Genomic DNA, 144,179 nt, shown 5'->3' with positions numbered 1-144,179 from the left:
TCCAAGAGGACCTGCCTGGACTACTCTGAATGTCCCCCACCCTCGGTTGGGGGGGAACCTGAGCCACTCCCTTCAGGATCACTCACAAGTGTCTCACCAGACCCTCTGGTACTCACCAAGGGGTCTGCCTCCTTTGTAATTTCCCTGGGGTCAGAGAACTTACCCTCCAACAGGTGTTGACTAGCCCTGGAAAACAACAACCCAACATCTCTTCTTTGATAATCAGATTTCACAATAGTTTGCTGTGCTACCCTTCTCCCATCCATCTGGTGTTTTGCAAAAATCCTCTACACTAGATTCAGTATTGCTGCCACCACCAGACTCCACATGCAGCGCAAGGGTCAGTTTATTTCCCTCCAAAGCAAGCTATTCCCTGGCAAAGGCCCTTGTAGCCTCTGCCATCCTCTCCTGTGCTAAGACTTTTTCAGTCTCTAGCCTCCTCTCCTCTACAGCCAGCTGCAACCTCAGGTCCCTCTCAGCCTGTCTATTCTTGAATTCCTCATGGGACAGGGTATAGGAGGTGACACTGCTCCTGGCACTAGACCCAGGAAGGGACTCCCTAACTATGTGGTCCTCCCTTTCTACTGGCATCCCTGGCCAGTCATGTTCTCTCTCAAATGCAAACACTTCAGGGTCACTGTCCCCTTGGGGTGTGGACTGAGAACCCTCCCACTCAGGGTCCTCCTTAGGGTCTTCCTCAAAACCACCATCCTCTTGGTCCTTTGTTAGTGTTCAAAATCATACAGGGTGTTCTGAAGGTCCCAAATGTCGGATTCCTCACTCACACGTAGGCCTTACTCCCAGCAACCTCTGAGGTCAAAGGTAGATTCCATTTTGCCCAGGTGAGTTGCAACAAAACACAAGTGTAAACAACAATTATCCCAAGGGCAGGAATATGAAATAGGGGTAATAAGTAAACATGACTGATGTGAGAGAACAGGAGAATAACAAAATACAACATGTAATGGACTAAGTGCAAATTTGCAGTGCAAAATGAGTCACTGTGGCATTATGCAAACGCAAGCCCCATCCTCACCGCTGATCACCATTGTTCGAAATGGGGTTTGTGGTTGGCTAGGGTAGGCACCTCAGCCAGTTAGAACCCTCCACTCTAGTCAGGACAAGTAAGTTACACACCAAAGATAGCCTGTGCTCACACCCGGTAGCTTGGCACAGAGCAGTCAGGCTTATACTCTGAGGTCATGTGTAAAGCATTTGCACAACACACACACTAGTGACGCAATAAATGCACCACAAAAGGGATTCTGTGTGTAATTATGTATGATATACACTTCAGACCAATGGCTATATGAATCATAGGTAGTGCACACATTATGCAATTACTGAAATAGAACTTGTTACACTGGTAGAGCCAGTGGCAAGGACAGTAAACAATATACTCTCTGGGCACGGATGTCACACTAAAACACAGGCATTGCTAGATGTCACCAGAAACACCCGAAGCCTGATGATTGTGCAATGACTGCCAGTATTGAGTCTTTGCTCATTGTACTGATACTACCAGAACCATCATGATATACATCACAAGGCATTGGTGCTTGGGATTCAGCTGTCAGGCTACAGCAGAGCATGTATAATCCCCAGGTATCACTTAGAAATGTGGAAAGCAAGTAATTTCACTTGGGACATGATGCCAAATGAGGCCATGTGGAGCCAGGGAGAGTTGCACTCCTATAAGCAGAACTATGGTAATTTTGGGCAAGCCGCACTGGGACAGAAGGAGTTGTCCCAATGATTCCAAGAAGGAGTGCCCCCTTCTTGGAATCTTCTTGGTAAGCCCAACAGGAGAGGGCACAAAACAAATGCCAAGAATCAGAGGGCCATCTGTTCGCGTAGCTTTGTTGGAACCGGCCAGGCAGGAAACAAAGCGCTGGGCTCCTGTCTTCCCCTGCCCACAGGCTGCTGCCACTCCACAGCTCCTTGGGGTCCGGACTGCATAGGAAAGTTGGCAATATCGGGGTGAGTTGGCTCCGACAGCTCTGAGCTACCCAGCTGTCTACTCTTCTGGAATGGGGGCAGGAGCGGCTTATCCTGCTGTGCGACTTCTGCTGAGTCCAGCCCTCCTGAAGTGAGGCGCGGGGGCGGTCAAGACTTGTTGGGAGAGAGAGCTGCCTCTGGAGCTGCTGAAGTGGCCTCCCAAAATGACCAGTGCAGGCAGTGAATTCTCCTTGTTGGCACCCACGAGGTCCCAGCACACACCGACAGAGAAGGAAAGTGCTCCTAAGAGACAAGGTACCTCTCACATGTTCCAGGGTAATGAGCACTCAACACATGCCGTTTTGGGCACAGCAGGCAGGGGCTGAATTTAGTGCTTCCCCACGTGCTGTATTGGTGACACCCACAAGGCAGGGCAATGATCCCCAATATGTGCCCCACGCTGGCTGCAGGGAAACAGGGGCACGCGGGGGCAGAGGGTCCCACGTATATTTACCCTGCGCTGGCCCCTGGGAGAACACAACAGTTGTAGGCAGGCCAGCTCACATAAACCAGGGATTGGAGTGGTGGTTCCTCCTGGCATTCCTTGGAATGCTTAGTGCAGCCAAAGTCAGTAGAACAGTTGGCAGCAGGGCAACATACAGAAAAGCAATTCAGTTGAGTGCCTTGCACCACCCAGCGGACACCAGGCAGCAGGGCAACAAACAGAACAGCTGTCCAGATGAGTCCTTTGTGCAGACCAGCAGTCCCTTTGGCAGAGATTTGGTCCCGGTTCAAAAAGCGCTCTAAAAATCAAAGGGCGAGAGCCCTTCTACTTATACTCCGAAATGTCTTTGTTCAGGGGGTAACTTCAAAGGAGTCCTTTCATGTCAAGCACAACACCCTTTCAACCCAGCCCTGTCTCCAGACATCAGTAAGGGGTAATCGGTCCATTGTGTGAGGGCAGGACAGCCCATTCACATGCAAGGTGTGATGACCCTTGCTCTCCCCAGCCCCGGAAGACTACCAATATGCAGATGCCTCTTCTGTCACACCCAGCCCCCTTCTGTGTGATGGCTGTCTGGAAAGTATGCACAAAGTGGAGCTGTCACTCTGCCCCAGATGTGGATTGGAGTCAGGTTGCAAAATCACCAGAGTTATAAGCACAGAGAAATGCTCACTTTTCAACAGTGGCATTTCTACAATGGTTATGAGAAATTCACCTACACCAATAAGCAGGATTTCTCACTACCATTCTAAACATACTAAACATGCCCACGCTAGTCCTCATAGATGAGAATATACCACTTAGACATATGTCAGGGCATTTCAATCCTATGAGAGGAGCAGCACTCACAGTAGTGAGAAACTAAATAGGCTATTTGTCACCACTAGGACATGTAGGACATAAAGACATGCACCACTAGGACATGTAGGACCTAAAGACATATGTCCTACCATTTACATACACAACACCCTGCCCATAGGGCTATTAAGGGACCACCTAAGGTGTGACTTAGGTGTAGCAAAAGTGAAGTTTAGGCTTTGGAAAGTAGTTTGACTTGCCAAGTCAATGTGGCAGAAAACTATGCATGCAGGCCCTGCAGTAGCAGGCCTGAGTCCTGTAAGGATATCCCTTCTAACATTTCCGAACAGAAAAAGTTAGTTTAGCTTAATTTGTTACAGGAAGTCCGAGTCTGGTACTGGAATTTTTGAAATATACCTCTCTCTACACAAATGAAGTCTGCTGCAGGAAGTGGTGGCCCCTCCACTGCCATATTGGAGTTGCTGGTTCAATGGCAACAGGCCATGGTTGACTCGGAAATGTAGTGTCTAATTTAGTCCTGCCTAGAGTTCAGAAGTAGCACTAAAGTCACGGTACAGTCCATTTTTGAAGCAGACTGCCTGATCTGTACTTCTAAAAGAGAAAGTACAAAGGAGTAGCCAGAAAATGAAAATACCCCACACTTTGAACCAAAGTTCTAGTGGAACCATCAAAGCAAAACATGTGAATGCGACTCTGCCTATAAGAGCTCCCTTATTTCTTTAAACCAAACATCTATCCATGCATCCTTTCACCCTTCCTTCCACCGACTGATATTCACCATTTCACCTTTGCATCCTGTCATCCATTCATTTTTTCATCCATCAGTCAGTCTTTCACCATTCCATCCTCCCTTTTGCACCTCCTTTCATTCATCCATTCTCTCACCCATCTATCATTTTACCCGTTCATCCATCCACGCACTCTTTCATCCACCCAGCATCCTGTCACCTAATCACTCCCATCTACCCTTTCACCCATTCACCTAAGCACACATCATTTCTTGCACCCAGGCAACCTTTCACCCACTCATCCTTTCACCTATCCACCTTTTTATCCATCCTTTCACTCACCAAATCATCTCTTAACCCACCCTGCCTGTCACCCATCAACACATCCTTTCACGCATTCTTTCACTCATCTGTACGTCCTTTAATCCCCACACCCTTTCACACATGCACAGTTTCATCAAAACACCGATTCTTTCATGCATCCTTTCTCCCTCTTACAAATATTTTCACCCATCCAGCCTTTCATCCACTCACGCATTCTTTCACCCACCCACCCTTTCACCCACCCATTAATCCTTTTACCATCCAAAGTTTCACCTACCGTTTCACTCATGCATCCTTTCACCCCTCACGCCTTTTATCCATCCTTTCACTCACTCACGCATCCTTCCATCAACCCACTCTTTCCCCATCATTTCACCCCCCATGCAACCTTTCACTCATCCTTCCTTTAAACTTTCATCCTTCTTTCCCTTTCCTATTAATCTATCTTTCTTTGGTTAATTAGGAGCTTTTGTCAGCCGAGTTGCAGACAGAAGATGCCCATAAAACAACACCCCCCTCTGTAGCTGGTAAAGCAGGGGGTAGGGGGTTTCACGGTGCTCCTGAGAAAGTATTTCAGCAGACTCTACAAAGAGTCAGGGATGCAAGAAGAGTACTATGGAAATACCTGTATGGAACGCCACTTGTTGGAAAATTGGATATCCAGTTAGACAAGCAGACGTGGACTAAATCTGCTGAAACTGGAAATGACTATATAATGCCCAAATACACTCAGGGTCAGATTAACCAATGCAGTGCCGTTTTAAGGAATCTTTGGGCCCAGGGCACAGCGTATTTTGGGACACCTTTTCAGAACAACTTTGAATGTATTACCTATTTTGAGCTAATCCGAGACCACATGGTACAAACAACACTAATTTATAAGTTAAACTTTAAGAAACTGAGGCATGTGAACATAGCAAGCAGCTAAAGAAGCCTAGTACCCACCAGAAGAACAAAAGAAAGCTCTAACAAGCATTGATAAAAAAAAAGACACAATGAGGGTAACTTGATGACTGTGTAGTGGTATAGGGCATCGTGCTAAAATAAGACATCTTTACATGGGGCTTGAGACAGTAGCTTAACTGATGGCTATTCATAATCACAAATAAATCCCTGTTCGCAACTGCCATTCTCACAGTAACAACTAAATCAAAGTGCTGCTCTGGGGATTCTAACTATTCTTTTTTGTGAAAACTGAAATTCTATTTAAATCTCTTACTTATTTTGCTGGAAATGGCCCATTCTGCATGGTCATCCCCAGTCTCTTTGCCTTTTCTCTCCACTTTTTGCTGAATTTGTTTTGTTGGCTATAGGACTCTGGGCACTTTACCATTGCTACTTAGTGCTAAAGTGCATGTGCTCCCTGCTTAAAGCATGGTAACATTGGCTTCTCCACAATTGGCATATTCAATGATTTACTTGTGAGTCCCTAATAAAGTGCACTATAGGTGCTCAGGCCTCTAAATCTCTAAATTAAATGCTACTAGTGGGGTTGCAGTGCTGATTGTGCCACCAACTACTGTAGCACTTTGTACATGTCTCAGGTCCACCATTGCACAGCCTGTGTGTGGAGTTTTAAACTGCCAAAATCCTTCCTTTTTATGACATGTACCTCACCCCTAAGGTAGACCCTAGTTAGCCCCAAGGGCAGGGTGCAGAGTATTTAAAAAGCTGAAGATGTATGTTTAAGTTTAACATGTCCAGGTAGCGAAAAAATGCTAAATTCATTTTTCACTATTGCAAGGCCCATCGCTCTCACAAGATAACATTGGGATTACCTTAAAACATCTTTTAAGTGTTACTCCCAAACGGGAAAAAGATCAAATGTGGGGTTTGGTGTCTATGGACTCACAATTTAAAATCACAACTTATGGTGAAGTCGGATTTGAAACTGTGAGTCTGAAAATGGCACTTTTAGAAAGTTGGCATTTTTTTTTACTTTAACCATTCTGTGCCTCTGCCTGCTAAAGAATACATGTCTGGTATGGGTGACAGCTGGGCGCTGTGCATTCCCTCTAGACAGCCACACACGATGGAAGATTAGGTGTGACTGATGGGCCTTAATGGACCATTATCTGGCTTGATAGGTGGCAGAGTTCAGCACTTCCTCATTTAGGGCCAGATATAGCAAAAAAACCTTTTGCGAGTTGCAATTTGCGAGTCACAGCGACTCGCAAATTGCAACTCGCAAAACGAAATGCAGAAAGGTGTCTCAGACACCTTCTGCAACTCGCTATGGGGTCGCAAAGACCCACCTCATGAATATTAATGAGGTGGGTCGCAGTTTGCGACCCCATAGCGAGTCAATGCACTCACAGGGATGGTGGCCTGCTGGAGACAGCAGACCACCATGCCTGTGACTGCTTTTAAATGAAGCAGTTTTTTTTTTTCTTCTTTTTGCAGCCCGTTTTCCTTGAAGGAAAACGAGGTGCAAAAAATAAAACTTCCGAAACCATTTGGTTTCGTTTTTTTCAGAGTAGGCAGTGGTCCATAGGACCACTGCCTGCTCTGAAAAAATATTCTTTTTGGCATTCACAAAGGGGAAGGGGTCCCATGGGGACCCCTTCCCTTTTGCGAATGTGTTTCTATCCACTTCAAGTGGATGGTAACATCGAGTTGGTTTGCGACCGCATTCGCGGTCACAAACCAACTCAGCATGACGATGCGGTCGCAAATAGGAAGGGAACACCCCTTCCTATTTGCGAGTCGCAGCCTCAAATTGCGAGTCGGTACCGACTCGCAATTTGAGGTTGTGCATCACGCTTAGCCTTTTGTGCGTCGCAAACTGCATTTTTCGCAGTTTGCGAGGCGCAAAAGGCTTCCTACATCTGGCCCTTAATCCTGAATAGACTTGTCCCGCCCAACCACAATAAGGCTGAACAACCCTGTATTGTCACTCCAGCCAGAATGAAGCAAGGATAGGGGAGGTAGGGCATCCGTACATTTCAAAGGTCTGCCTCTGGAAGCTTCTCCCATCTTCCAGAACCAGGGTACCAAAGTATAAATACTGGCCCCCAAATCCCACCAATTCAGATCTCTACTGGAACCAAGGACACTCTGCCAGGCAGAAAGACTGCTGTGCTGGCAGGAGGGAATGCTATTCTGTAACTCCATGGCATATTGGCCGACTGCTGCTGTGTGCTGTGCTGTAGGAGGGACTGCTACTTTGCTGTTTGTTCTGCTGTGTTGACCTGCTGCTTCTGTCCTGCAGCGAGAGGGACTGCACATGCTCTCTACATCTGTGAACACAAGAGCCTTCAAGGGCTTGCCCCCTGTTCTTTTGAAGTCTCAGGGACATCAAAAACTGCTTGCAACTCTCCTGGCACTGCTGGACTCTGCCATCTGTGAGTCATACCCTTGAGTGAAGTGCCCCTCTCCAGCCCTGGGCCTCAGAAGTGGGTTCTGCAGCTACAAACTTTAAAAAGTGAAGCATCGCTCAGAGTGTGGCAGAAATATTGGTGCATTGTGTCCTCCCCATCAACGCATTGCTCCAAACAAAGGTGTTGTTCAGAGGACCTTGCATGGGTTCTGTAGCCAGCCTCTGCTCCATTCACAGTTGGCCTGAATTTTGACTAAACTAACCTTTCTACCGCTATAGACTTCTAAGCACTGTTTTCACATTTAGGGGGTCATTCCTACATTGGCGGGTGGCGGTCGCCACCCGCCAAGCGGGAACCGCCGAATGACCGCACCGCGGGCAAAAGGCCGCAGCGGCCATTCTGGCTTTCCCGTGGGGCCGGCGGGCGACCGCCAGAAGGCCGCCCGCCGGCCCAGCGGGAAACCCCCTTCTACGAGGATGCCGGCTCCGATTGGAGCCGGCGGAGTCGAAGGGGTGCGACGGGTGCAGTGGCACCCGTCGCGATTTTCAGTGTCTGCTTTGCAGACACTAAAAATCTTAGTGGGGCCCTGTTAGGGGGCCCCTGCAGTGCCCATGCCAGTGGCATGGGCACTGCAGGGGCCCCACGACACCCGTTACCGCCATCCTGTTCCTGGCGGTGAAAACCGCCAGGAACAGGATGGCGGTAAGGGGGTCGGAATCCCCATGGCGGCGCTGCAAGCAGCGCCGCCATGGAGGATTCCCTGGGCCAGGGGTAAACCGGCGGGAAACCGCCGGTTGCCCTTTTCTGACCGCGGCTTTACCGCCGCGGTCAGAATGGCCAAGGAAGCACCGCCAGCCTGTTGGCGGTGCTTCCGTCATTTTAGCCCTGGCGGTCGCCTACCGCCAGGGTTAGAATGACCCCCTTAATCTTTAAAAATTCAAATCTCGACTTCTACTGATTGGACTTTTGTTGTTTTGGTCTTGTTTTACTCAGAGAAATATTCTCTTTTTCTAACATGGTGTGCATAATTTGTGGTGTCTTTCACTGGGTTACCGTAATTAAGTGTCGCACAAATACTTTACACATTGCCTCTTAAGCCAGGCTGCTCTGTGTCAAGCTATCAGGGGGTGAGCACAGGTTAATTTAGGGTATGTATCTGACTTACCAAAACAATTTTACATTTGCCACATTGCAATATTTGCAAACCAGGAGCATACAGAACAAAACTATTCCATTGCAGAGATGTACAAAACACAAATATACCACTTACTCAGCTGTAATATGATTTTGTGTCCATGCAAAGGTGTATATATTGGTAGCACCAACAGACTGTTGAATCAAAAAACACAAAGACATTATTGTAATATCCATAAATGAGATACGGAATTTCCATTAGTGGAGCGTTACAGATCCGCCCATGAGCATGAAGAAAGACTTCACATTTTATGTCATCGAAAAAGGTTGTTGAAAAGACCCTGAATCAGGACCGCGAGTGAAAGGGTTGTGCATACTGACTCCATAAAGCATCAGGTCTGGTGTTGGTCTTACTAATTACTTTGTACTTAATCGTGGGCCTAGGCTGTACGGGGCAGCATCTCGACCTTCACCAGGCTGCTGATCTGATCTTGACAGCACTCAGAAACTACCCTAAACAGCATAGAAAAAAAGATGACTTGAGAATAGTTGAAATACCCATTTACTTGTACTTCAGTCACACAATCATTTCCTGAAGCTTCTTAATCCTAGGCAATAATTCTATAATTACCCAAGGGCCACCATAGCCTAATAAAGACAATTGAAATTTTTCCTCTAGTGTTGGTTAATCCCAAAGTGTGTTCAAAATGTCCAGTGATTTATTTTGTTCAGTAGTATCAACTGCCAGCTATATAACACTTTACACAATACATTTAACAATAATAGTGCCCTGAGTAGCACATAGCTTGACATTTATTTCTGAGGAATGGTTTGTCAAACCATAACATAGCCACAATGATTTTCTAAACACAGTAAATATAGAACATACTTTAAAGCGGGCAAAATGCTCTACTGTGCTCTGGAGCAAACAAGAATAAAAGTATTACATATATAATAAACATGTAATCTTAAGAATATGGCAATGAGGTATATACACAAAGACCTTGGAACACCTCTATCTTTGGGTGAAAATCCAGTGGTTAGCTCACACTTTCTTGGACACAGCAAAGCAAATGTAAATATTCCTCCATATATTGAAAGGGAGTGTCAGCCCATTTATTGATTACCAAAAGTGCATAGCGCAAAATGCAAAAAGTAAGCAAAGTGCTGCCTAACACATTTCGGCCCACTCCCCATCCTTTGTCAAAGGAAATATACAGCTGGACATATTGTGAAAGGAGCATCAGTTGTCAAATCCTAAAGGCACAGTATCCTAAGTGGAAATAAAATCATTATTTGACCCTAAGAAAACCATGTTTTCGGATATGATTTGTCCTCTCAATACTAACGAACTCCACAAGATAAGCTAGTACAATATACCTATAGAAAGCTAGTTGTTTAGCCTGAAAACAAAAACCGAGTAATTAACAAAAATCCCAGCTTAATGGCTAATGCCCATATATTATACATAGTGTAAAAAAGCAATACACAGAAATCCATGTAGTTCCTCTTCTGGATGGAGTCCATTTGGAGACTTTCAGCCCAACTTCATTCCTGGATGTTCGGCCATTTCCTGCCAGGGCAACAGAGTAAAATACTCCATTGGCATAGCGGAGGTCCCAACTGCCAAATTTAGAAAGGTTTGTCTGGCTGAAGGACATTTCTAGCATTCAAAGAAACTGCAGTTAAGACGGTTCCTGTGAATACATTGGAACTTTGCCCTACTGGCAGTCATATGGCAAAGTTTGCAAAGTTTTTTTTATTTTGTGGTTGAAGATAAAAAAAACAATGCCCCCTCGCCCTGGGAGTTCTCTTCCATGGCAGGGTGGCATTTTTTTGGTTTTTACTACTTCTTACTGACAGGGTTTGGCTGGTGGTAACAGGCAGTAAAAAAAAAAAAGGGTATATGTCCACCCATCTTAACTAGGCGGATGGACATTCAGCCAATTCTCAGATGTTCCCTAATCCATCAGGCTGTAGGAGAGTTTGTCCCTGACAAAGTATTCCCCACCAAGATCAAACTATGGTTTACCCGCTTTTAAATTTGGAGGACAGATCATCACGTTGGTGCCACACTCCATTGCTGTTGCGACGGATTATTCTTACCGCCAACATTTAAATGGGCCCTTAGTCCACAATTGTAGGATAATTAAACATTCCATTCTTCTAAGTCGAAGTTTCATATTGCCAAACAAGATCCCATTTATTTTTCTTGTGCAGTTCAAGCCCTTTAATAAGCGGCAGATCACTGGCATGTTTGCCTCTAAAATGAAGTGCATTCAGATAGTTCATATTTAAGTCTTTTCTTGCTTCTCAGAGTTCTCCGAATGAAAAATGAATGAATCCTTAAATCAGACTCAGAATTAATGATGGTTTTAAAACTCATATTTTGTGTTACAAAGTGCACTCAAAATAATTTTGCAATTCTTACATTTCCCCCATGAGGAACAAAATAACTACTTTCGAATGAAGTCTATTAGTTACCTTCTTTGTCCCAAAATGACTATGACAAAGAGATAGTTGACTGTAGTTTGAACTGCAGTGAATGGCAAAGGAGTTGTAGTTAATGTGTTGGATTTTAAACAACAAATCTTGAATTTTGACTCCTCAATCGACTTCCAGTTATATATGCTCTCTTCTCACATAAAATGGAATCATGGTTTCTGAAGTCTATTAGAGCTGTGAGAAATACATTTCAAGATCTTGATAAAAAAAACTGAGATGGGTGAAACTAGTTTGATTAGGTAATTCTGTGAGTCCTGCATCAGTGGATCCTACACTCACTTAATTACTGATACCAACACTTTCTCAAAGGACAGAAATCCTGAACTCAGGCTGAGTGTACCAAACCCATCACCCGGAGTTGTCAATCATTCAAAGAAAATTCTGCTGTTTTATTCTTCAGCCTGTTTTAGGGTCCGATATGAATTATTAGTTTGTGAGCATGAGTTGTACCTTAGGCAAAAGTCCTTGTTGTGCATCAGTGTGTTTTGTGCATGCCCAGGAGACTGTATAATAAGAGCAAAATGTTTCCCCTTTCATTCCCTGTGCCTACAATGTATGTATTTCATTAACCTTAACCTTTTTGCATAGGGCCTAGCTACTCTTGACTTAATTTGACTACCACCAATTTTGGTTCAACCATGACACTTGTAAACTTCAGATTGGAGACAGAGACTATTAAAAATGAAACGAAACAAAAAAACATATAGACACTTCATTGAAAACAATGGACAAACGTAACATTGAATGGATAATTAAATATTGTGATCTTAATTTGATAGTAGAAAGAAACATGTTATTGTCGGGTGAGATTGGACAGCATGTATATTTTCCATGTTTTTGTGTTTCATCGGCAATCTATAAGCAGAGTATTGTGTTAGATATTCTGTTCTCTATATTCAATTTACTGATCATAGGACTCAGTCAGACGACTAATTCTCTTTAGTTGGTTCATATTTATTTATAGAGGATTGCGACCTGTTCGGTGATAATTATCTCTTTTCTGTTTTTATGTGGATAAGAAGTGGTTACTGCATCTTAAGTGTAGATGTGCGTGTTTTTACCACAAATTTCAGCTAGAACTCAGGGGTGATTTTGGGATATAATTTAATAAATAATGGTTGGACCGTTTGATTAATTGTGCATCTTGAGGTGTGAAGGCAATACTCCGGGCCTGGTATTTACCTCTGAATATTCAGTTGCTTTTGGCCATAGTGACATAATTGGCAGCAATTTTAATATATTTTGTTTGCTTATTCTCATATTGCCTTTTTCCTATTTTGAACATTATATACATGACATTAGATTTTCAAAACTGTGTTGATAGAGTAGTTATGATTGAAGTTGAGTTCATGTACTGCTGTATAATTTGTTAATGTAAAGTGTTGGATACTGTAATTATGTGGTCTATGATAATGATGTTTACTTTTGTAGACTGCAAATTTTATGTATTATGATCTTTTTCCTGCAGCCCTGAGGAAGTGGAAAAACAACTGCAAAACAGGTGTTGGCTTTTGCAGGACTGTTTTTCTGGCTTTGCCTGGATTAATTTTTCAGGAATCTTTGGCAATTGCTGGATTATATGTTTCTTTAAAAAAACACACATCTTAAAAGACTAGACTGGGCTAGAGAAACGATCTTAATATTTGCAACTGGAATACAAACTTTGTTTTGGAATTTGATGATTGGTATAAATCTCAAATCTGTGTTAAATGTGTCACAATGCAAGGATTGTGGATCTTAATAATGACTATAGTGCTTGTAAATTGATTTAATTACAAGTGTGGTGAATTTAATTTCCCTCTGAATCTTTGTGGTCTACTTAACTTCCCACATCCAAAGAGTATATTTGTTGATCCTGTGTATTCTGAGAGAAGACAGCATCTCAGCCATTCGGAACCATTGCTACAATCCTAAGAAATCTTTGTACTGCAAGGCGAGTGGTTATGACCTGAATTTAGTGCACTTGACAAGAGTTGTAAGGAGTTCCAAGGAACTCCATAGTTAGGGAAGACCAAGGTGTTTGATATTAATACTTGATTTGGAAAGTAATAAGTGGAAGCCTGCATTATGCTCAGTGAGTCTATTGGACACTTGATAGTGGGAAAAAAAATGTCCTCAGTGGAGAAAGCCCTAATCACCTACCTCTCACGAAATCCGAGGATAATCCATTCCCCATTACAGCTTGGAAGGGATCAGATTAGATATGTGATGCCCATAAAAACAGACATTGAAAGACTTGCAACGTAAACCTCATCTTGTAATGCTTTCCACCTATTGAATGCCATTTACATCAGTGGATTTCTCCAAGCCTGTGATGCAGACATCCTCAGTAGTAAATCTATTTACACCTGACAGGAACTTTTTTTGTGAATTCCTGGCATGGATAAAGTATTTTCAACCAGAAACGTAGGTAGGTGGACAAACATAAGGGCCTTATTTACTACAAACTGGCGCATCGCTCATGAAGTGCCAGTTTGCTCGCGCCGCCCACACCCCCTAACGACACTATGGTAGCACTGTATTTACAATACAGCGTACCATGGTGCTTGTTAGCACAGTTGCGTAGAATTTCTGATGCAGACATGGCGCTTTGCTGGACTAATGTCAACATTTTTGATGCTAGTCCAGCAAAGCGCGGGGAGGCCCATAGAACAAAGCACAGCATCACTTTAACGCCTGCCCTCAGCAGGCATTAAAAAATGACACTAGATGGACAGAGTGAAATCTTGTAGATTTCACTGCGCCATTCCTAAGGACCTTCTTGTGGGGGAACACCTCCATTGCATACAATATACCTGGCACAGGTTTAAAGTGGCACAGGGGGTTTACAATCTGGCGCAATGGTACCATTGCGCGAGTTTGTAAATAGGGTTCGGTGTGGGGGACTGTTCTGCACCGCCATAGCATCAGAAAAAATTATGCTACAGCAGCCTAAGGGGCTTGTAAAAAGCCCCTAAATTTGTAAATAGGATTCCTAGTTTGTGTAGCCTTCTCATTGTTTACTGTAAACATGAAACCTTCATACAAAATGCAGTTTGAATAAGAATCTCATACATATGAAGCAACAGCATATTTTATGTGTTAAGGTGTTTATTTAAGGGTGGATGTTAACAGTAAACCCACAATGTGTGGGATAGGTGGCTAGTACTCCATTAGAGAAGTCCCAGCCTGTGTAAAACCCACTGGTGGAATTGTCTCTGTCATATTATCTATTTAGTGGCAGTATTTCAATTTGTGCATTCACCATCCATGGAAAACCTTCCAATTCCAAAAATACCATGTCCCCTTCAAGTGTGCAAAGGTGGTCTGAGACCCCCTGCATCCCCCTGAAGGTGGGTGTAGTTTCTTAATCTGCCTGCAGGGGATCTCTGCTCCATTTTCAAATGCAGTCCAGTTTCTATCTGCACAGTTAAAGGCAGATCCACCTTTTACCACTGCACTGTTCCCACTGAAGATGCTGGTTAGTGCTAACACTGGGACCATAAGGCGCACTGTCCAAGTCCGCTCCCGGTGCCCCAGATTATCCCTTAAAATCAACATAGGTCTGATGTTAAGAATATCCACCAAATAATGACCTCAAAATACCATGAGGACTCCTATAAAATGAAGAGATTTGGCAGAATTTAGAAGAAAGTATTGCTAACCATGCACGTTGTTTTATATATGTATATACTTGTTAATTGTAAATCTTAAACTGCATTTGACACAAGGTTCACTTAACCGGATTCTCTACTTCTGAAAACAATGGAAATACAGCACACCCTTTAAAGTGATGTTTAAATGATAACTATATTTCAGTCTGCTAAAACACTAAAATGGGTACACCGAAACACTTTAACGCGTAAAACATTATTTTAAACAACAGTCTTGCAGTCGTCTACAGATGACATAAATTAAAGATCCATGGCACTTACCTCTGGAAGTTAACAGCAAGAGCTTCACAGGAAGTAGCCTCTCGCAGAATTTGGGGAAACGGCGCCTCCAGCATCCTGAGAACTTGTGGCCCCTTTCAGTGTCGCAGTCTTCCTCGGAGTTGACATACTTTGTTGTAAAGCCCATTCAAACCAAGGTGTTTATGGATGATTAGACACCATGATTATCAAACAGAAATCAAATATTTGCAATGGGCATACAAATATATATATCTATGTACTGTGCACACAAAATCAGTAGATGGGCTTTAGAAAATAGTATGTTGTTTGATATATGCAAAATGGCAAGTTACCCATGGGAACCAGTTTATCATTCATGCAAATCAGCATGTAATGCTTTTGAACCAATTGTTCATACATTTCCAACTGATAGGCATGGTGCACAAACCAGTACCTTACAAGAGTAAACCAACATGTCATCTATCTAAATCCTGCAATTATGCATGTTTACCAGTTCCTTATTAATGTGCATCAGTATGACAGAAGGATATATATTTGAAGCAATACATCATGCATGCAAATCAGTGCGTATTGCTTTCCATGCTATAGGTTGCACATTAAGACATACATATCAGGCAATAAACTAGTACATTTGAAGAGAGTCACTAGAGTATGCGTATGAAGCTGTGTATATTAATTGCTTCAGTTTGTTACTCATGCAAAGCAGCATGATATATATGTAAATTGATGTGCTTTGTATACAACTAGTGAATTATGTGGGCAAACCAATACCCTACAACCAATACTTTACACACATGCACCAGAGTATAATGAATGCACAGCAAGAGGGTATGATGGGATTCAGGTTATGGATGAAATTCCCAAATCAGATAAGTCAACAACCCCAGTCGTTCACCTTTTTCAACAATGTACATAATTATGATATGTTGATTAAGAACCTGGGGAAAATGGGGGGAGAAATAAAACACCAGGGACATTAGTTTGGAATGGCGTCACAGCAGCCTCAAATCATCTCAGAACCAAACCTCTGCAATTTTGACAGATCTCAGAGACAAGCAAGAAGTTAGATATTTGAGAACAAGCAAGTATTAACACAAAGTACATGAAACATTGCACTATCAGCTTATAATTTGCTCCACTGGGACGGGCTGAGAGACTATACCCAGTCCTATCAGGACACCGGCCCTGAGCCAAAGGAGCTGAAGAGGGGAATACCATACTGAGGAGGTCAAAAAGGCAGCACGCCAACAGCAATTCCTTCAGAGCGGCTAAGGATGCAGGTAAGGAAGGAAAAGTCTTCAATGACCGACGAGAGGGAACCAAACAGGACCCTGAGGGGCAGGTTGAAGGGACAGGAACCAAGAAGTGAAAACTAATAAAGTGCAGAGTTGTAAAAGCTATGTGGCGACCTTGTTTGCAAGTGGAGGAAGCAAAACAACTGCGAAATGTTGCCAGGTACATACCCAGAGCTTGTACAGGTTTGATATAAAACTTCAACCCCTACTGCCCCAGGAGTCCTGACACTTACATATCAGAGAAACAAGGAAATCACAGCTCTATTACTAGCTACCATGTCCCAATGTTTCATATTTTCCGTGCCTGGCCTTTTTTTTTATCTTAAATGAGGGTCTGAACCATAGAGATCAGGCTGTATTACTTCAATCTCATGACCTTCCTTCCTACTCCTGACAGTAGTAAACATGATTCTTAATAAATAAAGTGTGTTTACTTAACATTAATGGATCATAAATAATAAAACTGAACGGTATTTAACATGACAAACCTTTTAAGTTTACATGAGTAGGCCTCAAATTCACATTCATCTGTTGTACGTGTTGTACTTTGCACATTTAAAAATGAACATGGTTTCTGGTTTCCCTGTCTGTGCAACAGGAGTTGCAAATGTGCCCTCCAGTATTTAAGAAAATTAATTTAAATTCAAGCAGTTTTACGGACATATATTAAAAATGCATTCTTAATGCTCCCGATGTTCCTGGAAGAAGGAGCAGAGTGATTGTATCTTTGCAAGGTGACTTCCCCCAGCTAGAGAGGTTGTGCATATCATTTTAAAATGTGCTTTTGTCTTCATTGTGTTGTATAATACATAATTATTCACTTGTATTAAATCAAATGTTATTTTCCATGTGATGTGGTTTCTCTTTTGCCATAGGAAGTTGTGATGTAACATCTTTTTCACACGATGTTGACAATGCGATTTTTTTGGTGAAAAACATATTTAACATCAGGTTTTCAGGATGATTGCAAGAAGTTTTTTCCTTTACTTAGACTGTCTATTGACTCAATACTTAAAGTTCTCTTGCTGGTGCATTATCTTGTCTTGTGCTAGGGCTTAGCTGGTTCTGGCCATTTAACTATAATTGAAACTGAGCCCTATGATACTTCTCATTGTTTTGCTTCTTGATAATTTATTGACATTTTTTATTTAAACTGACTAATTATTGTTGTCTTCTGTAACAATTCAGAATTTAAAATAAACCTGCATGGTTTTGACTTTGAACCTTGTCTGATGAAAGTTTGATTAGGCTCGGTTTTTTTCTATTCTGGGTTCATCCTCCTTTGGGACTCACACAAGGCACAGTGGCTCTTAAAAATGATAATTTATTGTCAACAGTTTTAATAGGAAAAATAGCACTAACAGATTTGGTGGAAAATGCTAAGGAGGTTAGAATTGAGCTATACATTGATTAGATTGCATCTGCATTCCCGTTTCCATTGTCCTGGACCCAATTGGATTAATGCAGGTGTTCGCGAGGTTGGTTCTGAATCGAAGAGTGTGACTATCAATAGGGAAAACTGTGCAGAATGTGTTGTAATATGCTGTGCCACAATGCATTGCAAACTTGTGTATTCTGCTGCTTGTGATTTTGGATGTATGTAGTCGTATTGTTGCATTATGACATATTATTCATAGGTAATTTCTTGTGATTTAGGCTAATTTGCAATTTGTTGCAAAGTTTGGCAATTGCCATTTGTCAATTTTATTTTGCTTTTGAGACATATTGGTGATGTTTTTTGTTGCTCATATATAGAAGATTTAAGTTGATTTTCATTGTTGCATTGTTTACTCTGTGGATTTGTATGGTTCTATGTGACTATAACTCGTGCCTAAGGTAACTATAACTCGCACCCTCGCCATGCACTGCTAATTACCCTGCAAATTACAGCACTCATGACATCTTTGATAACATCTCTGATAATATCAATGTAATATTTGCAGTAAAACCTTTGACAAAAAAACTGTGCATGGCGGAAGAGTGAGTTATAGTTACCTTAGAGCACAAGTTATAGTTACTTGAGATAACTATAACTTTAACAGATGAATTGCTTTGGTTTTGTACGTTTAAAATGTGAGCCTAACTATAACATCCCTGATTGAATATAGATAAATATATTTATTTACCAAACAACACGCTTCTTGTTACAAGATGCCGGGACTCTAAGGGATTTTTAAACTCTTTTTTTTATTGATAGTCAAGAAAAAACAAGGGTGCTGGAATTACCTAGGAGTACTGGTGTTTCTCTTGGGTGTAATAAGAAGCATGTTGTGTGATATTTAACAGGACCTGACATAGTTGCTGGCACTGCCACCACAAGGTGGTGGAGTTTCTAGCACAGGAGACCTCACAGTTTTTGTGTTGTCAATTATTTTTGGGCAAAAATCCTATTTTATTTTATTTAAAGTTAGGATGGCTTCAGAATAGGAAAAGCAACATGGCAGGAAAAACCCTGGAGAGGAGAAGGAAGACAGAGATGACGCAGAAGAAGTGGAGACAGTGCAGGTAGAAGGCTCCAAAGTCTTTGCCAGAGCTGATCGCATAAAAAGTTTGGGTGGTTGAAAAAAAAAAAAAAGTACTGCAAAATAAGTGACATGATCCTTGTGCAACAAGCAGTTGTGTATGGGCTACAAGGGAAAGTATAGTTTCAGGATAACTTCCATGCCAAACCATCTTGCATCACAGGATTTATGATGGAACTATGCATGCGCCAACCATGCATGCCTGAACAACACAGTTGTAACAACGACCGCGTTCTTTTCACGCATGCCTTTACAACGATTTTTTATTTCAGAAGCATGCCTAGTAAAGGCATGAGTAGAACGGCATGCGTGGGTTTTGAGTGCCACCCCCCACCCGCCCTATAAACACAACTACCCGACCCACAAAATAAGACTACTCCGACCCCCCACCCTGAGCCCTAAAACCCACTCCAACACCCACCCCCTAAAAACAACCGACACCCACCCCAAAAATAAAACTACCCCACACTAAAAACAAAATTATCCAGACCCCCCACCCGCCCTAAATACAAAATGACCCCGCCGCTAAAAACAAAATTACCCCGACACCCCACCCCACGCTAAAAACCATAGTACCCCTAACCCCCACCCCACCCTAAATACAAAACTACCCTGCCCCTTAAAAATAATAACCCATCCACCCCACCCCTAAAAACTTCCCCAATCTTCTCCCAGCCCCACTTACCTGACTGCGTCCTACCCTATCCCCCTTCTCGCCCCTAAAAACAAAATTACCCCTACCCCCACACCTAAAAACCTGCCCCCTCACCTGCCCTAAATACAAAATTACCCCAACCTCTTAAAAACAGGCCCCCCACCTGCCCTAAATACAAAATTACCCCGGCCCCCCCTCCTAAAAACCCACCCCCCACCCACTCTAAACACAAAATTACCCTGACCCTCCACCCCTAAAAACAAAATTACACCGACCCCCACCCCTAAAAACCTGCCCCCCACCCTAAATACAAAATTATTCCGACCCCAACCCCCACCCTGCCCATCAAAACAAAATTACCCGCACCCCACTTACCTGACCGCGTTCTCTCCCAATGCGGACTTCCCTTTTATCTGCCTTAACCACGCATGTGCGTTGTTCAGCACATGCATGGTTAAGGCACAGAAAAATTGAGTCTTTGTTCCGGTAAGTGTGGAGATGGCATCACGGTAAATGCATCTCATTGCATTTGCCCCGATGCAAGTGATGTTTCCCGCATCACAACATTTGAAAGAGTTTGTTTTGGAGGGATTGAAAAGGAAGAGAAATGGGAAGCCTTCAATTACATCACCAACTGCATTGTAATATGCCGTTCACATGAGAGAAAATCTTTCAGATTACATTTTTTAGCCACAAGAAGAATTCACTGATACCTTTGTAAAGACCCCTGGCATACACTACATAGTAAGTGGAAAATTCATTAGTTCTGGGCAACAAAACAAGAAAGCTGTCCTGAATTAGTACTTGACCATCAAAAGGTATGCAAAACATTATTTTCCATTGTTAGCTATCCAAGTTGATTTTTTCCCATTTTTTATTTTTTTTCAAGTACTAGTGACTTGAGGCTAGTATTATTTTTCTTTTGTTTCCTCCCAAAAAACACCTAACAAGTAGGGGATTGATTGGCAAAAGAAATTAAGGCTGACTGAGAAATATACTGACCCCATCATTTGCACCAAAGAGAGGGTGAGCACTGTGCAGAAGGTGAGTGGTGCAGATGCAAGGTTATTGTTCAAATTCATGTTTTTTCTCCCACAGTCAATGAAGCATCTTTTCTTAGGTCACTGTAGTCTCCGTTTTGTAAAATGATTCTCTGCTCATTAAACAAACCTGTTCTTTTTTGTGCGTTTATGTTTTTCCCTTCCCTCATTTAGTCTCTTGCAAAACTTCCCCATGTTTATCCTGCTTTCAGTCTTCACCCAAGGCAACTCTCCTTACCTTAAGCCCCTTCATCATGGATGTAACTTAGGGGTCTTTAGCAACATAAAAGGATGATGGATGGAGTGCTGAACAATTCAAACACTCATCCCCAGTCAGAGATCTGGGTTTAATCCATCGTTCTTTTACTCACCATGCCACCTCAGATTGGACACAGCCATATGCAAATCAGTCTTGACCCTCTTCCTCATGGGAGCAGTCCAGCCCTAACTGCCAGGCCAAGTCCTCCCTGGACCGGAAACAAGCATCCTAGGACCAGTATCACCCTTCATCAGCCAGGCTAGCTTGAATCCAGTGGCACAGTGAGCACGGGTCCCACGTCTGGGCATACCCTTTCCACTTAGGGCAACTTAGCAACACAAAAGGACGATGGATGGAGTACTGAACAATGCAAAAACTCACCCCCAGTCACATCTTTCATTTGCAAGACCTGCAATGTGCATCTGAGTGCCTTCGCATTAGGGGGCCAGTGAAAGTGGGTGACAAGCCTCTCAAAGGTCTTGTCCTGCCCCAAATGTCCAGCTAAAGGCACATCATGAGCCAACCCCAGTAGAAAGGCACTGAAGCACTGGGGTACCACCAGCACACAGGCTGACCCAGGCTCAGGAACCCTAGGCTCACTATACAGGAGGTCATCCTCCCAATAGATCAGGTGCGATCCTGGCTCCTTGCCAGCCGCCTGGTCTGCTGCCTGCTGCTGCAAACCCTCCAGAGTAGGGCATGTCCTCTGTGCTGCACAGAATGCTTCCCTGGTGGGCCCCCCTTCCTGCTGCAACTGCAATAGCTCAGGGACCTCACCCAGTTCAGTCACCTGTTCCCCTGTAGGCTCTGGGGCATCACCCTCAGGCTCTACCTCCTCCCGGACCGTGGGAACTTCTGGGGCCAGTTTCCCACGCCCCTTGCCCTTCCTCTTCTTGGCGGCCCCCTGAAGGGCTACCATTGACCGGGTGGATACGCATACCCACCCAGGCAGACCAAACATCTCCAAGTGAGACCTGTATTCCACCTCTTTCCAAGGGGAATCCTCCAGGTCATTTCCTAGCAAACAATCTACAGGCATGGTTGGACTCACAGCTACCTTCAAGGAACCTGAGACCCCCCCCCCCCCATTCAAAGGGAACCTGCGCCATTCTGCACAGGCGCTCTGAGTTGTCCACTGCAACTACTTGGTGAAGTACCCGGGGATCAATCTGTTCTTCAGACACCAGCTTACTCTTCACTGTAGTCACACTGGCTCCTGTGTCTCTCAGAGCCTCCACCCTCTGTCCATTGATGGTCACCCACTGCCTGTACTTTTTAGTGTTCTCAGGCATGAGGGTTCTCTGGACTATCTCACTGTCCCCTAGTGAGACAAGGGTCATCTCAGCTGGCTCCCAACCACCTAGAACAAACTCCTCCCCAAGCGCTACACTAGCCAAACCCTGGGACAGCACACCAGTGGGTGCCAGTGTACTCTTGGGGCATTTGGGGTCCCACCTCACATGACCCACCTAGTCATATGCATAACACTTACGTGGGGGACCACCTGCCACTGGCTTCCCTTTGGAGAACCATGGCTTCTTTTCACTGGGGGGGTGGGAATCCTTACCCTGGGAATCAGTTTGGGGCCCTTTAGAGAACTCCCCCTGTTTGCCATTACCCCCGCTTTCTTCTGAGAGGGACCCTGCCCACCCTTGGCGTGGTGTCCCCCAGACCTCTTTTGGACCCTGGTGCTCTCCCAGCAGTCCTCTTCCTGTGCAAGCTTCCTGGTATCAGTCAGCTTGCTGTCAATCAGGTGTTGGCGCAGTTCTGGAAAACATAAACTGTACAAGTGCTCCCGAGCAATCAGACTGTAAAGCCCCTCATACGTTACCTTACTGCCCTTCACCCAACTATCCAGTGACCTGCAAAAAGAATCAACACATTCCAACCATGTTTGGGATTCCTTCTTCTTATAGGACCTAAACTTATCCTTATACTGCTCAGGGGTGAGACCACATCTTGTGAGTCAGACCCTTAGATGAGACACTGCTACCTGCCCTGGAGACCCTCTCCCTGGACATAACAGTCCCACCCACAATACCATTGTGTATGGAATGCTCTTCCTCCGCCTCCTCCTCCTCCTCCTCTGTGTGCCCTTCAGTACTCTTGGCTGTCGCCCAGGCCCTCAAGGCCTTTTGCAGCTCCTCCTTCTTGGATGAGCTCTTAAAGGGACAGTCAAAACTTTTACAGAACTGCTTCAACTGAGCCTTTGTATAGCTCTCTAATTTCTCTCGGCCAAAAGCAGTTCCAACTGATGCATCTCCAAATTGGGACATGATGAAAAGTCAACAAAAGTGCAAAGTTCCAAAAGACAGAAAACAAGTTCCCAATGAAGTTCAGAAGTCAATCAAAGATTACCACAAAAATGGATGTAGGGAAAGTCCAAGCAAAAGAGAAAAAGCAAAAATCACAAGACAAGTAGTATGTGGTCACGTAGTGGTCTGCACTCAAAACAGTAGTGTACACTTAATCACTGTAAGTCAAGTACAAATACAAGTCCAATCCCAACCGCTGATCACCAATGTTAGAAATGGGGACTTTGGTTGGCAGTCAGGTTACCCCCTGTCCAAGCAAGGACCCTCACTCTAGTCAGGGTAAAAGAGAATCACCCTCAGCTAACCCCCGCTCACCCCCTTGGTAGCTTGGCATGAGCAGGAGGCTTAACTTCAGAGTTCTAGGTGTAAAGTATTTGTACCAACACACACAGTAACTTAATGAAAACAATACAAAATGACAACACAGGTTTAGAAAAATAGAGAATATTTATCTAAACAAAACAAGATAAAAATGACAAAAATCCACAATACACAAGTCAAGTTATCAATAAAAATGCAAAAAGAGTCTTCATGTAATTTTAAACACAATGCTAACGCTGAAAATGTACCTTGGGCGTGTCAAAAGTAACCTCGCACGGGCGAGTGTGTGTCAAAAAGGGCTTGCGATGCGTCGATATCACTCAAGAGCGAGACCTTGCGTAGTTTCTCCTTCAGTCGGGTCAGCGTGCGTCGTTTCTTCTCTCCAAAGGAGAGCGAGGCGTCGATCCGGTAAGCACACTCAGATCCAGGCAGGCCTTGCGGTGTTTTTGCACACCCAGTGGTGTTTGCATCAGAAATCCAGCCGCACGATGATCCGTGTCGTTTCTCCAGCCGCGGGCATCGATCTTCCACTCGCATTGCAGGCGAGTGTCGATTTTCAGCCACGAAGCCGGCGGCGAGCCAATTTTTCAGCCGCAGATTGGAGTTGCGTCGATCTTTTCCCCGCACAGCGTTCGGTGAAACTGTAAACTTTGCACCTGTATAGCACACTACTCACCCGTTAGGGTCTCAAGGCACTGTATGCATACCGCTATGGAAACCCTCCTGGCTTTTCCCTGTGAGGTGCCCACTCCTGGGCACTCCCAGGGTGAAGCCAGGCATCCAAGCGCTGTGAGGGCCGTTGTGGAGATTAAGCAAGCTATTGCCCAGAGTTACAGAGTGGGACCCATTAATTAGATTAGGCACAGAGGCGAGAATTATCTGGTCTAAGGGAATTGAGCCCAGGACCTGCCGAGGCGGGACTTGAACCCTGGTCCCGGGCCAAATCTCTACATCACGGTCTGCCTCTCTAACCATTGTGCCACACTTCTCCATGTATGTGGATTTCTCTCTCTTAGGCTGCCAGCCTCTCCTCTCAGGGTCCCAGGAACTGGATGGGCACCACTTGGCAGAGTAGGAGTCTCAGCAGAGGCTCCAGGTTCTGCCAGAGAGAAGTCTTTGCTGTCCCTTAGATATCAAACAACAGGAGGCAAGCTCTAAATCAAGCCCTTGGAGAGTTCTTCACAAGAAGGAAGGCAAAACAAAGTCCAGTCTTTGTCCTCTAGCACAGTCAGAAGCAGCAACTGCAGGATAGCTCCACAAAGCACAGTCACAGGCAGGGCAGCTCTTCTTCCTCAGCTCTTCTCCAGGCAGAGGTTCTTCTTGGTTTCCAGAAGTGTTCTAAAGCCTGTGGTTTTAGGTGCCTTTCTTATACCCACTTTGCCCTTTGAAGTAGGCCTACTTCAAAGAAAAGTCTGTGGCCAGGCCCCAGACACACACCAAGGGATTGGAGACTGCATTGTATGAGGGCAGGCACAGCCCTTTCAGGTATGAGTGACCACTCCTCCGTCCCTCCTAGCACAGATAGCTTATCAGGAAATGCAGACTACACCCCAGCTCCCTTTGTGTCACTGTCTAGTGAGAGGTGCAACCAGTCCAACTGTCAAACTGACCCAGACAGGGAATCCACAAACAGGCAGAGTCACAGAAATGGTTTAAGCAAGAAAATGCTCAATTTCTAAAAGTGGCATTTTCAAACACACAGGGCCTCATTATGACCCTGGCGGGCGGCAGAGGCCGCCCGCCAGGATCCCGCCCTCCAAATTACCGCGCCGCGGTCAAAAGACCGCAGCGGGTATTACGAGTTTTCCCCTGGGCTGGCGGGCGGTTCCAGTTAAACCGCCCGCCAGCCCAGGGCAAAACGACCTTGCCACGAGGATGCCGGCTCGTAATCGAGCCGGCGGAGTGGGAAGGTGCGACGGGTGCTACTGCACCCGTCACGTATTTCACTGTCTGCAAGGCAGACAGTGAAATACATTTTGGGGCCCTCTTACGGGGGCCCCTGCCGTGCCCATGCCATTGGCATGGGCACGGCAGGGGCCCCCAGGGGCCCCGCGACCCCCCCTACCGCCATCCTGTTCATGGCGGCTTTCCCGCCATGAACTGGATGGCGGTAGGGGGGGTCAGAATCCCCATGGCTGCGGAGCGCGCTCCGCAGCCATGGAGGATTCCAATGAGCAGCGGAAAGTCAGCGGGAGACCGCTGACTTTCCGCTTCTGACCGCGGCTGAACCGCCGCGGTCAGAATGCTCATTGGAGCACCGCCAGCCTGTCGGCGGTGCTCCCGTGGTCGGTGGCCCTGGCGGGCACCGGCCACCAGGGTCAGAATGACCCTCACAATCTTAAAATCAACTTTAGTAAAAGATTTATTTTTAAATTGTAAGCTCAGAGACCCCCAAACTCCACATGTCTATCTGCTCCCAAAGGGAACCTAAACTTTAATCATACTTAAAGGTAGCCCCCATGTTAACCTATGAGAGGGACAGGCCTTGCAACAATAAAAAAACAAATATAGCAGTATTTCGCTGTCAGGACATACAAAACACATTACTATATGTCCTACCTTAACCATACACTGCACCCTGCCCTTGGGGCTACCTAGGGCCTACCTTAGGGGTGTCTTGCGTGTAAGAAAAGGGATGGTTTAGGCCTGGCAAGTGGGTACACTTGCCAAGTCGAATTTACAGTTTAAATCTGCACACACAGACACCACAGTGGCAGGTCTGAGACATGATTACAGAGCTACTTAGGTGGGTGGCACAACCAGTGCTGCAGGCCCACTAGTAGCATTTGGTTTACAGACCCTGGGCACCTCTAGTGCACTTTACTAGGGACTTACTAGTAAATCAGATATGCCAATCATGGATAAACCAATTACATACACATTTTGTGTAGGAGCACTTGCGCACTGGTTAGCAATGGTAAAGTGCCCAGAGTAACAAAAACAGCACACATCAACAACCAGGGAAACAGAGGCAAAAGGTTTGGGGAAACCACGCCAAGGATGAAAAGTCTCACAAGCACCTTAAGTCTAGACCTATGGTTTGTGTCAGTGCCCTGCACCTTTGGGGAGTGAGGGAAATGAGGTGGAATTTGGTTCCATGTGCAACCTTTCTTAGGCTCTATAGTATTTTGAGCTCTATATAGGTTTATTTATGGGTGTGACACAGGACATTGAAAAGGCTTAATTTTAGTAATCGCAGAGATCCACTTGTATATTTGCAGAACAGTATAGCCATCATCCCAGCCCACCTAATCTGCCCAGGTCTCTTTGACCCCGCCCCCAACCGGCCCTAAAAGGAACTCTTGTGCTGGTGCTGCCTAACAGATCTAACATTTACATGTAAAAGTGCTTCACATCTAAACTAACTTTTAGAGCGTCAAAGTATTTTGCAGGACAGAGGCACTATGCAAATGACTTCCATAACAAGATGGCGTGCAGGTGCCTCCCAGTGCATGATCCTGCCACTTCTCTTCAAAGCTTGTCAGGAATTTTACGGAAACTCTTACTTTAGCTGGATATTGGTCACTAAACTCCAATGAAGGGGTCACTCACTTATGGTAAAGAACACCCACCTGTCTGGCAGTGCAATTATAGAGAACTGGACCAATGATAAAACACACTTTAAGTGCCAAAACAATGCCAAAACTCCAACCAGGGCAAAGGCAAGTTTTAGAGCTATAGTTGGTGCAAACTCTTGCAGCTTACAGGCATAAACGCCTGGGAAGACCGGGTGCTGGGGAGCCACATAGTATGTCTGGGCTGTGCAGCAGTCATGATTAGTGCACATTTAATTCTGTAACACAGGAGATCTAAGCAGTAAACGTGGTCTAAGACGCCTGTGCATAGCCATGGTGCTCTGGAGTGAACATGCCAGGGAGAGATGTGGTGCTGAGAAGTTGGAATAACTAGCAGCAGTTCTGTGATGGACCAGAATCGCTTGATGGCAAACCAGCTGCTGGGAAGCATGCATGTGTGAAAGCAAGCCTAGTGCTATGCAAGCAAGCATCAACGTGTGCCGCCACGGTGCCCTGAAGCAGGAATGTGTATAAGCAAGTCAGGGACTATGCAAGCAAGCATCTATGTGCGTCGCTCTACTGCTGTGGAGCAGGCATGTCAGTACGCAAGCCTGGGACTATGCAAGCAAGCATCAACATGTGCCGCTCTAGTGCTGTGAAGCAGACGACGTGTGTAAGCAAGTCTGGTCTTATGTAAACAAGTATCACCTTGTTCCGTTCTAGTGCTGTGAAGCAGGCATGTCGGTGTGCAGTTTCAGCACTGTGAAGCATCAGGGAAAGGTGTGCACAGAAAAGAGGACCTGGTTCTTGGGACAAGTATGCTTTCTCTAGTAGCCATGGTGATGTGATGCAGGCAAGCTTAGGATGCAGGTCTTATCATGAAGGGGACAGACTTGGAAAGAATCTCTGGTGGTGTCATGAAGGAGAGGCATACTGTGTGAAAGCTCCATCGTTGTGGACCAGTCATGCTCATAAAGTAACTCTATTATAGTGACGCAAGGGATACCTGGGCAACAGGGCTAATTTCATGAAGCAGGCATGCCCGTGGTGCTTCTCTGGTGCTATGAAGCAGGATTCTAGAGGAGCTTCCCTGGTATTGCGATGAAAGGGGGAGCTGGGCAACAGCCCTGTTGTGGAGAAACAGAGAGGTCTTGACAAGTGCTCTTGGACCAGGTAGACCCCACGAGCAGACCCGGTGTGGAAACTTAGTCAGCGAGGAAGCCCTGGGACTGGTGAAGAAGGCATGCACTGGAAGCGAGGAGGGCTAGTATGCCTCTGAAACGCAATCATGCATGTGTAAAAGCTCTGGTGCTACAGAGCAAGCATTCCGGAGGCTAGGGCTGGTGTGTAGCAGGCATGCCTCATGCTGTCATAATACCACAAAGGTGTAAAGCAAACATCGCTCTGAAGCAGGCACTGCCAATGAGGAGCTCTGGAAATGTGAATCAGGCATGTTTCTCATTGGAGCAGCTCTGAGGGCTAAAGCAGAAATGGTAGGGGAAAGGATCTGAAGCTGTGAAGGGGGCAAAGTCATGGGAAGCAACTATGTGGTGTTAGCGCGTCTGACCTTATTTGGTTACTTATCATTAATTTATAAGGGGACGCGTTAGAGGTTCGATCGACCTTTTGACTACTCTTAGAGTAGCTCCCACCAATAAGACTCAGTTACAATACAAATCATTAGAAATACCAATCAATAACATCAATTATCTTGGGAGACAATAATTTCCATGCACCATGACCCCTTTGGCCATGAATAACAACACCTTTATATAAAAGTTAGAATGTTTATTTCCGTATATCAACAATGCCAAAATCGCATAACTTAGTTTCAAAATCAAATGATAAGCATACAAAAACAATACTGTTGACTGAATCTTCTAAAGAATCTCAATTTAATCAAAGCTTGGATCACTACACATTCTAAAGTTACGGTACAAATCAATAGCAAGAATAACTGCCCAATTGAAATGGCATACATTTAGATTCAGCAAAGAAAATACACCAAATGTTGATAATATTTAGCAAGCATCATCAGTGAGTAATGAACCTTCTGAATAAAATGGCATGTTTGGGCTTCATGCAAAACAATTTAGTCAACACAAATTTGGAAAACATCTAACTATGGCTCTACCAAAATTAGTGGTTGGTACCTAAGGACACAAGCAAACGGACATAGCAATCATTAACATCGTCTTATACCTTGCCTCAGTTTGGTTCAGCAAGCTGCGCCTGTCTTCGTCAATTGGACACCTGTTCGGTCAGCAAAGCATTGGAATTCAGAAATAAAGTTCAAAATAGAAATGTCTCAGGAACCGACATAATAGAATGTCACTTCTTGGTAAAGATTTAGGAAAAATTGAACACTTCTCCTTCCGGGACAGCCAAGAAAGATAATGGTCCTCTCTTCTCGGTGAAATCTGGCTAAGTTAGATTCCCTAAAACTACTTCCCACGTTGCTATTGGTAAAAAAAAATCATATGTTTATGTTTAGACCAATGAAAGTAGTACCTCAAATCTAAGAATTTACTAAACCGTTCTTCACATGTCGATAATTCGGTCCTCTCCTTCTGTTCCTGTCCTTGGGCTCATCAAGTAACAAATTTGTATCAGCTTATACTCCAGTCGGTGCATCCATTATTAGTTCCTGGGAACATCGCCTTTTCACACACTAAGTTTTACAAAGTATTAATAGCTAGTACAACATATTCTAGCAAGCAGTTCTTATGGGAAAGTATTCTAGCTGCTTGCATTCAGTCCACACAATGGAAAATTATAACTTAATTCTCTAAGCAGCCATTTTATGATTCGTCTAAGCAATGCAACTTAACATGAGACCGTGCAACTAGGCCAGAGACCTAGCTAAATTAAGGCCTATGATTAATAAAGCAAATACGTAATACATGACCATTAATATGACATACTACATTAATCCAAACATGAGCTTGACATTTTACATTAATAAGCTGTTAATAAGTACACTTTGAGATCATTAGTGGTCACTCAAGTAGGCACATTTTCAAAGTTGTGTATTAATTTTCTATGTTAACTAGTTTTCTATGCAGAATTAACATTCAGAATACCTGAATATTTATTAGTAAAATGTCAGCGTTAACAGTGGCTACAAAGCAGGCGTCCTTGCAGGACAGGTCAAAAGAAGGTATGTGTGGGAGCAAATCTTGTGTCCTGAAGCATGCTTTGTGACTCCTGTGGTGCTGTCCTGTTATTAAGCCAATTTGACAGCACCTGGATTTTTAAGGCTACAGGACATGGGGTCAGCTTTCATGCTGTGACACAGAATAGGTCAGGAACTTGCTCTGGTGTTGCAAAGCAGACATGTCTGGGGTGCTGTGAAGAGATCTGTGATTGTAGAGAAGGCATGCCCCCAAAATGGTTTGGTGCTGTGGAGACAGCCAGCCCGATGCAGAACTCTAGCTGTAGATCAATCACACTGGGGATACTCTGTTGCATGAAACGCCAGTGGCACGGGCTTCTTTGGCGACCATTAAAAACATCTTGCTTGAATTCTAAGCACCACCCCAGGGTGCAATGCCCCAATCCACTCTACATCCCAAAGCCCTGTAAGCCTGGCATGATGCACACACAAAATGTTGACCTCATGAAAGAAATGCTGGGTGTTTGCATTTAAAAGGTAACCTGTGTTCACCAGCCCCTCTTCAGCAGATCCCAAGCAGCAAGACCCCCTATTTGAACAAACATTTCTCTTTTTAAAATGCAGCAACAATGCTGTGTGGCAGGAGCTGGAGTCTGATTGTGCGCTTCCTCGAGCATCCAAGCGCAGGATAAACCACGAAGTGCAGCAGTCTTCAGAGAAGGCATAACTCACCTGTGCAGATCCCCCTAATAATAAATAAATAAATGGGACTCAGTCTTAATCCCAGTTCCAACATGGTTGACAGCTCTTCCTGGTTGTAGTGCTGACAGCCAATCTGATCTCACCATGAGATCTGTCCTTAGGCTCCACTTGGATATCTATATTTCTATTAATAACTCCACAACTACTGATCAGATTTACCCCAAATTACAAAAAGCACTCTTTCAGGGCCAAGATCTAGCTTTTTGCCAAATTTGGTGTAATTCCACTCAGAGGTTCGGGATGTAGTTTTTATCCAAACTCTCTATGAGAATCTGCATGGGGAGAACATGTTTAGGGATCCCCCGTTTTTCTGCCCCCCCCACTTGAAGCTGAAGTGAATGGCAAACTAGTTTTGAAAATTTCGTGAAGATTCATCAAACCGTGCCAAAGTTATTGGCGAAGCAAAAAATGATTAATCTACGGAAACTAAGTCCTAACTATAACTACCTACTGGGGACAGTCAGTAGGAGATTATATATATATTTATTTATTTTTTAAGCTGGGTAAGGGTATTTGGTTGGCAAGGGTATTTTAGGGTAAGGGTATTTAGTGGCAAGGGTATTTTTAGGGTTTAGGGTGGGTAAGCATATTTGGGTGGCAATGGTATTTATAGGTTTTAGGGTGCGTAAGAGTATTTGGATGGCGAGTTTATTTTTAGGTTTTAGGGTCGGTAAGGGTATTTGGGTGGCAAGGATATTTTTAGGGTTTAGGGAGCGTAGGAGTTTTTAGGGGGCACAGGTATTTTAGGGTTTAGGGTGGCAAGGGTATTTTTAGGGTGGGTAAGAGTATTAGGGTTTAGGGGTAGTTGAGTTTAGGGGTGAGAAGGTTACATATGTATATGTATGTATATATGTATACATATACACACACACACACACACGTAGCAGATACAGATATATGTGGTTGTGTGGCTGTGTGTAGATATATATATAAGAAATAGTGGATGATACTTACATTTTATTTCTAATGGTGTGCATGGTAAAGGTATATGCATGGTAAAAAAAAATGCATGGTATAAACATGCATGGTAAAGGCATTTGTGATGTAATGGGCGCATTGCAAAGGCATGCGTGATAATGGCATGCGTGTTTTCGCCAAACAACCCCCAGATACAAATTACTCCCTCAATCCACTTTACACTATTTCATGAAATTACAGATAACATGGTAACTAACAAGCACCTACGACTCTGGTTTGCAGCCGCCTTGGCCACTTCCAAAGTGTGCATATTGCATTACTGGAGGAAAACAGAAGTTCCCATGCACGCTAAATAGCTCTCAGAACTCGCCAAGGTGGCAGAATGTGATCGTATCATCCACAAGCCAGAACTGCCGATTGACACGCTGCCACCGTGTGTCACATATCATCAGCTCCCTTCACACGGTCACCGATATTGCATCATTGCAGGAAAGACTAACAGAAAACCACTACCCAGGGAGATTTTCAAGCTTTTTCTTGGAGGCTCTGGTCTGCGGATGTCCATTAACCCCATTGGTGACACCACACACCCTCCCTGGTGCGGGCTTGAAAACTCCTCCAGTGCATCGTACCAGAGATTTTTTTATTTACATACCCCTTGGGAGACATGGAAGAGATTCCATGTCTCCCCCCCACCGCCCCTTTGTGATGTCAGTGCAACGGTGGCGCGCTGACAATACACTTCGTTGTCCACACCGGGGCAGGAAACAGCAAGTAAGGCCCACATGGGTCTTCCCACCGTTTGGGACGTCCTTCCTGAAACGGTTTCCTGGCCCTGGATTGCAGCCGCGCTGCGATCCATGGCCAGGAAACCCCACTAGACACCAGGGAATTCACTTGGGGGGGGGTTGGTCCCCTCTGAATTTATTTTTCCGAAATATTAGTGTACGATTGCGCCCCCCCCCCTCCCCTGGGTTAAAAAATAATAAAATAAATAAAAAATGTTTTAAAAAATTGAAATGAACAGGGGGGTCGCCTGTGAGCAGGGCTGAACCCATATGGGGGCCTTTTTTTTTTTTTAGCTGTATGATTTCCCTGGGGGCCACTATGCCCCCCCTTCCCGGAAAATCATACAACTATTAAAATATATATATATATATATATATATATATATATATATATATATATAGAGAGAGAGAGAGAGAGAGAGAGAGAGAGATATCTATCTATATATAGATAGATAGATATATCTATATAGATAGCTATATCTTTATATAGATATATATATATATATATCTATATATGTATATATATAGATATATATATAGAGAGAGAGAGAGAGAGAGAGAAAGCGAGAGAGATAACTTTTGTCAATGCTTGTGTGGTTTCCCTGGGGCTATTATCGGCTCCCAGGGAAACCACACCCACATATAAAACTGATATATGTATATATATATTCACCACCAGTTCTCTTGCAGTTGCAGCTGGCGTCTTCAAAGCAATGCACATACCTCAACTGACACTTTTCAACTGTAGCTTTTAGGCAGCAATACAAAAAGTCAGAAAAGGATCTGACTTTTGTCTAGTGGCAGTTTTGATGCCATAAAGTAGCGCAGAAGGTTTATATGCCTACTGCAATGATCAAATCTGTGTTTTATGTGAATATCTGAGTGGATACGTAAAGCCATCCATTACCTGCATTATAATACAAATTAAATGAATGTGCGAAGAGGGCTATGGAGAGATGAAGGGCACTTTTGCTAAGTGGTAGTGAGGGAATCCAAGGAGGAGGTCATGGGAGTGGGAGCATCAATAATGATTGTTGGACTGGGCACCAGAGGGGCTAAAGACTGTGACGATTGGTATGTGACAAGGGGAAGTAATAGTGTATCTTTTTTGTTTTTTTGAGTGTCTTGATGGAACATGCTGATTGAGGGAAGAAGTGAAGGTAAGGTGACCTTTACTGTTTCACGCATCACACACACCCACTAGCAATTTTGTGACTGTCTACGAAAGCTAGTGTTTTAGAGTGACAGCTTAGCCAGTAGCAGAGGTGGCGTCTCTTTGGATGACTGCTGCTCAAGCTGTAACTCCGGTTATAGAGGACATCTGTGATGTAGGATCAGAGACTGAAACAACCGATACTGAGACAGCATCTGAGGGATAGGACAATGGCGCAGACTCTGGGAGTGATTTTTCAGTCAGAGGAGTCCCATCCGATAAATCCTCCTACAGTGATTCTGAAGGAGGTGATGAGGACAGTCCTGCAGTGGCACAATAGCGGGTTAGCTCAACCCAGAGAGCAGGGGCATGTGGCGGCAAGCACAGAGGTAGTGCTCTCTTGGGAGCTCCCCAATTTAGTTGAGCCCCAAATTCCACCGCCCAAATCGTACTGTGGAGACATCCAAATCATCTATCACAAAACAAACTGGTTTTGTAAGGCAGGCACCTGCGTTTTTGGTCCTGGGCTCGGCAGCCCTATAGAGAAACCTACCAAACCCAGACAATTCTGGAAACTAGACACCCGGGGGAGCCCACAGAGGTGTGGCTTGTGTGGATTCCACAAAGTTTTCTTACCCAGAATACCCTGCAAAGGTGAAATGTTGAATAAAAACTATTTTTTCTTGCATTTCTGTCACACAAACTACAGGAATTTCCTGGGATCCACAAAATTCCTACCACTCAATGTTTCCCCACCTGTCCTGATAAAAATGCTACCCCCACTTGAGTGTCTGTCCTAGTGCCTGCATCAGGAATGGATCACCCCAGGGTGAACAGTTGCCCTCATGTAAGGACTAACATTGACCGTTGTGTGATCTATTCCTGACACGGGCACTAGGCCTACCCACACAAGTGAGGTACCATTTTATCAGGAGACTTGGGAGGATGCTGGGTGAAAGGAAATTTGTGGCTCCTCTCAGATTCCAGAACTTTCTATCACTGAAATTTGAGGAAAAAGTGTTTTTTTTGTGCCACATTTTGAGGTTTGCAAAGGATTCTGTGTAACAAAACCTGGTGAAAGCCCCACATGTCCCCCCCATCCTAAATTCCCCTAGGTGTCTAGTTTTCAAAATTGCACAGGTTTAGTAGGTTTCTCCAGTTGCTGGCTGAGCTAGAGGCCAAAATCCACAGCTACCCACTTTCCAAAAAACACATCAGATTTCAACGTAAAAATTAGATGTGTCCATGTTGCATTTCCTGTCGTGGGCACTAGGCCTACCCAAACAAGTGAGGTACCATTTTTATTGGGAGACTTGGTGGAACACAGAATAGAGGAACAAGTGTTATTGCCCCTTGTCTTTCTCTAAATTTTTTCCTTCCAAATGTACGACAGTGTGTAAAAAATAAGTCTATTTGAAAAATGCCCTGTAATTTAAATGCTACTATGGGGACCCTGGAATTCAGAGATGTGCAAACAACCACTGCTTCTCAAAACCTTATCTTGTGCCCATTTTGGAAATACAAAGGTTTCCTTGATACGTATTTTTCACTCTTTATAATTCACCAAATGAATTGCTGTATACACGGTATACAATGAAAACCCATTGCAAGGTGCAGATTATTTATTGGCCTTGGGTACCTAGGGTTCTTGATGAACCTACAAGCCCTATATATCCCCTCAGCCAGAAGAGTCCAGCAGATATAACCGTATATTGCTTTCAAAAATCTTCCATAGCTAGTAAAAGTTATAGGAAAAACTTAACTGGAAATGGCTCTATTTTTCACCTTAGTTTCAATATATTTTTATTTTAGCTATTATTTTCTGTAGGATAACCTTGAAGGATCTACACAAATGACCCCTTGCTGAATTCGAAATTTTGTCTACTTCTCAGAAATGTTTAGCTGTCCGAGATCCAGCATTGGTTTCACACCCATTTCTGTCACTAAATGGAAGGAGGCTGAAAGCACAAAAAATAGTACAAATGGGGTATGTCCCAGTAAAATGCCAAAATTGTGTTGAAAAATGTGACTTTCTGATTCAAGTCTGCCTGTTTCTGAAAGCTGGGAAGATGGTGATTTTAGCACCGCAAACCCTTTGCCGATGGCATTTTCAGAGAAAAAAGCACATGCTTTCTTCTGCAGCCCTTTATTCCCATTTTTCTGAAAACAACCCAAAAAAACATTTTAGCTGTATTTTGGCAAATTTCTTGGTGTCCTCCAGGGGAACCCACAAACTCTGGGTACCTTTAGAATCCCTAGGATGTCAGAAAAAATGATGCACATTTGGCGTGGATAGCTTATGTGGACAAAAAGGTATGATGGCCTAAGCGCAAACTATCCCAAATAGCCAAAAAAGGGCTCTCAGCATTGGTGGGGGAAGGGAGTGGGGGGGGGGGGGGGGGGAGCAGCAGCAGCTAAGGGGTTTGAAAATACCCGAGGACATTGGGGGCAGCCTCAGCAAGGTTTTGTTTTTCTTTTTTATGGGAAGTGAAATGGTGGGGGGAGGGGCAGAGTGTTTCTTAGATAGCTCTCGGCACCGCCCCCTCCTAGGCCGTGCCCATTTCTCACACTATTAAATAGTTAGTAAGTTGGGAGGTGAGACAAGCTCAATGACCAAACGGAGCACTTTGAGAGGGAATGGGAGCTATTTCTTACCCCGATGTAGTACGCTGCACAAATGCCCCTTCGATTCTCTGTGCAAACGGGGGCACCGTAATCGTTTTACACGTTCTCCATGACAGAGTGGGAAGGGAGACACAAAATTGTCCGATTAAAAAAAATGTTAAGTACATAGATCTTTTGACATAATTAGGGATGGGGTGGGGTGGGTGACTGGCGAATGCGTCCCTTGTATGATACAACTATGGTTACTAGCATTTTTCGTGCGGCTTACGGATGACTACAGTCACTAGGCCACGGCTATATATATTGGTCTATTTGGTTATTGCTGTTGCCTTTATGGCTGAAAGGAGAATCGAAGCGGGGAAGCGTTATTACTATGTTGTATTGTTCACTATTCTATGTGCTTGTTTCAATGGTCTACACATTATCTACATATTACCTCTGAACCAATAAATGTCATGGCATAAGAAAATCTGCCTCCATGCAAGAATATTCTTTTGTTTCTCGTAACTTAAATGTCTAATAAATAATTGCTTAAAAAAACAAATTAGCCATAGTTTGTTTTGTATAGAAGTGTGTTTTGTGTATGTGTGTTTGGACATGTATGTGCTGTTATATCTGTAGGCCAGTGTGAGGGGGTTTTATTGCCTCAGAGTCCGCCGAATTAGACCGTAGCAGCCATTACAGGCCCACTCCAGTATTAGTGGCTCAAACTCAAAGCAAGGGCCACCAACATGGCAACGTTACAATATTATTTCTATTGGTTTAACAGATGCGTCCAGCGACAGGAGTCCTTACAGTACCTTAGGGGCATGAGAATGTCTAACACTCGATCAGTAAGAGCCAGGCCAGGCCCCAGACACATTATAACTTTCGAGAACTTCAAGAAACAGGAGATGGCACAAGTTATAGAAGAGCGTTTCAAAAAGAAGACATCTTGAATGAGAAAGGGCAGCTTTATTGCTAAACTCTTTGCATTTGAGGAAATCAAAGCTAGGGAACCTGGCAGATCGCACCAGAACATCGCACTGAACATATCTTTGCGTTCCAAGGGGCCGTAACTGTTAAGTGAGTTCAAGCATATACAAAGGCTCTTAAACATAAGAGGCTTGCGAATGAGGAGTCAGTGTAGATTTTCTGCGTGGCCAGAGATCGAGGCTGAACATTCTGGGCATTTGTAACAAGTGAATAATGTCTGATAAAGGGAATTCAACAATCTAATCTTGAACCAACAGTGGACTGAATAATACTGAAGTGAGTAACGTGAGGTAGAAAAGGGGCGCTTTTTTCAAATGTTCAAATTGCAAAATCCTGTGGACGCCTCCTTTGCAATCTAGGGTTTAAAAGAAAAATTGTTATAAAAATAACCTCCCAGGTTATTCTTGCTGAGGTGGAAGGAGGGCAGGGGTGACTCAGACCTAGTAGTCATTTTTAATGGCTATTTATGGTCTGAATAAAAAAAATTCTAGCTTGCGTGTCAAGAATTTTCAATTCTATTAAGGACACGGAGGCGAGGATTATGCTTTCTCTTTCTTTACTGAATATTCACAGCAGCCAATGAAAACACAGTAAACAAAAAACTACATGTCCCAAGATGCTTAAGCCCTTGCATCACATGTACCAATCACCTAACGTGACCTTAGTCCTTATACGTCTTAACCTCGAATGTCATATCCTCTTTCTTTGAATAAACGATAACTTTAAACTTTCTTTCAACGACCTTCTTCCACACTGGATGGCACAGAACCTCATCCTCGATCGGAACGTTAAACGAAGAAAATCAGACTGAACTTCAAGTCGGCCCCTTACTCGTGGAAGGGATGAACCTTTAGAATGCAGCTACTAGGAAGAAAACTTCAAGAGTTCTTCTGATCCGAACCTGAAATAAGCGATAAATACAGGACGGTAACTTCTCATAATGTTAGGTAAACAACAGAAATCACAATACTTTTTCCACTTCAAACGCCAATAAATCACACTGGGAGGGTATAAATGAATAGAAATCATACACTTATGAAAACCATTACTTTTATTCATTAATGGGTGGGATAATCCTCGCCTCCGTGTCCTTAATAGAATTGAAAAGTCTTGACGCGTAAGCTAGAAATATTTTTATTCGATATCAGGACCGGAGGCTCGGATTATGCTAGTTCAAAGCTTACCCATAACAACAGAGGCTACATCTATCACAGGCTTAAAATAAAACTTACGAAAAGTGCTCTCAGACGACCAGTCTGCTGTTTTCATAATGTCCACCAGACTTGAACCCAAAGCAAATGATTTTGACGCCATGGCTCCTCTAACCGAATGAGCACCAAAATGACTGGTATCAATACCTGCTTCATTCATTAGCCACTTAATCCATCTTGCAAGAGTGGCTGAGGAGACTGGTTTAAATGGTTTCTGTAAGGCAATTAAGACTTGCCCATCCATGTTTTGTCTAAACTCCTCTGTAACAACTTCGTAATCCTTAAGACACTGTACTACACATAATTTAGAATTCTCTGGAAACCAAGGATAGGATACTGACCTGCAATTAGTCTTAGTTCTCCTGGAAATATTAAAGGTAACACCCTCCGGAGAGTAAATTCTGCCAGATAAATCTAAAGCTCCGACATCTGAGACTCTCTTACAAGAGACTAAACAAAGCAACATAGTCTGTTTAGCTGAAAGCTGTTTGCGAGATAAATATTTATTACTGGGCCAAGAGTCTAAAAATCTTACAACAATGTTCACATCCCAAAGAGTAGAATATTTGGCCTGAGGAGGATTAGAGAAACGGATACCTCTCAATAGTTTACACACTAAAGGATGTTCACCTATCGGCTTACCATCAATGTGAACGTGACCTGAAGAAATAGCTGATCTAAAATTATTAATCGTCCTATAAGCTAGGCCTGAAGACGCTAGCTCTTCCAAAAAATTTATAATTAAATCAATACTTGATTCCAGGGGATTAATACCCTTTCCATTGCACCAACTATCCCATCTACGCCATGCAGAAGCATATCTCTTGTGGGTATTAGTTGCCCAGGCTTGCTTAATATAGTTCTCAGCTTGTTGCGAAAGGCCTGGGGTATTCCATCTTGACCTGACACCCTCCATGCCATCAGCGTTAGAGTCTTTGATACCATCAATGGATGTTGAAGGCCCTCCGGACTCAGCAACAGGTTCTGACGAGGAGGAATGAGCAATGGCAGTGCACACGCTAATTGAAGCGCAATAGGGAACCAAGGTTGAGATCTCCATAACGGAGTCACCAGGATCAGATCTGCCTTCTGCCTCCGAACTTGAGACAGTACTCTGGGTATCAAGAGGAAAGGAGGAAATGCATAATTCAGAGCAGGATACCAATTCTGTAAGAAGGCATCTGTCGCTAACGCCTGAGGGTCCGGCCTCCAGCTGTAAAATTTCTGAGTCTGAGTGTTGACACGAGATGCAAACAGATCTATCTCGCAACAACCCCATTCCTGGACTATCTGTTGATAAATCATTGGATCCAATCTCCAATCGATGGGATCTGTCAGATATCTGGAATTCCAATCTGCTATTGTGTTCTGATCTCCCGGGAGATATTCTGCTAGCACCACTAACCCGTGACTCAGACATTAATGCCAAAACTCCTTGGCTATCTCCGCCAGAACTCTGGATTTTGTTCCCCCCAGCTTGTTGACATATCGAACTGCTGAAATATTGTAAATTCTCAGAAGAATGCAGCTGTCTGTCTTGAGCGGGGATAGACTCTTTATCGCAAAGGACCCCGCCAAGAGTTCCAAGCAATTGATGTGAAGGTCTTGTTCGTTCGTTGACCAATGGCCCCCTGTCACAGTTGAGCCGCAACGGGCTCCCCAACCCCACTGGCTGGCGTCTGATTCTATGACAACTTCTGGATGCGAACCGAATATGGCTCTGCCATTCCATGCTTCCATGTGGTGAAGCCACCACTGAATTTCTTCTTTGACCTCTGGAGTCAGGGAAATTAGAGCTGAGTAACTCAGACCCTGTCTCAAGTATTGGATCTTCAGTCTCTGCAGAGCTCGATAATGCAGGGGGACAGTAAAAATTGCCTGAATGGAGGAGGCCAATATGCCCACCAGACGAGCAATGTTCCTTAGAGAAATTGTCGGGCTGATTAATGCTGATCTCAACTCCCTCTTGATATTGCAAATTTTCAGTGCAGGAAGAATCAATTGGGAGTGGATCGAATCTATCTTGAAACCCAAAAATTCTATCACTTCGGATGGATTCAACAATGACTTCTGCGCATTGATAAGGAAACCTAAATCTTGTAATAGACTGATTGTCCAATTCAAATCCGTCAATAAAGTCGGGGAGTCTTGAGCCGTCAAGAGGATGTCGTCCAGATATATGATAAGGCGTACACCCTTGGTTCTCAACCATTCCACCACTGGTCTCAACAGTTTTGTGAAGCACCATGGTGCCGAGGACAGGCCGAACGGGAGAGCCTTGAACTCCATACAATGACCCTTCCATAGAAACTGAAGAAATCTCCTGTGAGGAGCAAAAATCGGAATTGAGAGGTAGGCATCCTTTAGATCTAAACGAACCATCCAGTCCCCTTCTAAAAGGATGTCCCTTAACATGTGAATCCCTTCCATTTTGAAATGTCTGTACACTATCCAGGAATTGAAGTCTTAAGTTCAACACTAGACGATGACCTCCTCCTTTTTTGTCTACTACGAAGATGGGGTTGCAAAACCCAGAGGGGTTGAAAAAACTACAGCTCCTTTGTCTAATAAAGCTTGTACCTCTAAATCTATAAAATTCAGATTTTCTTGGGAAAAACTCATAGTTAAAGGAAGGGATAACTGGGATGGGGTGCTGATAAATTCCAGGTGAAAGCCTGTCACAGTCTGAATAACCCAAGGAGCCCCCGAAATCTCTTTCCATTTGTTCACGAACAGTCTCACTCTTCCTCCAAGCATAACTTGTGAATAGTGAATAATGCTTACCAGTAAAGGAGGAGTCTTGAATCGCTCCTTGTTGGCCTCTGCGTTGTCCCCTGCGAAATCTGGATCTCCCTCCACGATGACGGGAGGGGTAGAAGGTAGTATCTGTTTGGACCCCAGACCAGTTACCCCTACCTCTCGGGTAATAGTTTTGGGGACTGACAAAACCACCTCGGCCGGGCATTCGTCCGCCATAACGCCCAGCCCTGATAAAAAGGCCTCTCCTGAAAACCTTTTTGAGGGACAATTGGGCTTTATCAAGGGTGGAGAATGTAGAGCAAAATTTTGGCAGTTCCTTGATGAAGGAAGACCCGAAAAGGAGACCTTCGGCCGCAGGCCCCGCCTCTGAAGAGGACAAATCAACTAATTTTGGATCCATTCGCATAAGTATCGACTTTCTGCGCTCGGTGGAAATAGCACAGTTAGTGTTACCGAATATACACACCGCTCTCTGAGCCCATCCTAAGAGGATGTCTGTGTTAACAGGAGTGTCAGACTCCTTAGAAGCAACCGCTAAATCAAGGATTTTTGTTAATGGACCAGACATATCAAGTAGTTTATCTTGACAGAGGCGCCAGGATCTGTCCAGACCTTTTTTGGGGTCTTTCGCGTATTTTTTCAAAAAAGTTATCATAGTTGGGTCGATTTCTGGAGTGTCCGCCACATTATTGTCTAGATCTGGTCTAGGGCATTCCGCCCTGAGACGAGAGCGAACCTCCTTATCAAAACGCTTTCTTAAGTTTGTGTGTACATATTGAGCTACCTCTGTGGAAGGAACCCAGTTCGAGGACCTAGGGTGCATAATATCTGAAGGGTCAAAGTCTAAAAAGTGCAGGTCCATAGCCTGTCTTCTGGCTTTTTTAGTGGGGGCTGGTTCATTTAAGTAATCTGAATCAGGATTGTCAGAATCTCCGGAAGAGGAGGAATCCTGCTGAGTGCTGTAATTATGCTCTGCACTCCGTTTCTTCCATAATTTCTCAAACATCTCTGCGTGTAAATCCCCAGGCGGATCATCTTTCCCTAGATTTTTGGATTTAGCTTTGGCTTTAGTGGGAACCTTAGGGGATGTCTCATCCGAAAGAGAGGAGGTGTTGCCAGCCATCCAGCCCTGAGATTGGGCATATTCCAATAATTGCCCAGAGAAAGGGCCAAGTGCTCTTATCAAGGCGTCATTAACTGACTGTTGCACTCTGGAATCTAGTGCCTCTACCAAATTTACCTCCAATTGGTTGTCAGTGTCGTCAGGGTAATACCCTGCGTCTTGGTCACTCCACTGAGCCATCAGTATTATTAAGATTCACAATCAAAATCAAAGGGGTAGTGAAAAAACCCCTGACAGGCCAAATTACAAATTATATACAGTATATATAAATATAAATATCTTCTTATGAAAATCAATAACAGTATAAATATATATATATGTATTTGCAAAAGAATGTTAAATGTGGAGGAAGCTGCCTGTAAAATTCACTCTAGGCAAAGCCTTGGGTTTAATTTTACTACCCAGCAAGGATTTTAGCTGGGCGTCAAAGAAATGCTAAATTTCTCTGTTACAAAAGGCAAAACTCCGATACCCAGCGCGCCGCTTTCAATCAACGAACCGATCTCCCTGAAGCAAGCAGGGAAAGGAGATCGGCTCGTTGAGATCGCGCGCGCATGGCAACTCTAGTTGCCAGTGAGAACAGACTACGCGCTCGGCGCGTAGGGCATTCCCGCTTCACTCCACCAGTGCTGGGGTCATAAAACTCTGCAAAAACATCATAACAACAAACAAATCAAAATAACACTTGACAATAAAAGCGAGCGGAATCGCTTCGCTTACAATATTTAGTAAATTCACTAAAATCAAGACAAATGCATAAAAAATACGGCATAAAGAGAGGAAATGTTACTTATCTGCTGCGAAGCAGCAAAGAAAGAGGATATGACGTTCGAGGTTAAGACTTATAAGGACTAAGGTCACGTTAGGTGATTGGTACATGTGATGCAAGGGCTTAAGCATCTTGGGACATGTAGTTTTTTGTTTACTGTGATTTCATTGGCTGCTGTGAATATTCAGTAAAGAAAGAGAAAGCATAATCCGAGCCTCCGGTCCTGATATAGAATTGACACACTTATAGGAGTGAGAGGATTAGTTATGTTGGTACTGTCACTTGCAGCATCAAGACTCACACAATCTCATTTTGCACTGTAATCAAAGCAATTTCCATGATATGGGCAGGGTGAAGGCCTGCCTGCGAGGAATCCTGAAAGGAGTTAGAAGCGCAGTGCAGCTTTGGTGAAGAGAGAGCCTAAAGTTTTTTTGTTTTTTTTTAATATATCAGAAGTACAGAGGTAACGCGCACTTCCTTCCTGGTGTTTGGCTGTGTGTGGGGGTGAATACAAGCCCCAGAAGTCATGAGGCTGAGAGGGTGGTTGGGTTGTGTTGAAAGGATGCGTTCTGCTTTCCTGGTATTTTGTTGTGTATGTGTTTGGGGGGGGTGATTCCAAGCCCTACTCGGGCCATCTTCGTTCGTCATCGCCTGGAGGAGACTCGGCTGGGTCACCCTTCTTTCATCTAGGATACATCAGTGTTGAATACTGCTCTTAAAATCTTGTATTTAGTTTTACATTAAAATAGGGAGGCAAAAGCCCTTGGGAATCTGTCCTAAAGCTATCCTTATACAAACCTGGATGGGTTTCTGCAGAGGGCAGTTGGAGTTATTAATAAATACATTGAGTTAGCTAAACATGGTCTGTGGCTCTCTATCCCACCTCCACACCATGCAGTGCACTTCTGGCTTCACCAGCTGTTATCAATTGCCTATAGAAAAGCTACAGTCAATTATTTGGACCATGGATCAGGAGTTCCAAATTCACTTGCCAACGCTTCTTCTGTGGAGTCAGAAGCACCACAATTCCAATTTCTATCATGTGGTGATGCAACTAGGGGTCCAGCAGATAAAAGGAAGAGAATTGAAGCAGGAACCAAATCAAAGAGAACACGCCTTCCCATCTTTCCCCCTTGTAAGGCCACTGAGGTAACAGAAAAGGATAAACTAATGGACATAATGAAGGGCTTATACAATAAATTCCTAGAGACCTTGGTGGGCAAACTTGAACCAATCTATGAACGCTTGGGGGCAATTGAATCAGAGTTATGTAAAGTGAACTTACTTTCTGTTGCTCAGCAGGCAGTGGTGGTACCATCAGGCGTTCCCCACACTGTGGGTCTCACTTTCTAGCTCCTTGCCTACTCTACCAGAGTCCATTGCCACTGAGTCGGCAGGAAGTCATCCCTTAATTAATATGCCCATTAATCAATCTAGTGTGGGCCAGCACAAGCAAGAGTGGATATAACACCATTGGGTTGGTTAAGGGGAAGAGAAAGGGGGAAAAGGTGGGTAAGTGGGGGCACCCAGGATCACGAGGGCTGTCCCAGACAATGAGCTGAATTCAATACTGGTGAATTTGCCCCCCTGCCTGTTTGGGTGCTGGTTCGGATGAGTCATTTTTCCAATTGAAAAATACGTTTTTACACTGGTTGCATACTTTTGCTGGTCTATCTTACTCAGATGCACCCAATATCTTGATGGTCATGAGGGTAGGATGAGTTGACCCTTTGGCAAAGATCTTTGAAGGTGACTGTGTTATTGTCAACTTTAAGTTCCCTAAGATTGTGCAAAAGTTATTGGCCAATTGTCCCCAACCAGGTGGGCTAGGCCATAACGTTTTTCTCTTCCCTTTGGTCTTTTTATATCGCCACTTGAGGTATGGATCTGCACCTGTGCCACCAATACCTCTATTGCGAGCACTGGACCCTAGTGCTGGTAGAATTGGCCCTTGTCTAAACTTCCCTACCCCGGTGAACACTCTTCTTTTGTCTCTCAGATGGACTGACTGCACCTTGATGTAAATCCTGTAGTCTCACAATGCATTGTGCCATGCAAAACTGGGCCATCTTTCTCAGATTGCACACTTAACAGTAAATTTCAAAGCAAAAATCCCTTGCCAACCACTGCTTGTGAGATTAGACCCTTACCCTACAGTGCATGCATACCTGATTACCAGACTTTAAAAGGAGAATCGCCTTCTATTGGACCAGTTGAACAGCCATTGTTAAATGCTGTAGATGCCAATGGTTTACCATCTAGTCCCTCGCCTCCCCAGTCAACCATTCTGAACTGGAGTATTGCAGGCATTAGGGACAAGCTTGGTGATATACATGTGTGTGTGTGTGTGTGTGTGTGTGTGTGTGTGTATATATATATATATATATATATATATATATATATATATATATATATATATCAGGAGTTGAGAGCATGAGCAAGCATCTTTGACTTTCCATCTCCTTGACAAAATTTGGTTGCCCACTCGGAGTCCCATTACGTTTTTGTGGCTGGAGATTTCAACCACACCTTTGAAACTGGTGGTATTGCCCAAGATCTCTCCAGTACTGAGGATTTCATATGGGGGATCCCTTAACTTATTTCACCAGTGAGAAGAAATCCTCCAAGGGCTGCACTTCAAGTGATGGAACATACTTCGACACACGGTCTCTGAACCTGAAATGGCCATTCGTCTTCTGATAAAATTCCTGCTCTCACTTTTAGAACAGACCTGTACTGTTGCTTTATTGACTACATTTGCTTGGATGTGAGACTTTGGAGTCAAATGAGTGATGTGATGGTGCTGGAGCATGAGGAGAGCGGCCATAACTCCCTGGCACTCAAAATTAAGCAGCTGACTTCCTGTATTTTTCTCCTAGAGACTGAGAGACACCACAATCAGTTAAAAGTTATGAACAATTGCAAAAACTTTAAGTGTGAGGTAGTGAGTTCTTCCTACAGTGCTGTTTCTGAAATAAACTCTTGCCACCAACATGCCGGCTATGTCTGATAATTCGGGAAATAAAGCATTGATTATGACCGAGTGTAACAGTTTTTGCAAAGCTCAGGGATAATTTCTCTATGGAACTTCTGAGATAATCAAAAATGAAGCCCCCCAAACGGATGGTTTACCAAATCATATAGAGCTGCAAAGAACAAGCTTTTGGAAGCAATTATAATGGGAGCTACTCAGGAAATCAGGGAAAGTAGAACTTCATATCAGCTCACCTTAAAACAAGCCAAATTAGCATGGGAAAGTACAATTTGGACTGATCTCTTGGAAGCTTAGGTCAATCATGACCAGAAGAAGTTCTGGCATTTAGTTAGTCTAGGTGGGCTGTAATCGGGGAAACCAGCAGAATCCTCAATTTTGCCCTATGAATGGGTTCCATTTTGGAAACTTGTATACTGGGATTGATGAACCAAATAGGGCTGCTTCCTTGTCAGAAGACAGTTGTATGTCCAGCTCTCATTTACCCCATTAGTCTTTTCTCTGGAAGAAACTGCTCGTGCACTAGATTCTTTTAGACATGGGACGGCATCAGGGCTTGATAAGATTCCTGTCGATCTTTTCAAATTGAATATCTCTTGTATGGAGCCCCTAACACAATTTCCAATACTGTTGTGGCTGGGGAGGATACTTCTGAAACATGGAAGGGAGCTGATGACTGTGCCAGTTTTTAAGAAAGGGTATCCTTGCATCTCATCAAATTATTGCCCAATCAGTCTTATATACAATTTACAAAATGCTTTTTGCATACAGGTGCTGGAAGGACTCTTGAATTGGTGCGATGAAAACCAAACTCTTTCAAACCTACAGGCAAGGTTTAAATTCATAACTAGTGCCATTTAGCAGGTTTTCTGTTTTCATCAGGTTAAGTGGAAAATCACAGAGACCTTTTTGTGGCATTAATCAACCTTTGCATCACATTTTATTTGGTCCCCAGGAAGAAACTGTGGGAGGCCCTCTGAGGGAATAGGATTCCTCCAAAACTGTTACATATACTTATCCTTGTAGGAAAGTACCCTCTTTCGGCATGGTTAGCCCAACTTTTAGCCTGATGTCAGTGTGTTTTGACTGTGTTCACTGGGATCCTGCTAACCAGGACCCCATTGACTGTGCTCTCCTCTTCTTAACTTTGGATGCTTAGGACTTAGCCACAATTGGCATACTGGTGCCCCATATAAGTCCCTAGTATTTGGTACTTAGGTACCCAGGAAATTGGACACCAGGGGTTCCCCATTGGCTGCAGCATGTATTGTGCCACCCATGGGAGCCCATGCAAAATGTGTCTGCAGGCCTGCCATTGCAGACTGCGTGAAAAGGTGTATGCACCCTTTCACTACATGTCACAGCACCAGGTCACTGTTAGTCACCCCTATGGCAGGCCCTCCTAGCCCAGAGGGCATGGTGCAGGTGCCTGTGTGTCAGGGCACCCCGGCATGAGCAGAGGTGTCCCTAAGAACTCCAGCTCTTTTACTCTGGACTTAGTAAGTGTGGGGAAGCCATTTAACCGTGTACTGTGTCCAGCTACACAATGGTAATTCCGAACATGGGCATATTTGGTATCAAACATGTCAGAAGCTCAGCATTGATCCTACAAGTCTTTCAGGGTTTTCCAGGCAGCCCACACTGCTCCCACCCTCTAGATAGGTTTCTGCCCTCCTGCTGTTTGACCAGCTCAAGCAGAGGAAGGCAGAACAAAGGATTTCCTTTAAGACAGGGAGGCAACACCCTCTCCCTTTGGAAATAGGTGTTACATGGCTTGGGAGGGGTAGCCTCCCCAAACCACCAGTATGCTTTGAAGGGCACATTTGGTGCCTCCTTGCATAAACCGGTTTGCACAAGTCCAGGAACCCCTAGTCCCTGCTTGGGTGCAAAACTGGACAATGGAAAGGGGAATGACCACTCCCAAGTCCATCACCACCCCAGGGGTGGTGCGCAGAGTTCCTCCAGGTGGCCACTTGATTCTGCCATCTGGAATCCAAGGTAGGCAGAGGTCCCTGGGAGCATCTGAGTGGCCAGGTCAGACAGGTGATGTCACAGTCCCCTCCAGATAGGTGGTCACCCTGCTAGGTGACCAATTCCCCTCCCTGGGCTATTTTGGGTCTCCCTCCAGGGTGGGTCTTCTTATTAGATGTGCAAGATTCCAGAAGGACTCCTCTGCATCGTTTACTTCATCTTCTGGCCACCAGGACTGCAACTGAACTCTCCAGGAATCGACAATCTGCAACTCCAGTGACAACTCCGCTTTGCAACATTATTTCTCTGGCTCCATCCAGCAACTACACATTTCCCAGGCTGTGCATCTTCTGAGGGTGACGAGTCTTCAGCCTGCACAAAAAGCAAGAAGGAATCTCCCTTGGAGTGAAGGAGTCACTCCCGTGCATCCGCAGGCACCAACGGCAACGACGACCATCTGCGTGGATCTTCTCTCCTGCAAACCTGCATGGATCCTGCAACACAGGTGGTGGTGTAGAGTGATCCCCTCGGTCCTCTCTACCAGCTGTCCAACTTGGGAAATGGTGAGCCCTTGTCTCTCCTTGCAGGACAATACCCCTATGCACCACAACTCTTGGAGCTACGAAGGCTTCTTTGTTCCTCCTCCAAGGGATCTTCATGCTCCGTGTAGCCCCAGCGTCCAGCACTCTTCCCTGCAAAGCACAGTCTCCAGCCTGCTGCTCCAGCAATGTGGGACTCCTCTTCAGGTGTGCAGAGTGGGCCTCACTGCGACTCCTGTGCCTGCGAGTTGCCTGTGGGGGCTGCATCCTCATCTTCTGACTCTCCTCACTGCTGAGGATCACCTGGGACTCCCCTTCTTGGGTTGAGTTCCCCTGGACCTTGCTGGTCCCCGGCAGCTCTGCAACTTTTGTCTTTGCCAAGGCTTGTTGGTGGTTTTCCAACACCACTGACTGACTGCAACTCTTCTTCCATTGTGAGATATTGCCTGCATCACTTCTGGAATGCTTCACCTACTCCAGTGCTGCACAGCTGACTCCGTGTCCTCACTGTTGACCGAACTGGTCTTGGTCCCCTTGTTTTGCAGGTCCTCTTCTGTCATGATCCACTTTTGGTTTCTTCCACTCTTGCTTAGGCCTTGCACAGTCCTATTCCTAAGTTTACCAGTGGGTTTGGGGGAAAACCAGGTACTTACCTCTTCTCTCCTGGTCGCTAGGGATACCCTGATACTTACCTTCTAGGATTTCTAGTTCCTCCATCTCCCCTCTACAGATTCTATGTCCTTGGTTGGGGGCTGTCTTTTGCATTCCACTAACTTAGTATATGGTTTAGTCTCCCCCTAGGGTCTTTACTATATGCTATTGCTTCTATGCTAATCACGGACTTCTAATGTGTATATAATAGTGTGTTTACTCACCTCCGAGTGGAGTATTACCTATACAGTATTTTAGTATTTGCGTTACCATAATAAAGTACCTTTATTTTTGTAACACAGTGTGGTTCTTTCATGTGTGTAAGTGCTGTGTGGCTGTAGTGGTATTGCATAAGCTTTGCATGTCTCCTAGATAAGTCTTGGCTGCTCGCCCACAGCTACCTCTAGAGACCCCTAGCTTCCTAGACACTGCCTACACCTCCCTAATAGGGAATACCTAGACCTGGTATAAAGTGATAGCATAGAAGCTCACCACATGCCAGACCAGCTTCCTACATTGGTGGTGTAGAGGAGGGATCAGACACATGCAACTGCCTTACCACTCTGTCACTGGTTACTTTCCACAATAAAGACTATTACTAGCTGCTAAGTACACACTACACGTAGTTGTTAGGACTTTTAGTCTCCTAAGTTTGGGTAAGCTAGGGGTCTAGCATAGCCCTTGCTCCAAACCTTTCTAGGAACCTACACCACTCTAGCAAGAAAATGTCTTCAGTAGAGCACAACTCTCAGACCCAGATCCTCACTATGAGGGTCTTAACTTCCAAGAGCTTAGGGAGACGTGTACCACTAGAAAACTGAAGACAGGGAGAAATCACAATAAAACTGTACTTCTTGGCTTACTTCTCCAAGCTGCCCAAGACAATGCTGGTAGCCAGGAGTTCTAGGACTAGGACTTCTAATGTGTATATAATAGTGTGTTTACTCACCTCCTAGTGGAGTATTGCCTATACAATATTTTAGTATTTGTGTTATCATAATAAAGTACATTTATTTTTGTAACACTGTGTGGTTCTTTCATGTGTGTAAGTGCTGTGTGACTGTGGTGGTATTGCATAAGCTTTGCATGTCTCCTAGATAAGTCTTGGCTGCTCATCCACAGCTACCTCGAGAGAGGCCTGGCTTCCTAGACACTGCCCACACCTCACTAGTAGGGGATACCTGGACCTGGTATAAGGTGATAACACCATAGGTGCTCCTCACACACCAGGCAACTTTCTATACTTGTTGGCTGCAATGATGGGAGGCAAATTAGTTTTTTTTCAATACGCTGCATACAAGTACACAGCGGATGCAATACGTGATAGAGATGGGCACATCCATTGGCTTTTGTGCCTAACTGTCACACACGTTTGGCTATGGTAGAGTCCGTTGCAGACTGTTCCACCTACTACGCTGACAACTTCCGCTGAGCGCAGTTGACAATGTCCTGATGGAAAGGTCAGGCAGCCACCATTTTAGGGTATGAAGGTTTGTATATTTCAATTAGTAGTGCGTCACCACCACTCAAAATGGAGATTAGTGTCTATATATATGTCCGATACGAACATCCCTTTTTTTGGCAAAATATGATGCAATCAAAAGTGAACCATGACTGTGTTTGACATCGAAAGTGCAGTGTGGGAATTAATACCTCAGTTGGCAGTTTTTATTTTGATTTTAATCTAAATTTTAAAAAAAATACATGCAAATAATACATTTCAAATGTATTATTTACACATAATTTAAAAACAAAAAAATGATGAAAAAATATAGTTTTTAAGTTCAAAAACTTAGATAAAAATGTTTGTAAACGTATGACACAATGGCATTTCTAATGTTACTATGACTTAAGGTGTGTGTTGATCATCAAAGTATGGTGTGATCATTTAAGCTGATATTTTCTTTTCCGTATGTGCAGACTTTTGAACCCAGGAATGGGTAGGAGACGATGGCCTCAGGTCTTCCTGCCATTTCCAAACCTCGCCACCATGGAAGAAAGGGATGTCATTAGGAAGTTTTGTTTAAATAGGCAAACTGTCCTGGATTTGTGTCACCAGCTGGAGCCCGATCCTCTTCCTCACAATAGGAATACAACAGCAGTAACACCAATAGTGAAACTCATGTCAGTACTTTATTTTGTGGACACTGTCTCTTTTCAATGCAATGTGGCAGTATCAGGGGGAATAGCCTTACCAACTTTCAGTGTTCTGCTACAAGAAGTCTTTGCTTCAATGATGTGACATCAACAGCTTCATCCAATTTCCAAAAGAACAGGATTTGGCCAATGTGAAGGGAGAATTTTATAATTTGGTTGGCCTAGCACATGTGGTTGGAGCAATTAATGACACACATATTGCCTTGGTGGCACCACACACAAGAGAACAGATATAACGCAATCGGAAGAACTTCTATTCCAACAATGTGCAAGTTGTCTGCTTACCGGATTTATACATCTCAAGTGCGTGTGCCCACTTTCCTGGGTCAACACATGATTAATTTGTACTACTGAACAGCATCATATCCCTTCAAATGGCACAACATGGACGGGAGAGGGCCCAGCTTGTGGGTAAGTAAAATATGACTTGTGGATCATTTGCTTGAATTCTAGTTTAGGAAGGTACAATGGCTTGATATGATGATTATCTATTGATATGTTGTTTCCATGTAGGAGACTCAGCTTACCCTAACAGACCATGGTTGTTAGTGCCACTGAGGAATCCAACAATGTCTGGGGAAGTCCACTTCAATGAGGCCCATGGAAGAACACGGTGGCCAGTGGAGCGGGCTTTTGGACTCCTCAAGGCCAGGTTTAGGTGCTTGGACAAGACGAGTGGAGCCTTCCTCTACTCCCCCAATAAGGTGTGCAAAGAATAAGTTACCTACCTTTGGAAACAATATATCTGGTAGAGACACAGAAAGTTGCAGATTCCTTACCTTAGAATTTCCCCCAGGCATCAGACTGGATCCGGAGATTGTTTTTAAAGCAGTACCCCTGCGCGTCGTTAGTGATGTTGGTCGACTCCGCAGGTGTTGTTGGCGTCATGCTCACCATGATGACGCTGTGGTCGTATATAGGTGCCACCCCAACACGCTGATGTCAGTTTATTTTCACTACTTTCCATGCCAGTATTACAGAGTCATGAAAAACACTGAGAATGGTGCACCAAAACTGGGGCCCTGAAAGGGATGTTCCTGTCCCTAGAAATCAGTTTGCAGAGCAGGGAGGATGGGTGGGTCAGTAAGGAATCTGCAACTAGAATATGTTTCTACCAGTGTAGTGCGTTCCTCTTATCTAGTTTCTAAGCACTAACATAACACACTAGAAATGCACTTGTGAGGTCAAAGAAGACTTTTATTGTTGTTAATTCTTCCCCAACCACAATATTTATGAATGACGAATTAGTAGCTTTCAAGTCCGCGTTAATCAAACAAAATATATCAGTTTGCAATATACACAGCAGGTTATATTTATAAGATATTGAATGCAAAGCAAAACAAATACTTCACCGTGTGGGAACTATCTACAGCTTCATCTTTCTAAGGTCTGCAAGCTGATGACCCCTGTCAGCCGCGAGAAAGAGAGATTCATCTACCCACACGGGATTGCTGCCAGCTGGCGCCAAGCTCCAGCACGAGGTCCGGCAGATTCGAATCTGACCCTCTGCAGCCTGTTACATTCGTTACAAAGGTGTGCCCCCTCCTCTCAGACCTGGGAAACTGAGCAAGCCTTTTGGAGACTGGCCAGGTCTCCAAGACTACTCCTGTTCCCAAGCTCAAGCGAAGAAAACAACACCCATGTACTCTCTCTTATCATGTCTAGTCTACTGTGAGAAAAACATCTTGGTTCTCTGGTGCAAAAACACAGCTTGGAAAAATACAGCTTGGATTCTCAACTGCAATGTCTAACTCCATGTTAAAGGCAATAGGCAGCTAACCTAAGTATCAAATGCAATGTCTAGTGTCATGTCAAAGCCAATAAGCATCTAAGCTGAATACAAAATGCAATGTCTTATATCATGTCAAAGCCCATAGGCAGCTAAGCTGAATATAAAATGCAATGTATAATATCATGTCAAAGCCAATAGGCAGCTGAGCTGAATACAAAATGTAATATATGATATCATGTCAAAGCCAATAGGCAGAATATCTAATAGCATGTCAAAGTCAATAGGCAGCTAAACTGAATACATCATGTCAAAGCCAATAGGCAGAATACAGAATGTAATGGCTAATGCAATGTCAAAGCCCATAGGCGGCTAAACTGAATACAGAAAGTAATGGCTAATGCCATGTCAAAGCCAATAGGCAGAATACAGAATGTAATGACTAATGCAATGTCAAAGCCCATAGGCGGCTAAACTGAACAAAACATACCATGTGCTACTGGTGAACATTGAGCAACTAATATGCGCAGTGGTGAAACACAAAGTCATTGGTCAAAACAAAATTTATCAAATGGCAGTACAACCAGATAACGAAAGTAAGTAACTTGTAATGGTGGCTTCAAACAGAGAGCCTGGAGCTCACTCACTCTGCGAGTAGAGGTAATGGTAATCAAGAAGACAGGGTCAAGAGTCGCAGGGGACAGTTGTGGAGTGGCTCAAAAGAAGCGCACATGAGATATGTGAGTACTAAGTTCAAATCACACTGGAGCATTATGAACAAGATAGGAGGGAACTTGTGGTTGAGTCCTTTAAGAAACATCCCAATAATGGGAGATTTGAACAGAGAAGGTTGGTCCGGAAGTCTTAAAAAACGCAGAGATGGCAAACAAATAACCCTTGAGGGTGCACAGAGCATAATCCTGCTGGGCAAGAGAAAGACTGCAAAGGAGAACCTCCGAGAGAGGTGCAGAAAGGTGATCAACAGACTTGTTGATATACCATGCCACAAATTTGTTCCAATGACTGGCGTATACTGTTTTGGTGGAGGGACGCCTGGCTGCCAAATTAACATCACAAACTTTGGGCTGAAGGTCGTAAGCTGTCAACTGCAGCTGCTCAATCTCCACGCAAGGAGGTGAAGACCTGACAGGTTCGAATGAAGGACTGTCTCCTGCTGCTGCGACAGAAGATCCTCCCGAAGGAGCAGTCTGATCGGAGGATTGATGGTCATACTCAATAGTTCGGGATACCAGACTCTTTGTGCCCAGTCCAGAGCTACCAGGATTACTTGGGCCTGGTTGTGCCTAATCATCTTTAGAACCCTGGGCAGGAGTGGTATTGGCAGGAAGGTGTAAAGGAGGCATGAGCTCCACTCTTGACGAAAAGCATCACTGAGCGAGTGCCGCCTTGGAAACTCCAACACGCAAAACAGCTAACATTGCGCATTCTCTGCGGATGCAAACAGATCTAAACAAGGTTCTCCCCACTGCTGAAAGAGACCTTGCACTATGGAGATGCCATTCATGATCGACTATGCTTCGATAGCTGAGTTCACCTGCTCCGGCATTCAGAGAGCCCGCCAGATATTGAACCACCAGTGAAACGTCCTGCTGTTCCAGCCATGTCCAGAGGAAAAGAGCCTCTTGACAGAGGGTCCATGACCCACCTCCGCCATGCTTGTTGCAGTACCACATGGCAGTGGTGTTGTCGTTGAACACCTGCACCACTTTCCCATTGAGAGAGGGAAAGAATGCTTTCAATGCAATTTGGATTGCCCGAAGCTTCAAAAGGTTGATGTGGAGCCTGGACTTCGCTGGAGACCAGAGGACTCTGATCTCCACCTCTCCCATGTGGCCGCCCCATTCCAGAAGTGACGCATCTATCACTACTGTGAGATCTGGTTCGGGAAGGGAGAGAGATCTGCAGTTGACCCAATCTGTATTCAATAGTCACCAATGCAGATCTAGTGCAGTCCCCTCCAGGATCTGGACCTGGTTGGGAGAGATTCCCCTGATGCTGCACCACTGGAACTTCAGGTCCCACTGTAGAGCCTGCATATGCCATCTGGTCTTTTGAACTAGCAGGATGCAGGAGGCCATGAGGCCCAGCATCCCTAGAGTCCTTCTCACCGAAATCCAGGATAGAGGCTGAAACATCGGGATCATAGCCCAAATATCTTGGACTCGCTTTTTGGGAAGATAAGCCCGAAACTGCACTGTGTCCAGAACAGCTCCGATGTAAGGGAGCATCTGAAAGGGAGTGAGGTGTGACTTCTGCATGTTTATAGTGAACCCCAGCAAATCCAGACGTAGTCTGGAGGTGAAAAACAACAGCCTGGTGCAAGTTTGCCTTCAACAGCCAGTCGAGGTAGGGGAAGACTGAAACCCCTAACCTGTGCAGATGAGCTGCAACCACTACCATCACTTTTGTGAACACCCAAGGGGCACTGGTAAGGCAAAAGGGGAGCTCGGTGAACTGAAAGTGCTCGTGACCTACCACAAATCGCAAGTAATGTCTGTGGGCCAGCAGGACGGGAATATGGAAATAGGCATCCTGCAAGTCCAACACTACAATTCAGTCTCCAGGGCAGACAGGACCTGAGCTACAGTCAGCATTTAGAACTTCTCCTTAAGGAAGAGATTGAGGGACCAGAGATCTAGGATAGGGCGAAGACCCTTGTCCTTTTTGGACACCAGAAAGTAGCGGGAATAACAAACATGACCTACTTCTGGCGCAGGAACCCTCTCTATGGCGCCCTTGGCTAAGAGACTTGACTTCCTTGGGGAGAAGTGCCAAATGATCCTCCAACACATGATCTTATCATGGTGGCATGGTCAGAGGGGAAGTCTCGAAGGGGAGGGAGTAGCCCCTTTGGACAATTTGCAACACCAACCTGTTCGTGGTGATGGATTCCCAGTGGAGCAGGTGATGGCGAATCCTGCCGCCAACTGGTCCAGGATGTTCTAATGGACTAGCAAGGCTTGGAGGCAGTGGAGGGGGCGGGGTGTACTGGATGGACCACTGGCTCCCTGATACACAAGCACATTTGATCCTGAGTCCATGCAGATGCTGTGAAGTATGTGCGGGTCAGTTGAAAATGAACGTGGCTGGGTGCTCATTCCATAGCCACATAAGGGGTGAAAAGCAGACTGTAGGGGGAAAGAAACAGCTACGAGGCCAAGGGACTGAGCCGGAGCCCGGGAGTCCTTAAAGCACTTGAGCGCTGAGTCCGCTTTGTCTCCAAAGAAACGGATGCCATCAAAGGGCATGTCATTAAAGATTGCTGGACAGCCCCTGAAAAGCTGAGTGTCCTCAACCATGCATGGCTCCTCAAGGCCACTGTTGATGCAACCGATCTACCTAGTGAGTCGGTCGTATCCAGTCCACAACGAATCATAAACTTTGCTGCATCTCTACACATTTGTAGAGAACCGCCTTGGACTCGAAGCAGCACTTGCCTGACCGTATCCCAGAGAGTATAGGAGTGTCAAAAAGCATGCAGTGTTCACGGACCACAGTGCTAGACTGACTGGCTGAAGAAAATAGTTTCTTTCCAAAGTTATCCCGTCTTTTTGATTCTCTATCCAGAGAAGCGGAATGTAATGCACCAGATGATGAAGAAGCCTGGATCACAAAGCTCTCAGGCATAGGATGTTGGGTCAGGATTTTGGGTCGGTCGGTGCATGCCGATGGCGGTGGGCAACTGTCCTATTCACAGGAGTCCCTGTGCTCGGTTTGGACCAGGTACCCACTAGGACGTCCTTAAGAGCTTCATTAAAGGGAAGGAGGGGTTCTGAACTGGAAGCCCCAGGCTGAAGCACCTCAGTCAGGAGGTTAGTCCTGACCTCCACAGAAGGCAGCCTGAGGTCCAAAACCTCAGCAGCCCTTTTTACCACCATGGAGTAAAAAGCTCCCTCCTCCGTAGCTACAGTAGGGGAAGAAAGCATGCCAGCATCAGGAGAGGTAACTAGTCCGCTAGAGTCACCTAAATCCTGATCCCAGTCCATGTCAGGGTCAAGCTAGTATTCTAAAGGGTCCAGCGATCCTGCTACACAATTCCCATATCCATATCCGTATCCATATCCATAGAAAGAAGGGTCTCGATCCACCCTGGGGCCAGGAGTGCCCATGGAAAATGGAATCGGCATTGAGCGACACCATTCCAGCTCTGGGTCGTCTGGGATAAGTATAGGATTGACGTTGATTGCAGGCCCAACCGATGTCGGGAGCGTCGACATCTGTCCCGATGCCAGGGAAGGTTGCGTTGGCACGACCACAGAGTCGGGACAGATCCAAGAACAAATCCAGAAGTGCCCCTCAGAGCCGGGGCTGAAGCCGCCATCATGGAACTCGAGGGGGCCCTCACTAACTCTCCTGGGCCCGAAGGCACAGAGGACGGGTCGGTCTGCCCAAAGATGATGTGCATGGCCTCATAGAACTCTTTTAGCTGGGTAGAGGTGGCACCGGCTCCCGGAAAGTTAGGGAGGTGTGAAGTCGACCCAGACGCAGGCTCCGAAGGCAGAGACCCAGAGCGTCAAGGCTCTTCCCGCATAGCATGTTCCGAGTGACGGGGTGAAGTCGCAGAATGTTTGGCCTTCTTCAACTTATTTTTCTTGTGACCCGATTGCCCGATGACTTTGAAGAAGAGGAGTGGTGATGGCTCCATGAGCAGTCACCTGACCTTCCTCTCGAATAAGACAGGGAGCGATCTGGAGTCGAGTGTCGGGCGCCATGAGCTTCAGGGACCGCTTTCTCAAAGCCTTGGAGTTCATGGCCCGACAATCGGAGCACTACTTAGAGTTGTTGTCGCACTCCAGACACCAAAGGCAGATGAGATGCAGATCCGCCACTGACATCATTAGGTGACAGGAGTGGCAGGCTTTAATTTTAAAACCTGTCTTTCAGGACATCTCTTGATGCATCCAAAATTCATCAGAAAGAATTCAACAAAAGTGTTGCAGTTAGGCACAAAATGACTAGTGGTAGCTCTTCTCTGGATCTGCGCGAAGGCAGGTGAAGAAAGAAAAGAACTGACGTCAGCGCGCCGGGGTGAGGCCTATGTATGACGGCGACATCATCACAGAAATCACAATGCCAATGATGCCTGGGGAGTTGACTGATGCCACCTGACTGCACGCAGGGGTACTGCACAAAGAAAAATCCCTGGATCCAGTCTAACGCCTGGGGGAAATTCTAAGGTAAGGAATCTGCAACTAGAAGTCTCTATCAGATTCACAGTTGCATGCTGCATGTTCCATAATATCGCCCTGTGATGGAACATCCCAATAATCACGGAGGAGGGAGACCGTGAAGGGCCACCTGGAGAGGATGAAGATGACAGTGGTGAAGAAGAAGGAACTGACCTACATCAAGATGTTATTGACCTTCACCCGAGTGTACGTTTACCTTTACATATTGTAACCAATGTCAGAACAACATGTGACATAGGGAATATATCAGTCTGCAATGGTAATTTAATTGGAATGGTCAGTTCAGGAAAGTCCAAGGCAAAGATGTTAGTGGATCAGAGATTCCCTACACTGACTACTGTCGCTATTGACATAGATTAACTTTGCTTGTGGTAAGTGTATTGGTGTCTTCCTAACTTGTCATTTGAGTCACACTTAATATGTTTCAGGGTTCTTCACCACATCATCTTCATTTGGACACTTCACAGTTGTGCCATTTGCCATGATTAGATGCTTTTAGGTAGTATAAAGTGAACATGTGTTGATCCTGGGTTTGGGATGGACAGATATTATACATGGACAACTTGTACTGTGATTGAATGGAAGTTCAGGAGATTTTATCAGACCTGTTTCATGTGTCATGTTGCCATCAAGGCAATTTGTTCTTCCTTCACATTGGCTAAATCTTCAATTTGTGTTCAGTGGAGCTAGCTGTTGATGTGTCCCCTCATAGCTGACAGAACTTATTTTTAGCACACCACTGAATGGTGGTTGTGTCATTGCACCAGATACTGCCACAGTATCTTGTAATGGTCATGTGGCCTCCAATTGTGTACCTGCCATGGTGTAGACTATTGGTATTGGTATTATTGATGTAGGATTCCTATTATGAGGGCAGGATGTATGACTCCAACTGAGGTCATGCATCAATGATAGTTTGCCTATTTAATTTGATGCCATGCACTATCCCCTTTCTTCCATTGTGTCAAGGTCGTGGAGTGTCCACCCCTAAATGACACAGACTACTGGGGAAATGTATGGTTTGTGAAACTCAGCTCTGATAAGGTATAAGACTTGTAATCTACATATATATGTTACCAATACATTGGGATTTCGATTTGTTTTTTTTTAATGAAATGGGTAACACATTATTCCTTTTCAAATAATTGTTCAAAAATTTGACAAAATTATGGTGGAAGATAGACATAACAATTAAATGCCACAATACATGCAAAAACAGTCTTGCAGTTTGTGTCCGAATCATTTATTTGCATGGCACAAAGGAACTGAAAAGTGTTTAAAATAATGAGAAAATGAACTAAAAAAAAGTCTATCATACTGGATAAAAGTATAGTAGCAGAGGCTAAAACAGTTTGGAGTCCAATGTACGAAATACAACTGTCCTCAAAAAGGTAAATGTGTCCCTTAAGTAGTCCACAGAGTGAATGCTAGCCACACACTGGAGGAAATTAGGATTTGGGGCTCTGGGAGGTAGTGGTGGGGGGCCTTACCATCCTCTCCTTGAGGTACGGATGTCTGTCTGTGGCAGGCAGTGGTGTACTTGGTCCAGATGTAGAAGGACCACAGACAGGGGCAGATGGTATGGAAGAAACCCTGCACATGTGGTGATAGATGTCAAAAAGCACCACATTCAGGGAACTTATTTTGTCATTGTGGTTGCGTATTTCCGACATGAGCTCCCTCTGCACCTTGGTGATCTCCCTGAGCTCAGTAACGACCAGGCCCATCCCGTCTTGGGACTCTTCTACTACTCCCAAGATGCGGTCTTTGGTGGTGTGGCTAACAAGGACACCAGTGGCCTCACTTTCCTGGCCCACTGATTTCCTCCTATGATGCCGACATCCACTACCCTGTGCCCTGGAGACAGTGTGACACATCAAAGTAGGTCCTGGCACAACTGGAAGCAGTGTTGATGTTGTCTCAAAAGCAGCCATGGCTTGGGGGCACAAGATTGGGGTAATGTTCCTTTGGATATAGGAAGTGGAGGTATCCATTGCCTGAGGTTTAGTTGCATCTGGGGTGGGTGGTGTAAGTGTGAGCCGACTGCAACTCACTGGAGCTGTCTGGCCATGCATATCAGATGGACCAGGCTGCTCCTGACCATCTGGACTTGCAGGAGTGGAATCCTCATTGAAGGCTTGGTCCTGGTTTGGAGTAGAGGTGTCTTGTGTGGGAAATGGGGGTACACTGGCCTGTGGGGGCGGGGGGAATGGACCCGAGTAGAAAGCATACAATATGAAATTATATTCTGGTTTGTACCTCATATGTGCATTTAGCTACAAATGGGCCAACCTAAACAAGTAAAATCAGACTGATGGAATGATTAGGCTTTTGTGGACAGTGCAAAGTAAATTGTGTGTGGATACTATTTCTATTCAGCAAGCACCATATGAATCAAGGATTCAACAGCCTATGAATTATGTGAGCTTTTACATCATTTCAATGTAGCAATGAGGTGTCAACATGCTAGAGGTACTCAAAAACTGACATTTTCATCCATGGCATGACGTTGTGATTGTCAAATGCACACGTTTTTTGAGATGTGTGCACATATGGAAGTAAAGGAAGGTAGAGAAACATTGCAATGCTCTCTTGTTTTGCTGATACAAAAACAGCGTATCATGGTAGTTGCAGTCATCTGTTGACGCCATAGACAATAGTTGTTAAAATGTGGGTTACACATATCTATTTCAATAACTATAGTGGAGATGAACACACATTTACAACATGTACACACATGGGAATAGGTGAAAATACCACTTACAAACAGTATACCTTCCTGTGCAAAGTGATGGAGTTTACAACCTGTTTTTGGGAGAACACCGACATACAATGATAGAAAGCAAGGGACTAAGCACATGCAAGGGATGATCCTTGAGGAACAACACACAATCTGACTAAAAATATTGCACATTGCTAAAAAGAGAGATACAACCAAGATGTTAGTAACTGGTATGAACAAGATATTTTGTGGAGTCAAGTATATCTGTTTAAAAGGTGTTGGACTAAACATCTAAGTTAAGGCCATTACTCCATTTGTGATTGTTGAGACACTGCAAAGTGCAGTTCACCAGTTTTCACTCCACCAGGGATTCCTGTCAACATTTCAAAACATGGGATCTGAAAGACCTTCTCCTCCTTTGGGGGATGGGTGAACCACCACCAATCCTCTGGGCCTCTATGTGACGCTTGGAGGCCAGGGATCACACACTCCCCCGCAGGTCATTCCACCTCTTCCTAATCTCCTACTGTGTATGCATGTTGTATGATACAACATTCACTCTGTCCACTATTCTGGTGCACAGTTGCCTTTTCTGAGATATGGTTGTATTTTATCCTTGTGCTCCAAACTATTGTGGCTCTACTCTAATGATTTTATCCAACATGACAGACAATTCTCCCTCTCTGAAATGTGGATTTCTCCTTCCTGCCATAGTGAATAATTGTGAAAAAACTAGTGGCCAAAATGATGAAGGATAATCCCAAAAAGTTATATTAAGCCCTTTGGTACTGAGAAGGGAATGGTTACATCCTCAGCACCGGCGCTCATGTTCTGAGGAAGGGACCATTCTTTTCCCATCACAGAAACACCAAATCCCTCTGCTGTTTACAGCAGAAGGATTTGGTTTTACTAAAAACAATCTTAGGAGCTGGGAAAGAGCTTTCCCAGCTCCAGAGGCTGTTTTTAGCTTTCACTGAAATAATGAGTAGTGTGCACAGCGCGCTTACCTCATTTCAGTGAAAATGAAAGTGAAATGAGCCAATCAGCTCATTTCATTTTCACTGTCTCAGTGCTCAGCGGGCTACCTCAGCCCACCAAGCACTGAGGCTGAATCGAGAGGTATTATTGGTAAGGGGAGAATCTCCCCTTTCCAATGGAACCTCTCCCTAGTGTATTCTTGCTTGGGGATCGCCACAGGAGACTGATCCCCATGCAAGGATCTACTCCACAAGGCACCAGGGATTTTTTTAAATTCAAATCTAGGGGTGGAGGCTGCCCAGAATGGGCATGCCAATTCACCCACTGCTCCCCAGAAGTAAAGAGCAGCAGTCTTTCTGCCCCACCTGGGGACAGATGAGGGTTATTACCCCGATCTGCCGCCTGGGAGGCAGAAAGCCTATTAGACACCAGTTTCTTTTTGTTAATAAAAGAGGGGTGGGGCTGCCCCTGTAACAAGGGGATCAAAGTATTTCTGCCCCCCCCCCTTGGGGGCACATAGTGTAATTACCTATGATCTGTCCCCTGCCCCCCCCCCCCCCCATGGGAAAGCCCACTAGGCACCACAGATTATTATTGTTATTATTTGTTTTTTAAAGTTTTTTTCGGTGAGACCTGCCAAGAATGGGCACAACAATGCACCTCCAAAATAGGCCCTTCTGGTGGTGGTGGTGGGGTGTGGGGGGATTGGGTGTTATTACTTCTTAACTGCCCTGGGGGGGCAGAAAGAAAGGCTACTAGACACCATGGATTTGTTTCTTCTTAATGAGGTGGGGGCTGTCCACCTTGGGCATGGCCATGCCCCACCCTAAATAAATGGGGACAGTCTTTTTGCCCCCCACCCGCGGACCCAGATGGAGGGAATTACCCCCGATCATACCGGGGGAGGGGGGGGCAAACAGCCCCGCTAGGACATTTTAAAAAAAATGCTGGGGTGGGGGCTGACTACCAACATGGGCATGGTTATGTACCCACCCCAACTGGAGGGGGCAACAGTCTTTCTGCCCCCACAAACTAAAGCATCTCTTCCTAATGGCATACAAGAGGACATTTGACTCTTTTGGGTTTTGATTTTACATATGGGCTAAGAGAGCTTGGCTAACTTCCAGTATCGTCCCACTTGCAATGGTGAGCGGCTTCACTTTTTGGACTTGGGTACGCTGCCACCTGGAATAATCTCCAAGACAAATCTGAAAACTAAACATCTGGGAGAGTCCATGGTGGTGTGCTTCACATGTACCAAACACCATTTTCTTACCCACAATGCCCTGCAACCCTCCAACTTTGCCCAGAATCACACATTTTCCCTACATTTCTGTGATGACAACTTCAAGAATCCATAGGAATCCACAACATTCTTGCCACCGAGCATTGCCCCTTCTATACTGATAACAACTCTGCCCCACATGTGGGTGTTCAAAACGGAGTCAGCCTAAAAATGTATGACAAAAACTGCCCTTTTGGACCCGTTTTGGTTCCCCTTCAATTTCTACACATTTTGGCCCTTCCCATTAGCAAGGCACTTGGCCACCTACACAAGTGAGGTATCATTTTTATCGAGAGAGCGAGGGAAATGATGGGTAGTAGGAAATTTGTGCTGGCATGTCGATCCAATACAGAAATATGAGGAAAATGTGAATTTGTAAGCTAAATTTGAGGACTGCAGGGGATTCTGGGTTAGAAAACATTGGGGGACCCACACAAGCCACACCTACCTGGATTTCCCCAGCAGTCTAGTTTTTAGAAATGTCTGGGATTGATAGGTTCCCTAGATGACCTCTGAGACCGGGACCAGAAACACAGGTGCCCCCCTTGCAAAAATAGGTTGTTTTGTGACAGATAATTCTGATGTGTCCACAATACATTTTGGGTCCTTCCCTGTCGTGGGCACTTGGCCCACCCACACAGCAAGGCACATTGCAAAAAAGGGTTAGTTTTGGGCGTAGAAATGGGATGTGTCCATTTAGCATTTTGGGCAGTTTCCTTCCACAGGCACTAGGCTTACCCACACAAGTGAGGTACTATTTTCAAGGAAGACTTAGGAGAACACTGAATAGTAGAACAAGTGTTACCAGCTGTCTTTCTCTGCATATGTGCCTTCCAAATAATAGACAGTGTGTAAGAAAGAAGTCGCTTTGAGAAATGCCCTCTAATTCAAATTACCATATGGGTACCCACAAATTTTGAGCTGTGCAAATAACCACTACTTCTAAACTCGATATCTTGTTCCCAGTTTGGTAATACATAGGTTTCCTTGATACCTCTTTTTCACTTTTTATATTTCACCAAATAAATTTCTGTATTCACGGTACACAATGAAAAACCAAGGTACCACTCAGTTATTGGTTCTGGGTACCTAAGGTTCTTGGTGAACCTACAAGCCTTATATATCCCGGCAACCAGAAGGGTCCTGCAGTTGTAATGGTATATTGCTTTTGGCAATCTGCCATAGTTAGAAGAAGTTACAGATTAAAACGGCAGCACAAATGGCTTTTTTTCCAACTCAATTTCAATATTTTATTTCAACTATAAAATCTTGACGGATCTACACAAATGACCCCTTGCTGGATTCAGAATGTTGTCTACTTTTCAGAAGTGTATAGCTTTCCAGGATCCACAAGTGGTTTCAAACCCATTTCCTCCACTAATTGGAAGGAGGCTAAAAGCACAAAAAATAGGAAAAATGGTCTGTGTCCTAGTAAAATGTGTTGAAAAATTTTGTTTTCTGGTTCACATGTGCCTATTCCTGAAAGTTGTGAAGATGGTGATTTTAGTACTGTAAACCTTTTGTTGATGCGATTTGCAGGGAAAAAACAGACACTTTTTTCTGCAGCACTTTTCCCCAATTTTTTTTTTTTCACAAAAAAACTCAAAAATTATCTATATTTTGTCTATTTTCCCAATCCCCACTAGGGGATTCCACAAACCTTGGATACCTTTGGAATCAAAAGGATGTTGAAAAAAAAGGATACACATTTTGCGTGGATAGCTTATGTGGACAAAAAGTTATGGGGGCCTAAGAGTGAACTACCCCAAATAGCCAAAAAAAGGCTTTGAACAGGGGAGAACATACCTAGCAGCTAAGGGGTTAACAAAAAACACAGAGGGAGAGAAACACAGAAAAAGACATGGCTCTTGTGTGGCAATTCCTGCATCCAAATGGTCTGCCTCAGTGTAACGGCAAAGGATCATAGTCTGAAATGGAGTGTGTTTTAGAGTGTGTTTTGCAGGTGCTCACAATTGTCTAATTTGCAAAGGGTGTGGGCTGCTAGCATCCAGCCAATTGCTAAAGCCATAGTACTATACTGAACGGGTTCCACAACGGACTCCTAAATCTAATAAAAATCATAATAAATATAAAAAGAAAATCTAAATAGGCTCTGCGAGATCGCACTGTCAAGATGGTGACGTATTCGTCAGCATTGGGGGTGGCCGTGTTGGCTTTGGGATGCAGCTGGCACGACAGAGTACACTCCGTCATGGGAGTCTTCAGGTCAGCCACAATATATCTAAGTACAGCAGGTGCAACACCTTTGACTTTCTTTTTGGTCTTTTTGGGTCCACTGCCGATGCGGCTTGGTGGTAACACTGTCAAGCTCTAAATCAGGCCCTAAATCGGAAGGTAAACTTTTAATCTGGACAAACCTGGTTCCTGTATCTGACCCGCATGCCATAGTCGTCAGCCATACGTTTTGATATTGACTCAGTCTAGCAGCACCAAATAATTGTGGTTGTGCCTTTGTGCCATAAGAAAACTTTGAAATTTCTAAAAATCATATCTTTGAACCCTCAATCCAATTTTTGTCGTTTTGGGATCTAGTTGTTTATGAAAATGTATACTATTTTTTCTAAATTGAAGTGGGATTTTTCTTGGGTTGTTTTTGACTTATTAACTGTTTTGGCACTGATAAATGCTTTATATTTTTCCTTTGAGTTACGTCTGACTGTTCTATGCCACAGCCACCTAGGACTGAGCTAGGGTTTATATTAAAATAACCTAACTGGACCTTATACAGAAGAATGACAGTATTAGTTTGTGAGGTCTCATAACCATCCAGCAACAATCAACTTTCTCACTTACATTTTCTAGTCTTAAACAATTTAGTTACCCAAAAGATAGGTTTCAAAGTTACCTGCAGTCATGAGCTGTAATGGTTCTGTCTTATATGAGTTAAGAAGGCCAAGCAGTATTAGGAAATAAGGCTGCGCTTCTCTGAACTACAATCCACTTCCCAAGTGTTATATTATTCTATTACGAAGAGGCAGGAGGATTATGTATGAATTGACATTACCAAATAATACTAATGCTAGGCAGAAATCAGCCCTTCATAACATACCTGGACACAGGACGTTTTTAGTGTGTTTGTGAACATGAGAGGGGTGAGCTGGTTGGGCATTTGCATATCTGTGGAACGTTTCAGCTTTTATCTCAGGGATATAGAATGGTGTTATTTACCATGGGAACAGCTGAGTTTTCACCTCCCTTCTGCATTGTTCCTTCCTGTATGTTTCGAATCTTGGCTGGAAAGGAGTTCCAGAGCTTGACAGCTTCTACTGAGAAGGTGGTACCACCTATGGATTTCTTATAGTAAGCCAGGTTGACGATCTGTGGTGCAAGCTTGGAGTGCATTGCTCTATTTTGCTTGTACTTTGATTCTTGTGTCTCTGACTCAATCACAGGTTTCGTAACAGAGGTGGTAGATACTTACACAAGAGCACTGAACCCAAAGATAACTGCCAAGCAGAACACAGCCATCGGGATGGCTAACTGATAGTCTTGCCTTATGGCTGCGGGCTACTCCCCTTGATGACACCAAAGTGGCCTACTTTGTTGACAGCACTGATCTTTGAGAGGAGTCTTCATATGCCGATAGTTAGTGGTAGTCAGTGAATATCCTGTACATTCCCAATGGCAGAACACCTTCACTCTTATCTGTGTTTGGTCAAGTGACAGTTCGGGGTCCAGCCCTGCAGAGGATTTCACAGTTGGGCAAGTTGTTTATGTTTGTTAGCTCATCTGTAACAAATATCTGCAATGCCTAACAATCCCTGTAGCATGCATGGTCAACCCTACTTTAGCATGTGGACTTAGTGGCCAAGAACAGTGAAAAGATAGCTTGCACAGTATACGGGATGTGGTACATAGCAGGCAAATGACCATCCCCTTAGCATTCCCTTTCACTTATGGGCTTATGTAATACAAATACCCTTTTCACATGGAACCTCAGAGGGCTCAGACAGATAGTTAAGAGACCTCAAGTGCAAACTTATCTATAAAGATGCAGCTTTAATTTCGTAAACCTGCAAAAACACCCCTCACAAGGGTTGAAGGCCAGAGACTTCCCAGTCGGGGGAAAGTTTAGTTGTTTTACACTACTTACTCTGCTTATGCCAGGGATGTCCTGATATGGGTACATCCAAAGACCGCCTTTCTGTCAGAGGAACAAGTCAATACAGAGGGGTAGAATGTTTATGTGAAAGGGTTGTTAGACTACAAGAGAGTCCATATCCTGGGCCTTTACTTCCCTAACTCAGAGCAGGTTGTCCACCTGCACATGACCTTCGCATTTGTTTCAAAGGCACCCCATGAGCTTTTATTGATGGGAGGAGACTGTGTGCTCATCATTGATTAAGAAAGATTGCATCCCCAGCTAAGCATACAAGACATCTCAGTATCATCCTGGACAGCAAAAGCACAATAAGGTCCCAAGCCAATGCAGTGTCATCTTCCTGTTTCTTCATCCTGTGCATGTTACATAACAGTTTCTAGTGGCTTCCCCAAACTGTGAGATGCATCATTACCCAAGCCCTCACCACCAGTCGACTGTACAATAGAAACATCCTCTATGGGGGAATCAAGGCCAACCTAGTTCAAAAACTACAGACTGTCCAGAATGCTACAGCAAGACTCATGCTTGATCTTCCCCATCGCACCCACATTACCCCCACCTCAAAAAACTCCACTGACTCTCAGATTTAGAAGAGATGCCAGTTCAAGTTCCTCCTACACACATTCAAGGCCCTGTACGACTCCGGACCCGCTTTCATCACCACCCCCTGATATTCCACAACACCCCCACTTCCCTTGCGCTGGCTCGTACCGCCCATACTATGCAGCAGAGCAGGAGGACGCCCCTTCTCCTACCTCTGAGGAAAAGCCTGAAACGGCCTCCTCCTGCACCTCAGGCCCTCGCAAACCCTACATGAGTTCCGTAGCACACTGAAAACCTGGCTCTTCAACTGATACCTAGACCGTCCCAGTGCCTACAAACCCTCATGGGTGACAAGTTGCACTCTACAAGCCAATTGATTGATTGATCCCTGTTTACTGGGAACACCTGCACAGAAATTGATGGATGAACTGTCCAGATCAGCGCTGGACTGTGTCCCTGACATATAAGTGGAGAGCAATTCACCCTACAGACAGGGAATAATCACACTATTCTCTTCTACACATGCTGTATGCACTCATCAACATGATCTTTATATCACCACGTTTCAAGGGACACATATGGAAGGTAGATCACATAGCTATGACATCATTTGATCATAATCCATTACTAGTAATGTTGCAGTGGAGTCTCATTTAGGCTAGGATTCCGCATATAGGGACACAATTGTAGAGGAAATTCTGCAGTACTTTGCTGCAAGTGTTAGGTCCATCACTGAGCCTTTAATTGAATCGAAAACATTCAAGGTTCACATAAGGGGTGTTTGCATCAAAATGTCTATGGGGGTGGATGCTGTCCTCTGTGACCAATTGACCAGACATGAGGGAAACCTCTGCCAGCTCCAAAAAGAAGCAGTAGGATCATAGCTCAAATGGCAGAAATTAGCACACAAAAGATAGCACCACCTGGACCTTAGAAGTAGGCCAGGGAAGCACAACTCTAAGTAATATTGCACACAGAGGAAAGACAAATCCAGTTGCTTGTTGTCCTGACCAATTCAAAAGAGACACACTCAATGGCTCTAACAGTCACCCGCCATCCAGATGGACACCACTTACATTAGTAGGCAGGCATAACGTAGCGTTCACTGCATATTAAAAGCAGTTATATACATAGCTGGATGAGACGAGGTCGACTGTATGGATGACTATATATCAGCCACCAGGCTGCAAAAGCTTTCAGGAGACCAAGAGCTTGAGATCGAGAAGCCGATCTCAGACAGCGAGTTTTATTCAGATATCAAACCACATGTGATGGAGAAAACCCCTGGCAGTTATTGTCTTCTGTTTGAATTATTTAAAACATATTAGGGTTAATGACAAAGTGCCTCCTAGAGGTGTATGAAGCATCCGAACACAAAGGTATGCTCCCACCAACCCACTTGTGAGGCGATCATTACCCTGTCACTGAAAACCACTGAGTGTTGCTGTCCTGCACATAGAGTACACACATTAAATACATGGGAATCAACGTTTATAGATAACTCTAGAAAAGGCCCTGACCTTAGCAGGAGCATCAAACATTTGAAAGAAGCTCCCTTTATCATCACTAGGGCATATTGCTTTCTCAAAAACAGTGATCTTGCACTGCTCATGTCCCTCCTCCCTAATCTGGTGACTCAACTACATAGGTACTTTTTCCGAGACCTCAGTAGCCTCTTTTTGGAACTCCTATGGAATTTAGGCACGGGAAGAGTAGCCATTGATGAACAAGTGACTTACCTTCTGTAACGCTCTTTTAGTAGAGGTTATATCTAGCCACAGATTCCTCATCTTTGCTTTGGAATGTTTCCTAGGTGTCAGACTGGAACGCCAAAAACTTTCAGCAGTACCTCTGTGCGCTGGTAGGTTGTGCCATACTCCTCGCTACTGATGCTATTCTGCTCCGAAAATGATGTGCAGAGCTTATTTAGGAGCCACTCCAGCGCTCTGAAGTCAGTTGCTTTTAAGAGTGTCCATGTCCCCAGACAGAGAGCCACAAAAGAAAACTGGTGTGAGCAGTGTGCAGATTCCTAGACTTGGGATCTTATTAATTGAAAGAGTCCAATTACATAATGGGAAGGGCAAGAGAGTCGGTGAGGAATCTTAGGCCAGATAGACACTACCAGAAACCAGCATTACCGAAGGTAAGTAACTTGCTCTTCTGTTTACAGACTCCTAGCCACAGATAGCCCATCTTTTGAATAGATGTTAAGCAATACCTACTCGGAGATCGGTCTGTGAATGGACTCAAACCATTAAAGCCCTGCAGAACCATGAAGGCAAAATGCCCCTCTTGGCAGACCTGACCGTGAATGTATGGAGGGGCATGCACATACTTGTTTGGCAAAGGTCTAGGACAAGGACTCCACATGCTTATGTAGTGACAGCTGCTTTGGCCTAGTAGAATGAGCACAAAGCCCTTCTGAGGGCTTCTTTTTAGCCACTGAATAGCAGATCTTAATGTAGAGCATGATCCAGCATGATATTGTGCCTTTTCTTTCTTTACTCCAGAGTACCATGCTGGATTGTCCACCTAGTGTTCCTTGATACAATCTATGTAAAAGCTCAGTGCTCTCTTGGGGTCCAAGCAATGGAGTCTCTCCTCCTCCCTGAAGGGGAGGCAAGGAGCACAGAATGCTAGCAGGGTGACAGTGACCAATGTTGTACTGCATCATTAATTTTAACCAGAAGCTTCTGATCTCCACCTCTTCCAGATGGCCACCACAACCCAGAAGCAATGCATCGGTCACCGCTGTCAGCTCTGGGTGGGGACAGGAGTAGGGTCTGCTGCGGAACCAATTGAAGGTCACTAACCCCCACTGTAGACCTTTTGTTGTCTCCTCTGAAATCTGAGTGTGGTTGAAGATGTCCTCTTGATGTTGGGCCCACTGAGATTTTACATGTCACTGAGGAACCTACTTATGTCACCTGGTGGATTCAACCAGCAGGATGAAGGAGGCCATCAGTCCCAGCAACCTCAGAGTTGATCTCACTGAAAACCAGGATCAAGGCTGAAAGATCGGGAACGTAGCCTGAATGCCCAGGACTCTTATTGTCAGTGGAAAGGCAAGAAGCCAAATCTTGTCCAGAATAGCTCCAATAAAGGGGAGCATTTGAGAAGGAGTCAAGTGTGACTTTGGCTTGTTGACAGTGAACCTTAAAGAGCATAGGAGCTTTGCCGTAGTCTGAAAGGGGTTGACAACTCCATGGGACGAGCCAGCCTTCAGCAGTCAGTGATCGAGGTAGGAGAAAACTGTGCTCTTGACCTCTAAAGATACACTGCCATCACTTTCTTCAACACCTGAGGAGCAGAGGTAAAACCAAAGGGGAGCTGAGCAAACTGAAAATGCCCCTGTCCACCACAAACAGCAGGTAGCCCAGATAGACCAGCAGGATGGGTATATGGAAATAGTATATGTCCTGTATGTCCAAACAACCATCAAGGCTCTATGGTCAAGGACTGACCAGATTTGGACAAAGGTGAGCATCTTGAATTTTTCCTTCTGGAAGAAGGTGTTGAGAGTGTGCAGGTATAGAATAAGATGGCTTCCATCCTTCTTGGGCACCAGAAAGTAGCAGAAATAACAACAAAGTCCTACTTCTGGCACTAGCACCCTGTTAACAGTCCCTTTGGCTAAAAGGACTTGCTCTGCCTGCTGCAAAATAGAGCGATTGCCCTCCGTCAGTTCCTGGTGGGATAGTAAAGGGTGCAGCAGAGTGGAGAGGAAGTGTAAGGCATAGCCCCTGCAGATGATCTCCAGTGTCCTCCTGTCTGATGTTATAGCATGCCAACCTGAGAAGAATCATTGGATCTTGCCTCCCACTGGGTGGCTGTACTTCCCTGAAAGTTTTGGCAGGTGGGGGCAGTGGACTGGGCGGCCCTTTGACCTTGGAATTGAAGGAGATGAGCACCAAGGCCTCTACAGACAAAATGTTGGGTTTCTTGCTGAGGCTGGGGGGTAAGGGGCAGCTCTACCAAATCCACGAAAGAAGGGGTAAGGCTTCCCAACCTTCTCCACCCACCTGGACTCCCTCTTGGTGGGAGTAGTCAGAAAAAAGTTGGGGTTAGGTCTGCTCGTGGAGCACTGCACAACTAAACTTTTGGGGGAAGGGTGCTAAGAGAAGAATACAGTGTCTGGGGAGGGGCGATGGCATATGGCTATCTGCCTGTCGACCGGGGGACCATAGCAAGGCTTCGCCCAGGCTCGCAACAAGGTAGCTATCAGAGCCTCACTGAATGGCAGAAGGGGCTCAGAAGACATGACTTGGCAGAAGGACTTCAGTCAAACCATTTGTTTTTACCTCCAAGGTGAGGGGCTGGAAGTCAAGGACTTTGACCGTCCTTTGCATGACCATGGTGTAGGAAGGGTGTTTCTTCATGGCCAGGCAAATGGGTGAGAGAAGGTCCATTTCAAGGGAGATGTTCAGGGGAGGTATTGAGTCCACTAGTCTCCTGCAAGTTATTATACCAATTGTGGCCTTGATAGGGCTAAGCAAACTCGTCATCATCAACTAAACTTTTGGGGGAAGGGTGCTAAGAGAAGAATACAGTGTCCGGGGCAGGGCGATGGCATATGGCTATCTGCCTGTCGACCGGAGGACCATAGCAAGGCTTGGCCCAGGCTCGCAACAAGGTAGCTATCAGAGCCTCACTGAATGGCAGAAGGGGCTCAGAAGACATGACTTGGCAGAAGGACTTCAGTCAAACCATTTGTTTGTACCTCCAAGGTGAGGGGCTGGAAGTCAAGGACTTTGAACGTCCTTTGCATGACCATGGTGTAGGAAGGGTGTTTCTTCATGGCCAGGCAAATGGGTGAGAGAAGGTCCATTTCAAGGGAGATGTTCAGGGGAGGTATTGAGTCCACTAGTCTCCTGCAAGTTATTATACCAATTGTGGCCTTGATAGGGCTAAGCAAACTCATCATCCGCATGATAATCATGGTCTAAGTCTGTGTGTAAAGTGAGTGTAAAGTGTGATGTCTCCCTTGTGGAGGCAGCAGATCAAGTGGAGGAAGCACTGCCTCAACTATCAAATGTGACTTAGGTCGATGAACTGTCACCAACTCTGAGTAGGAGAGTACCATAGGTATCTCGTCAACGGATTCTGTACCGGTGTCAAAGTCCATGGGACCGGCTTGGTTCACGATGCTGGAGGCAGGTCTAGACCTGAGCCAGATGCGTTGTGTCAAGATCAGAGGGTCCAGCTGGCACTGAGGGTGACTTTGTCGGCAGTACTTCAGATGGAAGGCTTCTTGGCTCCTTGAGCCATAAGGCGTGCCAGAGGGAGTCTACAAGGATCCGAAGAATCGGAGGGTGGCAGTTGGGAACTCTTCGATCTGTTGTGGAGTGGCAGTTGGCCCTGGAAATTCGGGTTATGCCAGAAAAAGTTGTATGATCGGGCTTTGAAGTCGGCTGACTTTGGGAGTGAGATCGAGAGCCATAGCACCATGCTGCACCTTCTCAGGTAAATGCAAATAGTGAGAGGGAGCGGTGGTTCACTTCGATTTCTTATGCTTCTTTTTAGATTTACTGGACAATTTGGAACGTGATGAAGACCGGCCACTGGACGGGGTCAGCAAATCCTGGAGCGGGAAGCGGACCAGAAGCAAGCCTTTGACCATGATGAGATGTTTACCTTTCCTCTTGTGGTCCTGGATGGCCTTCAAGTTTATGCACATGCAGTCACTGCAAGTCTTGGCATTGTGACTCAATCCCAGGCACCACAGAAACACCTGCTGGGAATCTGTCACCACCATTTATTTGTGAAAGTCCCTAGAGGGCTTAAACAATATCGTTTTTGGAGAGGACATCTCTTGCACTCTGAGAAAGTTTTGGGGAAAAATATTGAGGTACGTGTCTCTAAGAGACAAGAGAGAGCTCCGGATTTCATCTGGTGATGTGGAAAGAAAAGAACTGACTTCAGCATGCAGAAGTGGCGCCTATTTAGGCTTTAGGCTTTGAACATCATTTTCCAAGAGGAACAGCGACATTGCAGATCTGCACAGCACCACCTACTTACGTGCAGAAGTACTGCTAAAAAACATTTGAGATACAGTCTGCTGCCTGGGGAATGTTCAAAAGCTGCTGTTAGAAGCCTAAGTCAGAAAACAAATGTCCTTTCCTACTGACAGCGTGGGCTTGAGAGGCCCTGATTTCAAGACAAACCATTTGGCAGCACAGATCTAGTAGGTCATAATCTAGACCATCCTGATTGCTTCCTCTGAAGTAAAATATTTAATCCGTTCCTTGAGGGATGCAACTATTCTAGAATAATTGCCTAGGGATTGCACCAGCCCATATTATCCTGTGTGTGGCAAGATTCAGTTGGTTCGGTCACTTCCAAAAGGAAGCATAGCACATACGTGTTCACTTGGTGCTTGCCTAGGTTTAAGAAGGCAGAGCCAAAAGCAAATAGGGTGGATTGGGCAAGGGCTGCCATTACTCACATTGGACAGTTATGCAACTCTAGGAATTACATGACAGACTACGGGCTGCCTGCTGGGCAGTTCCTAAGGCATGCAAGGCTGCAATCGCTATGTGGAATAATTCCAACAAGGAACCCGAAACTGACAAGACTTTAGACATATTGCTAACATGGAGCACCAACCACCATCGAGTAACATATATATAGATATATATACAAGGCACTCAGGGAGAAACAGAAAGTAGCTGTATAGGTCCTTGCAACCACATGAGGAGAAGACTTTGAATTGGAATTGCCAGACGGTGACTGGTTAGAGATTCTTTGCAATGTCGCCAAGGTATCCAGAATACACACCTCAAGTTTCTCCAATTCAATTACGTGCATATCTCAAAACCGCTAGACTACACTTAAGGTTCCCCAATGAACCACACAGGTAACCCAGAGAAGACACCAATGATACTGATTTAGACCACATGATCCAGGTTTGCACAGGGATTCGAACTGTCTGGAGCAGGATATGGGGACGCACTAACCATCAGGAGGGGGGCTACATATCCCAGACTGCTCTTGGCCCCAGGAGACGGCCATTTCGAAGCCCAGCTGCTCCCACTTGCCACACTAATAAGCAATATAAAGCGCCAGGGAATCTACTGCAGCGCGGGACTCGCTAAGCATCAGGAAGGAGACTACATATCCCAGACTGCTCTTGGCCCCAGGAGGCAGCCATTTCCAAACCCAGCTACTTGTACTTGCCACACCGAGCGCTATAAAGCACGAGGGAATCTACCTCAGGGCAGGACTTAATAGCATCAGGAGGGGGACTACATATCCCAGACTTCTCTTGAAACCAGGAGGTGACTAGGCTTGTTCCAAGCCTAGCTGCTCGCACTTGCCACACCAACGAGCGCTATAAAGCACCTGGGATTCTACTGCGGCGCAGGACATGCTAAGCATCAGGAGGGGGACTACATATTCCAGACTGCTCTTGGCCCCAGGAGGCAGCCATTTCCAAACCCAGCTGCTCACACCTGCCACACTAATGAGTGCTATAAAGTGCCAGGGAATCTACCGCAGTGAGGGACGCGCTAAGGATCAGGAAGAGGATTACATATCCCAGACTGCTCTGGCCCCAGGAGGCGGCCATTTCCAAGCCCAGCTGCTTGCTCTTGCCACACCAACAAGCGCTATAAAGCACCAGGTAATCTAGCGCAGCGCAGGATGCGTAAAGCATAAGGAGGTGGACTACATATCCCAGGCTCTCTTGGCCCCAGGAGGCAGCCATTTCCAAGCCCAGCTGCTTGCACTTGCCACACCAACGAGCGCTGTAAAGCGCCAGGGAATCTACCACAGCACAGGACGCATGCTGGCCGCACAAAGCCCTGGCCAAGGGCAAGCCCAACCACACCCGTCAGAGCCCAAAGGAGGCTGGGCTGGGCCATCCTCTTAACATTTATTATCAAGTAGGCTTTTGTAGGCTGCACTGCACTGCACTGTTGTAGCCTCCTTTGGGTTGTTTTATTGACGCATTTGACCACTAAGGCCCCATTCATATATTGGATATAGTTTTATAGCTGGGCAAAAGGAAGACGACCGATAGCGGGGCTGGAGTGGTACACAAGAAAAAACACAAAAGGCAGAAGCATGCAGCAAACAATTGTGTAATGGAAGGATTAATAATCTCTTGGTTGATTGCGAGGAAATATTAACTTCTTCACCAGATAACGCCTCTAAAGGCACCCAGAGCGAGCGCACCCCAGCTAGGCTGGGGGTGGGTCATAAGAAAATCCCAGACATGTTTAAAAAATGTGGGACACATGTTATAGCTCCTACAGGGCAGGGGGAAGGGAGAAAAGTTATTACCCACATTCCCTTAATATGGGCGAATGAGCTATCACCTGTTGATAGTGATACCCTTCAATGTAGCAACTGCTTCAGCCCTCTAAACAACACTTCAGACCTACAAGAAAATCCTGACTTAACTACTATGGTGGGTGGGACAGTAGACACAAAAGTAAACTCAGATTTGCCTAAAGCCCAGTACATCTCATGCATACAAGATCTAAAGAGCGAGGTGTTTGAGCTTAAATCCATGGTTAATACTTTAATTTCAATGGTTAAATAGTTAATGCCTTTAGTTGCAATGACCACTATGGATCGTGCTCACAACTCCACACTCAGTCCTCTAGGTCCCCCAGTGATGATGCCTAAATTGCCTTTGACAACTTGTAATAAGAATCCTATTTGTGTTTCCTGCCCTGCCACTGTCGGTTTGGTCCCTCGTGCTGGCCATTATCCAACAGGCAGCAGGACTGGGAACTTTTGTCAGGCTTCCACACATAATAGTTTAGTCTCGGGCAAGGAACCAAGACCCTATTGTCAACTTTCCAAACCTATGGATGAAAATGTCCCAAATTCTGCTGCACAGGCTGTTGCTGACTGGTTCAAATCTAACAACACTGTCTTAATGGTTAATGTGCCTAAATTACATCCATCGGCTCAAAGAGAAGAGGGAGAATCTGTCAGAAACAAGGCGATCCATTAAATCTGTCATGTGAGAGGCTGTTACTCTGTGATACATGAGGATATCATCGAGGAAGTTAGAAGGTCTGACCGTGATACAAGTTATGATATGATCGAGCTGACACATAGGGACAGGATTATGGTGGATAACTTGGTGGCACTAGATACTAGGACAAGTGACGCTGGGTACTCTTGTATTCAGTTTAAATACCCTAGGCTGCCCTTGTATCAGAGCCTGGCTTATCCACCATTTGATGGGTAGCTCATCTGCTCTAAATGAGAACGATTGACTTGGAGTACCATCTGAAACCCTTGTAAACTTACCCTTCCGGGCTCCCTCCCCACATGACACAACTAGCCCTGGTATGGTTGTTTCTTCTACTGCTGATTCTAAAAGTACTTGCTCTTCTCTTTTGGATAGACTTCACCAGTCAACTCAGAACCAGTTGGTCAATTGTGCAATATTGCACCCTCCTCCCCTTACCAATTTAATCTGTCATCCAGGATCAGGTAGTCAATTGTGTGAACATTACATCTATGGCCAGGGCAGCTCCTCAAAGTGTTGGGGTGCGATATGTTTCCTGGATTGTGGCAGGCTTAAGATCTGTTCTCCCCCTTCCAGCATTTACTTCTTTTATTGAGTAACACAACCTATGTCTCCTCCAGGAAACATGGTCGATCGATCCACTCTTTCGGTCTGACTATTTAAATTTTTACATTCCAGCCCTCTCCAGTAGTAGGGGTAGACTGTCTGGCAGCTTAACTATATGGGCCAGAACATCATTAAACTGCTGTATATCTCAGATAACTATTGATTCCCCTGACATATTGGATATGTGGCTATCATTTGGGGTAAATGCAGGTGTGATTATCCTTAACATTTATGTAAGAGGGGGCCCGGGTCTGTTCGTGTTTTGGAGACATTCCTGAGACAATGTTACTGGCATTTTAAAATCATTGTGGCAGGTGATTTCATTGTCACGTTTGAACCTCTTGACTGGGATGATCTTGATTTTACTCATAAGGCGGATCGGGCATGGTCTGTCCCCTCCTTGGACATTCCATCCATTAAAAGGTGGTCGCAAGTTGCAGTCCAGGCAAAAACCTTGACTACTGAATTTGGGCTCAGAGCACTCAATGGCAGGGCAAAATCTGATACAAAGGGCTGTCATACTTACAACAAGGTCAATCACACAAGCAGAATCGATTATTGTTTAGTTGATATAAAACTGTGGCCTTTAGTTATTGATATGACGGCTATTGAGAGAACTGAGAGCAATCATAATCCACTCAATGTCCATACGCTTGCCCTGTGTAACCAAATGTTCACAATCAACATCCCTGCTATATCATCTTTGGGAATCAGAATGGCCAATGATAAATGCCACTTAAAGTGGAACAAGGTATCCGCCCAGCCAGATATTATTAGCGCTGCAAATGGTGTTTTAAAGACCTCATTGATGCATTTAGAAGCCTTCTACAATGTCATGATATGATATGGTAGGCAGTGTTTTGCTGGAGTGGCGCTGCTGCTGGCAGCAGCGCCACCTTACCGCCGTCCGCCGCCCATTGACCGTTGACGGAATTCCACCAGCCTACTGACGGTATTCCGTCTACGGTCATAATGGCATGGACGGTCGGTAGCCACGGAGACGGTATGTTGGCAGCCGTCGCTGTGGCGGTAGGCGGCATTTGCTGCCAATGTAGTAATGAGGGCCTTAGTGTCCAAAAGCGGGTTTGCATATTTGGACTCACTTAGGAGTTCGTTCTGGGATCGGTGATTCTTTCTCTCTGGGTGGTGCTCCCTGCCCTCATGTTTGTGTTCATTCATAGTGCGCCCTGAAGAAGGTGGTAGACTGCATTTTGGATTTGTTATCCGAATGGGTACCTGAAGACCACATTCTTAATAAGAAAAATTAAAGGACACTAGAGAAATCTTTCCAGCACAGTACATCAGTCTGAAGACTTAGGCCCTCATTACAACCCTGGCGGTCAGTGATAAAGCGGCAGAAATACTGCCAACAGGCCTGCGGTAATAAATATGAAATTATGACCATGGCGGAAACTGTTCAGACAGACAGCCACTTTAACACACCGACCGCCAGGGCGAAACCAACTGGCACCACGGCGGTAACTGCCAACGCCAGGCGGAAGACAATGTACCGCCCACAGTAATATGACACACCTATCCACCACCTTTTCCTGGGTGGTACCAACAACATCAAAAACCTGGCGTAAACAGAACACAGAAGGGAAATGACTCACCTCTGGAGTCTCAGGGAAGAACCACGTCGCCATGGAGCCTGAGCTGCATGTCTTCCCCATGCTCTTCTACCTTCTTCTCCATTACGAACACCAACGCCGGCGAAGACGACCACGGTGAGTACTGCCGCTTAGCACCCAAGGGATGGGGGGAGGAAAGATAGAGCGACACACACACGCAACACCCCCAACACCACACTCACAACCAGATGCAGTAACAAAACATATACACCCCCGGCCTCTCAGGAACAATGCAAGGACGACTACTATAGTGTAAAAAGGCTGTATTAAGATAAATATAGGTGAAATACGTGCATCCAAATAAAGCAGTATATACATATTTACAATGCAAGGGACACTGCCTAGTGCTCAATGTCCGTGGGCCACAGGGCCACATCACAAAGTCCAAGGCCCAACGTCACTCCTGCAACAATACGGAGAGAACACTGCAGGGGCATCAGGTCGAAAATAGACAGGTACCTCAGGGGGACAGGGAATGGGGGGGGCACCTCAGCCCGTAAGATGGTACAACGCCACTGGTCCTGGAGGGGGCAACATGCCCTGTGCTTGGTCCTGGGGAGTGCAAGGCCACAATCTCTCAAGTGGGTCATTTGCCCACTGCTTGGTCCTGGGGAGTGCAAGGCCACAGTCTCTCAAGTGGGTGATTTGCCCACTGATTGGTCCTGGGGAGTGCTAAGCCACAGTCTTTCAAGTGGGTGACTTGCCCAATGGCTCTGGAGGGGGCAACATGCCATGTGCTTGATCCTGGGGAGTGCAAGGCCACAGTCTCTCAAGTGGGTGATTTGCCACTGGCTCTGGAGGGGGCAACATGCCCTGTGCTTAGTCCTGGGGATTGCATGGCCACAGTCTCTCAAGTAGGTGATTTGCCCACTGGTTCTGGAGGGGGCATAGTGCCCAGTGAGCTTCATCTTGGGAAGGATGGGATGAGTAGAGGGTTTCTCCACTGGTTCTGGAGGGGGCATAGTGCCCAGTGAGCTTCATCCTGGGAAGGATGAGGTGAGTGGATGGCTTCTCCACTGGTTCTGTAGGGGGCATAGTGCCCAGTGAGCTTCATCCTGGGAAGGATGAGGTGAGTGGATGGCTTCTCCACTGGTTCTGGAGGGGGCATTGTGCCCAGTGAGCTTCATCCTGGGAAGGATGGGGTGAGTGGATGGCATCTCCACTGGTTCTGGGTGGGCAACATGCCCTGTGATACAGATCTTGGGGAGTGCAACGTCAAAGTCTCTCACCTGGGTGTCAGACCCATATGATTTGCTGGGACCAGGCCGCACTACAGCCCATGGACACAGGACTACACACTGTCTGCCGGCGGGGATGGCTGCTCAGTGGTAGCAGTGGTGGTGCTGGTGGCGGTGCTGGCAGTGGTGGGGGGAAGCTCCATCCCTTCCCCTGCAGCCTCGGATGGCTGCTTACTGGGGCTGCTGCGGCTGGCAGTGGTGCTGGTGGCGGTGCTGGCAGTGGTGGGGCGAGGCTCCAGCCCTTCCCCTGCAGCCTCGGACAGCTTCCCACGGGGGCTGCTGCTGCTGGCAGTGGTGCGGTGGCTGTGCTGGCAGTGGTGAGGGGAGGCTCCAGCCCTTCCCCTGCAGCCTCGGACAGCTGAACCACCATGGTTGGTGGTGGGGGCTCCGACTGAGTCCCAGCACCAGGCCTCTTGTCCTTTCTGCATGCTAGTGCAGGCCCCTTGCCCTTCCTGCCAGCAGCTGGGGATGGCTCCTTGCTCCTTTTGGCAGCAGCTGGGGACTGCTCCTTGCCCTTCCTCTCAGCAGCTGGGGATTGCTCCTTGCACTCCTTTTACCAGCTGGGAGTGCCTCCTTGCCCTTCCTTTCTGCAGCTGGGGGTGCCTCCTTGCCCTTCCTTTCAGCACTTGGTGCAGGTGCCCTATCAGTGTGGCTGCCTGGTGTCCAGGATCCTCTCCCACCTGGTGTAGCTGTGGACACTACTGTGCCCCTGGACTGGGTGGCTGAGGTGCTTTCCTGGGTTTTCACCACCCTGGCCTGACGTAATGGGTGGGGGGAGGGCTAGGGAAGAGGTCAATGTTGGTAAGGAAAAGCTTCTTAAGGGTATTGGGGAGAGAAGAGGGAGATGGTTTGGGAGTGGAGAAAGAGGGAGTGGTTGTAGGACGTGTCAGTCTGCTGTGTTTGGGTGCAGGTGCATGGGCTGGATTCTGTTGTGAGGTGGATGGCTGTTGGGTGTCTGAGTGCTTGCGTTTGTGTACTTTGGGAGGAGGGGGCACAGACACAGTGGGAGAGGGCACAGGGGACGTGTGCATGGAAGTGGGGGTGGTGTATGCCAGTGAGGGGCGTGTGCTTTTAGGTGTGCTGGTTATGGGGGTAGTGGATGAGGATGTAGTATATGCAGGTGTGAGTGTAGATGCAACTGGGAGGGAGGTGGAGGATGAGGAGGAGGGGGCCACAGTGGAGGCAGTGGATGTTAGTATGTCTGCATCTGGATGGTGTTTGTGTGAGTCCCTGTGTGATGAAGTGTGGTGCTTGTGTTTGCCAGGTCCACTCTTGTGTGTTGTCCTGGGTGCATGCTTGTCTGACTGTGTGCTTGGGATAGGTTGGGGTTGAGGGGACTGGGTAGAGGAAGTTGGAGGGGTGAGGTTAGAAACAGGGACAATGGATGTCATCAGAGAGGAGGCCGGAGCCTAGATTGATCTGTGTTGGGCCGCCATGCCAGTGTGAATGCCCTCCAGGAATGCATTTGTCTGTTGCATTTGGGCTGACAGCCCCTGGATGGCATTCACAATGGTTGACTGCCCAACAGAGATGGATCACAGGAGGTCAATAGCCTCCTCACTCAGGGCAGCACGGCTAACTCGGGCAGGGCCTGAGGTGCCTGGGGCGAAGGAGATGCCCACCCTCCTGGGTGAGTGGACACAGGAAACTCGCTGAGGGGCTGCTGGGAGGGCGGTGCTGGTACGGGGATGGCAGCTGTACCTGTAGTTGGGGTGGGCACAGAGGTGTCCACCACCACCAGGGAGCTTCCATAGGAGGAGGAATCTGTGTCTGAACTGTCCCCTCCTGTCCCCAACGTGGTGCTCCCCTCGCCCTCCGTCCTACTGGTACCCTCACCATCGGTGGATTTGGCCTCCTGGGTCCTGTGGGATGCAGCTCCCTCCGGTGCCTCTGCTCCTCCGCCAGATGATGCTAATGCACATAAGGATAGGGTGACAAAACAAAAAGGGGGGGGGGAGAGACAAAGGATACACTTGGTCAATGGCGGCAACAACACCACAGTTGGCGTACACAACACACACACACACAGGGAACAGCCCTACGCACTAGGCAATGCACTACCAGTTACAATGCTAGTCACCAGGCCATGGATAGGGACACCTAACGCCAATTGCAGCATACCTGAGACCCAGAGACCCCTGCCCAGTAGTGGATGCCTACGAGCTTGGTTGGAGGTATTTTACATCAGAACTCTGCCCAATATGGGACCTACTATGCAATGTCAGGCCTGGCCTAGGGGCACTCATAGGTCCACATCCCCCACCCGGATACCACCCCACCAGGTGCAAGTTGTATATTGGGGCACTGTACTCACTCCCTTGTGGCTGCTGTGATGCCCCAAAGCGCCCATCCAGCTCCGGATAGGCCATCGCCAGTATGCAGGCCATCAGGGGGGGTCAGGGTTTGACAGGCACCCCTTCTTCCATTGGGAGGCCATCCCTAGCTGGCCCTCCGCCATCTTCCGTGCCCAGCGTCTCAGGTCCTCCCACCATTTGCGACAGTGGGTGCTCCGCCTACCGTATACCCCCAGGGTCCGCACGTCTTTGGCAATGGCACGCCATATACCCTTTTTCTGATGGGCGCTGACCTGCAGGGAAATGGTCACAGGGAAAGGTATTAGTCTGACCATCCTGCTAATTATACTCATGGCCCACCATGCCCCTTCCCATCCCCATTAGCACAGACATGGCCCACCATACATGCTGCACGCTGCCCAGGGCCCATCACCACATACCCCCTACATGAGACCTTCACACACAGCACTCCATGCATTCACGCCCCATGCATCGTACTCACAGTGTACTCACCTGTTGGTCTGGAGGCCCATACAGCATTCGGTACTGGGAAAGAACCCCATCCACCAGTCTCTCCAACTCCACTGAGGTGAAGGCAGGGACCCTTTCCCCGGCGAAACGAGCCATGGTCAGTTCCAGACAGGTCACAGCAGCACATGCAGTGTAGGTCCTCTACTGTTGAAGGTCATGTAGCAAGTGAGTGAACAGATAGAAAATGGCGGTGACGTCCGCGGCGGTGGAAACCTTCACCGCTGGCATACATCACCATTGGCCAATGTACCCCATAGTGCCCAATGTTAACCAATGAGGAGTTGCACGGCGGTGTTCTACAACCTCCCACAACGGCGCACAGTTTCAGCAGAATTACCTAATTTCCACCTGTCCCTCCAAACAGGACAGGCGGATGCTATTTCGGGGGTGGGGGGGTGCAGGCCATAGCTCCTAACTGCGTCACAGTACACATATGCACCATTTGGACCTCTCCAACAAAATACTGGTACAATCACAACATGTATTGAAGTGTAGTGGTTGGAAATAAGAGATACTGACCAGCTGCTCACCATTTTTCCCCATAGATTGCAACTACTACGGATGAATAGGAGATGGAGACATGCCCCTGTGTACAGATCCCTGGTGGACTTGGCAACAAGGGAGGACAGGCACATTATCTTCACCTATAGACTGGACAGGGCCACAATCACAGAGCTGTGTGCCCAATTGGAGCCTGACCTAATCTCTGCTATCCATCACCCCACCGGGATCCCCCCTCTTGTGCAAGTGCTATCAGTGCTCCATTTCCTCGCAACTGGCTCCTTTCAAGTGACAGTGAGCTTGGCAGCAGGAATGTCTCAGCGCTGACCAAAGTGTTGTCTATCCTGATTAAACACATGCGCAGCTACATCGTTTTCCCGCAGGTGGATGATTAGGCCACAGTGAAAGCTGATTTCTATGCAATGGGACATATCCCCAACATTATTGGGGCAATTGATGGTACACATATTGCTTTTGTCTTCCCCCCGGAGAAATTAACAGGTGTTCAGAAATCGAAAGAGCTTTCACTCCATGTAGGCGGGTGTCATACACCTCGCCTACCGAGATTCAGCCTTGGCGCCGGAGGAGTATTTCCTCGCTCTCCATGACGTGTCGTCATGGAGACGCGTCGGACCCACACCGCGGCGCGCAACCGGACTTCCGGGTTGTCGGCTCAGAAGACGCCGAAAGCACGATAAAAACAGACGCCGCAGCAGAGACAGGGAGAGAGGACGAGAGGAGCAAAGAAGGGAAGAACGTGGAATCACCGATAGCCGAACCAAGAAGGAAGGAGCAGCAGCCCCGCAATCGCATCGGAGAGGGAGAAACCTCCAGAGAAGACGGAGAATCCTGCCACGACCCAGGAGGGTCGTGGCTAACCAAGGTACCGAGTTTTTTCAGGGAAACTTACACTACAGGGGCAGGAGGGAGGAAAAAGGAGGGAAAAGGAACTGGGGAGGGAGGAAGGGGAACAGGGCAGTTTTGGTTGGGGAACAGGGGAGGTCACAGAGCACGTTCACCGCCTGGCACTACCCTGACACAGACTCAATAAGCGCCCACCAAAACCCCCCCCTAACTACACCAACCTATGTCGTTTTCTTTTCTCCTCACAGCCCTCCCTTCTACTAATAAGATAAAAATATAGTAACTTACCGTCCCACTTACCGAAACCTGTCCTATTGTTCTGTCTAGAGTCCACGTGCATCCAAGAAGAAGCTGTCAGCGGACCAACCCTAAAAAGAGAACAGAAGGAAACATTGAGGACCTGCATAAACCACTGCACCTATAAATAGAGACTCCTTGGAGAAAAGACTAAAGAGAAGACCAGTTTCGAGTGTTCAATTTTTGACATTTTTTTTTTTTTTTCCTTCTTACTAACCAATAAAACCCTGGCTTCGGCCTTATAAACCCTGACAACACTGGGTCTGAGCCTCTGTACTATCAAGCCCAACACCCACGCCCCAACACAGTGGTGTCAGAAGTGGGATTTTTTTTGAAAACCTGGGGAGATTACATTTCCTCCCCCCCCCCCTCCTCTCGGGCTGTACAGAGAGGTATTGCAAGCATGGAAGAGAAACCCACCCTCGAGGACATGATAAAGCAATTGGCAGAGGGTCAACGCCATCACCAATTAGTCTGGGAGGCACAACAAAGGGAGGCCAAGGAAGACAGAGAGGCTCTTCAAGCCGCATTAAAAAGTCAGGCCACTATAATGGCCAATAATCAGTTAGTTCATGAGACTGCTATGCAAAAACTGACCGATACGATTGCTGCCAGTAAGGTACATCCTAATGTACCAAGTTCGGTGTTACAAAAGTATCAGGAGGGGGAGGATCCCGACTCCTTTTTTACGAACTTTGAAAGGGTCGCCTCATCAGCTCAATGGCCTGAAAATCGATGGGGTCAATATATTGCTCCACTCTTAACCGGTACCCTCCAGTCCGCTTATCAGGCTGCCAATCCTGGAGGCACCACTCCCTACTCTGAAATTAAGAAGAGTATACTAGAACGAGTGGGACACGATACTGAGTATTATCAATCAAAGTTACGTAAAGTTAAATGGGGACCACATGAAGATCCGCGTACATTTTACTACCGCGTGAAAGACCTAGGACTGAAGTGGTTGGGACCCTTAGGGACCGACCGTGAAGATGTCATCAAGGCCATTATTTTAGAACAGTATCTAGACTCCCTACCCATGAGCACCCGGAACTGGATAAGACAACACCCTAAGATCGACACCGAACTAGCGGTCGATTTGGCGTGCGCCTATCACCGGTCCGTGGATGTGAAAGGCCAAACTTCTCGACCCCTAGGCAAGCCACCTGCAACTCCTCCTCAATATACACCTAGACCACACCCTGAGGAGCCAGGTTCCTCCTCTCGGGGAGCAGAGAGAAACCCCATGCAACAACCGCAATGTTTCAGTTGTGGGGAGTGGGGACATATAGCCAGAGTATGTCCCAAGAAACATGAGGGAGTAGAACCTATGGAGATAGGGGTTACTAGAGGGAGAGTCTTGTGCATAGGGGCAGGTGATACCTCTTTTAAATATCCTCTACGAATTAATGGACAAACGGTCATGGCATTGATTGACTCTGGATGTAGTCAGTCAGTGATACATCGTGATATAGTCAAGTCTGTACAGGCTAAGGCGGAACACTGGGTGACGATATGCTGCATCCATGGGGATCGAGCTCAGAATCCCCTTGAAGTGGTAGAAATAGAGTGGAACGCTAATCATGACTTTCTCGCCATGGGAATCATGGATAACTTAATCGAAGAATGTATTCTTGGGACTGACTATCAGAGGTTTAATGACATTCTAGACCAAACTCGGAAACCCGATCCTATTGCTGATTGGTGGGGAGTAGCACCATTTCGGGATGCCCCTATTGCTAGTGTCCCTGAATGGAAAAAACTAACTAAGAGGGAGAAAAGGGCTGGAAAACAGAAACATGCTACTTATCAAAGACAGATGGAAGGGGAGAAAACAGTGGCCCATATAACCAGCGCCCCAACATCGTTTAGAGTAAGCCAACGCGAAGATCCCACCCTCACGCACGCCTGGAGAAATGCCAAAAGTGACTCTAACGGAGAGGTAGGCCCTCACTTTATAGTACATAAGGACTTATTATATAGAGTATCTAGGACCGTAAATGGGGAGAAACGACAACTAGTGGTCCCTGAGCCCTACCGGACTCAGGTATTATTCCTAGCTCATAACCAGCCTGGAGGAAGCCATTGTGGCCGGGAAAAGACAGAGGAGTACTTATTGAGATGTTTTTACTGGCCAGGAGTCTATGCCCAAATTCGAAGGTACTGTACACAATGTCCTAAATGCCAACTTGTAGACCCAGGAATCACCAGAAGAGCTCCGTCATATCCACTGCCAATTATAGATACCCCCTTCAAAAGAGTAGGTATGGACTTGGTCGGGCCTCTTTTACCGTCTACCAAGGGCCATACACATATCCTTGTGATAGTTGATTACGCCAGCAGATATCCGGAAGCCATTCCCCTTACCAGTACCACCACCAAGACAGTTGCACAAGCCATGATATCCTTTTTCTCGCGGGTTGGTTTTCCTGAAGAAATCCTTACCGACCAGGGGACACCATTCATTTCTGGGCTCATGAAGCAGATCTGTACGACCCTAGGAATTACCCAGATAAAGACATCGGTATATCATCCACAAACTGATGGTTTAGTGGAACGATATAACCGCACCATCAAGACCCTTTTGCGTAAACTAGTAAACGACTCGGGCAAAGATTGGGATCAGAAATTACCCCTAGTTCTGTATGCAATTAGAACACATGAACAGTCTTCTACTGGGCCTAGTCCGTTTGAAGTGGTATTCGGAAGGCATCCTCGCAACTTGCTAGATATGGCGGCAGAGCTATGGGAGGAAGAGAATGATGAGGAGAGGCCCCTTCTAGACTATATTCATAACTTAAAGGCCCACCTCCAAACGGTCTGGGAGGACGTGAGACACCACTTAGAATTAGCTCAACAAAATCAAAAAGCTTCCTATGATCAGGGTACTAAACTGCGAGTTCTTCATCCCAATGATCAAGTACTGATCATGCGACCCACCTCTGAGCATAAGTTGTTGGCAAAATGGCAGGGGCCATATCGCGTAATAAAAGCAGTCACCCCCGTTACTTACCTGATTGAATTAAATAATAATCCTAAACGGACTCAGATCTACCATATCAATTTGCTAAAGAAATGGGAGAACCCGGGGGACGAGAGTGATCGTCCTGTTACGGGATGCATGATAACCACAACCAACTCACTAGGGTTAGAACTCTGTCCCACCCTACAGTCGGACAACCAAAAACGCCCTCATGTCAATGACTCCTTAGCTGATACAGAGAAAAATCAACTATTTACGTTAATGCAAAAACATTCCGATTTCTTTTCAGACCTACCTGGGCGCACGTCTTTAGTACAACATCACATTAGAACCCCTGCAGGACGAACCGTACGCCTACGTCCCTACCGAATTCTGAAGCAAGAAAAATTCTGATAGAGGAAGAGATAACAAAGATGTTGTCCCTAAAAGTCATTGAACCATCCACAAGTCCGTGGTGTTCCCCTGTCGTTTTAGTCCCAAAACCAGATGGCTCGGTCCGGTTTTGTATAGATTTTAGGAAACTCAATGAGATATCCCTTTTTGATACTTATCCTATTCCCCGGGTAGATGAAGTACTAGAGAAGATTGGACATGCACGTTACATGTCCACTATTGATCTCACGAAGGGATATTGGCAGATTCCCTTAGCCCCACAAGACAAAGAAAAGACAGCGTTTACCACCCCATCGGGTTTATACCAATTTACCGTCCTTCCCTTTGGTCTTCACGGTGCTCCGGCTACATTCCAATGATTAATGGACCGACTTTTACGTCCCTTCCTAGAATATACTGCCGCTTATCTTGATGACATTGTTATCTTTAGTGTAACCTGGGCAGAACATCTCCAACACTTAGACAACGTGTTTTCCGCCTTAGCAAAAGCCGGACTCACCGCCAATCCCTCAAAGTGCACCCTAGGTCAAACCCAAATCGCATATCTAGGCTATGTCATTGGTATGGGAGTTCTACGTCTGCAGAAAGATAAAGTAGAGACCATTAGCCAGATACCACTCCCCAGAACAAAAAAAGAACTCCGATCCTTCCTGGGGTTGGTGGGGTATTATCGTAGGTTCATTCCACAATATTCAACCATGACGGCCTCTCTCACAGACCTACTAAAGAAGCAATATCCTACCACCCTGCCTTCTTTTTCTCCCTCCCAGCTCAAGAGCTTCTCATTGCTTAAAAAGGCCCTCTCAACTGAACCCGTATTGCGATGTCCTGACTTTTCTAGACCTTTTCATCTTTTTACCGATGCTTCCAACTACGGGCTTGGTGCCGTCCTAGCACAACCGGACGACCTGGGTATGATCACCCCATTGTCTATGTCAGTCGCAAGCTACTGCCCCGAGAAACCCACTATCCCACTATTGAAAAGGAATGCCTTGCCATAAAGTGGGCAATTGAGTGTCTCCAGTATTATCTCTTGGGTCGCCCTTTCGTACTTTATACTGATCATGCCCCTTTAACCTGGTTGGCCTCCCATAAAGATACCAATTCCCGGGTGTTGCACTGGTTCTTTGAACTCCAGCCCTTTACCTTTCAGGTTCGTCACATCCCTGGGTCCAGCCAGTGCCCCGCAGACTTTCTCTCCCATTGTCCAGATTCTACGGGCCTCTACCAGTCCCGTTCATGGTATGGGGTATGTAGGCGGGTGTCATACACCTCGCCTACCGAGATTCAGCCTTGGCGCCGGAGGAGTATTTCCTCGCTCTCCATGACGCGTCGTCATGGAGACGCGTCGGACCCACACCGTGGCGCGCAACCGGACTTCCGGGTTGTCGGCTCAGAAGACGCCGAAAGCACGATAAAAACAGACGCCGCAGCAGAGACAGGGAGAGAGGACGAGAGGAGCAAAGAAGGGAAGAACGTGGAATCACCGATAGCCGAACCAAGAAGGAAGGAGCAGCAGCCCCGCAATCGCATCTGAGAGGGAGAAACCTCCAGAGAAGACGGAGAATCCTGCCACGAACCAGGAGGGTCGTGGCTAACCAAGGTACGGAGTTTTTTCAGGGAAACTTACACTACAGGAGCAGGAGGGAGGAAAAAGGAGGGAAAAGGAACTGGGGAGGGAGGAAGGGGAACAGGGCAGTTTTGGTTGGGGAACTGGGGAGGTCACAGAGCACGTTCACTGCCTGGCACTACCCTGACACAGACTCAATAAGCGCCCACCAAAACCCCCCCCCCCTAACTACACCAACCCCTGTTGTTTTCTTTTCTCCTCACACCCCTCCCTTCTACTAATAAGATGAAAATATAGTAACTTACCGTCCCACTTACCGAAACCTGTCCTATTGTTCTGTCGAGAGTCCACATGCATCCAAGAAGAAGCTGTCAGCGGACCAACCCTAAAAAGAGAACAGAAGGAAACATTGAGGACCTGCATAAACCACCGCACCTAAAAATAGAGACTCCTTGGAGAAAAGACTAAAGAGAAGACCAGTTTCGAGTGTTCAATTTTTGACATTTTTTTTTTTTTCCTTCTTACTAACCAATAAAACCCTGGCTTTGGCATTATAAACACTGACAACACTGGGTCTGAGCCTCTGTACTATCAAGCCCAACACCCACGCCCCACCACACTCCATTAATGTGCAGATGGTGTGCCTGGCCGACCAGAACATCTCCCACATCAATGCAAAATATCCTGGGGCTGTGCATGATGCCTTTATCCTGAGGAATAGCAGAGGTAATGGCGTCACTGCTCTGCTCAGATAATGCTGGTCACTACACCCCCTGTTGTGATGGCTCAACTCCAGAGGCACAGGATGTGGCTAATAGGCGAGTCCTGGTTCCCACCCAGTATATGTTGGTGTATGGGTATGGTGTGGGCCCTAAGGGTTGGGCTGTGGCTAACAGTTGTCACTCGATATTTGCAGGTGACTCTGGTTACCCCAACATCTCATGGCTACTGACCCCTGTGAGGAATCCCAGGACAAGGGCAGAGGAACGTTACAATGAGGCACATGGGCGAACAAGAAGAATTATAGGCCAGGTTTCCATCTCTCCATCTAACAGGTGGATCCCTCTACTACTCACCCAAGAAGGTCTGCCAGATCATCATGGCATGCTGTATGTTGCACAACCTTGCCTTACGTGCCCTTTCTACAGGAGGATGAGGCTGGAGATGGCATGTGGCAGCAGTGGACCCTGTGGACAGTGAGGATGAGGAGGCAGAGGATGAGGACAATAGAAGTGCAATTATTTGACAATACTTTGAATGACACACAGGTAAGACAGTGTAACTTCACATTTAAATGACTGTTTTGTGTTTGACATTGTCACTGGCAGGCTGATTTTCCCACTTCTTTTGCCACTCACTGTACCCTTTGGCATCTCTATGTGCAGATATTTGTGCCCCACTATTGCTCCTGGTGTGTTGACTGCAGTCAACTACAGGTCATTCCTGTGTATACATTACTGTACAGTTGATTTTCAATATTTAAACCTTGTTAAACAAATGCATACTTAAATCATTTGACATACTCCATAATTGTATTTTTTCAAAGGGTGTTTATTTAAGTGCTAAGAAGTAGAGGGGGATGTGCAATGGGCTGGGGTGATGGTGGAGGAATGTCCAGGTTACAGTCCAGTCTATTTGTATCACAGGTGCATTGTAGGAAAGTACCATCTTGCCTGGCATGTTACCCCCATATTTGACTGTATGTATGTTGTTTTAGTCCATGTGTCACTGGGACCCTGCCAGGCAGGGCCCCAGTGCTCATAGTACAGTATGTGCCTTGTATGTGTTCCCTGTGTGGTGCCTAACTGTCTGACTGAGGCTCTGCTAACCAGAACCTCAGTGGTTATGCTCTCTCTGCTTTCCAAATTTGTCACTAACAGGCTAGTGATAAAATTTACCAATTCACATTGGCATACTGGTACACCCTTATAATTCCCTTGTATATGGTACTGAGGTACCCAGGGTATTGGGGTTCCAGGAGATCCCTATGGGCTGCAGCATTTCTTTTGCCACCCATAGGGAGCTCTGACAATTCTTACACAGGCCAGCCTCTGCAGCCTGAGTGAAATAACGTCCACGTTATTTCACAGCCATTTACCACTGCACATAAGTAACTTATAAGTCACCTATATGTCTAACCTTCACCTGGTGAAGGTTGGGTGCAAAGTTACTTAGTGTGTGGGCACCCTGGCACTAGCCAAGGTGCCCCCACATCGTTCAGGGCAAATTCCCCGGACCTTGTGAGTGCGGGGACACCATTACACGCGTGCACTATACATAGGTCACTACCTATGTATAGCGTCAGAATGGTAACTCCGAACATAGCCATGTAACATGTCTAAGATCATGGAATTGTCACCCCAATACCATTCTGGTATTGGGGGGACAATTCCATGATCCCCGGGTCTCTAGCACAGAACCCGGGTACTGCCAAACTGCCTTTCCGGGGTTTCCACTGCAGCTGCTGCCAACCCCTCAGACAGGTTTCTGCCCTCCTGGGGTCCAGCCAGCCCTGGCCCAGGAAGGCAGAACAAAGGATTTCCTCTGAGAGAGGGTGTTACACCCTCTCCCTTTGGAAATAGGTGTGAATGGCTGGGGAGGAGTAGCCTCCCCCAGCCTCTGGAAATGCTTTGATGGGCACAGATGGTGCCCATCTCTGCATAAGCCAGTCTACACCGGTTCAGGGATCCCCCAGCCCTGCTCTGGTGCGAAACTGGACAAAGTAAAGGGGAGTGACCACTCCCCTGACCAGTACCTCCCAGAGGAGGTGCCCGAGCTCCTCCAGTGTGTCCCAGACCTCTGCCATCTTGGAAACAGAGGTGTTGGGGGCACACTGGACTGCTCTGAGTGGCCAGTGTCAGCAGGTGATGTCAGAGGCTCCTTCTGATAGGCTCTTACCTCTCTTGGTAGCCAATCCTCCTAACTTGGTAGCCAAACCTCCTTTTCTGGCGCTATAGGTTCTCTGCTTTGGGGAATTCTTCAGATAACGAATGCAAGAGCTCACAAGAGTTCCTCTGCATCTCCCTCTTCACCTTCTACCAAGGATCAACCACTGACTGCTCCAGGACGCCTGCAAAACCGCAACAAAGTAGCAAGACACCTACCAGCAACATTGTAGTGCCTAATCCTACTGGCTTTCTTGACTGTTTCCTGGTGGTGCTTGCTCTGGGGGTAGCCTGCCTTCACCCTGCACCAGAAGCTCCGAAGAAATCTCCAGTGGGTCGACGGAATCTTCCCCCTGCTAACGCAGGCACCAAAAGACCCTCTCATCCCAACGAGCATGGTCCCTGGAACACAGCAACTCTGTCCAAGTGACTTCCACAGTCCAGTGACTCTTCAGTCCAAGTTTGGTGGAGGTAAGTCCTTGCCTCCCCACGCTAGACTGCAAAGCTGTGTACTGCGTGATTTGCAGCTGCTCCGGCTCCTGTGCACTCTTCCAGGATTTCCTTTGTGCACAGCCTAGCCTGGGTCCCCAGCACTCCGTCCTGCAGTGCACAACCTTCTGAGTTCTCCTCCCACATCGTGGGACCCCCTTTTTGTAACTTTGCGTGGACTCCGGTTCACTCTTCTTCTAAGTGCCTGTTGGGGTACTTCTGCGGGTGCTGCCTGCTTCTGTGAGGGCTCTCTGAGTTGCTGAGCGCCCCCTCTGTCTCCTCCTCCAAAAGGCAACATCCTGGTCCTTCCTGGTCCTCAGCAGCACCCAAAAACCTCTACCGCAACCCTTGCAGCTAGCAAGGCTTGTTTGCGGTATTTCTGCATGGGAACACCTCTGCAAGCTTCATCGCAACATGGGACATCTGTCTTCCAAAGGAGAAGTTCCTAGTCCTCTTCTTTCTTGCAGAACTCCAAGCTTCTTCCATCCAGAGGCAGCTTCCTTGCACCTTTATCCGTGGTTTCCTGGGCTCCTGCCCCCTGGACACTGTCGCGACTACTGGACTTGGTCCCCTTGCCTTGCAGGTCCTCAGGTCCAGAAATCCATTGTCAGTGCACTGCTGGTGTTTGTTCTTCCTCCAGAATCCCCCTATCAAGACTTGTGCTCTCTGGGGGTAGTAGGTGCACTTTACTCCTACTTTTCAGGGTCTTAGGGTAAGGTATTTTTCTAACCCTCACTGTTTTCTTACAGTCCCAGAGACCCTCTACAAGTTCACATAGGTCTGGGGTCCATTCGTGGTTCGCATTCCACTTTTGGAGTATATGGTTTGTGTTGCCCCTATACCTATGTGCTCCTATTGCAACCTATTGTAATTCTGCACTGTTTGCATTACTTTTCTTGCTCTTACTTACCTGATTTTGGTTTGTGTACATTTAACTTGTGTATAGTACTTACCTTCTTACTGAGGGTACTCACTGAGATACTTTTGGCATATTGTCATAAAAATAAAGTACCTTTATTTTTAGTAACTCTGTGTATTGTGTTTTCTTATGATATTGTGCATAAGATATAAGTGGTATAGTAGGAGCTTTGCATGTCTCCTAGTTCAGCCTAAGCTGCTTTGCCATAGCTACCTTCTATCAGTCTAAGCTGCTAGAAACACCTCTTCTACACTAATAAGGGATACCTGGCACAAGGTGTAAGTACCTTTGGTACCCACTACAAGCCAGGCCAGCCTTGTACATGCACTGTCCAGGGGGCATAGGAAGGGGAGCAATGGCAGTTCAAGGTGGGCAGGGTGACAGAGTGGGACACAAGGGTGACAATCAGGAGAGTCTTATTTCCTGGTGGGGGTCTTGGTAATGTTCTCTGGCTTCTGCCTGGATCGCAGGGAACGTTTGCTGGTTGGTTCTCCTTCTGCAGTACGAGGGTTGCTGGTGGCCTGCTGGTCCTGTGGCGGGGCCTCCTGTCCACTAGCGGAGGTGGAGGGCTGTTCATCGGTTTGGCTAGTGGCAGAGGCCCGGTGGGGTGCCACTGCCTCCCTCCCTGTCCACTAGCGACAATGGAGGTGGAGGGCTGTTCATCGGTTTGGCTAGTAGCAGAGGCCCGATGGGGTGCCACTGCCTCCCCCATAGTGTTGGCCATGTCTGCCAGCACCCCTGCAATGGAGACCAGGGTGGTGTTGATGTCCTTCAAGTCCTCCCTGATCCCCAGGTACTGTCCCTCCTGCAGCCGCATGTTCTCTTGCAACTTTTCCAGTATCTGGCCCAGAGTATCCTGGGAATATTGGTATGCTCCCAGGATCGCAGTGAGTGCCTCCTGGAGAGTTGGTTCCCTGGGCCTGTCCTCCCCCTGGCGCACAGCAGTCACCCCCTTTTGTCCTGTGCCTCTGTCCCCTGAACCGTGTGCCCACTGCCACTGACCCCAGGTCCCTGATCGTCCTGTGTTTGTGGGGTGGCCTGGGGTCCTTGTAGTGGTGGAAAAACTGCTGATTGACGTGTGCTGGGGACAGAGGTATGGGCCTGCTGGGTGGATGTTGTGGTAGTGTTTCCTGAGGGGGGAGGCTCTGTTGTGGTGTGAGAGTGTGCCTGGGTAACCGACTGTCGGAGATCCCTGATGGGTCAGGTTGCTCATCCTGATCCAGGCGAGAAGAGCTGCTGTCATCACTGTGGGGCCTCTTCTTGGGGGGGGGGTGGGGGGCGGGTTGGATGTTGCTGGCACCTCTTCTCTGGTGACATTGGCTGGGGACCTGTGGGGATGTAAATGCAGTGTTATTGTTTCTGCATGTGCCATCATGTGCATGGGTCTGTTGCCCTTTATGGCTGTTGTTGCCCTGGCAGATTTGCCTTTGTGTGAGTTGTTATTTGGTGGGCTAGGTGATTCTCTCCAGTGTGCATGCAGTGGTGATATGTGTCCATGCAGGTCTGTGAAGGGTGTCTGTGCATTGGTGTTACATGCAGGGCTTGGTATTGGGATGAGTAGGTTGTGATGGTGGGGTATGTGGGAAGTGATGGGAGTGAGGGTAAGGGCGGGGGTTTGTGACGGCATGCAGGTAGTGGGGGTGATAGTAATAGAGATTTGACTTACCAGAGTCCAGTCCTCCTCTTACTCCTGCTAGGCCCTCAGGATGCATGATTACCAAGACTTGTTCCTCCAATGTTGTTACTTGTGGGGGAGGAGATGGGGGTCCACCGCCAGTCCTCTGTACAGCTAGTTGGTGTGTTGCTACTGTGGAACGCACCTTCCCCCGTAGGTCGCTCCACCTCTTCCTGATGTCGTCCCTTGTTCTTGGGTGCTGTCCCACGGCGTTGACCCTGTCCACATTTCTCCGCCATAGCTCCATCTTCCTAGCAATGGATGTCTCCTGCACCTGTGATCCAAATAGTTGTGGCTCTACCCGGATGATTTCCTCCGCCATGACCCTTAGCGCTTCCTCAGAGAATCTGGGGTGTCATTGTGGTGCCATGGGTGTAGTGTGAGTGGTGTGAGTGGTGTGAGTGAGGGTGTGTGGGGTGATGTGTTGGGATGTGTGATGTAAGGGCCTGGATGGTGTATAGGTGATGATGTTATGTGGCTCTGGTTGTGTGGGTGCTCTTGCTGTATCTCTCTCTGTTGGCAATGGTTTGTAGTGGTAAAGGGTTGGGGGTACTGTGGGTGTGTGTTTTATCGTGGTTTGGGTGTGGTGTATGTATGTGTGTAAGGTGTGTGTAGTTTGAATTGTACAATGTGGTGTAGTTTTGTTTGAGTGTGTGTATTGTGAGCGCGGCGGTATGTACCACCAATGGTTTACCACCATTGAATGTCCGCTGCGGTGATTCGTGGGTCATAATGCTGTGGGCGTAGTTCTGTTGGCGTAACGGTGTGGGTTTTGCTACCACCAGTTAATTACTGACCTTTGGGCTGATGGACTTGAGTGTGTGGCTGTATAGTGGTGGATTGGTATGTGTGCGTCATAATATGCTTGGCGGTTATTCGCCGCCGCCGCGTTATGTTGGCGGTAGTCGGCATGGCGGTAAGCGGGATTTACCGCCAATGTCATAATGAGGGCCTTAGTTTTGTACATTCCAAAAAAGAAGAGATCCTGGTAGAGAAATGTTCCCAGCAGGCTACATCAATATGGAGGTTTATGTAATTCTTTACGTTCCAAAAAAGAAGGTACCCTGGATTAATACAGAATAAAATAACTGAACAGTTTCAGATTAATACAAAGCATATCACTTTGCTTCAACAATGTACATCTTAAACTAATGAACATGTTTGTTTCTGTATATGCAAAGTATCTGTAGGTCTTCAGGTCACGTACAATTGACGTTTTAATTGATATGCATAGATGTTGCATGACTAGAATGGTTGTAGTGTGACTGTGATATGACTGAGTGAGAGATCTGATTTTAGCATATGTGCAGTTGGGTTGTGACAGCTGAGTCTATGTTATAACCATCTTTGGTTTGATTAGTGTTGTGTATAAAATTATTGCTCTAAAAATATACATATGTACAATTCAATGTGTAAATAAGAAAATAAATGAGATGTTGTAAGGAAATGCCTTCCCTGGCATGGTCACCCCCTAACTTTTTGCCTTTTGTTGATGCCAGTTATGATTGAAAGTGTGCTGGGACCCTGCTAACCAGGCCCCAGCACCAGTGTTCTTTCCCTAAACTGTACCTTTGTTCCCACAATTGGCACAGCCCTGGCACCCAGATAAGTCCCTTATAAATGGTACCCCTGGTACCAAGGGCCATGTGACCAGGGAAGGTCTCTAAGGGCTGCAGCATGTCTTATGCCACCCTGGGGACCCCTCACTCAGCACATGCACACTGCCTCACAGCTTGTGTGTGCTGGTGGGGAGAATATGACTAAGTCAACATGGCACTCCTCTCAGACTGCCATGCCCTTAACCTACTCACTGCCTGTGGCATAGGTAAGTCACCCCTCTAGCAGGCCTTACAGCCCTAAGGCATGGTGCACTAAACCACAGGTGAGAGCATAGTTGCATGAGCACTATGCCCCTACAGTGTCTAAGCAAAACCTTAGTCATTGTAAGTGCAGGGTAGCCATAAAGAGTATATAGTCTGGGAGTCTGTCAATTACGAACTCCACTGTTCCATAATAGCTACACTGAAATCTGGGAAGTTTGGTATCAAACTTCTCAGCACAATAAATGCACACTGATGCCAGTGTGGAATTTATAGTAAAATACACCCAGAGGGCATCTTAGAGATGCCCCCTGAATACCAGTCTGACTCCTAGTGCTAGGCTGAGCCCGAGAAGCCCCTCTGTGCCCTGCCTGCATCGCCTAAGTGACCCCGGGGTCCCTCCATTGCTTTCTATAGCAAACCCGACACCTACTTTGCCTACTGCACCCGGCCACCCCTTTGCCACTGAGGGTGTGTTTTGTGGGCTTGTGTGTCCCCCCCCCAGTGCCCTACAAAACCCCCCTGGTCTGCTCCCTGAGGACGCAGGTACTTACCTGTAAGCAGACAAGGACCAGAGCACCCCTGTTCTTCATAGGCACCTATGTGTTTTGGACCCTCCTTTGACCTCTGCACCTGATCGACCCTGTGTTGCTGGTGCTGTGGCTTTCGGGTTGCCTTGAACCCCCAATGGTGGGCTGCCTATGCCCAGGAGACTGACTGTGTTAGCGCTTTACTTACCTGAGAAACCTAACCAAACTTACCTCCTCCAGGAACTGTTGATTTTTGCAGTGCCCACTTTTAAAATAGCTTATTGGCATTTTAACAAAAACTGTGTGTGCTACTGTTTTAAATCAAAGTTCCTTACTTACCTGTGTGAAGTACCTTGCATTTTATGTACTTACCTCAAATCTTGAATCTTGTGGTTCTACAATAAATTATGAAAATATATTTTTCTACATAAAACCTATTGGCCTGGAGTTAAGTCTTTGAGTGTGTGTTCCGCATTTATTGCCTGTTTGTACAACTACCCTCTGATAAGCCTACTGCTCGACCACACTACCACAAAATAGAGCATTAGTATTATCTCATTTTGCCACTATCAACCTCTAAAGGGAATCCTTGGACTCTGTGCAAGCTATCTCTCACTATACAGATAGTATATACAGAGCCAACTTCCTACAGGTGTCAAATGATATGCATATAAATAATTTTTCAAAAAAGTATATTCACTGGATGGGTTATTTTTTGTGGTGGCTCCAATAAGATAATTCAAGCATGGAGACTGATGAGTTGTACCACTATCAAATATTAGAGTTGGCAGACTGTTCCTTTTTGCTCTTCTATTCCTTAGCACCACTACCACACCCAAATAAAGCTATAAGTGAACATTTGCATCAGCACTTCCACTGCATGCCAGCAGGTGCTGCCGCGTTTTAGTCATTTTTGACGTTTGAGCTAGAAACTATTTTTTTTAACCTGCAGATTATGCAGCAGATGATGGATAATGTGGCAAGTTCATTATTATATGGAAATTGCACCACTGCAGAATCATATAACTAGCAACCGTGCATACAGGAAGTGTAAAAAGAAAGACTATAGAATGTCAATTTGTTTCTAATATACAAAAAGATGCAAATATCTGTAAATGAGCTGTACAAGTATTTTAACATGTATCAGCAATTATGAATGCACAAATGAAGCATATTTTTTTTGTAATTCTGAAGTGTGCTGTAAATAACAATTTAATAGGGTCAAAACAAATTATAAATATTGTACTGCAGCACTGTACAGCGCCTTCTACCCCTGTATGTGGTACCAAAGCACTTAAATACATGGGCGGCAAGCTACGCAATATAGAGTGGTGTGTGGTTGAAATGGTGTTGTATTTGTTTTTGATCCTAGTGGGAAATGCTTCCATGTTGTACGTGTTGACCACAGAGGTGCTGTTATCGTATTATGGTATGCAGTGCGCAGCAGTGTGGTGGGTGATGAGGTGTGAGAAACACAGAGGCTCAGTTTATGGTTTTTCAGTAGGCTGAAAGCTTTGCACAGCTCTACAGCTCCCTTTATGGTATTTCTTAAGTTTATAGTTTGCTTATTTGATTACTGCACCGGGGTGTCCAATCAGAAATTATGTGCATAGTTGTGGGCCTCGGCTGGTATGGTTGGTGGGAGAGAAAAGAAGAGAGATCTGCTGGGATGTGCATTGTTAATATCATCCCATATCGGAGTGTCAGTGTAAGATTTAAAGAGGCAGCCATAGTGCATAGATATTTGGAACCTGCAGTTGTGGACTAGATTAGAGTCCTCCGATTGACCCACAGTGTGTGACAGATCTGTTCAGTTCAGCTTTTCCATGGCTGTTAATTTAGTGATGGCTGGTTTGATGGTTGTACAGTACTGGTGATTGATCTGTTGCAGATATGTCTTATGTGGATGTAAGAGATGGAAGTTACAGTTGGCTACTGACCACTGGGTGTTATGGGTTTAGTATTAATGTGTACCAGAAATGTTAAATATGAAATTACACAACTATGTAATACCCAGACTCCTTAACTTACCTAGTCAAAGCAGTTTGCTGGTTGGGTTAATACTAATCTGTGGATTGTAAGCTGGAGACTCATCTTGAGGGTGTAACTGTCTTTGAGGATTCTGTTGCCGGAATGTCTGATGGTGTAGTTGTCTTGGAAATAGTCATGTTTGCAACTGTCTTCTGAAATGTATATCCTCCTGGGTGTTTTGAATGCTGGCTGTGAGTTCCAGAGCTTTTCAGTTTGTATTGAGAAAGCAGCACCTCTAGTGGATTTATTACCTTAAGGTGGCATGATGAAAAGTGGTGCAAGCTGGAGCGCAGTGTCTTGTTTCATTGGTATAGCTTGAATTTAGCTTGTAAGCATAGTGATCATTTTTCTCTTAGACTCTGTGAACAATGCAGAGTGCCTTGAACAATGCTCTTCTACCTATAGATAGTCAGTAGAGTGATGGCAAGACTGGAGTCATGTGCTCTCCTTGGGTGAAGGCAGAGAAGTCGTCGTGTAGCGGTATTTTGGATGAGTTTTATTTTGCTTATGATGAATGCCGGTGCAACAACCTTATCTAGCCTACCATGTCACAAGGGCTGCTATTAGAGACTATGGGGGTCATTATGAACCCGGCAGTCGGTGTTATAGTGGCGGTAGTACTGCCAACAGGCTGGTGGTACATACCGCCATATTATGACATTGGCGGTTTGGCAAAAGCCAAACCGCCAATGTACCACACCGACAGCCACGGCGGCCGTCACTAGGTCGCCCATGTTAATATGACCCCACCCACCGCCATGGTTTCCGTGGCTTTTCTCACCGCCACGAAAACCATGGCGGTAGGCACATCAGTTCCAGGGAATTCCATCCCTGGTACTGATAGGTGTCTCCCCCGCTCCCCTCCACCGAGATCCCCCCCTCCCCCTTCAGACCTCCCTCTGTGTTACACGCACATACACACGCATACACACACGCATACCTACATTCACCCATGCATGCATACATCCATGCACACACACATCCACACACACTGACATACATACAAGCACACACGCATTCACACATCACAACATACACACACACTCACATCCATTCATGCACACACGCATTCCAAACGCCCCACACCCACATGCGTGCACACAGAAACATACACACACACCCCCACACACACAACACTCCTCCACCTCCTCTCCTGTTGGAGCACCCGACCTACCTGCTTGCAGGGGGTCCTCCGGCAGGAGACGTGACGCAGTGCTGCTGCCAGCAGCAGCGTCCGCCAGCAGAACACCGCCAGGCCGGATCATGGATCATGATACGGTCAGCGGCAGCCTACTGGCGTTACCGTTGCCGGAATTCCACCATCCTTATAGCGGAATTCCAGCTACGTTCATAATATGGCGGACGGTAGGTAGCCACGGCCTTGTGGCGGCCGTCGCCGTAGCAGTAGGCAGCATTTACTGCCTATGTCATAATCAGGGCCTATCTTTCAAAAACGGCTTATTATATAGATAACCCTGAGGGGACAACATTGTGAGAATTCAAATATTGTGGAATCCATAACCAGGGCATCTGAGACTGAACGTGTTTGTATTATAATTGACCTCTCTAGATAGTACCTACGAATGTCAACTAACATTTTCTGATTTTTATGTATTGTAATTTAAGGTCTGTGTTGTATGAATATGCATTTGAAATGTATTGACTTCTTTGAAATTCTTCTTTATCAAATTTATGGTCACAGAAAATAAATTGCTGTTCTAAGGTCCTTTGTAGTTCATGTACTAAATACATAATAGTTGTGTGGTAGCGTTTTAGTGGGAAAAGTGTGCGAACGAGGGTGGTAGGAATTTTTTAGATTATCTCAGAGTCCCGAATGTTCCTTCAGAGACATATGAAGAAACACTTTTGATTTGGATAAAGTTTGGCATTTGCGGGGCATTCTGGGTAAGCAAAGATGTTGGGATCCATGCAGGCCACACCACGTCAGACTACTCTAAGTGCCTTGTGTTCAGAAAGCTGCAGACTGAGCCCTGGCATAAATACTGCAGCTACCCACATCACCAGAATGGGTCAATGTGCAAGGCAAAATCTTGCTGTTTCCTTGTGTTTTAGAAGGCTTTGGGAGCCTTTCCTTTCACAGGTGATAGTCCAGTCACACAAGTTGGGTACTACTGTAATCAGGAAAAGTGTAGGGATGCTTGGTGATAAAACATTTGTGAATACCCACAGATTCCATTAGCTCAGTAAGCCTTCACTTTGTATTTGCTGTGTAAAGTCAGCACACACAGAATGCTGCTCAATACAGCAAAACAAAAAATCCTCTCTGGACTCTTGGGAAGCATTTCTCATGTGTCCTGACTTCTTTGATTTTGGAAAAGAAAATGTTACTGGTATTTTTACCAGAAACCTTTTCTTTTCCAGTATTGTGGATGATTAGTTGAAGTGCACCTTGCTCTGAAGGTAGTGCAGTGGATGTCAAAGTGCCATAGTTTGCCCTAAGGCAGTTAAACCCATATATTTATGCAGCCTGTCCAACATGAGTGACATCAAGATGCAGGGGTATCAAAGTGACATTAAACTAAGTTCTTTGTTCCATGATTGTAGTGACCCTCTCTGATTCCCTAGGATGGTTGGCTTCTGAGACTTGGAAACAGCAAAAAACACAGTAGTTAAAGAAAGGGGACAGCTGCCGCTAATGGCCATGCACAGCCAAAAGAAAGTTTCAGTTGCCACACCAGATCTGTGGAGAATAGCATGAGAGAGAATAAAAATATTGAGAAGTAGAGCGAAGAGGATCTAGGAAATGAAAGACGATTGAGAGAAAGAAAAGAGAGTAAATAGAAAAAGCAAGAGAGAGAAGGAGGGACAGGAACAGGAAGGTAGATGCAGCACCAATCAGAAAAGGGTCATAGAGAAAAGGCTGAAAGAGCCAGAGAGAACAGAGATTAGGAGATGGGGAGAGAACAGAGAAAGTCTACAGGAGCAAAATGAGAGTTAAATACATGTGGAAGACAGGTGATTGGAGATTTAAATTGCAGTTTGTAGCTTATCATGTTTTCACGATTTCAATGCATGATTTTTCACATTATTTTCTAAAAGGGATCTTAGTGTAAGATCCAAAAATCACCTTGCATAGTGGTATTAAAATCCTATTAAGTTCTAACCATTGTTACTCGATCCACATTGCATTTTGCAAATGGCTTAACAACGGCAGACCCTTGTTATTTGTTACTATGTGCTCTTGGTGAGAGCAAAGTGCTGATGCCTTCTCTTTTAATGCACATCAGCCATGACTACATTTGCTTGTACAGTCGTAGGAAAGTACATCCTACTTGCTCAGAAGTTCAAGTTCTATTAGGGAGGTGATTAGGTTTTCTAGTGAATATTTAAATATGGCAGTCTCTTAACTGTTTCGTAACATGAAGCTTAACTTTTATCTGCACATCTAATAATGACTACTAATCCCTCTGCAAGTAAATATTTTCCATTTCCAGTACACATAATAAGCTTCAAAGCACTCCACATTCATCATTCAGAAAAGTGCACAGTTGTCCAAGCAATATTAGCTACCTAGAGGGTGCTAATGTGAGGATTTGGTAGAAGTCTATTACGCATGAAAGAGTAGAGAATGTCCATAATTTTCCAAGTGGAGGACTCTGTAGCATCCAAATAGAAGGTTGCATTAAAAGGAGATGTTATCACAGAGCATGATTTTGGATGTAAATCGTGAAACCACCACTCAGCCCCTTAGAAGAAGTGTTGCTGGCTGTCCATCTATGGCCCGTCTAACTGGAGATGGAACTAGTTTGCTCAGCCAGGCAACAGGCTTCAAATGGACTCATCCCAGGCTCACACAATCACCTTTCTTTATCATGCCTACCCGTCTTGCTGGTTGATGTCTAAAGGTCTCCTTTTGAACATTACCCTTCGCAAAACCCACCTGTCAGTTTGAGGTTATATGGCAAGGTCAGAGCCTGCTTAAAGTCCATGCACTTTTGACTGGTGCCTTTGATCAACTGTAATTGAACTATCCATCTTTTGTCTCAACCTTATAGTGAAATTTATTGAGGGACCTTCACAACTTCCCCTCTAAAATGCCATCTAAATTCTATTTAGTTTTCACCATTGTGGTAGCCCTAAAATACTTAAAACACACTGTGAGCTACCAATGTACCAAAATGTTTTTGATGGATCTGCACCAAGCTCTCTGAAAAGGTATTTTAAATGAGTGGTTAGTTAAATAAAAACAACACTTATGAAGTTGGACAGGACTAGGAAACTCCACACTAAGAAAGCAGATGAAGTTTCCTAATTTTATGTGAGTTAAGGTTTATCATTTCAGGCCTTCCAGGTGAGATGATTTCTTGATGTTGAATGTGCAAAAAATGATGTGTGGAAGCTAGACATCTACCACTTGAAGTAAGAAGTGTGGGAGGGCTCGGCGCAGAGGCCAGGTTATTGTTTTTTTTCTTGGTTTATAAAAAAAAGAACTTCATAAGGTTTGTATTTCACAAAGCTTGAACACTTTAAAAAATACACGTTGCTTTGAGGAAAAATGGCTGAATGTGCTGTAATATGTATCCTAACAAATCCATGTATTCTTTCACACAGAATCACACTGTGTGCTACCTGACTATCGGAGACCTCAACATTGATGGTTTAGGATATAGATTCCAAAATATCAACAGATAAGCATTGATTTTCTACACCTTCCTCCACAAATATGTACCGATGTGATATATATATTTTCAAGGTACATAGATGTTGAGTGCAGGACATTAAATGTCAATATATGCACTGTCCTATATGTTCTTGTTCCACGATATTCTGGGAGTCGATAGTTTGTAGTACAACCAGTATTTGGGAAAGAATGAACCTTTAGTGCACAACTTTGATATCTGGTCATAGCTGACAGCCATGCCCCCTAAAAATATACTTCTACAGGCCTGAGAAGAAGTCATCCAGTGGGTGAAAAGGTATATAATATATGATAGACACTTTTAAGGAAGGAGGACACTAATTCCCTCTTTACAGGAGATAAAGTCCTGAACCTAGAAACCTGGAGCCTGCAATCTTCAAAACTTTTCTTCATTCAGCCAGTAAAAATTGCATGAACAGCAAGAAGAAATTATGAACATCAAAGGAACTCACAAAGTAGAACAAGATAAGGAGCAGGTCTCTAGTGAAGGACACTCATCTAAGCACCTTCGTTCACAATCTTAGTGTAATGGATCATAGAATGTTGATTCCAGTCGCACGCAAATAAATGGAAATACTGAGATTTTGGCTCATGTTAGCAAGGAGTTTCCTGTGAACAGGAATTGATCAATAAAGTGCCTATGGTGAGACAAGGACAACATAGATTCACGTTGAGTGAACTAAGTTTGTGCATTCCCTGTAGAGGTTTTTGAACAAGTTTTTACAAACATCCAAGTTTTCATAAATTTAAATATGCCCCCAAGTCTAGATATTTGTAGTGTACAAAGAGTGCATTCTTTGTTGTACAAGACTTGAATGACAAACGTAATGTTCACTCCACATAGGCTATAAATCTAATTCCTAGTGTGTGCTACCCTTACATGGTTGATGAAAATCCCATGTAGATCAAACACTACATTGCTCTTGAATGGCTGTGAGCTTAAGTCAATGCCAGGGAGGACCTACGAGACAGTTACCTCTCAACTATACTAATATCTCTCTTCTCATTCTTCCTCCCACCACCTGTCTGATTTCAGCCTCTGTGTTCCCACAATAAGGTTGGTTGGAAGAGGAGGGGCCACTATGATCTGTATTGCTTCTCCAGAAAGAACCACATATAAGGCTTATGTGCAGCCTGAGAGAATACTAAGCCCACATTTATTACCTGCCTAGGAGACATGGATCTACAGGAAGTTACCCTAGCGGATTTGGTTGCCATGTTGACATCCCTACAAAATGCTAATCATAGCATATGTTTGGCTTTAGCCCAATTCCATGTGAATACCATGGCTCTGATACAACGAGTTGATATCTGAACCCTAAAAGTTGCCTCCACTTCTCATGCCGATGGTCAACCTGGTGTTGCGCCAGACTATCTTTATGAGTCCCTTTGGTGGGTCTCTCCTGCAGTCTCTCAATCCACTCAGGCAACCTTTCAGCCCAGCTCCACAGCCCAAAAGCAGATTTGAAGACGTACCCGACTATGCAGTTAGCTCCGTCATAATGCTTCTATGAAGCAGCTAAGTACACTGTTTTTATAAATCAGTGTAATTTGCACTTCATGTGTCGCCTCACCTCATTCACTTTCTATCAATCCAAATTAGACTTTGAGCACTCTTATTTAGTGGGCATGGCAGTGAATTGGTTCATTCTTTTTATTGAGCGACATTATTCTCCATTGTATAACTTCCATGACTTTAAGAAGATTATGAAAAAAGCTTTTAGATAATCACAACTTTGTGCAGTCAGTGAATACACAATTGTTGAATCTGTGGCTTGGAGAAAGAAATTGAATTACATATTTGACCTATATCAACCAGCTGGTGGCAGAAGCTGTTTGGTAGAGGTGATGAAAGCATCCTTCATCTAATGTGACTTAAAAGATGAGCTGAAGTATCTCCTACCTAAGAGTGGAACCACCACAGTTTTGTGATAAGTTAAAGCATCTCTTAGCTACATTTGCTGAGAGATTAAGTAACCAGCGAATATCTAACCACAGAGTGTCAATCACATGCAAAAAAAGGTTGATCCCAGAAAGGCAGAAGGCACTGAAACACGCAGATTGGGGATCCTGAGGGTCCCTTATTGAACACAGAATGTGACAAAAAGGTGAATGCATGGCCTTTGTCTCTATTGTGGAAAAATATGTTTCATGTAGGAATGCCTGACCAAATCTAAGCCAAAGCCCAAAATAGTGTCTGTTAGGCCACAAGAGGGAAACAAGAACACCCGGTTGCGCAAGAGAACGGATATCCGGGTCCTGCCACAGCAGAGGCTCTTCTCATCAGTTGGCTAATGTGTGCCAGCCATAGCTATACATACATTTCCATGTGTCAACAGTAATAACATTGCCACACTGCAAAGCCATCTTATAGCTTATGCTTCTAGATTCTGGAGCTACAGGATACTTAATGGACATCACCTTCGCTCAACCCCAGGATACCTTAGGAACAGAAAGATAGACTAGATTGTATAGAATCTAAATTTGGGAGTGAGGTGTCCTCCACATAGCAGTAAGTAGTGAGATTTTCAACTTCAACCTCATAGACAAACCTCTGTTTCAAGCAATCCTAAGACTTCTGTGGTTACAACTGCATAATCCCAAAAAAGACTATCCACCAGACAAATCACCTTAAAGTATCTATACTGTGAATTCTCATCTTGGACTACCCTTGAAAACAACAGTCTGTTCAACTAGTGAGCCTGCAACCAATAAGGAGAAATTTGGAAGGAGATTTTAGTGACCTTTTTGTAAGAAAAGTGTGATTGATCGTAATTTCACCTCAAGTGATCTACACCCTCAAGCAAGCAAGCTCGACTACAGCAACGCCCTCTACACCGGCACACCGACTAGAAACATCAAAAAAACTGCAACTCATCCAGAACAGCACTGCCGCCAGACTCATCCTGTACCTCCCTCCTTGCCTGTCTGGGGACTTTAAGAAAGAAGTGCAAAGAGAGCAAGAACACTTAAATATGGGGTGCAGCAAAGGTCTGAGAGTTGATACCAGAAGATGTGTAAAATCACGAGGACTGTCATGGGATGTGAGCTAGGTCTCTAAACTGACATAACCGAATGGCAGATAAAGTGCTTGTTGAACCAATGGGGAGGAGGCTAAGGTGGATGTTCAATAATTAACCAGCCTGCTTTGTCTATGGGGTCATTGAGGAGAAATGTGCAGGTTCACAGGGGTAACGCGGTGAAGGGATGTTAGATGACTCAAGCTACGCAGTACCCACCTAGGCCGAGCAGATAAAGTGCTTGTGAGCCTGAAAGAGTGCACTATTGGTTAATATTTTCAGCCCTTACCTGCCCTCTGCGTAGCCACATTCATGTCCCATAATGTTCAAAATTGCAGGATAAGAGAGAGAAGATGGGCAAAAAGGTTGCGAGGGCATCAGGAAAGGGAGTGTGCAAAACATCGAAATAAAGTGCACTTTTCTTGACTAGCTGTTGAAGTCCTTACAAAAAGCGAGATCGCAGTCCTTGCGAGCTGTGTTGATTGCTCAGAATTTACCAGCTCCTCTATTTTTTTAATTAATTTATGCTACCTCACAGGGGCCATGTGGCGAAGAAATCCGAGTAAGTAAAACAGCGGTTAGTCCATGTGCGACAACCGGAGAAGTAGAGTGATTGTGCTGAGGACAAAATTAGCTGCACAGGACAAGTGCCTAGTAAAACATTCCTGGATGCTGACGACATCAATATTTAAATTAAAATACCCCTTTCTCCGTCTATTCTGATTCTTATTTAATGTTTACAGGTGAGCGTCCAGCCCTTATAAATTACCTGTACCTGGACACGTTGGAGGTCGGTGAATCTTTTAACCGAGTCGGGCTCTCCTCATCCTCAATAGTCGAGTCACTCAGATCAATAATCAATAACTGTTGTAATCGGTAATCAGCACTCAATTAATAGATCAATATAACACATCAGAAATCAATAACAGTTGGTATTTCGGCGCACCATGACCTTTCAGTCATGAATAACCACACCAGTTTATTAAAAGTTAGTGAATTTATTTCCCTATATTAACAAAGCTAGCACGATATATATGTGTCTCAAAACCAATTGATATATGTATATGAACATTACTAGCTGTCCATAACGGCGGAAGAAACGCAATCTACGCAAAATCTGAATAATGATACACTCTGTTATAGCAATGCAAATCACCAATGTGACTAACTGTATTTGACTAATTGCGTACATTCGGTCAGCATAACAAGATTTCAATTCTTCATGGTACATTGAATGAATACCTCGACTAACCTCTAATTAGCATTGGCATGTGGGACTTCATGCAAAACCGAATTTAGTCAACACAAATTTGGAAAACTTCTAGCTAGGATCCTATCAAAATAGCAGTTGGTACCTAAAAGGAAAAACACAATGCATAATACATTTATCCTTTCATATTTACCAAATACAATCAGCATTCAAGAAAAGTCTTCGTCCTTCAGGTACCGGTTGATCAGCATGGGGCAAGTTTCAAAAGGGGGCAAAGTTAAGGGCAAGCTCCCTTGCAGCGGCAAGGAGAATGGGGCAAAGTTACTGCATGGGCAAGACGGGGCAAATCAAAGTTAAAGTCTCTAGGGGGAGAATTCTTAAGTCTCTTTCTCTCAGATAGAGAAAAGGGCATCAGGGTGTCGTCCAAAATGGAGTCTGGCATCAGGCTTCAAACTGGCATCGAGGAAAATGGCTGACTTCTCTTTGTCCGGTGGGTTTAAGTAAGAAACATTCCAAATTCTGTAGGGTCTTCCATTGGAGGGTTCATAGGTTGGCTTCAAATTGTCCACTCAAAATTGTCTTTTACTAGCGCCCATTTATGCATACACTGTCCTTGGCGCCTTGGAACACAAATTGTATCATGGTTTGCCAATTATTTTACTATCTGTACCTTCATTGTCCGCACCTGCAGAGACTGACCTTGTATCAAAGGGGATGTAACCGGCCTAGCACGAAACCTTGGAGATAAGTGTACCAGCCAGTTTCTACTGGAAAAATACAACTTCAAGCAAGAATATATTTCATTAATTCAAGGAAAAAAGAATCACGCAGTTAGAATTTGAAACCAAGCAACTAGGCCAAAGCCTGTACTAAATTTAAGCTAAGCAAAACAGTTTTCAAACAAGAAATCATGGCATACATTTGCGATTATGACGGATTAATAAATTTTTAATACTTCATGATTAATAAAGCTCGTTTATAACGATGGCGAACTGCCCCGAGGGCACAATTTCCCTCGTACATTTTTTTTTTTTTTTTTTTTAAATCACACTTCAATATATATGTCAGTTACACAGTGTGCATGAATATATATCGAACCCTCTTTTTCTGCGTCATCAATCCCTCCTCTGATGACTAATTATGTCATCACATCAAATCTACCCACAAATTTTATTCCATTAAAATTCTGTATAGTAATTTGGCACTTCAGTCAATTCCCTTTTTCTTTTAGTCCCTTTTGACTTCTCCCTATAAATTTCCACCATTTTGTTCTCTATTTTCTCTTCTCTTTTTCTTTTGTTCCTTGCTTTTAACATTTTGAAAGCTTTCCATATTCCCCAAGAACCTAATAGACAAATTAATATTATTAATATTCCCTTTACTATTTTTAGTAACAATCCGTTCCAAACGTTGCTGAGCCAATTTCCCACAGAAGCCATTCCTTTTCCAATTTTCTCCCAAACTCCGGGTTCTTTCAATTCCTTTAAATCTACACTTTCTCTAGTTAAATTTGTAAGCATTGTTCTAATTTTTCCACTGTTGTCGGGTATATAGGTACAACAGTGACGCGTGCCAAGCATTTTGCAAACGCCGCCATCCTTTGCTAAAAGAATGTCTAAGGCAAGCCGATTTTGAAGAGTCATAGCTCTTTCTGCAGCGAGTTCAGCATCCATCAGGATTATAGCTCCCGAAAACTTTGTCAACATGTTATCCACAATAGTAGACAACTTTCGTATTTTGATTGAATTCAATATGACTCCTACTGAAGGAATCATAGCTCCAAATATATCTCCTACTACACCAGCAGCTGTCTCCCTTTTCTGAACATGATGTGATTCAGACAGCCTTGGAAATTTCTTTAAGTCATCTAACTGGTAAACCTTTGGGAACAATATTCCCAAATAACACCTCCCATACCATCCTTTAGGAAGACGATAATAGGCGTTGAGTCCACAAATATAATATACTCCAGGAATAACTGGGTCTTGTCCATTCAGCATGAACGTCCATTTTTGTTGAAATGCGTATGTGTGTTTACATTCACTCGTTCCCACAAAAACTGTGTCATAATATGATGGAAATCTATGTATACAAAATCTTCCCACATGCAATGTATCTAAGGCTATTTTCCCTTGTGTCTTTATTGCGGCAAAAGCATAATTATCTACAGACGTCCTTTCGTGCAACTCCTTCTCTAATTTCTCCTTCATTTCGTTCTTTCTGTCGTCAGTGCGGTCTAAAAATTCTATTTCTATTGGTGAAAGCAAGCATGTAAGGTTCTCTCTATGTGCGTGAGCTGTGTGGAAAGGGGACATTGGTTCGAAAAATTCCCTCATTAATTTGGCAGACCAATCTCTAGCTATCTTACTTAGGTGCCCTATTATGGGGACATATGCAAATGTAACATCGTAATTAGTATAGAAATAATGAATGTCTTTTTGAGCATAAAATCTGGAAGCTACTATACTACATGTAATTCCATACGTAAGAGGCATGCTGTGATACGTTACCCCTTCCACTACTGAGGTAGGTATTTGTGTACACACATAACAATCTTTCGCATCCATGGTCTCAACATACTCACTCAGTAAGCAATAGAAAACGTTAGATGAAAGTTCCTTCTTATCATGCAAGTGTCTCTCGTCTTGCTCGAGTCTCTTCAGAGCTGTTAGTTCAGTAACGATAATAGGTTTAGAAGTAGAAGCATCATTCGTCTCACTCTCGCCTTTACCATGCATTCCAAGAACTATTGCTACAATTATTAGTACGCATGCGATCAGTAAGCCTATACACATGTATTTACAACACTTCATTTTACGCCCCTGTGTAGTGAAGCTAGTCATGATCTGTATAGAATCAGAAAGCTGAAGACACTTTATCAAAGCGTTTTTTTTTTTTTTTTTTTCCTTAGTTGCAGGTATTTACAAAGCTGAACGAGTTCAATGTTCACACAGTTTCTTTAGCAGCTTAGTCTCTTATCGGTTAGCAGCGTTGTCTCAAAATCGGTTTCAAAGTCAATCAAGTTAGCAATGTCTTAGCCGGTTGAAAAGTCAATCAGGTTAGCAATGTCAAGTTAGCAATGTCTTAGCCGGTTAAAAAAATCAATCAAGTGATCAATGGTTTCAATCAACAGAGTCCATAAAGATTTTATTTCCAAAATGAAGTTCTGCTTCTTCGTTCTCAAGGCTGAGGGATACGAATTCGTCTGACCAATCGTTATTGGCTACGTATGCCCACTCCGGACCGGAATACCTCCTGCTCGGTATCCTTTTTCTTTTCAGTTTTGCATCTCTCTTTGATTCTTTCTCACTGTTACTTTCCTCTTTGGCCAAGTCCTTTTCTTCACTCGGTGTTGGTACTACGACAGACACTTCCTTTCTTTTCTCTTTCACTCTTGGCCCTTCACTGTCGTTCAACGTTTCTCTAGTTCTTAGTTTTACTGGTGATATGCTCGGTCTTCTCTTTGCACTGTGTCCACTTGATGGACCTGCGATCTCTTCTGAAGAAGTTTGAACAGTTTCGTTCTGTTCTGCCTTGTCCCCTCCTTCTGGGGAGTCAATCAGGTTTTCCTTTTCCTTTTCTGTATCGTCTGCTTCTGGGAAAGCCCTCCTCTGATCAGGCTCTCCTGCTTCTTCACCTCTTTCGAGCCCTTTGTCACCGTTACTTTCTTCAGGCTCTTTGTCACTTTCGGCTGCTTCAGGCTCTTTGTTACCTTCAGCTGCTTCGTCGCTGTCTGAGGCTCCTCCTTGGTCTTCCCCAAGTGAATCGGTTGCTTCGTCCTCAGAGAATATTTCTCCCTCCTCTATTTCTGCCTGTTCGCTTCTAGCTCTGTTTCGCTCTGCCTCAGCGCTCGGCACTTTGTTATCAGGTACTGGCAGTTTCAGCGCTTCAACTTCCTCATCTGTGGGACACAACACCCTCTTTGTGTGACTGGCATGAATCCAGTTGGGAACTCCCGCACACTTCACAGCGGTGGTAGTCGTCAAAATCACTTGAAAAGGTCCTTTCCAACGGGGTTCCAAACACGACTTCCTCACGTGCTTCTTTATCACGACCCAGTCACCTGCTTTCAGGGTGTGTCCTGGACCTTGGATCGGTGGCAAGGTGGTTGCCTCCACCTGGTGAGAGAAAGATCGAACCACATCAGCTAGACCTTTGCAGTAGTCTAACACCATATCATCTGTAATATTCAAAAGCGCATTTGCAGGAACTGCTGGAAGTCTCATAGCTCTGCCCATGAGAATCTCGTGTGGGGACAATCCAGTCTTTCTGTCAGGGGTGTTTCTCATTGACATTAGTACCAAAGGCAATGCGTCAGGCCATTTCAAATTTGTCGATGCACATATTTTCGCCATTCTCGATTTCAATGTGCCATTCATTTGCTCCACTAGACCTGATACTTCAGGGCGGTAGCTACAATGCAGCTTTTGCTCAATGTTCAGTGCTGCACAAAGCAATTTTATTACTTCATTATTGAAGTGACTTCCCCTATCTGATTCTAAAGAGATCGGGAATCCGAAACGTGGTATTAACTCTCTCAAGAGTAGTTTTGCAACTGTGAGACTGTCGTTTCTGCGTGTAGGGTATGCTTCAATCCAGTGACTAAAAATGCACACAATCACCAACACATACTTCAAGCCTCCATGCACAGGCATCTCAATGAAGTCCATTTGCATCCTGCTGAATGGACCCCCTGCTCTTCCAATGTGGCTCAAATTTACTACTGTTCCCTTCCCTGCGTTCATCTGTTGGCAAATGACGCAGCGGTGGCAAACTGCTTCAGCAACTTGACGGAATTTGGGGTTAAACCAATCAGTTTTAAATAACCTAATCATGGCATCCCTCCCAAGATGAGCTTGTCCATGGTAAAATCTGGCTATCTGTGTCAAAAGGCTATTTGGAAGAACGAATTTCCCTTCACTTGAAACCCATAATTCATCTAGTCTCTTTACACATTGTGATTTAGTCCACGAGAGTTTTTCATCCTCACTGACACCATTCTGTAGGGATTTCAATTCGTCCATTGTATCTATAACTTTTAGAGCAAATATTTCGCTTTGTTCAAGTTCTGGTTCACTTATCAAATTCCATTCATCCCTGTATACAGTTCAAAGCGCAAAACCTTGCGACTTGATCCGCATATCCATTTCCTAGGGAAACATAGTCTTGTCCCTTCGAGTGTGCACTGCACTTCACCACTGCTACTTCCCCTGGTAACTGAATGGCATGTAACAATTCTCTTATTCTTTCACCATTTTTCACTGGTGATCCTGAAGAGGTCATGAAGCCTCTCTGTGACCACAATTGTCCAAAATCATGCACTATTCCAAACCCGTATTGGCTGTCAGTGTAAATGGTAACTTTCATTAGTGCAGAAAGTTGGCATGCTCTAGTAAGAGCTACCAATTCTGCTACTTGTGCAGAGTAAACCCCTTGAAGCCAAGAGGCTTCCAGAACACCTGTTACAGTACATACAGCATACCCTGCTTTCAATACACCCAGTGCATCTCTTAAACATGAACCATCAACAAAAATGATTTGATCATTTTCTTCTAATTTGGTATCTTTGATATCAGGCCTTGGTTTGGTGCAAAATTCAGTCACCTGAAGACAGTCGTGCTCGATGTCTTCAGCGTTCTCAATTTCAGCATTTTCACTGGGAAACAAGGTTGCTGGATTCAACGTAGTGCACCTTTTCAGCTGCACATTAGGTGATCCCAGAATTATTGTTTCGTACCTTGTGAGTCTAGCACCAGTCATGTGCTGTGTTCGGGAACGTGTCAAAAGTATCTCGACTGAGTGAGGGACCATGACTGTTAATTGGTGTCCCATCACTATTCCTTCACTCTGAGTGAGGCTGATACCAACTGCTGCTACGGCGTGCAAACACCCTGGCAGTGCTGCTGCGACCGGATCCAAAGTAGCTGAAAAATACGCTACTGGTCTGTTTATGCCACCATGGGCTTGGGTCAAGACAGACAAGGAACATGCATCACGTTCATGACAAAACAATGTGAAAGGCTTTGTGTAATCAGGCATACCTAAAGCTGGAGCCCTGCACATGCATTCTTTCAATTCAATAAAAGCATCCATCTCATCTCCTTTCAGCTCAATTTCATCCAATGCATCCTTCTGGGTCAGTTTCAGTAAAGGTTTTGCTAGAGTTGAGAAGTTGGGAATCCATTGGCGACAGTAGCTCACCATCCCCAAAAACGTCCTCACTTCCCTCCTCGTCTTTGGTGGACTCATTTGAAGTACACTTGTTATTCTTTCCTTCATTATTCTCCGTGACCCTTTCTCTATTTGATGACCCAAATATTTCACTTTCTTCTGACAGAACTGTAATTTTGAAGGAGACACTTTGTGTCCGTTCCTTCCCAAATGGTTCAATAGAGCAATGGTGTCGGCTGTGCAGTCACTTTCTGTCTTGGATGCAATCAGTGAGTCGTCAATGTACTGTACTAGGGTTGACTCGCATGGCAATTCTAACGCTTCCAAGTCTTTCTTTAGAATCTGATTGAAAATTGACGGTGACTCCGAAAACCCTTGAGGAATTCGACACCAACTGTAGACTCTGTCTAAAAATTTGAAACAAAAGAGAAATTGGCTGTCCTCATGAAGAGGCACCGAAAAGAATGCTTGTGACAAGTCGATGACTAAGAACCACTCGGCATCGCAAGGGACTTGAAACATTATCACAGCTGGATTTGGTACTACAGGGCAGCATTTAATTATGATGTCATTTATTTTCCTCAGGTCCTGCACAATTCGGACCTTTCCACTTGGCTTTATTAGTATCATGATTGGTGAATTACATGGACTGCTTAACACTTCTTTCAGTACTCCCTGTTTTACAAACTCGTCAATGAGTTGGGCGACTTTCATGAGGGTGTCTTGTGCCATATGGTATTGTGGGGTCTGGGGAAAGGTTACATTGGGTTTTACGGTCACTTTCACTGGTTCCACTCCTTTCACCAATCCCACCTCTTTTCCTGTCATATCCCACACTTCTTTTCCGACTGTTTCCCGTAATTCAGCTGGAATATCTGCTTCAGTGATCATCGGAAAAAGGGTAATCAGAGGATATTCTTCATCAACAGTTTCCATCTCATCCCCTTCTACACTGTCCTCTTCTTCCCCATCACTGCTCGTCTGAATTCTAATTCCATTGTTCGAACACATAATCGAACATCCCAATTTGCACAATAGGTCTCTCCCTAACAGTGATATCGGGCTTGAGTCACATACCACAAAATTATGTGACCCTTGATAGTTACCAATTCTGACTTGTACTGGATCTGTGATTGGGTTCGTCAGGTACCTGTTTGCTACTCCCACTACTTGAACTGTTCTCCCTGAAAGTGGCAGATTTGGTACTTCAATGCTCCTAACAGTGGAACGTGTAGCTCCTGTGTCAACCAAGAATGAAACACGACGGCCCATAACTCTTCCCTCCACATACGGGCCCTTTTGATCAACTTCCAAGGATGCTGCAAGCACACAATTTCCCTCCTCATCTGAACTTTCACTCTCCCATGCATCGTTTATTCCATTCTCACTGTGTAACGGGAACTGATGTACTGTGTCATTTTGATTCATTCCTTGACCCGTGACCTGTTGAGGAAGCATTGCTTGCTGCTGATTCATTGGTGCTAAGGTTATTTGCATTTGCTGATTAGGTACCATAGGAAACTGCTGTTGCATTGGCTGCAATTGTGTCATTTGCACACGAGGCATTTGCACCTGTTGCGGTTGCATGGGTTGTAGACCCTGCATCTGGTTCGTATTGTTTTGAAAATTTGGATTCGGACCTCTCAGTTTCGGTCCTCTCATAGTCTGAAATGCATTAACATCATTGTTTTGCTGACCTACACCTTCCTGCACCATCATTGGGCACTCCCGTTTCCAATGCCCGACAATTCCGCACGTGTGACATGGCATCACCTTCTTCATTGCCTGTATACCATTTGGAATCATAACGGTATTCAAATCTGGACCATTATTCACAAAACCTCCTCGACCTCTGCCTCTCATCTGTGGCTGAAACATAACATTTCCCTGTTGCTGCTGCTGCGGCATCTGTTGTTGAAACCCTTGCAAACCTTGTAAACCTGTCTGAGCTGCTCTGAGCTGCATCACCATCACCTTTTCCTTCAATCTTTTCTGCTTTGTCTCAATCTCATCACTGCAGTATTTTGCATAATTCAACACTTCATCGATCGACTTTGACTGCCAACAAATCAAATGCGATTTAATCATCTGGCTAATTTCAGGTCTCAACCCTTCCACAAACCTGAACACAAAATGAAGCATGTCCTTTGGCTCAATCGTTTCCGTGCCACTGTAATTTTTAAACGCCTTCAACAATCTCTCGTAGTACGCATGTATAGACTCTTTAACCTCTTGGGCTGTTCTGTCAATTCTCTGTCAATCCACATTTTTCGACGCAACCTTGGTTTTCAAGTGCTCGATCACCTTGTGGTACAAACTCATTACCGTAGGTGATGGCGCACCTGTGTCCCTATCTCTCTCTGGTTCACTCGTCGGCCAACCTACAGCCCTTTTACAATCTTCCCACAAATCAGCCGGAACCACAATCTCAAATAAGGTATTCAGGTCTTCCCAGAGACACTTCGCGAGTTTCACAAATCTATCCGTTTGTTGATACCACTCTATCGGCTTCTCTCTCAATTTGGGAAAGTCATCCATAAAGGATTGAATATCGCACCTGTGCCATGGTACATGCACAAGTTTTCCCCCTGCTGTCTCTCTCATTGGTAACATGGTTATCAGATCGTCATTCTGTTGTTTTTTCTCACTTCGTTCTGAAGTGTTTTCCTTCTTTTTATCCTTTTTCTTGACCCACCTGCTTTCCCACTTGTCTAAACATCTCCAAACCTGTGCACCCTGCAGTATCTCTAAGGTGTGTTTTCATCCCTGCGGATCTCATGTGTTCGAAGTCTTTCGTGTCGAAATCTAACCTGTAACTTCTGCTCAGGTGTTTGGTCTTACCTATATCAATCTCGTGTCTGTCTGCAATTTCTTGTAATTTCTTATGTATGCTGCTCACTTCTCTTGTAATCCTAGGGTACATGTATCTTAGTTCTTCCCCTGTGTATGATTCTAATCTGTTCAAACCCATTGTTCCCTCTACCAGTTCGTCTGCCTCCATACCCAACCTTATTTTATTCAGGTATTCTTCTCCCTTCCCGCTTGATGTACTCTGTGGGGAGTTCAGGCTGTTGAACCATTGTGTCAACTGTTGCGCGTTCAGTCCCATCAATGTAGCAGTTACATCAACTGCCATCGACGGTTTCTGTAATGTTTCAGTCTGTGAGGTTAACGGTACTAATAGTGGTGGATGTGACCTTACCACGGTTGACGGAGCACAAATTGGAATTGGACTAAACTCCGACAAGGACCCAGATCCATTTGGCAGTGCCGCTATCGGAGTTGTCTCTGGAGTGGTTTCTATGCATCTTCTCCCTGTCCCATTCTGTATCATTAACCCTTGGTCGCTGGTGCTTGAATTTGCCTGTATGTACAGTGGTACTGGTGGACCTACAGTGATAGGTAGAGATATTGCATCTGGATTCTGTCTGTTCCCCGAATTCTGTGGCATGTTAATCCCCACATTATGGTTCATCATTGCTGGCATACCTAACTGGCTTTCTATTACTCGCACTTCTTGTGTCTGCTTTTGGGGCATCGAGAACTGTGTTGATTCAGCTTGAATCAATGTCGGTCTCTGATAGTTTTGTCCTCCCTGCGCCATTGAATCGGAAGTCATTCCCACATTATGCTCATCGCAATAGTGCCTTTGGACCTGTAGCTGATAGTTATCAGCAGGTTTCAATGTTGGCACGTCTGGGTACATCCTCTGAACCCGTGGTATTCGTGGTGAGAAAGGCATGTCAGAACTGCTCGGCCTCTGAGATCTTCTCAAATTTGGCGTCACATTACCCTGTATTGGTTCTGGAGGGGCAGTACTAATGCTTGAGCCTTTTTCGCTTTCCACATATGGTGGTGGGCGATCATTCAGTAATTGTATAATGAACTCCTCATCATCTGACTCGTCTCCCCTTTTCGAGTTTCTATTGCTCTCTCCTTCCCTGGACTGACTCCTGTTTGTCTTACAGGTGGCTTTCCTTCCTTCCGTCTCCTCTTCCTCGGCAATCGCTGGAAACAATTTAATCCCCTGCAATACGTCTGATCTCCAAACCTTTTGTGTACTGTCCCATCTAGCATCCGCTAGTGTCTTTTCTACTTTTCTTATTCTTGTCTCAAATTTCTTTTGTTGTTGGTTTCTAGCTATTAGCTCCCAAATTGCCAATGCCTCAAACTGTGCTGGCCTTGGGGGTACTTTCATGTCGTATAGCGCAAACCTCAGATTTTCTAAAACCCTTAGGTTAAACGACCCGTGGATGGGGAACGCTACACTTCCATGTTTTTCTGTTAATTTGCACCATTGTTTTAGCCAAAGACACGGCGCTACACCCTTTTCTTCAATGACGATGTAAGCTGGTGTACCCTCAGGCGGTGTTTCTTCTCCTACATTTGCTTTAATATAAACATCCCCCCTCATGGCACTCTTAAATGGTTTGAAAAATTTCATCCTTCCGTCTTTTGTTTTTCTGACAATATGTAATCAATAAGTGACTTTAATTCCCGGAATACTCTTCGCTTGCCTTTCCCCTTCCAATTGCGCTTCACGGACTGCGTCCAATCCGTGCGCGACCCTTCTCACCAACCGACCTATCCCAGCGCGGCTCCTAGTGACGTCACACTCACACACTGCGGCTGACAAAGTCCTGCGGCTTGTCCTCTTTTCATTCGGCTTCACTCATAAACTAATTTCTGCAATATAACGCGAGCACTTAACCAAAAGAATAAAACAGATCTGTCGGTTTACTACAGGAAGGGTAACACAACCGCTTCAGAAACCTTAGGGATTTTTCACTAGCCTCTGCAGTTATTCCATCTTTCTCGGTTTCCCACTTTCGCAAGCAAAATTTGACCCGCAAACTTTACTCTCAACTGATCAATGAACTATTCTAGTGCACTTTAGAATTCGTCAAATCTCAAAGTCGAAGTTTTCTTTCACTCTGCAACATTCATACCGACTTGTTGACCACCCCCGATCAACCTATTAAACCGACCAGATCACAACATCAAACAAGTGTCACATACACTTTTCAACATACTCCGGAGTCTCTTGACCTCGCAGGGCCCGTCTCAACATCACCAACCACGTGGACAATTTTTCTGCTCAAAGCGCCACACATGTGAAGTTCGACGACTTCCCTACTCTCACACCTTTGGAGTAACACTCCTCTAATATCTTTTAACCCCCCTTAAAATCCTCACAAACTTCTCAATTAATCTGCGGCGATAAGCTGTGCAAGCGCGAAACCCTAACTTCACTCATACCGTCACTAGAAACGCTGAGACCGTTCTCATACCTGCATGTTCCTCATTCGCAAGCTCCGAGATCCCGGGAAAGTCATCGGGGACTTAGGGCATCATCATCTCTCCAACTTGTTTTATCAAAGAAAATTCTAACCTGACTCGGTCTATTGTTCGGATGGGGTCCCAAAGGGCTAAACCATCAATCTCTGCTACCATCTACTGATAACGCGTCCAGCCCTTATAAATTACCTGTACCTGGACACGTTGGAGGTCGGTGAATCTTTTAACCGAGTCAGGCTCTCCTCATCCTCAATAGTCGAGTCACTCAGATCAATAATCAATAACTGTTGTAATCGGTAATCAGCACTCAATTAATAGATCAATATAACACATCAGAAATCAATAACAGTTGGTATTTCGGCGCACCATGACCTTTCAGTCATGAATAACCACACCAGTTTATTAAAAGTTAGTGAATTTATTTCCCTATATTAACAAAGCTAGCACGATATATATGTGTCTCAAAACCAATTGATATATGTATATGAACATTACTAGTTGTCCATAATGGCGGAAGAAACGCAATCTACGCAAAATCTGAATAATGATACACTCTGTTATAGCAATGCAAATCACCAATGTGACTAACTGTATTTGACTAATTGCGTACATTCGGTCAGCATAACAAGATTTCAATTCTTCATGGTACATTGAATGAATACCTCGACTAACCTCTAATTAGCATTGGCATGTGGAACTTCATGCAAAACCGAATTTAGTCAACACAAATTTGGAAAACTTCTAGCTAGGATCCTATCAAAATAGCAGTTGGTACCTAAAAGGAAAAACACAATGCATAATACATTTATCCTTTCATATTTACCAAATACAATCAGGATTCAAGAAAAGTCTTCGTCCTTCAGGTACCGGTTGATCAGCATGGGGCAAGTTTCAAAAGGGGGCAAAGTTGAGGGCAAGCTCCCTTGCAGCGGCAAGGAGAATGGGGCAAAGTTACTGCATGGGCAAGACGGGGCAAATCAAAGTTAAAGTCTCTAGGGGGAGAATTCTTAAGTCTCTTTCTCTCAGATAGAGAAAAGGGCATCAGGGTGTTGTCCAAAATGGAGTCTGGCATCAGGCTTCAAACTGGCATCGAGGAAAATGGCTGACTTCTCTTTGTCCGGTGGGTTTAAGTAAGAAACATTCCAAATTCTGTAGGGTCTTCCATTGGAGGGTTCATAGGTTGGCTTCAAATTGTCCAATCAAAAATGTCTTTTACTAGCGCCCATTTATGCATACACTGTCCTTGGCGCCTTGGAACACAAATTGTATCATGGTTTGCCAATTATTTTACTATCTGTACCTTCATTGTCCGCACCTGCAGAGACTGACCTTGTATCAAAGGGGATGTAACCGGCCTAGCACGAAACCTTGGAGATAAGTGTACCAGCCAGTTTCTACTGGAAAAATACAACTTCAAGCAAGAATATATTTCATTAATTCAAGGAAAAAAGAATCACGCAGTTAGAATTTGAAACCAAGCAACTAGGCCAAAGCCTGTACTAAATTTAAGCTAAGCAAAACAGTTTTCAAACAAGAAATCATGGCATACATTTGCAATTATGACGGATTAATACATTTTTAATACTTCATGATTAATAAAGCTCGTTTATAATGATGGCGAACTGCCCCGAGGGCACAATTTCCCTCGTACATAATTATTATTTTTTTTTTTTTTTTTAAATCACACTTCAATATATATGTCGGTTACACAGTGTGCATGAATATATATCGAACCCTCTTTTTCTGCGTCATCACAGGGTTGTAGAGAAAGGATGGTGGGGTATATAAAGATAACAAAATTACAAAATCTGTCACATGCAGTAAACTATGGGGCGAGAGGTTCATTGAAAGTTAAGAGGGATGGGCAGGCCCCGGCAGTGCCGCCATTTTCCCTTCCACCTTTTTGAGGAACTTAACAAAGCGGCAGTTCAACTGCGGGTATACTGTGGCAAAGCAATCCAGCACAGCCTGCCTTTGTGTGCGATATCCTCTTTGATTAAACACTGATTTTAGAAAGTCTCCGATCACTCATTAGTTCTTTGCAAGTACATATTAGATGTAGCAGATCCTCTATTCCTTCATTGCATAGAAGGCACCTGCCTGTGTTCCTCTGCCATATGGGCCTACGTAGGTGTAGCTGCGATGGTAGTCAGCCAAAGTGGAATTTTAAAAACTTTTCTTTAACAATATTGCTATACCCTGCATGGAGATATATATGGTTGAGAAATCGGTGACCAGTATTTGTTCAGAACTAGCCATGCATGGGATCTTCTGGCTACAGCAGGCCTTGTCCTCTAGCACAGAGAGCAATTTGATGATTTTGGTCAACAATCTTTGGAATGTTTGAAGCACAGCTGGCTGGTAGGGGTTTCCCAAAGTTGGCTTTACCAGGTTTTGGTTAGTGACTCCTTGAGACATACTCTGGTGGCACAAGTACCCCTGTTCTGTAACTCTTTCCTTCAGTGGAAATTCAAGGTGTTCGGGGCTGCCATCTTGATTCTATTCCAGCAGTTTATTTAAACCCCATGCCTTCCAAGGATTTGTCTCTGGAAACCAAATTCCAGCCTTACATGCGCCGGGGAGAGACAGGTGGGAAAATTAAAAACCATCGTATAAATTCTGGCCCTGATATTATCCAGGCTGTTCGCGTCTGCCCTTCTCAGGGATTCTCTCCCATAAGCTGTGGTGGGCTGCAGCTTGGCTTGAACTATTTGAAGGAGTGGCGTCATAGTTGGGCCAATGAGTTTCTTCTTTAGAGTTTTAAAAGTGACAAGTACATTTCCTTTCCTTCTCATGGCCTCTTTCTGGGGGACCGACAACCATTTTTGTCAAGACGCTTCCTTTCCAAGTACCAGCACGAGGGCCTTCTCCTTGCGCTGTTTCTTGAAAGAGAATGAACACTCATGGGCCCACCTGGACGAAATGTTCGATATTGGTTTCAGTCGTTCCTTACAGTCACCAGCTTTGTTTTTTTGCTTTTTTGGCCCAAAGAAGGCCTGAGTTAAAGATGTCTACACTTTATTGCGCTTTCAATTACATCATGTTAAATATCACGTTAATATACAACCATCTCTTGTCATTAATCCTCACTTTAATGATCAGTTAAAGAAAGCCACCATATGCACCTAACTGGATCTGTGTGGATTCTAGTACAGGTCAGGGAAGATGGTGAGTGGAAAACTGGAATCCGAAGTAAGTTTGGTTTGTATGAATATCTTGCTAAGTCTTCTGACCATTACAAAGCCCCAGCGGCACATCAATACTTCATTAAAGAGGTACTTTGAGAATTCCTAAATCTTGCCTTCTTGTGTATATTTACATGTTGCTTTACTTTGAAAATAAGACTGAGCCTGTTCAGCTCCATCCGACCACGACAAGAACCTCATTTGCATATTAAGTTGAAGAAAGGCGTGTTCCACACTACTCATAAGAGTTATTAGGGTTCATATTCATGCTTTTTTAAGATTCAGCTGGATCCTATTAAGAATGAAGCCCTAATGAAATGGTTGTGTCACCAGGCTTTGTGAGTAAAGTACATCAACTTCTAGGAATCAATAATTTTGATAGGCGTTTTGTAGGTCACTTCTCAATTGCAGTGTCTCCTACATTAGACTACTAAAAAAAGTGGCATGTTTCATGTGGGCAAACAAAGGTGACCTAGCATTTAAAAATCCTAAAGAAGGTTATTACTGCTCCCGTGTTGCATTTTCCACAGTCCACACAACCATTTGTAAGAGATTCTGCTAAACTACTGGTCTGTTTTGTTGCATAGAGAACTGATAAAGGTCTGTTACTTCCTTTTTCATGTTTATAAAGCAAGCTGCCTGGTGTAATTATGCAGTTCAAGGCATCAAATTATTGGCCATTAAGGTAGTAGTTGAAGAATGGTGAGACTATTGTACTGTGTACATTGACTGTGCGTATTGACTATGTACTCAATGTACTCTTACTATTTTAATGGATGACTCAAATATACAATTTTTGAAGTTGGCATGCGCATAATAAGCCAGGCAATTGTTCTTGGCTCAACAATTTAGTGAGTATGATTTTGTCAAACAGTTTGTACCTGGTAAACAAATATGGCAAGGCTGATGCATTCTCTCAGGACAGATATGTGGTAGCAGAAGACACCATTAAATTACCCTTTATCAGCAATCTAGAGAGGAATTGTAGGAGCAACCAATCTCAATGAATTCATGACTTAGTTACAAGAAAGTCCAGGTAAGCCTGACATAAAGCAATGGCTACTTAAACAATGTGGTAGTATTTAAAAAGAAATCTGCTACGTACAGATCTTGGATCATGGACAAAGAAGTTGCAAACAGAGGCATTTTCTTGGCATTACAGTTGCCTGTAGCAGGGGAGCCAGAAGAAAAGAAATCATTGCTCCTGCTACAATGCTAGTTCTAGCGCTCATCAATGTCACAGGATACAAATACTTGTTGCCACTTGTGGCACAAGTACTCAAGGGAGATTCTCATCTTGTCCCAATTTTTATTTTAGCTGTTCTGTTCCACCATAGACAAAAGCAAGTGTCCCTTGATTTCATTGTGGAATTAACACCACCCGGTAGTGGTATAACAGCTGACTGTTTGTTGTAGATCTCTTAACCAAAATAGCCCACTCAAGGGGCTACCTACGGCATCCCACTTAGCAAGTGTATTCACGGGGTTTGTGTAAAATTTTTAATGAGCCCTTAGTGTCTTTATTTTAGATAGGCTCCAGTCTTTGATCTAGCTAACATTGGCAGATGGATGGGGAGATGTAGAAAGTGAACTAAAGTTGAAGCAATACCTGCAATGCCATCTATTGCAGGGCAATGAGGACTGAGCAGAATCACTGTGGGTAGTGAAATTCACATACAATAATGCTCGTTCCTGCTCAGGTTTCTCCCCATTTTGCTGTGTTAAGAGATACCATTCATGCATGCTGGGGTTTAATCTTGCTGTTTCTCAGGAAGCACTTGCTGTGCAGTATTTAGATGCCCAGTTTACAGTCAGCCTGGGACAACTTGCTACATATTAACAACATGAGAACGATTATGCAGACAAAAATATTTAAAACCTGCACCAGATTATCACCCAGGTGATTCTGCACAGTTGCCCACAAAACACTAACTTTTGAAAGGGCACTCCAAATTTCAACCCGATTTTACATGAACTTTTGCAATCTCTAAGGTAATCAATCACATAGCCGTGAAGTTAGAGCTACCAAACATATCAACAATATTCTCAATCAAGTGCACAAATTCCAATCTTTTTGTGGCTGAACCACCAGAGTAGTTTCATATATGCAACAATGATCTGGAACAAAAAGACTGTATCCACCAGGACCACCCCAACACTGCTCCTGTTTAGCAAAGAGCTGAAGACACGTCCCTCTTTTAAGAACACTACATCACAATGCATTAACCGTCTACAATTCAGCTACCTCTCCAATCACTCATTGACTTCATACTTGTCATTGACCCCGTAGAGCATTCTGTTGCCTTTTGTTTAGCTCTGTTCTGCAGAAATACCACATACAAACAAACTCAACATTCCATGTAACCTAAGTGAAACCAGTGAAAAACGGCACTCACACCTTAACACACCCACCTATTCTAGTAGACAATAATTGTGAGTACAAGGTGCATGCCATCCTGTTCTTAAACAGAATCCTGGTGCTTGCTGTACTTGCTAGAATGAAAAGTGTATGGATCAGAGGACCAAACTAGAGACCCAATGAGCCACATGCATACTCCATGCCTGCTGCAACAGTCTTCTGTGTCACCCAAACAAGCCCAAACCCACAAGGAGGGTGCAGGGAGAGGTGTACTGTGTCATGCCTCTGGTCAAGCCCCAGGTTCTCCTACAAGGACCCACAATCAACTGACAAGTTCCTGTATCAGACCTACCTGTAGATCCATTACCAGTAGGGCGTTCCTAAGTACTTTACAAAGTCTGTGCAGCTAGCATGCAGCTCTGTCTCAAATGCTTTGTGCTCCTTGCAGGATAGGTGTAATTACTGCAGAATTCTTAAATCTGCTCCAGAGGCAGCCATCTTGGGAGTAACCAGGTATATAAGCCACACCCAATCTTCTTAACTTGTTGGTGTCCAAACTTTAAAGCAAGAAGCACCCAGGTTCATCCCCTCCTGAGGATTCAGTTCAGAACCTGCAAACCAGAACCTTCAATCATCATATCTCTTATAATCATCAGCCAGAGGACACAACCTGAAAGACAAGATCAAGTATTTCAAAAGAACTCACAATATGTAAAACGGTAAGCACCCAATGGAGGAACTCATCTCAGAACCCTGGCTTCCAGTCTTCTTAAGAAACTTGAATTACTAAGCAAGGAGTATTTTGTGAAGGAACATGTATTACCATTGACATAGTGAATGTTTGGGATGATACAGGGACAGCAAAGATTCATTTTATGAGAACTAATTGCATGTATTTTTCCCGAAAGAATTTAAGAACAAGTTTTTATGAACATCCATGTTTTCACAAACGTACATATGCCTTGTGTTTCAGCCCTCGTCTGAAGAGAGGCAAATGCCAGTGTAGCCGTTTGTTGTATTGTACCAAGGATTGTAGGAGGCTGGCCTGGTTTGTAGTGGGTACCTTGGGTACTTACACCTTAAACCACGTCCAGTTATCCCTTATTAGTGAAGTAGTAGTGTTCTAACAGCTTAGGCTGATAGAGGTAGCTATAACAGAGCAGCTTAGGCTGAACTAGGAAACATGCAAAGCTCATGCAATACCACGTATAGTTACACAGTACTTATACACAAGTAAAGACAATACTCAGTGTTACCAAAAATAAAGGTATTTATTTGGGTGACACAGTACCAGAAATGTCTTAGAGACAATACTCCTTCTGGAGGTAAGTATTATACACAATATATACACTAGACACCAATATTAGACAAGTAAATAGCTACAGAACAATGCAAACAGTAGGAAATGCTATATAATGCAAAGGGGAGAAAATAGGTCTAGGGGCAACACAAACCATATACTAAGAAAGTGGAATGCAAATCACAAATTCCCCCCTAGACAAGTGTAGTGTGTGCAGAATCAGTAAAGGTAAGTAAATTACCCCACCCTAGAGCACAGAAAAGCAGGAGTAAAGTACTGCAAGTTTCCTTAGGACACACTACACCTCATGATTGGAATTTTGCAGCAACCAACCTGTCGCGTGGGCTCTCATTATCCTAAATGAGACTACTGGATTTCTAGGTAGCAGGGTTGTTCCTGGTGGGGGACTAAGTCTTACCCACTTGGAAGGACCACTGTCACCTCAAATCCGGTTTTGCTCCGGCTAACTAGCAGTGCCTCATCTCTCCCAAGGGGAAGAGATGATTGGGCAGCCGAGCGCATGACATCTTTGGTACTTCTCAGGGAAGTCGTGGTCACTTAGATCCAAACCAGCTCTCTCATTTACAGTATGATCTCATATACAAATGACAAAGGCAGTTTGAGTTTTATAGATTGTTTTAATAAAACGACTGCATTTTAGATATTAAGGCGTGAGCCGCAATAACCAGAACCATACAACACAGTAGGATTGAAATAGTCACGAGGAGAGTGAAACATAAGAATAACGCTATCATGGTGTTAATAGATTCTATTCTCTCTCTCAGTTAGTTCTATTTCGAGCACAGCATGTTAAGTTTCTAACTTGCCTTTTAGATTCCCTGGGAAGCCATCAACCCTCATACCTGAGCAAAGGCCTGTGATCTGGTTCAACATCTGCAACGAGGCATTCAGCGTCTAGTTGTGGTTCCCTGGTCGGAATCTCCCTCCTGCATGTATTAGGACAAGGAAGTGTTTTTATAACTAACATGTCAGTGTGATCACAAAATGTCCCTACGCAAGAATGCCAAAGACTAAACTCCTACCACGTCTATCGGCAATGTACCAGACTGTATCGTTGACTGAAGCACAGAGTGAACAAGAATGTGTTATTGAAAACTCCAGTGCTGAAGTAGGCTAAACAGTGTGATATAAAAAATAAAACAAGACCGTAGAACTGGCTATTTGAAAAATAACAGTACGAAGCTGAATAAAAAGCATTTAGAGCAAAGTGCACAGAGGCTCTATGCTGCGAGCAAAGGAATAAAATACATCCAGGGCAAAGTGCACAAAGGCCTAACGCCTGAAGCTAACGCGCAAAGGATACATAAAACCGACCACACTACAAACCAAGTCTGCAAACAACTGCTGGATTCCTGGACCTGAAGACCTGCAAAGGAAGGGGACCAAGTCCAGAAGTCTAAAGAAGTTCCCGGAAGAATCAGGAGCCTCTGCCAACCCAGAAGAGGAGTGCAAAAGACGAGTCCCCAGTTAGTCACAGACTGCAGAAATGCACCCTAGGAAGATGCCCATGGGTTCCTGCGTGATGCAAAGGATGTCCCATGACGTGGAGATGGTTGCAGACGTGATTTCGTGTTGGAAGTTGCAAACAAGCCTTGGTTACGCCAAAAGTGTGTTTTGCATCAAAATGGCGCTGGATGTACCCAGGAGGGACCTGGGGGCCTCAAATTTGTGTGAGAAGGAAGAGGGGGTTCTCAGCACTTTAGAGAGCCCTCAGGATGGCAGCTAGCCCCCCCAGGAGTCCCAGGACACGGGGAAAAAGGAGGTGCAAAACGCAGTTGATGCAGCACAACAAAGGACGGTCCCACGCCGCCAGAGAACAACTCAGTGAGGTGAGTGTTGCAGGATGGAGTGCTGGGGGACCTGGGCCAGGCTGTGCTGAAAGGAATTTTGCAAATAGTGCACAGAGGCCTCAGGGGTTGAAGAAGATGCAGTATACAGGGGTACCATTGCTCTCTCAGAAGGCAAGGTCTTACCTCCTCCAAATTGCGTCAGCAGGACCTCAGGACAGTCTATGTCGATGATGTCCCCCCTCTGTGTTCATAGGAGCACGCTCGTTGCTGTGAGAGGAGTCCTCAGGTACCAGTCATCATCTTGGAAGGTGCCTGCTGGAGCAGGGGAGTGACTCCATCACCCCACAGGAGATTTCTTCGGTCCTTTTGGTGCAGGATGAAGACAGGGAGTCCTCAGAGCGTGCACACCATGAAAACTGTTGCAGTTGCTGACTTGGAGCTTAGGTTGCAGAAGAAAAGTATCACTTGTGGATACCTTGTTGCAGTTACAGCGGTTCCTGGAGCAGGCTGTGGTTGATCCAAGGTCAGAGGATGAAGTAGTAGTTGCAGTGGATTCCCAAAGGAAACTTGCAAGCAGAATCTGAAGAGAACCCACAGGAGAGACCTAAATGGCCCTGAGAGGGGGATTGGCTACCTTATCAGGTATGGACCTATCAGGAGGGTTCTCTGACGTCACCTGCTGGCACTGGCCACTCAGAGCCCTCCAGAGTGCCCCCACACCTTGCAAAGCAAGGTGGCAGAAGTCCGGAACACACTGGAGGAGCTCTGGGCACCACCCCTGGGGTGGTGATGGACAGGGGAGTGATCACTCCCCCTTTCCTTTGTCCAGTTTCAAGCCAGAGCAGGGGGACAAGGGGTCCCTCAACCGTTGTAGACTGGTTTATGCAAGGAGGGCACCATCCCTGGCCTTCAAAGCATTTCCAGAGGCTGGGAGAAGCTACCCCTCCCCAGCGTGTAACACCTATTTCCAAAAGGAGAGGGTGTAACACCCTGCTCTGAGAGGAAATGCTTTGTTCTGCCTTCCTGGGACTGAGCTGCTCAGACCCCAGGAGGGCAAAACCCTGTCTTTGAGGTGGCAACAGCTGTAGCTGCAGTGCAAGCCTCAGAGAGCTGGTGTGGCAGTACTGGGGTCCATGGTGGAGCCCCCAGGATGCATGGCATTGGCTACCCAATACAAGATTCAGAATGGGGGACAATTCCATGATCTTAGACATGTTACATGACCATATTCGAAGTTACTCTTGTGAAGCTACATATAGGTATTGACCTATATGTAGTGCACGCATGTAATGGTGTCCTCGCACTCACAAAGTCCCGGGAAATGACTCTGAACTATGTGGGGGCACCTTTGCTAGTGCAAGGGTGCCCTCACACTTAGTAACTTTGCACCTAACCTTCAGCAAGTGAGGGTTAGACGTATAGGTGACTTATAAGTTACTTAAGTGCAGTGAAAATGGCTGTGAAATAGTGTGTACACTATTTCACGCAGGCTGTAATGGCAGTCCTTTGTAAGGGTTTGTCTGAGCTCCTTATGGGTGGCAAAAGAATTGCTGCAGCCCATATGGATCTCCTGGAACCCCATTTGCCCGGGGTACCTAGGTACCATATATGAGGGACTTATAAGGGGGGTCCAGTGTGCCAATTGAAATTGGTAAATTAAGTCACTAGCCTACAGTGACAAATTTAAAAGGAGAGAGCGCATAAGCACTGAGGTTCTGGTTAGCAGAGCTCAGTGACACAGTCAAGCACTACTGACAATACATAAATTAGGCCACAAACTATGAGCACTGGGGTTCTGGCTAGCAGCATCCCAGTGAGACAGGCAAAACACACTGACATATTAGGTTTTTATCTATGAGCACCGGGGTCCTGGCTAGAAGGATCCCAGTGACACAGTAAAACCACACTGACACACACTGTCCAGAAGTGTGGGTAACCATGCTACAAAGAGGATACTTTCTCATATAACCCCTCCCCCCCAAACGAAGGTCAGTAAGGCTAACCTTGGCCAGTTGAGGCTTTATTGTTTAAGTGGAGAGTAGATGTGCAATAGAGTGGTTACTTCCTTTATCATCCACTATATGGTTACTTCCCTGTGGGGATGTAAATTACCCTGTTTGGAAATTTTTACCTAACCAACAGTGTGAGTGTAAATTCTCAGAGTTCCTATTAGTATGTTTTAAAGTTGGGCAGTGGGATTGGTCCACTGGGCCTTTGTCAAATGCAGGAAATGATAGACAGGGTTATTGTCTCAATAAAGCCATAGCTTGGCAAAAACTTTGTCCATATGGCTTGTAAGAGAGAACAGGGTTGCTGCTTCTCTTGAGTTGGAGCAGTGCAGAGCTGCTGTCCTATAGCTCCACACCAGGACAGGGCTTCTGTCCTAAGTGTTTAGAGGCAGTGCAGGGCTGCTGCACTAAAGTTTCTCTGGGAGGGCTGCTCCATGTTTACTAAAATGGTGCAGTTTTCCAGATCTGGATTAGTAGTTCCACAGAGAGGTACTTTTACCTCTGGGAGTCCAGCTGTGGTAGCTGATAGCTCCTTTGGTACAGGTTCCACCCCAGGAGAGGTTTCTCCCACCACAGGAATGGTAAGCAAAGCCGCAGACGAGGGGACTCAGAGGCCCAAAAGCCTGAGAAGAAGCCCAGGGGTTGGGCCAGCAAACACTGCACGCTCAAATCGCTGCTGGACTCATGCGCCGCGAGAAGCAAAGCTGCAGACGAGGGGACTCCGAACCCCAGAAGCCTGAGAAGGAGCCCAGGGGACGGGGCCAGCAAACACTGCACGCTCAAAGCGCTGCTGGACTCCTGCGCCGCGGGAAGCAAAGCCGCGGACAAGGGGACTCCGAGCCCCAGAAGCCTGAGAAGGATCCCAGGGTGCGGGGCCAGCAAACACTGCGCGCTCAAAGCGCTGCTGGACTCCTGCGCCGCGGAAGCAACGTTGCAGATGAGGGGACTCCGAGCCCGAGAAGCCTGAGAAGGAGCCCGTCCTTTGCCCCTCAGCGTCTAGAAGAGGCTGGGCTGGGCCATTCCCCTGAGAATTGTTACTCGGGGTGTCGAGAGGCAAGTTTCCTGAGCTGAGTAAGTCCCCAAAGTCCAAGGTAATAACAAGTAGTACAAAGACAGTGCCATGACGTTTCTTCTTGTTCGTTCAGCACCTTGGTGACCCTCTTCTGCCTTTCACCCAGGGAGTGAGAACTATCGTCTGAAATGGGCAAAAGGAAAATAAGTATGCAAAAGGGGGAGGGTGCACCGGGCCCTCTAACCCAATCATCAATTTCTAGTTACCTCTCATCTGTTATTGGGGCCATAGAAACTGAACTAGTGCAGGTCGAAGAAAAAATTGGGGCTGTCCACAAATCCACACAGAGACCACCCCTGGAGCCTGCTGTTCTTGTCAAGTCTAAACAAGGGGCACAGGGCCCTTTGACTGCCTCTACTATTAACATATCCCAGCCTGATACTGAAGTCCCTTATATGCAGGCCCCATGTGAATATAAAGAACTTAATACTGATTGTTCCTCTGTGGTTCCCTCACCACCAAAAAAGAGAAAAGCGGGAGGCCGCTTTAAAAACACTAAACACGTCTTAGGGGCCAAGAGGAAAACTCATTTACACCTGGAAGATCCTGTTCGTCACTTGGCGGCCCTGAATACGCTATCGGATATTCCTATATCCAATAACAGAGAGAAGGAAGCTTCACAAGACGATCTTACACATATAATTGCCTCTATACTTAAACCATTCTGTGTAGCCCTGGAGGATAAACTTATTACTCTGACAGCAAAAAAATTGGAACATTTTCATTCCAATATGATTAGGATGATCTCCCAATCAGCATTACGACCAACTAATATGGGTAATCTCCATATGAAGGAGGCCGTGCCCGATAATGGAGAAGTACTGCATAACCTTCCACTTAATGATCCTGATTTGGCACAGGTAACAGACGGACAAGGACCCTCATTTAGGGAGCCTAATCCATCATTGGAGATTAGAAAGGGAATCCACGTAGGTTGTTCATCTGCTCCTCTTATTAATTCCATTTCTACCAAGAAAAAGCCATTGCAACTTCCACCTGCTTGCATGCCGTATGTTTTGGTTTTAGCAAACATGCTCCCTTTAGATCCTTGTCATTATGAAGACACCCATGCATTAATGAGGAAGTGTGCTTATTGTTTAAGGTCTAAATCTAAACATCAGGGAGACTTGAATGATAAGATTCTTATGGCACGCAGAGTGAACTGGGTTGGTCCATCAAAGAAAACATGCGAGGGTGACTGTGTTGTGATTAACTTTGCCAATCCTTGCTTAGTAAAATGTTTGTTGGCTGATTTGTTCTATTGTGCCAGGAAGGAAGAAGGAATTCAAATCTACCCACTTAACTACTTCTACGACCCCCCCGCACTTGTTTGCCCTAAAGTAGCTCAACAAGATCATAATACAGGGCTGGCTATAACACAAGTATGGCCAAATAATTCCTTTTTAAGCCATGAACAGGACCCGTTCCCGTTAGATGACAATGATTGATACGTGGACAAGGACAGGTCCCCAGGAGGTGCTCTGGAGGGGTCAGTGGAGGGTGTTGGGTATGACATTTCTTTACCACTTTATGGGCCTGATGAGGCTGATATTTCCCCTCATGCTTTGTCAGTTGCTACTACTGGTGTGGAAATGGCGGTAGGGTCAGGGTTTAAATCACTAACATTACTTTGTTGGAACATCGCAGGGCTTCGGTGAAAGGCAAAAAACTCAGAGGGGTTAGAAGTTATATCTACATATGATGTTATTTGTTTGCATGAGGCCTGGTCAACGAACCCCTTTTTTTTGGACGGTTAGTATTCTGTATATCAACCAGCAATTTCCTCCGTAGCGGGAAGGGCAATTGGGGGACTTGTGGTTCTTGTTTCATTACAACTCCCTAAAATTGAGGCGTCTTTAATTTGCTCTTCACCATATTTTATGGTTGTTTTACAGACGATCGAGGAGACTAAGGCCCGTATTTATACTTTTTTTAGCGCCGCATTTGCGCCGCTTTTTGACGCAAAACGGCGCAAACCTACAAAATACAATGGCATTTTGCAAGTTTGCGCCGTTTTTGCGTCAAAAAACGACGCAAATACGGCGCAATAAAGTATAAATAAGGGCCTAAGGGTTTACTGCTAATACATTTTTATAACAATATCTGACATGACCTTTTGGTGGGAAGCTTTGAGGAGGTAACAGATTTTCTGGACTCCTCTGATTAACTCCAGGATAATGAGTTTATTATTACATGGGCTGGAGATTTTAACATGCCTCTATGTAAATCGGAAGTTTCACATGTGTTGCACTCCCATAGAGGATAGAGAGATGTCAACTAATTTTATTCAAACAAAACAAGGTGAAGTTTTAAACACTTTTATTTATAAATTCGATCTTGTATACGCAATGGAGAAGGCTGCCGTACGTACTCAAAAAATACCTACATTTACAGGGAATTCTAGAGGGAGTATTATTGATTTTATTCTTATCAGCTCCCCCGACTTCCATCTAATTCTTGATTTTAAGATAATACCGCATTGTGCCAGCGATCATAATCCCATATGTATTAATCTTGCTTGCAATAGCAAATCGGCTCCAATTATTAGAGAATCAAGAAGGAAATTTGTTTTTAACAAACATTTTGGCTTACGTATGAAATGGGAGAGGGTAGACCCCAAGATTTTTAATTAAAAAATCATTGAACACAAATTGGATTCCATTAATTTATGCTTGTCGCAACAACTAACCCATGACTGTTTATTAGCGGAGTATGAGCAATTTAGCTATGCTATCTCTGAGGCTCTGGTGAATGATAGGACTCCCCGGGGCCCAATGGTATGTCGATGGTTCAACTCCACTTGCACAACGGCCCACAAATATCTTAAAACGGCCCTTAGATCTACTCCTCTTTCTCGTGATCTAGTTAGGAAGGCAAGGGGCCAATATAAGGCAGTTTTGGCAGAGTGGAAAATGAAATTAGAACTAGAGCATGGGATGAGCTTTTGGCAGCCACCGAATTAAAGGATACAACACAATTCTGGAGGGTAGTAAATCACCCTTACTTTATGGATCAGGATAATAAGGAGGAAGACTGTTTGATACCTGAAGCGGTTTGGGTGAACCACTTCACAAGGGTTTTTCAGCCTGATAGTGACATTGTACCAGAGGGGGATGAAAGAAATAACCAGAGATCCGTGGAATTTAACCCGATTGTAATAGACTTGTCCTTTGAGTTACATGAGGTTATCACAGCAATTAATCGATCAAGATCAGGGAAAGCACCGGGGCCAGACGGGGTCCCCGTTGATCTTTTTATGTCTATGTCGGATCTTTGGTGCCCTTTAGTTACTAATGTATTAAGAAGTGTAGTAAAGAGCAATATTCCCCCCTCATGGAAATTGGCCATTATCATCCCTATTTTCAAAAAGGGTAATAGGCAAGATCCAACTTGCTACAGGCCAATTTCTCTTATAGACTCCATGGCTAAGATACTGGGAGCGTGATCCTGACCTGGCTGGAGGAATGGGCAGTGGAGGCAAAGATTCCCTCCCCAATCCAGTATGGTTTCAGACCCGGTTTAGGTACAGTTGAAAAAGCGTTAAACTTGCATCTCTTCCTCAGCAAATATGTCATTGTTAGGAAAGAATCTATTCCTCTGGCTTTTATTGATTTGTCAAGTGCTTTTGATCTAGTGCACAGAGCGAAGCTCTGGCAAACTATGGAATCCTTGGGGGTTGATTGGAACCTTCTGGAGTTAATCAAACATTTATATACTGTGAGAAAGTAGCCTCTTTCTAGCCTTGTTACCCCCACTTTTGGCCTGTTTGTGAGTATATGTCAGGGTGTTTTTGAGGTCTCACTGGGATCCTGCTAGCCAGGGCCCAGTGCTCATAGTGAAAACCCTATGTTGTAAGTATGTTTGTTATGTGTCACTGGGACCCTGCTAGCCAGGATCCCAGTGCTCATAAGTTTGTGGCCTATATGTATGTGTTCCCTGTGTGATGCCTAACTGTCTCACTGAGGCTCTGCTAACCGGAACCTCAGTGGTTATGCTCTCTCTGCTTTCCAAATTGTCACTAACAGGCTAGTGACCAATTTCACCAATTCACATTGGCATACTGGTACACCCTTATAATTCCCTAGTATATGGTACTGAGGTACCCAGGGTATTGGGGTTCCATGAGATCCCTATGGGCTGCAGCATTTCTTTTGCCACCCATAGGGAGATCTGACAATTCTTACACAGGCCTGCCAGTGCAGCCTGAGTGAAATAACATCCACGTTATTTCACAGCCATTTACCACTGCACTTAAGTAACTTATAAGTCACCTATATGTCTAACCTTCACCTGGTGAAGGTTGGGTGCAAAGTTACTTAGTGTGTGGGCACCCTGGCACTAGCCAAGGTGCCCCCACATCATTCAGGGTAAATTCCCCAGACTTTGTGAGTGCGGGGCACCATTACACGCGTGCACTATCCATAGGTCACTACCTATGTATAGCGTCACAATGGTAACTCCGAACATGGCCATGTAACATGTCTAAGATCATGGAATTGTCACCCCAATACCATTCTGGCATTGGGGAGACAATTCCATGATCCCCCGGGTCTCTAGCACAGAACCCGGGTACTGCCAAACTGCCTTTTCAGGGTTTGCACTGCAGCTGCTGCTGCTGCCAACCCCTCAGACAGGTTTCTGCCCTCCTGGGGTCCAGGCAGCCCTGGCCCAGGAAGGCAGAACTAAGGATTTCCTCTGAGAGAGGGTGTAACACCCTCTCCCTTTGGAAATAGGTGTGAAGGCTGGGGAGGAGCAGCCTCCCCCAGCCTCTGGAAATGCTTTGATGGGCAAAGAGACTGCCCATCTCTGCATAAGCCAGTCTACACCGGTTTAGGGATCCCCCAGCCCTGCTCTGGCACGAAACTGGACCAAGGAAAGGGGAGTGACCACTCCCATGACCTGCACCTCCCAGGGGAGGTGCCCAGAGCTCCTCCAGTGTGCCCCAGACCTCTGCCATCTTGGAAACAGAGGTGTTGCTGGCACACTGGACTGCTCTGAATGGCCAGTGCCATAAGGTTACGTCAGAGACTCCTTCTGATAGGCTCTTACCTTTCTTACTAGCCTATCCTCCTTCCTAGGTAGCCAAACCTCCTTTTCTAGCTATTTAGGGTCTCTGCTTTGCATTTCCCTCTTCACCTTCTGCCAAAGGATCGACCGCTGACTGCTTAGGACGCCTGCAAAACCACAACAAAGTAGCAAAGACGACTACTGCAACCTTGTATAGCTTCATCCTGCCGACTTTCTCTCCTGTTTCCTGGTGGTGCATGCTCTGGGGGTGGCCTGCCTCCTTCTTGCACCAGGAGCTCTGAAGAAATCTCCTGTGGGTCGAAGGAAACTTCCCTCTGCAACCGCAGGCAACAAAAGACTGCATCACCAGTCCTCTTGGTCCCCTCTCAGCACGACGAGCGTGGTCCCTGGAACTCAGCAACTCTGTCCAAGTGACTCCCACAGTCCAGTGACTCTTCAGTCCAAGTTTGGTGGAGGTAAGTCCTTGCCTCCCCACGCTAGACTGCATTGCTGGGTACCGCGTGATTTGCAGCTGCTCTGGCTCCTGTGCACTCTTCCAGGATTTCCTTTGTGCACAGCCAAGCCTGGGTCCCCGACACTCTAACCTGCAGTGCACAACCTTCTGAGTTGTCCTCCGGCGTCGTGGGACTCCCTTTTGTGACTTTGGGTGGACTCCGGTTCACCCCTCTTCTAAGTGCCTGATCCGGTACTTCTGCGGGTGCTGCCTGCTTCTGTGAGGGCTCCGTGACTTGCTGAGCGCCCCCTCTGTTTCCTCATCCAAGTGGCGACATCCTGGTCCCTCCTGGGCCACAGCAGCATCCAAAAACCCTAACCGCGACCCTTGCAGCTAGCAAGGCTTGTTTGCGGTCTTTCTGCGTGGGAACACATCTGCAAGCTTCTTCACGATGTGGGACATCCATCCTCTAAAGGGGAAGTTCCTAGTCCTCTTCGTTCTTGCAAAACACTAAGCTTCTCCCATCCGGTGGCAGCTTCCTTGCACCCTCAGCTGGCATTTCCTGGCCATCTGCCCACTCTCGACACTGTCGTGACTTTTGGACTTGGTCCCCTTCTCTTACAGGTACTCAGGTCCGGAAATCCACTGTTGTTGCTTTGCTGGTGTTGGTTTTCCTTGCAGAATCCCCCTATCACGACTTCTGTGCTCTCTGGGGGTTGTAGGTGCACTTTACACCTACCTTACAGTGTCTTGGGGTGGGCTATTTTTCTAACCCTCACTGTTTTCTTACAGTCCCAGCAACCCTCTACAAGCTCACATAGGTTTGGGGTCTATTCGTGGTTCGCACTCCACTTTTGGAGTATATGGTTTGTGTTGCCCCTATACCTATGTGCTCCTATTGCAATCTACTGTAACTTTACACTGCTTGCATTACTTCCTTTTGCTATTACTGCATATTTTTGGTATTGTGTACATATATCTTGTGTATATTTGGCATCCTCATACTGAGGGTACTCACTGAGATACTTTTGGCATATTGTCATAAAAATAAAGTACCTTTATTTTTAGTATATCTGTGTATTGTGTTTTCTTTTGATATTGTGCATATGACACCAGTGGTATAGTAGGAGCTTTGCATGTCTCCTAGTTCAGCCTAAGCTGCTCTGCTATAGCTACCTTCTATCAGCCTAAGCTGCTAGAAACACCTCTTCTACACTAATAAGGGATAACTGGACCTGGTACAGAGTGTAAGTACCCCTTGGTACCCACTACAAGCCAGGCCAGCCTCCTACATATACTGATCTAACAGTTTCAGTTCAGTATGGTTTGCATGGTGAGAGGTCCTCCCACTTTTCCCTCCACGAGAGGAGTTAGACAGGGCTGTATTTTAGCACCGTTTTTATTCTTGTTATATATCAATGGACTTTACCTTTTTTAGTAAAAAATGGGATGGATTTTCCCAGAATGGGTGAGAGACGGCTCCCAGTCATTCAGTATGCTGATGATGCGGTTTTAATTGCCTGTACAGCTAACGGTCTCCAAAGTTTGTTGGACCTTTTTTAATTTTCATGCAGGACTTGGATCTGAAAGTAAATTTTACGAAGACGTATATTATGACTTGTGGCCCCCGAAATACAAGATCCAAACGATTTACTATGGGTGGGAATACTATAAAAAAAAGTTACAGATTTCTGCTATCTAGGCTTGCATGTATGTTCCACCATGCTATGGAATTTTCATCTCACCATTAAGATCCAATAAATGGTGAGAAACTTGGAAGTGATATTCCGCTTAGCTCGCAAACTAGGCCATAGACCAGTTCCCCAAATTGTAAGACTTTGTAAATCAAAATGTGTATCAGCAGCCATTTATGGGGCGGGTCTGTGGGGCCAGACTAAAGTAGAGTCTCTCCAATGTGTCAAGAGTAAATTTGTGCATAGACTATTGCTGGTACCCAATAATGTAGCAAAAATCTTTTGTTATGAAGAACTGGGATTACGGCATATTGAGGATCTGATTGGTGTTGCCCCACTCTTACTGTGGTTGAAATCCTGGTCAAACCCCTGCGGCTAGCTTGGTACAAGAATGTATGACCAATTGTATCCAACTGGCCAATTTTAATACAATCCTGTGGTTTACATATTTGCAATTGTTTTTCTGGAATTTAGGCCTGGTGAACATGTTCACTTATCTAGAGTCCTTGCCTTCAAATGCTGAGGAACTGGTCAAAATACGTTACATTGAGTATATTTTGAATCTGAGATTACAGGGGGCATTGAATTTGAAAACTTTTGATCCCTATGTCCAGATCTCAACCACAATTCTGATGGAACCTTATTTATCTTGGTTCCCGAGCTCTTCATCATATTCCCTCTTTGTTTTATTAAGACTAAATTTGATACATTTTAGAGTGGCCTTCCCAAATCAAAGCACTTGCAAGAAGTGCTCCCGAACTGTTGTTGTAATACTTCTTCTAAGCAAAGCACGTGTCACTTTCTTTTATTCTGTTCACTTTATTCTGCTCCCAGACGTACTTTTATATTGCCCTTTTTACAGAAAGCACAAATTAGTTCCTATAAGGATGCATTGATGTATGTTCAAAAACTGTCATCAATTCAAATTTGTCACTCTGTTTTACATTTTTTAGCTATTAGCTATTGCTATCAGAAAACAATACGAACTGGTGGAAGCAGTCGTATATATTAACTTAAGGTGGAATAGTATAAGATTTTAACTTGATTATGATATTGTAATTGTTTTTAGGTAATATTATGGGAATTTTGATATAGCTCTGTACTTTGGTCATGTGAGATATGTTTTGTTAATTCTTCTCCTGATTAAATGAACTGTGTTTTAACCTTTTAATTTTGTGTATAGTGAATTTGTACTTTTATGGCAATATGCCGAATAAAGAAATTTGACTGATTGACAGGAATGGTATCTTTAGTGGCAGAGTAGGGAAGGGATACTTTGATACCCTTCATACCTGTTGGTGGAGAGGGATCCTGTGATTTCAGGCCTTTTTCTCTCCTTTGCTTTTTCATTTAACCAGAAATGAGAGGAAGCAATTCCTCAGGGATACCCAGCATGGATACTAAACTCTACCTCATCCCAACCTGAGGGCTCTAGGTCATTCCCTATGAGACAATCTACAGGTAAGCTAGGTGACACCACCACCTGCTTAGGGCCAGTAACTCCACCCCAACTGAGTTGAACTACAGCTACGGGGAGAGGCTGAGTGGAGTTATTTGCATCAGTAACTTGGTACTTCTGTCCAAGGTGGTGTTGTGCAGGTGACACTACGTTTTCAGTCACCAAAGTGATACTGGCACCTGTGTCCCTGTAGGCCTGGGCCTCAACACCATTTATTAAGATTGACTGCCTGTACTTATCCATGTTAAGGGGACAAGCAGCCAATGTGGCAAGGCCAATGCCACCAGGTGTGACAAACTGCCTTGGGACTGTCTACCCCAGTTTCTATTATGGTCCCAAAAGTGAACCCAGCTACACCTTTAGTTTGACTATTGCCAGTAGTCCCACCACTATAACCACTGCTGCTGGGGGCACTAGAGTCTGATGTCTTAGTGGTGGTAGGCTCAGGGGCTTTACCTGTGCAGGACTTATCCCTTGGCCAATGGCCTTTAGTTCTACACACGTAGCACCAATGCTTTTTCTGATTGTGTGAAGAGTTTGAAGAAGATTAATAAGGTTTATCCCCACCCCAAAGGATTGTTTTGGACCGGAAGAAGGATCTTTGTGTTTACTTGTATTCCCATGCTTGTCACCATCTTTCTTTTTGTTGTACTTGTCACCCTTTGTATGAACTGTTCTGTTCACCCTTGTTCTGACCCATTTGTCAGCCTTCTTTCCCAATTCTTGGGGAGAAGTCAGATCTGAGTCCACAAGATACTGATGTAACAAGTCACACACAATTATTCATGATATGCTTTCTTAGAATCAAGTTATCCAGGCTTTCATAGCCAGTCACCTTAGTGCCATTTAACCAACCTTCTAGGGCCTTGACAGAACAGTCTACAAAGTCTGTCCAGTCCTGTGATAACTCCCTTCTGGTTTCTCTGAACTTAAGTCTGTACTGTTCAGTGGTTAAGCCCAGACCATCTAAGAGTGCACCTTTAATAATTTGATCATTATCTGAATCATCCTCTCTCACAATAAGAAGTCTGTCTCTCCCCTTACCAGAGAAGGATAACCAAAGGATAGCAGCCCACTGTACATGAAGGACCTTATGAACTTTACAGGCCCTCTCAAGTGCAGTAAGCCATTTGTAGATGTCATCACCATCCTTGTAACTTTGTGCAGATTTCTAGAACCAAATAAAGGTTCCCTAACATTTGAGTTTCTAAAAGTGCTGCTACCACCCTGGGGAACTAACCCCAAACCCTGCATCTCTTTCTCAACAGCCAGGGATTCCCTGTCTGAGGCCAACTGTTGCTACATTAGCTTCAGTCTGGCCTCCTCTAATCTGAGATTTCTGAGTTCCCTATCTAGGGACTGGTCCTCAGGGTTAGAATTATATGTAGCCTCTGAAACAGAGGTAACATGAGAGTGTGCAGAGGCATATCTATCTCTAACAGGGGCCACTCTAGTGACCTGGCCTCTAGGGGTGAAGGGAACCCTACATGTGTGTGAACCCTTCCCACTATCAGTTATACTAGGGGGCTTATTGACAGATAAGTCTGTGGAAGGACCCTTCCCAGGATTTTCAGTGTGCTCCTCTGAGCCTTCCTGTTGGACTCATCCTCCACTTCTTCCCCTGTCTGATCTGGACCAGTGCTGAGTCCCTGGTCATCTTGGAGGAGAAGATTTAAGAGGAACTCCTTATTGGGGTTCTTCCCAATCCCTAAACTTCTTTCAATACAGAGACCCCCTCAAACTTTTAAAGTTAAGATTTTCATATGTTGTTTTCACAGCTCAAGGGGTAGCATCTATAGAAGACATATTGAAAGAAAACTGTTTTGGGAAAGTGAGTAAAAAGTTAGTAGAATAACAGAGCTAACTTTTTAGAGAAAAGAAGAAAACTTTTCAGAACTTTGTAACAACTTTTGCAAAGTTAAACAGAACTTTTAGAAAGTTAGAAAATTGTTTTAGGTATATATTACATATGCTCTAAGTATTGGAGCAAGCTTTTCTTGTGAAAAGCACAGGTAACAAAGTGGTAAAGCAATTGCAAGTACTTAACCCACCGCTGCACAACCAATGTAGGAGGATGGCCTGGTTTGTAGTGGGTAGCTTGGGTACTTACACCTTATACTAGGTCCATTTTCTCTTATTAGTGAAGTAGTAGTGTTCTAGCAGCTTAGGCTGATGGAGGTAGCTATAGCAGAGCAGCTTAGGCTGAACTAGAAGACATGCAAAGCTCATGCACTACCACTTGTAGTTACACAGTACTTATACACAAGAAAAGACAATACTCAGTGTTACCAAAAATAAAGGTATTTATTTGGATGACACAGTACCAAAAATATCTTAGAGACAATACTCCTTCTGGAGGTAAGTATTATACACAATATATACACTAGACACCAAAATTAGACAAGTAAATAGTCATAGAACAATGCAAACAATGGGAAATCCTATAGAATGCAATAGGAAAAAATAGGTCTAGGGGCAACACAAACCATATACTAAAAAAGTGGAATGCGAATCACAAATTTCCCCCTAGACAAGTGTAGTGTGTGCAGAATTGCTGGGAGAGTAAGAATACAGTAAAGGTAAGTAAATTACCCCACCCCAGAGCACAGAAAAGCAGTAGTAAAGTACTGCAAGTTTCCTTAGGACACACTACACCTCGTGATTGGGATTTAGCAGCAACCAACTAAGTCTGCAAACAACAACTGCTGGATTCCTGGACCTGAAGAACTGCAAAGGAAGGGGACCAAGTCCAGTAGTCGAAAGAAGTTCCAGGAAGGACAGGAGCCCCTGCCAAACCAGAAGAGGGTGCAAAAGAACAGTCCCTGGTTAGTCAAAGACTGCAGGAATGCACCCTAGGAAGATGCCATCTGATTCCAGCATAATGCAAAGGATGTCCCATGATGTGAAGATTGTTGCAAATGTGATTTCGTGTTGGAAGTCACCAACAAGCCTTGGTGCGTTTTGGGTCAAAATGGCGCTGGATGGACCCAGGAGGGACTTGGGAGCCTCAACTCTGTGTGAGGAGGAATAGGGGGTTGTC

The sequence above is a fragment of the Pleurodeles waltl genome, chromosome 7 (genome assembly GCF_031143425.1).
Source record: "Pleurodeles waltl isolate 20211129_DDA chromosome 7, aPleWal1.hap1.20221129, whole genome shotgun sequence".
In the NCBI taxonomy this organism is placed as follows: domain Eukaryota; kingdom Metazoa; phylum Chordata; class Amphibia; order Caudata; family Salamandridae; genus Pleurodeles; species Pleurodeles waltl.
The sequence above is the reverse complement of the archived record's forward strand: the minus strand, read 5'-3'. Positions refer to the sequence as shown.